Source organism: Lacerta agilis, chromosome 14, assembly GCF_009819535.1.
Source record: "Lacerta agilis isolate rLacAgi1 chromosome 14, rLacAgi1.pri, whole genome shotgun sequence".
NCBI classification, from domain to species: domain Eukaryota; kingdom Metazoa; phylum Chordata; class Lepidosauria; order Squamata; family Lacertidae; genus Lacerta; species Lacerta agilis.
Genome location: NC_046325.1, coordinates 48,491,936 through 48,610,913, shown reverse-complemented (window position 1 = coordinate 48,610,913; position 118,978 = coordinate 48,491,936). Strand labels below are relative to the sequence as shown.

Genomic DNA, 118,978 nt, shown 5'->3' with positions numbered 1-118,978 from the left:
CAGAATAGCAGGCAGGCAAGCAGATAGCAGGCAACCCAGGTGAGCTGCCAAGGAAGAAGCTCCAGTGACATTTGTTGGGGGGGGGGGCTTTAGAGAGAGGGTTTGGCACACCACTGCCTAAGATATTCCGCCATTAAATGTGACTGGAGCAATGTTTAAAGAAGGGTGAGAAGTACTTCAGATATTGGTCTGGCAAACTGCTTTCTAAAGTGCCCATCCTTCTGTTAAACATTAGATTAGCTGTGAGGGAAGGGAGTGGATGTTTGGGTTGAGCTGGGCAGCTGAGTGAGCGAGGAGCGGGAGGCGGAGTGGGTGAGGGGAATGGTCCAGTCCAAAGGGAGGTGATGGCCAGGGGTGGGGAGAGGCATGCAAGATGGGTGGGGATTGGAAAGTGGAGTGAGCAGTGGTGGCAACCCCTAATTTTATGTTGTTATGAGTTTGGGTGTCAGAGTTTGTGTGCAAGGCACCCATGCTTCCTAGTTTTAGTGTGTGTTAGAAATCAATCAATGCTTGAAGAGTTCAACTGGAAGTCACTTAAAAGCTGGATTCACCTTCCTGTGTTGAGGAGATCACTTGAGAGATGGGCCATTAACAGAGAACAAAGACAGGGAGATGGGCCATCTGCAAGCCAGAGACTCGCAGCAGGTGGGTGGGGTCCCACCCTGAGATAGTTAGTTGGAAGACAATGCCAGAGAGGTTTTTTTAGGAGGAAGTTTTATGTTTTCAGTTGGCTGTGGTGTGATCAAGGGGGGGAAACATGTCAGTCTGTTAAACGCAGCAAACGGGGGATCGGGAGCCACTACACAATGTGGGCTGGTTGTTTGAATCAGGGGCTGCAGGAATGGGAGAAACAAGATTTATTTGGAGTGAATTGCTTTGAACCCCTCTATCTTGGGCTCAGGCTGTATATATGTATCAATGAAATCCAATACAGTGGTACTTCTGGTTACGAATGCCTCGAGTTATGTTTTTTTGGGGGGTTACGAATGTTTTAAATCGAGAAGTGAGTGTTCTGAGATCTCGTAGGCCTCGCCGCTGCCCTCAGCCAAGGAACACTTACCTAACAAAGACCAAGAACAGTGAAGCTGTTTAGAAAACAAAGATGAGCCTGGGCCAAAAAGCCCTTTGCCAACCCTTGCCCCATTCCCAGCTGTAGCCCTACCCTGTGGGAGGGGGGGGGAGTGGAAAATTTGGGGATTCTGCAAGACATTTTGGGAATTGTTTATGTGAGTCTGTCCTGTGCCTTTGTCTCTGCTTTGCTCCTTCGTTTGGGTGACTTCTAGGGGGCTCTGCCTTCTGCCATTGTTTTGGGGATTGTGTGGAGACCAGTTCAGCTACTGGTTGATTGTGTGACAGCAGAAATAGATAAAAGCCCCCCCCCATCCAAACAATGACTATCATCAGTGCATGTAAGAAGAAAAAAATGTTAGTTTTTTTTCATCTGCAATAGTTTCATCTTATTTCTTTTATAGTACAGTGCATTGATTATTGCCTTCATTTTATGGATCAGTGGTCTCATTAGACAGTAAAATTTGTGTTAAATTGCTGTTTTAGGGGGTATTTTTCATCGTCTGGAATGGATCAATCCACTTTTCCATTACTTTCAAAGGGAAACTGAGCTTCAGGTGAAGAACACTTCAGGTTAAGAATGGACTTCCGGAACCAATTCCGGAACCAGAGGTACCACTGTATCCGAAAGACACCACAGTTTCTGCTGTGCCTCATTTCCAAAGGAAATACAAACCCTGGGTAAGTGCCTGGACCCCTGGAATCTTGCATCGCTTGGAGATTAGGGAGGTGTGTAACAATATGTGTGTGTTACAGGTGGGTAGCCGTGTTGGTCTGCCATAGTCAAAACAAAATCGAAAATTCTTTCTAGTAGCACCTTAGAGACCAACTGAGTTTGTTCCTGGTATGAGCTTTCGTGTGCATGCACACTTCTTCAGATACACTGAAACAGAAGTCACCAGATCCTTAAATATAGTGGGGGAGTGGGGAGGGGTATTACTCAGAAGGGTGGTGGGAATGGGTGATAGGCTGATAAGTGTGGAAAACCTGTTGACGACTCTAAACGGCTGCAGTTAGTCTTGCAGGGAAATGCAAGGGGTGAGATGGCTAAAGATGGCTTTGTTATGTATAATGAGATAAGAATCCAATGTCTTTGTTCAAACCAGGTTTCTCCATGGTTTTAAGTTTGGTGATTAGTTGCAATTCAGCCAATATGTGTGTGTGTTTGTTAATTGCCGTGTGAATTTTTATTCATTTATTCATTCACTTTATTGAAAGATGGAAACATTCTCAGCATAGTCCAAAACTTCTTCAGGGGTTGAGAAAGGGATATTTTAACTTTAATTAAACACACTGGTCACCTGGCACTTTTCACAGCTAGCTTTTGATGCAAATTTGCAGAAGCCTTCTATGCTCAGCATGAAGTTGGCCCCAGAGGGGACAAAGTAAGTTTGTACTGAATATTGTGAGGGTGCTTTCACATTGTCTCTGTTACTCACATACATTTTTTTTTTTTTACTTATCTTCATCCAGTTCTATGCACTCTTGTGTTAGAAAACTTCAAAATTCTGCACCAAACATAGCTGCTTTCTGCACCTGGTATAAATTCTGAAAATTAAATTTGTATTTCCTGTGTTTCTATGTTTACAAAGGAAAAGTTCTGATCTTTGTCAAAACATGTTTCTAGTTGTCTGCAACTTGATATCCAACTAGACTGAAGGTGTTTGGACAGTTAGAAAACTTGTGCTATTGGCAGGGGCGAAGCAAGGGGGCGGGCCGCGATTGGCGCTGCCGGTGCATGGCAACTTTTAAGGCTGCAGCACGTGTGTTCACTGCAGCCTTAAAACTTGCCCCGCCGCTGCTGCACGGTCGGAAGGGGTGCCGGCTGCTCGCACCCACCCAAGATGGCGGGCACAAGCAGCCGGCACCCCTTCTGATTGTGTGGCGGCGGCGGCACAGCAAGTTTTAATTTCATTAAAGGCCAGAAGGGGTGCCAGCCACTCGCGCCCGCCATCTTGGGTGGACTGCGCATGCATGCCATGACATCAAGGCACATGCTAGGGGGCGGCGCCCCGGCTATTGGACTTGTTAAAGTTCTTTTCTCAGCCTGGAATTTGCTCTGAAAATGTCTACCGCAAAGAGCTACAGAAACTCATATCTATTCTTACTATCAGAAATATTTTCACATTCTAACCACACTTGCTTTTAAATCTCACACACTCACTGTTGCCCTTTAGATTTACTGGACTGTATGCTACTAAAAGTTTTTAAGAGTCTGTCATGAAAACGAGCAATTAATAATGCAGAACAATAAAATTAATATTTACAAACAAATCCAGCCACAATTTGTACATTTTTTACACAAAATACTTTCTGCATTTACAGGATTTCAAAAAATATAGTAACAACTAAATCTCACCAGCTATATACAAAAAAGAGGTCAAAAGTAAAGGAGGGGAATCAAAAACAAACTTCCTAATACAAACAAGGATACATTTTTTCCCCCCTCAGAAGAATGCCACCTGGACTCAGAGCTGCAGGTTCTGCGAGGTTCAAGTTTTAGAAATTCTATTATGGATTCTGCACCAAATCATCCTGGAGAATGACAAAAGTTTATTTATTTTTTATTCAGAAGCAGTGAAAAGAATAAATATTTGTTTGCAAAAGTTTGGCTGCAATAAATTGTATATAATTACTCAGATGAAATTAATTTGGAAGAATCAGCAATATCTGGATTAACACTTTGTAAAATCTTTTTAATCCTAATTGTCTAAACAATAGGCCCAACTGAAACCTGTTTGTGGTGTAGAATTTCAGGTATGGATTTGGATGCCAGTAGTGTGCTTGGCCCCAAGACCCATTTATGTCTGCAAAGGCCTTCACCCCCTGCTCTCCATGCATAAACACAAGGGTCAGGGTGGGGCTCTGCATGACTGATGTACCATCTGTTAAAATGTAGAGTTCTGTGTAGATTTCTTATTGGACACATGGATTATGTATTGGATTTGGGCCTGTGAAATCTAATCCTATTTAGCCAAGGTCTTTGCCATGCTGTTTCTTCTCTGCAGAAGAGGCCTGGTTAATAGCATTGCCCATCATTAACTCCGCTGTGTGGTTGAATGAGACAGGGGCACTGAGGCTGCAGAGCTATGCGCTATTTCCAAGGGGAAAGTCTCACTGAACATAGTGGGACTGACTTCGGAAGAGGCATGCATGATGGGATTGCTCTGCTGAGGACCTCCAGCGCATGGCAATCTGCCAACTGCTATGGCTCAGTTTCCAAGTGCACACAATGTCAGCACTCTAAGGCTCTGGTCTTCAACTGGTTGGCCACGACGTACCAAGTCACAGCCTGATCTAAGGTGGGTTGCAAAAGCAGTATAATTTCATGTGGCTTGTGCCCTCGTCCCCATGGGTTATGATTTTCATAACAAAACATAAATATCAATACATTACTATTATGCTATATGGGGGGGAACCCTATGTAGCATATAGTAACACAGAGCATGTGTGCTATACAGTACAGCCACTCAATATAATGCTGCAAGAGAATCTCCCAAAAGCAATTTTTTGATGATGGAGAGAGGAGGGGATTTTTTTTGTACACGATAAGGATCCCGCAATCTACTAGGATCAGCCAGGGATCTACCGGTAGATTGCGATCTACTGGTTGGACATCCCTGCATCTAGTTCAGTGATCCCTGAAGTACAGAAAGAGGAGCACTCAGCACATGGAAAACTAATCAGACAAACTGCTCTAAGTGCTGGTTTGCTTATTATATGTTTGGAAGCTCAAACCATGGTGTGAGAAAGTGGATGTGGTGTCTTGACTGAGCCATACTGTGGGATTTCTACAGCTGATGTTGGCATTTGAACCTGGTGAGCCCTCCAACACCAATGAAGTTGAAAAGGTAAGGAATATCTCCTACCCTTAATGACATAAGTGGCAACTGAGTGATGCTGGTAAAACATCCTCACTCTCATTTTTATGTATTTACACCTAATGAAGGAAAACACTCACAGCATGAACATACTGACTGCTGGGCTTTGATCTGAGGTTCTTCTCTGAGAGGGCAGGAGATGTGCATTGTGATGCGGGCTTGGAACCAGGGCTTGAAGTGCCTTCATCGAGAAATGTCTCCACGAGGAGTGGGGAGAATCCAGCCTGGGCAGACCAGCTGAAACCACTTGAGCTTTCACCCGACGTGCACTGGGATGACTCTGAACTCTCTGTAACTACAGGAAGTAGGAAGGAAGAGACCATTGACATTAGAGGCTGCGGCCAGCCTATTGTTCAACAGGAATTCCAGCAACACAACTGAAAGAAAGTAAACTTACAATCTGTGATATTTTCAAGATTATGGGTCTTTGTAAACTGTGCCAGCTGCACACTACACAAGGTACTCTTAGTCTGTACACAAACATTTGACAAATGAAATATATGTCGGCATTGTCAGGATGCAAGTCTGTGTGAGTCTTGAACTGTTGACCTGAGGAATGCCAGGCAGGAACTGAGCCCGGGTACCATCACTTTGCTTTGGTCAAAGCAGGAAACTGCAAGGAGACTAGCCAGATTCCAAGGCACCTTGACTGTATGCATTTTAGCACCTGCTGAAGACATTCTTATTTAGACAAGTCTAAGTCTATGAAGGTATCAAGAAAGTTTGTATGAATTTTAATTTGTTTTAATATATTCTACTATGATTTTAACTTTTTTTGTATGCTTTAAATTATGGTTGTATTTTTTTAGCAATGATTTTTTGTTTCATCTTTTTTTGTAAAGTGCTCTGAGGTTTTTCCCCCCTACAATCAAACAGCATATAACTTTAATGAAATATAAATAAATAAATTATTGGCCTTCCCTAATTCTGGCATTGCAATGCACTCACTCATTGAGGGCTGGCTCCCAATGTCCTGTTCCAGCTCATCTTCCTCAATACAGGCTCTGACATCGTATGACCAGTGGTAAAAAGGCGGTCCCACCAAGCCTGGGTGGGACGGGGCGGAATATATGTGCAGATTTAGCGAGCCCAGGATGGAAGATGAGGACTGGCTGCTTGAGGAAGATGTGCTGCTGTTTGAGATCGTGGAGTGGGGCCTCTTAAACGGCGTGGAATGGTCAAATGAAGAAACAGCTATTGAGGCACGGCTCCTTGACTCTGGCAAAACAAATAAAAATATCTCTGTCAAGACCCATAAAGAGCCAAGTATATAAAGTAAAAAGTTACATCTAGAAAAGTCGTGGGGAAGAGCCATAACTCAGGGTGGTGGTAGTGGTGGGGTAGAGCAATTCATTCAAGAGCAAAATATCCAAGTTCAATCCCTGGCTTGTCCTGTTGAAAGACTCTTCTATAACTTGCTGCCAAGGAGTGTAGTGGACTCTCCTTCTTTGGAGGTCTTTAAGCAGAGGCTTGACAGCCATCTGTCAGGAATGCTTTGATGGCGTTTCCTGCTTGGCAGGGGGTTGGACTGGATGGCCCTTGTGGTCTCTTCCAACTCTATGATTCTATGATTCTAAAGACCTTGCCTAATACCCTGGAGCATTGCCAATAAGCGTCTACAATCACTAGGCTAGATGGACCAATGGCCTGGCTTGATATAAAGCATATTCATATTTCAGAGTGTTTCCAAGGATCCCAGAATTGGCGAAGCCTAGCTAAGCCTCTCTCACTCCACACAGAGACTGCATTTGGAATGTCTGAAAATACTTCTTCCTTCTGTGTTTTTACAGGACCAAAATCACCATGGAATTAGTCTACTGTGGAGAATGTTAACGTGCTACACTGCTTCTCAAATTGTGTGCCGCAAAATGTCTACTGGATCATGGATGCACATGAGGCTGGGCCGAAGCCAATTCTGAAGGGCAGTTTGATGGCACATTTATTCATAGAGTCACCATCTTTTCCATTTGAAAACACCCCAAGTAGTGAATTATCACTTGAGAATCTAAAGTCTTGTTATGTGAGAACAAGGCAAGCTGATGGTCTGCCTGAAAAGGGAGGAGGAAGAATATGGAAGAATATTCACAGGAGGCAATCCTTTTGCTGCTCTGTCTGAAAGAGCCTAAAGCAGGCATCCCCAAACTGCGGCCCTCCAGGTGTTTTGGCCCACAACTCCCATGATCCCTAGCTAACAGGACCAGTGGTCAGGGATGATGGGAATTGTAGTCCAAAACATCTGGATGGCCGAAGTTTGGGGATGCCTGGCCTAAAGGCTTGGGAGTGTCTTAGTGGGAATTTTTCAAAAATCTGAGGGTCCCCTCAGTTTCAAAATTCATTTGCCTTGCGGCAAGGTGATGTTGCTATTGAGGAACAGAACTTGCAGAACTAGCTGTGCATTTTCCCCCCATGTGGGTGGGGATCTAATAAAATAATTTTTGTAAGAAGTGGACAAGAAATTTAAAAGAGTTGCCAAAGAAGTGAGGGAAGGCATCTAACTGTACCTGCTCGTTTCATTATATAGTCTATTGCTCGATCACTTATAGCTGCATCACTGGGCTTGATGTCCATGAAGGGTTTGTTTCCTATGCCCATTGACACCATTTCTTGCATTCGGAGTTCTAAAAGTAACCATCCAAAAACATGAGAGAAACAATTACGAAATAATTCCTTATACATGTCTGAAGGTATTTTATACTAAGAAAACCCAAAACGAGTGTGAAGGAAAATGACTCTAATAATAGGCCTACAAACAATGCAAATTAAAGGGGAAGGATGTAAACGTTACACTGTTCCATGTGTAAAACTGTTGAGCTCTTTGTACAAAAGAATATATGACAGAGACATTTTTCTTTTTTAACAGAAAATGTAAGATTGTGTGCCAAGAGTGCTTCAAATTCTACCACAAGAAAACCACAAATGCCACGGTCACCTGACCATTCCTAGGTCCCTATGCTTGCTCTAGTAGACCAGTAACATAATGTATATTAAAATAGTTTAGATATGAAATGTCATTGCATAACCTTATTGGAACTGAGGCAGAGATCTAACAAAGATGGGCAACATACACACATGGGTGGTGATGGGGTGGTTCTGAAGGAGGAAGGCCTGCTCACCTCTTGCAGAATGCTGCTTTTGCTATGTACAGTATTCAGAGAATGTAAATCAGGGGTCCCCAAACTAAGGCCCAGGGGCCGGATGTGGCCCAATCGCCATCTAAATCCAGCCCGCGGACAATCCAGGAATCAGTGTGTTTTTACATGAGTAGAATGTGTGCTTTTATTTAAAATGCATCTCTGGGTTATTTGTGAGGCATAGGAATTCGTTCATTCCCCCCCCCCAAATATAGTCCGGCCCCCCACAAGGTCTGAGGGACAGTGGACTGGCCCCCTGCTGAAAAAGTTTGCTGACCCCTGGTGTACATAGTGACTTGCAGAGGAACCTAAGGAAAAATATGTCTCCACGTCCCCAACCACTGAGGTTTTAATGCACAAATGAAATTAAATGTACCAACACTTCATTTTGGTTTGGGGTGGGGAATGAAGGGTTATGACACAGGCATCAGACAAGAGTTGACTTTTGAAGGATGGATTTGAAGGGATTTGTGGTGGCATCGCATTGGTTGCCCTAGGAAAGAGTTTCATGCATAAAGGGTAGCAATAGGCAAAGGGCAGAATATTTTGGCAGGCACACCTCGGTTTCTCAAGGCTTGTCTCCAAAGAATCTTTCCTATGAGATTTGTCCATCCAATCTTAGTTTCTACTGAATTTGCTTGAAGGATGTAAGTGTCTTGAGATTTTCTTCTCCTTCGAAACCAGATTTCAAATCTGAGGCCACTATCTCCAACATTCTCTGTCATTCCAATCTCAGCTGTCTGAAAAAAAAAATCAAAATAAATAAATAAATGTGAAAAAGAAACCTGAGGAACACTGTTTAAGAGCATGAAAATCTATTAGTCCTGCAAAATGAAGAAGTGTATATGGATAAGGGCATAGTAGCTAGAAAACTCTATCAATATGGATTTTCCGTCACAGAAGCATGGTTCTCACCAGTGTGGATTAAAGTTGCAAGTAACTACCGGTTGCACATTGATTCAATGATTACGTTTTTGTCCCACCCTTTCTCAAAGGATTTCAGGGCATATATATACGATTTCATTTGCAAGCTAGGGCAGAGCCAGAGCAGGCTGAGAAGTTCTGACTGGCCCAATATATAGGGTTGCCATTTTTTATTTGCCAAAGTTTTGCCCAAAGTTGTTGAACTTCTTTGGCAAAATCACAAAAAATAAAGTCGCTGAACTATTTTTAGGGGAAATCACCCAAAACAACACTGCCCACTGCCGACATGGGTTGCCGTATGTCCGGATTTTTCACGATTTTCGCCTGGACACTGCTTCTGACTCCAGTATTCCAGCTGTGTCTGGGAAATTCCGGATGGCAACAACACTATATCCATGAGTGGCCCATTCTCAATATCTGCAACTACCAGCCATGCTTGTGAAATGTACCGAATGGATTTTACTGGCTGGACTGCTAGAGATTGCCTTGAATAATGCATATACCAGATCACTTCCTTGTTTGTTTCTACTTAGCCCCTTCCCCACGCTAGAAAGTGCAAAACACTATGAGAGGTGGTTTATTGCATTTATATGCCCCCTTTCCTTGGAGGGGTTCAAGGTGGTACCCCATTCTAGCAATGACCAGACCCAGACCTGCTTGGCCGCATCACATGCCTTCAAACCAGCACACCCAACAAGGATGCATTTACCTTAAATGACTGTTTGTACATGTAAATGTCATATCCCCCATCAATCTTTTTTGTTTTACTGAACAAGATGAGGTCTTCGAAAAGGAAAACATGCCTCAAGTACTTCTTTCGGCCACAGCACACAATAAACTCATCTTGACACCTCAGCTGTCCTTGTTCTTTCAGATTGACCTGATCAGAGAAGAAGAGACAACACAGGAGAAGGGGTTTCAAACAGGAGTTTGGTTCAACTTCCTTAGGCCTGAGGGCTGCTTTGGGCTAGGGTTCTCCTAACATGAATTAAAAAAATTTTTTTAGCACCTTCCAACTAGAATCAAAGGTACTTCAAATACATGGTGACAGTAATCTTACAAACCTTCTGCTCCTGGTGTTTTAGGGGGTGGGAGACCCTCCAAGATGTTCCTGAGGGGTGGTAAGACAGTTCTAAAGCCATAAAGCAATCTGTTAGTAAGTTCTGTAGCCTTCCCCCCTTCTTTTTAGCTAATATGGGCTATAGTTATCAGCAGCAGTCAGGACTCTAGCCTGGGGACTTCCATCTGCTGACCCCAGCTGTAGAAAAGGGAAAAGGTTTTTCTTCCTTTCTTCCTTTCTTATTTATAACAGAATCCGGGTCCTTCCAATAAAGCTGAATGTTGGAAGCTTCAGGACAGACAAAAGAAATAATTTTTTTTCACACAGTCAAAACTATGAAATTTGCTCCCACAAGAAGCAGCGATGGCTATCAATGTTGATGGCATTTAAAGAGTAGCAGACAACTTTATGGAGGGTAAGGCTACGAATGGCTGCTTGCCACAATGGCTCTGCTCTGCACATCCACTGTCAGAGGCAGGGCGCTTCTGAATACCAGTTGCTGCAAATCACAAAGGGGGAGAGGGATGTGGCGCTCAGGTCTCGATTGTATGCTTCCCATTGGCACCTGGTTGGTCACTGGACCAGATGGGCCTTTGGTCTGATCCAGCAGAGTCATCTTATGGAAATGTAGACAAGTATTATATGCAGATGCTGAGCTGAGAGTGGCTTGTCTAAGTGGGTGGAGGTGTGATTTGAACACACCTCCACCCACTTAGTAGCCACCAGGCAACTAAAGCTACAAAAATTAAGCTTTCCTGAACTGCACAACAGGGATTTCGGGGTGTGTGTGTGGCTGTACTTACATCACATCCTCTGATGGCATCCATTGCAAGTAAATCATTTCCATGGCGAAGCTGAAACTTGACCATTTCTTCAGCAGCACGGAGGGCGCTGAGCTCCTGTTCCTGCGCTGCCGAACACTGCTTGATCAGATCCTTCAAAAGCAGTGCATATTTGCTCATTCTCTGGATAGGTTTCAGCAGGTAAGAAGCCAGGTTCATTTTATCACCCAATTCCTGCTGCTTATTCTGTAAGATTAGTAGAAGGACACATAACCAGTAGGTGATAAAATACCGCAAAGGTCAACAAATTCTACTCAGACACAATCATAGATGTAGTAAACATTAAGTGACAGTTACTTTAAAGAAGGTATTTCCGTGGCTTATAAGCAAAGCGTCTGACTGCGGCTTGTTCTTGCTGTACAATGCATACATTCCAAACTGTTCTTCCTGAAATAATGAAAGATAGATTCACCATTTAATTGGTTAATTAATGATGATACACATCAAATACATTAAGAAGCAGACAAATCAAGAATAAGACTATGTAAAACACACAAGGATACTATATATAAAACTCAGATCTAACTCCACCCCACCCTACTAAAAAATTAAGCAGAAAAATGAGATCCAAAGTCCTGGGTGAATAAGAATGTTTTTGCCTGCTGCCTAAAAACAGAGAGGGGTGGCACCAGCCATGCCTCTCTGAGGAGTGTGTTCCATCAACTGGGGGCCACCACTATTTTGTGAGTCCTGAAACTGTTACAGGTTTCTAATGTTTATGTTCGACACAGACTGATTATCCTCTGTTAGTATACCTGACAGCATCAGTGAGATGCAATTATGCAAATTATTGAAAGTTAAGTAAAATGCCTTCCTACAGTGAGTGAATGAAACAAAAATGAACAAAACTATGTAGTCACACCTGTTACTCGCACAGAAAGTGAGCTGGGGGTGCCCAATTCTGATACGTATTTGTAAAATAGAAGGATGAAATTTCTTTTTTTATCCCATTTCTATTTGAGTTCATGTAACTATGTTGCTTTGCTGCTTCATCTTACGTTTTTGCATGTCCCTAAACAGATTGAAATAAAAGAGTGTGAATAAGAAAAGAAAAAAACCCTAAACTAAACTATGCAGTAATAGCAAAACCTATGAGCTATGTAGGAGTGGGGGGAAATAATGGGTATTGCTCAAGAATGATGGCATCATTTGATTAGTCTAATGAAATAAAAATAAATAAAAATATGGACCATAAAAAATAGCAAGATGTTAAGGATGCCAGAATTTTTGCAAGAGAAATGGACTGTTTGCCAGTATGGTATAGTAGAAAATGTGATGAGAGAGAAACCTCAGTACATAGCCCCACTCAACTAGAAAGCTCTTTGGTGGCCCCTTGGTCCTGTTCAGGCATTATTAAAACAGGAACATGAAGAGGTAAAGATGGGATCAGTGCAGTAGCTCTGGTCTGTTCCTGGTTTTGTTGTCCTTCATGAGTTGGAAGGCATCTGTTCAAAGCTGGGAGCCTTTGATATGTGTAGGGACTCCTGCGAGAGTGACTAGGAAAACCAGGGCAGCAAACTATGCAGAGAGCCTCCACAGATAAAAGAAGCTCCCCTCTACAGACAATCTCAATCTGCAAATGGGGACGGAGCACGTTGCTCAGTCTCACTGTGGTATTATTATCATTATCATTATTATTAAGAACGCTGCTTGAATACGCTGAGCAGAAAGTGGAAATCAACTGTTGCCAACGTGATCAACAGTTCTGACAAACTAACAGCTACATTGTGCGCATCAGCGGCATTTGATGACATCATAATGGCAAAGAGTAACTTAGCATCCAGAAATGCATTGAATGGAATTTTCCACTTTATTTCATGGCAACACATACAGAAAACCTGGCAATGGTTAAACATGCTGAGTAGTGAGCAGTTATGTAAGGCTGTTGTTGCACACTCTAAACAGAGCATGATACTGAGTAGTTGTAGTCCATAGAATCATAGAATTGTAGTGTTGGAAGGGAACCTGATGGCCATCTAGTCCAACCCCCTGCAACTCAGGAATCTCAGCGCTTGGTCCCCGTTATCCTTCTTTAAACCAGGTAGGAAAACCAGATAGATATTTCTTTAAATTCAATATTCATTTTTAAGTGCTTACTGGAGATTTTTGATGACAGAGAAAAATTAAATAAAGGTTATTTCGACTCAAATAAAGTAACAGTGCAGGAATTTTGGTTCCACAATAGTACTTTGCTTTTCTGAGCTTTAAACACATTTTATGAGCACTAATTAATCTTTACAGCACCTCTGTTTGCTGAAGAAGTAAAACAAAAAAAATGTACCCACTTCATTTTAGAGTCTAAGACTTAAGACAGTGAAGAAAATTGCATCCGTGTTGCCAGGTGAGAGGATCAAAGTAGTGACTAAGAACACCACCCCCTTAAAATATACGGGGGGGGGGAGTTACTATACCAAGGCAAACCTTCAGATTGGCAAATCCTGGACCTCATCCAGTCAAAATTAAGGACTTAAAAGTCCCATTGATTTAAACAGAAGGTATTAGTTGTCCCATAGTACTGCTTTACTTCAGAATGACTCGACAGCCAAAAAGTTGTAAATAAATTTTGCTCCCTGCTTCTCTCTCTAACATAATGCCCTCACAGTGTTTTCCGTGCATGCAAGTAGGAACTTGCAAAAGTGGAAATCAAGAAAAAGATTCTGGCCTGTCAGCTTACATATATATTTGAAAACTAACAGTTTGGGCAAATCAGGGGCTACTATAATGTACAGGAACTTGTATGGGATTAAACCGAATCGCAGAATTGTAGTGTTTGTAATGTTGTAATGTTCTGTGGCACAAGATCAGGGAACGGCTATTTAAAACTTTTAAAACAAGTGATGGAAGAGACAGGCAATATAAATAAATGTAGGGGAAGTTGCATTAAAAGCCTTTCAGGCTGCTATCCTATACACACAGTGACCTTTGCCAAACTCAGTGAGGTTTACCTCTTAGTAGACATGTATTGGATTGCACAGCAATTCTCCAAGTGAAATACAAACAGGTATTTAGTGGCTTGCCTCCATTGGTAGAAGAGGAACACCATTATTCAAATCATTACAAGTGCACTCTGTCCCTTTTCCTCCAGAAATCCCATTTAAAAGCCATTTTTGGCAGGGATGGGGAATTCCCCCCCCCCCCAATAGTCTTGTGATCCAGCTGCCAATTGGACCAGAGTCATTTACTGATTTGTGTAGGCCATAAAATGTCAGACCCTGTGATCTTTCAGGTCAGGAGCTGATCTTTTCTTGACTGTAATGGCAAAGGAGAGCTTATCCCAGCCACTTATCCTGGGACAGAACAGGCAGCTGGGATCATATGATACGTATGTGTGTTTGGGTGGGACAAAAGGGATAGGGATCAGTTGGACTGTCAGCCTTGTTCTAGGGGCCATTGCTACTTGCCTCACATGAATGGAAACATGACAAACTGTCCATGTGCTGACAGATGCCACGCAGGCAATTTAGTGCAATGGAACAAGAAGGCAGTGGTGTTTCTTGGGGTCTCAAATTTCAGCAGTACCCTGCTCCATGCCAAAATCCAGCCCCCTTCTGCTTCTTGTGCTCCATTCTAAATCACAGTTGCGGTGCCCCGGTGGTGTGCTGAGGCTCCGTGCCCAGTGTGACCGAACCGCCTCTGAAGAAGGGCCAAAGTAAGATGCCTTTAACTGGAAATAACTATTGTATATGGAGCTATCTCTGTGGGCAAAATGCAGTATAGAGCCCTGTACAGACATGGTGTGCAGAGAGAGAGAGGAAATACGGAATTAGATAGCTTCATGAGGAAAAAGTGGTATTTCCTAGTAATACAATTTTTAGTCAATACAAGAAGATATCTGAGGACAATAACACACTCCACAATGGAAAATGAGACTTACATGTCTGAGAAAAGAGTGGCTAACCCGCAGTGGGAAGTCTGTGCAGTGTTCCAGTTCTTTCAGGAAATACAGACGATGGAAGTCATACAGTTTTTCCAAATTTCCAAATATGATATTCCGCTTCCCTCGCAAATCCTGAGGTAAGTCAATCCTTTCCATTTCTGGGAAATAGCTGTTGATGATATAGCCTAAAGATCTGACATACTCCCTTTCTGTTGTGATCATCTCATCCATTATGTGGTTCACCTTACTGCTGAAACAAACAGAAGAATTGCATGGAACACAGACAACAATGCTTAATTAGCAGTAACTTAAGAATTTAGCATCACAGGATAGCTTTGCTGAACCAGTCATACCTATAAAGACATGGAAATTTTGATGACAAAATGCATACATGTGGTGACATAAAGCAGACCTGTGTACTGCCTTCTGGGGAACTCCTGATTCATGGATTTCCTTTTGCACCTTACTCATTCTGAACTGAAGACACTTCTCCATCTCTGGGCCTGTAAGTGGGAATGATTCCCTGGAGTAATATTGTACATTTCTCACTTGAGAAATCATCCATGCAAAAATCAGGGTTGCCTCATTGGCTGCTAAACGGTTACTACAGTGTACTGATTTTGGCATTTGTAGTTATAGCAGTCAATCTTAGTTCTTGCAGGTTTCAGGCTCTTATCTGCTGCCATAGTTTCCCACTCCACCCTTCCCACTGATAAAAAAAAAAACACCCACGTACACTCTGACAGAGTAGGGCTTATCCACATCAGGTGCTGAAGAAGAACAGTAAGTAGCCAGGAAGACAAAATAATTTTCTTATTTGAATCAGGCTCCCCCTACAGTACAGAAACGTTTCCTATTACAGTGGTACCTCGGGTTACATACGCTTCAGGTTACATACTCCGCTAACCCAGAAATAATGCTTCAAGAACTTTCCTTCAGGATAAGAACTGAAATTGTGCTCTGGCGGCAGTGGGAGGCCCCATTAGCTAAAGTGGTGCTTCAGGTTAAGAACAGTTTCAGGTTAAGAACGGACCTCCGGAACGAATTAAGTACGTAACCAGAGGTACCACTGTACATCAGCAAGTCTATTATGACATTTCCATGTTTACATTCTACTGCAAAACAGAAGAACATTCCAGAGGTGATGTACAGCTGCTTTCTCATGAATTTCCCCAAACAATACAATATTCAGCACACAGGGAGTTCCTGCTGGGAAAACAGGCCTGAGACTGAACGATTGAAAGGCAAGCAGTGAGGAAAAGGATTTGAAGAACTACTGGCAGTGGGATTACTGACTTCTCTTTCCCTGGATAGCAGACCCCACTGCCATACTGCACACTGCATTTCAAACTCCCCCATTTGCTGTGTGGCATATGGTATACATTTATTGGTGGAAGGGTGTGTGTCAAGTGCTGCAACTAGAGAAAGCCAGAAGCCCAAAATCCTCCTTATTTGACTCTCAGCCAATTAAACAATTTTAGCTATGACTTTAGTTGAATGTTTATAAATTAAGTGAATCTGTATAATTTGCATGTAACAAAAAGCAGTAGTTCTGAGACAGAAAGGAAACTTTCTTTGGGTTTATATGATGCAGCACAGGCATCATCTTAAAAAACATCTTCCCTCCTGTGCGATCTGAAAGGCAGCGCCTGCTATCTGCAGTTGTGTGCTATTCCAGGGGCTCCAGGTTCTTACCCAGGGTTTGTTTCCATTGGAAATGAGGCACAGCAGAGACAGTGGTGTCTTAATGATATATGGCTTATTTACACATATATACAACCTGAGCCTATGCTGGAGGAGTTCAAAGCGTTACGCTCCAAGCGGGTCCCTTGCTTCTCCCATACGTAGGTACAGCAGCCTTGGATACAAAACAGAAATCTGCCATCCTTTCTGCCAGTGTTTTGCTAGCACATCACTGTCCACTGCCATCCTAAGAATTCTGGCCTTTTGTCTCCTGCTAATGAACTCCAAATGGAGGGGCTCACATCCCTCTGGTGTCCAGCAGAGAGCCACTGCTTTGTTTATCACCCATCTCCCTGACCCTTTGTTTGCATAACAACTCAGCCATTCTCAGGCTTTGTTCCCCTAACAACCACACTCAGTGCTTGGCAGTTTAAACTCCCCCAACCTTAATTAATTCTAACCTTTATTGGACCCAGGAATTTAGGGTGTCTCACACCCCACACCCCACACTACTTATTTTAAATATATATTAATCAGGGTACCTGTTGAGTCTATCAAATGCGCTATTTAATGAGATTTACCCTGATTAATCGATTAAACAATGGTGTTCTGCTACTTAAGAAGTAGTTGTGCATGTAGTTGCAGAGCTGTTTGGATCTTGGCCAACAGATTTTGCATAAATAATAATTATACAGTAGTCCAACCATATCTGCAGAAACGCCAAACTTCTGATTTTGGTCCCTGATCACAACAATACCAAGCTATTTTTCTTGGAAAAAGGTAATTCTGGCACATCTCTGTACTGAGTGGATACAGATAATTCAACCACACAGGAATGAGAAAGACAGCTTAGAGTCTCCACTGATTTATTTCTCACAGTAAACCAATGGTTTTCTCTCAAGTCACACTAGGGTGCCTGGCACACAGTTTAAGTAAAACTGGACAATGCCAGTATAAGTGGCTCAAAACCCTTTAGAGCGTCACCTAATCCATCTCTTCACTTAAATATATGCTATATGGCACCTTTGCCCACACATTGGACCAGGGTGCTGTACCTGCCTAATGTGACAGATCAGCCTAGGACAATATTTAGTTAGATTTGTTGCACTTAAGTCTTAGACGTGTATCTGCCACTGTAGTAGTCATTTTAGTTTCTTTTAAATATGTCTCCTGTTGATGTAACAGAAATAATAAACAACCTTAACAATAGAAGAAATATTTTGGGTCATTAACAAAAACAGGAAAGGTTTTATCTCATACATCTAGAGCAGTGTTTCCCAACCTTGGGTCTCCAGATGGTTTTGGAATACAATTCCCATTATCCCTAGCTAGCAAGACCAGTGGTCAAGAATGATGGGAATTGTAGTCCGAAAACAACTGGAGACCCAAAGTTGAGAACACTGGAGCACCAAATCAAGAATCAGTACCTATAAATAAATTTGTCAGAATGGGGAAATGCTGTGGAACAGTCTCTCTGCAGACCAGTAGATAAAATAGTTTGAATTGTAGTCTTCTTAACCTAGGTTGCAAGGAGAGTGGGATTTGGAGAACAGAAGTAGCAGTGGAGAGGGATGCTGAAGCTGTCCCCTGCCTAACACTTCTTGCCTACGCTGCCCTCCCCCAGCCCCTATTTCCAAGTCTGTTTTCCAGCTGCATGCCTGCCAAGGCTTGAGGAAAAGCTGCAGTGGGAGGGTTCAGAGAGGAACTTAGAACTTTAGATGCATCACCTCTGAATTAGGTGCTGGGAATATCTGGAGCCAGACCTAATTTATGGAAATGTAAACAGTTTTTTTTTTTTTGGGGGGGGGGGGGTTGGGGGGTGAACAAGCCTAGCCTTAATCCAAATAAAATGGAAGTGCTGGGAAACTGGCCAGTCTGGGTGGAGATGTATTGCTGAACCTAGATGGGTTGCACTCCCTGGAAGCATGAAGTTCACAGGTTGGGTGGGAGCACTCCTGAATTTGACAGTAATGATGGAAGCACATCAATGGCACAGAGTCAAGGGACAGAGCCTTCTAGCTGATGGCCCCATGGTTGCAGAACTCCCTTCCTACAGAACTATGAAGCTACAAAAAGCTACTTCAGTGAAGTGCAGACCTTCAAATGTGCATTGAAGGCTCATTTCTTCCAATCTGACTTTAACATTTTTTTTAATGCGGTTGATTCCACTTGGTTTGTGCCTACAGTTCTGGATTCTTATGTTTTCTAACATGTCACATAATTATTTTTAAGTTTCAAATGGATCTCAGCTGATCTCATTTAGTTGTATGCTTTCTTGTGAAGACTATGCATTGAAAGGCAGAATATACATATGCTAAATACTTTGTAAAAAGCAGAACGGTGCACCATGATTCATTTAAATGACATTCCTTGTTTTATTAAACCAAACTTGGATTGTATGGTATCAAATGAAAGGTACCTTTAACGCAAAGTAAGAACTTGTTTTTGGTCCAATCAAGATGAAAACTCAGTATTACTGAGCGCATTATTTATGAATAATGGCCAGGGCAGAAACACAATGTCAAAAGCGGTAATTCTTTCCTTCAGTTGCTGGCAAATTTTCTCTAAATTGTACAATATTTCTACTTATATCTAATTAACAAATTTGGCTTGTTTACTAGACAACTGGATGACAGCAGTATCATTCATGAGATCACTGAGTCTGGCAATCCCAGCACAGTTATCTTACCCTACATTGTCTAGTTAGAAATCATTTGTAGGTGAAGGGAAGGCTGTCACAAGAGTCTCATTGTTGCTCCTGATTCTGATTAATTTAGGAATACATTTTGACACTCTCCAATTCTGGTCACAAATGAAAGAAGTTAATCTGAAAATCTACAATTCAGCATCTCAAAAATGGAAGTCTTGCAGAAACAAGAAAAAAAAGAAACTTTGGCAAAAGAAATGCAATAGATGGAAAGAATTCGAGAAGTGCTTTGTCAGAAAAATTAATTCCAACAAGATTAAAACACACACACAAACACACAAGAAGCAACTGGGGAGGTAGTTGGATGTCAAGTAAGTTAAATGTATGCTAGAAGACAAGATTTAATTAAAACAATGCATTCTTTGTATCTGGTCTTCAGCATGGGAGATGTAGGGCAGGTACTTTTACCAGAAATGACATTTTCAGGGAGTCTGAAAAACTGAGGCAAATACTGATGACAAGAGATGAAGTTCTAGCACTTACAGACAAATTAAAAATGAACAAATCTTGAGGTCCGAGAGTTCTTAAATAACTCAAATCTGAATTTGCTAGTCTTCTAACAAAATGTGTAACTTGTCTTTAAGATTGCAGAAGGAACTAGGACATTACAGGCAGGTTAGTTTAATGTCTGCTCTGCATAAAGTGGGAGAAGAAATTGGTTGGTGTCTGTCTGTCTCAGGAGAGACTGGAGAATTGTGCATTTGAGGGTAAAGTCAAACTGTTGGAGAGTTAAAGTGCCTGCTGTGGTTGTAGAAATCGAAACAGGAGAGACATGTTTTGCTGCAGCTGCGGCAGAGGAAGGTGTCCGATTGTGCTGCTGCAAGTGTACCATGACATTTCACCTCTCTGCGCTCCTCCCAGTGGTCATTCCTCCTCTCGTCACTACTGTGGCTACATGACCTCACTGTCTCCAAGTGGTTGGGGTCTGCAAGGGATTCCCACACAATGGGGCTATTGTTGCCAGTCTTTGTAATTTTGTCTACCTGGGCCAGCAACCTCTCCACTGATGCTGACCTGGACAAGAGTACAGTGGTACCTCGGGTTACATACGCTTCAGGTTACATACTCCGCTAACCCAGAAATAACGCTTCAGGTTAAGAACTCTGCTTCAGGATGAGAACAGAAATTGTGCTCTGGCAGCGCAGTTAAGAACAGTTTCAGGTTGAGAATGGACCTCCGGAACGAATTAAGTGCTTAACCAGAGGTACCACTGTATTGGCAAGGCAGCAAAGACTCACAACTCCAAAAGGGTATTGGAAAATGTGATGCTAATGGAAAAGGATTGTTAAAGACATCTAAGTGTGCAGAACAACTCATGCTGAAGAATCAACACAGCTTCTGGAAAGGAAAGTCTTGGAGTTCCTTTGTTGTTGTTGTTCAGTCGTGTCCGACTCTTCGTGACCCCATAGGCCAGAGCACGCCAGGCATGCCTGTCTTTCACTGCCTCCCGCAGTTTGGTCAGACTCATGTTGGTAGCCTCGAGAACACCGTTCAACCATCTCGTCTTCTGTCGTCCCCTTCTCCTTGTGCCCTCAATCTTTCCCAGCATCAGGGTCTTTTCCAGGGAATCTTCTCTTCTCATGAGGTGACCAAAGTACTGGAGCCTCAACTTCAGGATCTGTCCTTCCAGTGAGCACTCAGGGCTGATTTCTTTAAGGATGAATAAGTTTGATCTTGCAGTCCATGGGACTCTCAAGAGTCTCATCCAGCACCATAATTCAAAAACATCAATTCTTCCGCGATCAGCCTTCTTTATGGTCCAGCTCTCACTGAGTTCCTTTAAAGCATGTAAATAGAGGCAATCTGCAGATTGTCAATGTGCTGTAATAAGTTCGCAAAACACTTTGCTGATAGAATTGCTTGGGAGACAGACCAGTTGGGTGGTGGAGATTGTAAATGCTTCCTTGAAGGACAGCTGTGTCCTTGAACCTTTAAATGAAGCAGTGGTAAGACCTTTGTTTAAGAAAATGCAACTGGATCCCAGCTTCCTAGATATTTGGCAGCCTCCAATCTTTCTTTTCTGAGTAAGGTCACAGAGCAGGTAGTAAAAACTCCTTTCCACACTTTCTTGAATTAAGCTTTTTATTTGGATTCCTTCTAATCCGGAAAGGGCAACAACTGAGGGAGAAAAGATGGCGAGGAGCACGGAGACCTAGTCTATGAGGAACGATGAGGATAAGTGATGATTAAGTGGCAATATGACAGCCATATCCAGATATTTGAAGGATTAGCGCATAGAGGATGGACCAATTTATTTTCTAGTGCTCCAGAGGGTGGGATTTGAACCAATGGATTCAAATGAAAGGAAAAAGTATTTAGACTAAACAGCATGAACTGTAGAGTTGGAAGGGACCATAAAGGTCATCTAGTCCTCTTCATTGGAGGCTTTGAAGCAGAGGCTGGGTGTTCACCTACCTGAGACAATGCAGAAGTGGATTTCCTACTTAAGCAGGGAGTTGAATAGATGATCTCTGAGGTTCCTTTTAAGTTTTGCAAACCAGTTTATAAATTATGACCTTATTCTAAGGATTTAGAAGCTTAGTGAAATCTGAGAAGTTCAGTATCTGTATCAGAAGGGATGCAGGCACTACAGAAACCTGTCTGCCAGTGTATCTGTATGCACCACAAATGGGGGGGAGTATCATTCGTGATGTAACGTGATAGTTATTCAGAAAATGTCCAAGTCAGAGCCTTCCACTGACACAGGAAGTATGTACTGTGTAATCCTGAGAGCTAAAATACAAGCAAGTCAATGGCATCAAGACATTTGACAACATCCCAAACTCACACCAGCTTCAGATCTTGGATGGAAGTGTTAGCGACAAATTTGAGCCTATTATGTGCACTTTGCCATGTTCTCCTGTGACTGTTTTGGACCTTTGCAAGTGTTCATGTGTGCACCAGAGAAGTGCTTCACCATGTATCTGCAAGGGTAGCAAAATTGAATTGCAGTGAGAAGTGCAGATACAGCAGCAATCAGGACCTCTGCAACAGAAACGGTCTATTACCGTACTATCATCTCATGCTATACTGTTTATACTGGATTTATAGTGGAAATATAAAATTTAGCACTCAGTAATGCTGATTTTTCACATTGATTGGACCCAAAACAATTTCATATACAATACCTTTCATTTGATATTATGCAACCCCTATTTGGTGAGACTTTATGAAAATAAAGCATGGCATTTAACTGAATCACCCAGCAAGAAGACCTGGGAATGTGGGAAAGGGGTTTTCCTATCATTGCCCTTTGCTACTGTCAGCCTCCTCTGCAGAAGAGATCAGGGAGCAAGCTGTGAATCAACTAACCTTGTGAGAAGACCCTACCCACTCTGAACTGTATTCATGGATAGCTTCCCAGCTTCTGCATGAAGACCTCCAGTGAGGAAAAGTTTACTATTGTACTGGATTAGTTCAGCAATGGAACCAATTTCCTAGAGGTGTGCTAGGCTCTTCCTGGAGGTCTTAAAGGACAGGATTGTTGATCACATCTTGGGGATTCTCTAGCTTCAGATTTCTTGCACAGAGCCTACAAGGCTCCTCCAATTCCATGATTAACCTGGAGACATACAGTAAGAATGAGAACCAGCTTCAACTTGAAAAGTGAATGTCTAGTCCTCATGGTTGCAAAGGATACCCTGAAACTTGAAGGCTATGCCTACCCTAATAATGTTCCACATACGTGAGCAATACAGGTACATGTGACCCATTTGGGGGTACTTAAGAAGAATATGTGACTCAGACAACACACTTCAGAGCATGTTGAAAATGCTGGATAACAGTCTGTGCCAAGAAATGAGAAGTTGGGTACTGTAAAGCTGAAGAGGTCCACAATGGGGAAAAGGTTTGAAAAAGGAAGAAAGAAGCAAAGAGAATGTGCTTATTGGTATTTGTTTTATTTACTATGGGAAGCAGATTAACATAATGAGTGCTAATATGGGAGGCTGTAGGTCATGAAAAGAAATGTTTTGGAAAACATGATTGCTTACCTGTAACAGCTGTTGTTCTTCAAGAGTGGCCCCAAATCATACATCAGGGTAACCAACCACATAGGCTACTTGGTGGAAAACCCTTCTAGAGCCATGTCACATTGGTCTGTGTCAGCATTTGGCATCTGTGGCAGATCCTTATCAGTAGCGTGGGAGTCTCCTGTCTTTTCAGTGGTCCTTTACCAGAGCCAGGTGCCTGCCTTCTGAATGAATTAGGTTCTTTTACCCCATGCACTGTCAATCCTTTTGGGCATGGGAATTTCAGCAGCCAGATGAGTGAGAAGTTTTGCATCCCTCTTGGAGAGTTTATCCTCCCTCTCGGAGAGAGACCTTAAAAGAGGCTCTTGATTGAGGATATGAGGATATGAGGCTTCTCTCTAAATATATCACATCAACTTTTCTGGGGTTAAAAGACGGATCCAGCAAAGCACTGTCCAACCTCAGTCTGGAACACTCCGCACCCCATCAGTAAGAGGGCATTCCACTTCAGTGTGGAATAATGAAGTAGGGGAGGTCTCTGGGCCATAGCTCTTAGCATGGACAATGCTGCAAGACATACAGAACTCCCCTTCTGAGTGACAAGGGAACCTATTAAAATAAATGGTGAACTGTACGTGTCCTGCCATGAAAAGCAAAACAGTCCAGCTTCACCTCCATGAAAGAGGCCAATGTCAAATGAAGGTCCTCCCATATCAATCTGATGGTGTGTGGGAGGTCTCTCATACACACACACACACACACACACACACACACACACACACACACACACACACACAATCTCCTCAAATATTATGGTATGTGGAAGGCCTCTCCACAACACTAATTCTGCTTTAGAAGGGTTTTCCTCTGAAGGTAGCCAGTTTATTTGGACACCTATGTGTGCAAATTTGGTAAAGATCTAGTTCAAGAAACATATATTAGGGGAAGCAAGGAAGCTCTGAGTGCTTTTTTGGTGGAACAATATTTTAAATGCAGGAAAAAGAGGTCAGTATAAAAAGTAATATATTGTGATGTCTGATAACTGAACTAGGGTATCAGAGGCAGTACAATTTTCCATCTTATTGGTGTGGGATGTTACAGCATAAAGTATTTTAAATGCAACCACTTTCATATCAGCAGCCCCCTTACCCTTTTGTTCTTGAGGAGGCAAAGCACTGAAAACGGTAACTCATTGTCTAGTCAATCCTTCCAGTCAACTTGTGAACATTTGTCTGGCTGATACATGATCAGGAACCAACAGCACTCACAATTTAGGAGAGTCTATGCTTCAAGTATATACATCAAATATGGATACCGTGTTTACTCAAGTCTAATGCTCCATCGAATCTAATGCGCACCTTAATTTTGCAACATAATTTGGCCAAACAAGGTGCGCATTAGATTCAAGTAAATACGATATACACCCTATATTTATAACCGCCAAAACCAACACAGGCTTAGGAGGAAATGTTAAACTGCTCTCAGATTTCATTGTGCAGGCTAAAACACCACAGGAAGAACCACATTGCTAAAGCTTCTCTGCGTGGTGGTGCTTCTGCCATGGAGTTATCCAGATTCACTTCAGTGGAAGGGACACCTGCCCCTCTGCCCTTGGCAGGTGGTGCATTTCCATGGGCTAACAAAGCCCAGACCTGTAAGAGAGGGCTTGATGCTTTCTCTTTCTCTCAGCAGCACTGAATTATTTGCCTATAACAGGCAGATTTAGGTCAATAATTCAGTGCTGCTGAGAAGAGAAATGGACACTGTAATCTTCTGAACTTGTTGGTATCTTTAATTTTACTCCAAGAACAAAATCGACCACATATTTAATGCCTTGAGCTCAGATTCAAAATTGATTGTTGAAAGCTACCCTGAAGTGTCTATGGAACCACACTTGGTCATATATAAATCTTAGGAAATTCAGTGAAAATAATGATGACAGAAGAATCCTGCAATGTGTTGCTGAGTGAAGAGTACAATGTTACAAACAAGATTTCTGTCTGCCGCTCAGAAATGAATTTCACCTCCATTGAAGATCCTCAGAACTTGACCTGCCTACAATACTTACCTTTAATCACTTTCAGTGATGAAAGGCAAGGAAGCTAATTGACTCAAAAATGTAATCAGCTAACAATTTTACTGAGAATATGTTAAAATATTTACAGCACTTTTCAGGCTGTTTGTTCACCAGAATGGATTCCGTTGTTGTCATTTCTCACCTTCCCCCTATTTTTTTCTCTTCTTCATCTTCTGCGTGGTGGATTCTTGAAGGAGATGATAAACTGCGATTTCTGCAAACCAAAGGACTCTTGATACTGGAACGCTGCGTGTTTCTCTTTTCTGCAGCAACATTGCTGGCTACCTCCAGTCCTCTTATGTAAACCCCAGTATATCCATGATGATGCAGTTCACTGTGGTTACTCTCGTGTCGGGTCAACTCAAAGCTCTGTGTCTTCTTCATAATCTTCTTCAGTGGATGCCTCCTGTGGCGGGTGCTGGGTGTCTGGATCGGTTCTGAACAGCAGGTAGAAATGTTGTCCAAATCATCTGAAACACGGCTAGTCCTTTGAAACCTACCCAAGAGTGGAGTAAGAGTTTGTGAAACCGAAGGTTTAACAGAAGAAGAAAATGGATCAGTGTTTTGAGCAGCACCTTCCTGATGTAGAAAAGAAGGCACATCCTCAGATGGGCTGCTACCTTGAAATGGACCGAGTGACTTACTGTCACGGACGTTATTGACAGTGCTAGAACAAAAGCCGGAAGATTGGCTTTGTTGTGTTGCAGATTTGCTGCCCAGGTTATGGCCGTCCCTCTGGCCAATCTCTCTCAGAGTACTGCTGGGCCCTTCTTTACTGGTACCTTTAACTGCTTCTGAAAGGACCTCTTCTAAGTGGTGCCTGGTCTGCTGGCATTTCAGCCATAAAATATTCCATTGTTTTAGTTCCTCCTTGTTACCCAGAGCAATAATCACCTCACTGACTTTCTGAAAGTTCTCGGCAGAAAACTTTGCAGCTTCTTGGTGGTAGCTTTGCAAAGACTGAACTGCTGGCTGAGAATACTTGGCTTCCACTGAAAGCTTTTCAAGAAACTCATTACAGTGAACCATCCACCTGGATGCCTGGATGATTAGTGGAAAAGGAGAGAGAGAAAGAAAAAAGAATAGTTAAGTGGAGGACATGGATTGATTGGCTGATTTTACTTATATGCAGCTTTTCCACAACAAACTGTGCCCAAAGTAAGCTGTTGAGGCTGGGCAGTTACGTCATTACTGGGGTTGTGGTCTACCTGCAGAAACTGTACCCTGTCTCTCAAAAGTGAAGAAAATGGCTCTCTCTGCTGTATGTATCTATCCAAATCCACCCACCATATTCTGCAGCATGGTAGACTGTGAGCTCTGAGATATGAAGAGAGATCTGTAAGCAAAGCTGTTTTCATGGAAAGTCATAGAGCTGGAAGGGACCCAAGGGTCATCTAGTCCACCCCCTGCAGTGCAAAGTCATACTGTAGAAGAGCAAAGAGCATGCGGACACTTCTGTGATCTACTTCTGAACATAACATGTAGAGTGGCGTAATATGAGATAAAAAGAAAATAGAAATATTCTTACTTTTTCATAAAATTCATATAGCTTAAGCAGCTTCTCCAGTTCACTTCTCCTCTTCTCGGTTTGAACTGTGATGTTACTCAGATACCTACTGAAAGCCTGAAATTCTTCTTCAGATTTTAATGAAGAATTCTCCTTTATGAGCTGTAGCCCTTTCTGGGAATATTGCTGTAACATAAAAGGAACAACTGGTCTTACCTGAAGTGTACTTTTGGGAGTGGGGTGTCATATCCAACAGAATGGAGTGGGTGCCCTGTTGCAAGACACTAGACAGGAGCAAAAACTAGTGGGAAGTAGGCTGGACTCCCTCAGTTTTCTGGATTTGCCAAACAGAAAGTACCAACAGAGTCCCTAAAGAGACCTGCCTACTTCCCACTTCCTCGGCTCTGGAAATTTCTATAATAAAATCTCTAAATTGCTAAGTATCTGAAAGGCAAGGAAACACAACACAAGAAACTTGACATACTAGCACTCTAGGTAGGCCATACTCCCCCAACAGTGTATAGTAGAGCACCTTAGGGTGGGGTCAATTGGATACGACGCCCCACTCCCAAAACTACACTTCAGGTAAGACTAATTGTTCTTTTTAGTTTGTGGGGTGTCGTATCCATAAGACATGAAAATATAGGCCTTAATCCACCTCGCTAAGGTTGTTTTGGAAAATTTAACCCCTAAGGGTTAAAGGATACAAATAAAGAGTAAGTTTTCCAAAAGGATTTCATTGATGTTGGTACACATTCAGAGCTCTGCATATGTCCAGGGTGCATCAGACTTGCTCCTTAGGATATTTTGGATGCGGACAGAAAGTCAGGAGAATCAGTTCTTGTTGGACGTGGAACCTAGATAGCACTCTCAGAAGGAAGGAAAGAGTCTGAACATTTGTTGTTGTTGTTCAGTCGTGTCCGACTCTTCGTGACCCCATGGACCAGAGCACGCCAGGCACTCCTGTCTTCCACTGCCTCCCGCTGTTTGGCCAAACTCATGCTAGTAGCTTCAAGGTCTGAACACAGCAGCACCTTATCCTTGTGGAAAATACAAAAATGTTTAGGTGTAGAAAGGGCTGAAAACTCCGACACTCTGTGTGCTGAAGGGATTGCCACCCAAAGAGAACTTTGAAAGAAAGGATCCTAAGGGGTACAAGATATAGAGGTTCGAATGGAGGTCTCTGTGAGGACTGAGTGTAAATTCCAGGTGGGAAAGCAATGTGCCACTGGTGGGTGTTGACATACTGCACCCTTGAGAAAGCATTTGACTAACCAGTTCTGGGATAAGGTGCTGCGTCTGCCTTCCAGCTCTTTAGCCACAAGGTGAGTCTAGCTATTATTTGGGAAGTCACTGCTCTAGCTGAAAATTGAACGGAATCCATAGAGGCATCAGTTATAAAGGCCTGAGCCTTTAGCTTAGTCAGAATTTGGCATTGATGGGCCGCATCTTGGGGAAGAGATTGCAATAAGTCCTCAAGCCACACAATGCATGCTTGGGCACACGATGAAGCAACAGGAAGCTCTTAAGGAAAAGGCAGCTACTTCATGAATTTTACATGGAGCAAACTCTAGCCTACTGTCAGTCACATCCCAGAGTTGAGCATCTCCCTCCCGGGGGACCAGATGATGAGATGGAAGATTTAACACTGGTCGGTCTATGGCAGGGGTCTTAATATATGCCATGAACTCAGGATCCAAATCATATTTGTAAGCCAGGGCAGTGTTCTTTCCAGAATGCATAGTGTGGTGTAGTGGTTAAGAGTGGTAGACTCGTAATCTGGTGAACCGGGTTCACGTCTCTGCTCCTCCACATGCAGCTGCTGGGTGACCTTGAGCTAGTCACACTTCTCTGAAGTCTCTCAGCCCCACTCACCTCACAGAGTGTTTGTTGTGGGGGAGGAAGGGAAAGGAGAATGTTAGCCGTTTTGAGACTCCTTCGGGTAGTGATAAAGCGGGATATCAAATCCAAACTCTTCTAGAGACTGCAAGCTCAGACTTAAAAACCGCCTTCAATAATGAGGGCACCAACATACAGTTAGCTGAGGTGCAGCTATTAGTACAGACACCTCACTCTCTGGTTTTGAGGCTGATATTTTGTCAGACTAAGTTGATAATTCTAATGTGTGCATTATCTTATGTTTCAGGATGGGGGCAGTAGCCTCTTGGAATAGTCTTATAGAAAAGGATTAGTCTTGAACAGAACCATCACTCTAATCGCCGTCATCGCCGTCAACTTCTGCTTCTAGCAAAGAGGATGGAGCAGAAGGAAAAGGAAACTCATCCTCAGCCTCTTTTCCCATAGAGTTGAAGGGGTTAGGGGAAGAGACTCTAATATCCCAAAGGTCTCAAAGGTCTCTGTTTGCCACTCTGTGAACCAGGAGAAAAGGCAAGCAAAAGCCACACACTCCATTTGCCACACCGTGGGGGGACGGGGGACAGAAGCTACACGCTTTCTCCTTGTCACAGCTGCCGACCAGGAGGATGAGGACAAGGGGCAGTCAGCCAGGGCTCAATTTCAAAGGCAAATAGAAGCAGTCAGGCAGGGACATATTAGGAATGCTCACTCCGTTGTAATCCCAGAAAAATGGCGGCAGCCAGTGAAGCTGCTGAGGGAAAGAAAAAGAGTGTGCCGACAAAGGGCCGCCTGAAAGTGGGAACAGCCATTGGAACTGCAGCAAGGGCACCAGTTCTGGAAAAATGTTCAATATAAATAAACAACTAAGGAATAAAAGAAGGGTGGCAAATAAGTGGACTAACCAAACATAAAGAGCAATGGAAAGGTTTTTTAGTGTGTGTGTGTGTGGAAAAAACCACAATGCGTAGACAAACAAAGAACTGTTAAACTAAAACGACAATAAGGGAAATCTAAAGAAAAAAAGAGGGTTCAGAAATTAGTAAAAAACTTAGCTGAGTCAGGAGAGCTAGAAGGAACATACTGGCTGTGTCTAGACAGGAAGCACTGAGGGAGTTCAGCCTACTTCCCACAAATCTTTGCTCCTGTCTAGTGTCTCGTGAGGGTGAACACCCATTCCATTCCATTCGATACGACACCCCATGAACTAAAACTCAAAGTTGTAAATTTTCTTTCTTCTTGACCAAATACTTTCTATTACACAAGGAAAGAAGGATTTGGGGTTTCAAAAGGTATTTGTTAGCTGATGTGCAAACCATGGTGATTGTGAATCACACACTCTTGGTATCATTAGTATGCCATCATAAGAAGTTTCCCAGAGTTTCAATGACTGCTGCAAATAGCCAAAAGCCCCATCGTGGTTATGGGCCTGGTTGTCACATGTTTTAAGCTACACGCATAAAGTTTAAGAAAGCAAAGCAAAGCACTTACCATTGCCTTTTCACTGAAAACCAGGAACTGGTCCCGTTTCCTTTTCACATTTTCAACTGAAAGGTGTTCTTGATCCAAAGGCCCAATATATTGTTCTCTCTCATTTTCAAACCAGACTTTTATCTGTAAGGAATACAAGGCTTTATATCTAGAAGTAACAAACAGTTCATTTAGCACACCTTTAGCGAAAATGTGCATCTCCATCAAAATAATGCGGGTTTAAAAAAACTTATTTTAAAGCAAACTGCTCTGATGTTTTAGCGTGTATGATGCTGTTTAGTTGCAACAGTGGCCCAAAACCACTTTATTTTATATGCATGTGCTTGTGTGTGTACGCACGCACACACGCACACACACACACACACACACACACACAGCCTCCTGCACTTCTTTTCCTTCAAATGTTTCAACATGCATGGCCAGTGGTGTTGTAGTGTGGGGATAGTGATTCAGCAAGTGATTTCAGCTCGCTGACATAGCAGGCAGGAGACAGCTTCTTCATGTAACACTCTTTATTCAGGCAAACAAGACTAGGGAACTGAGGAGAGGGAAGCTACATTTATAGGGACAGTAGACTGGCTAGAAAGGATACATTTTGGAGAGAACAATCTCAAGCAATCACAAAGCTGCCTTTTGGTGGGAACCAATAAGACTGAGGATCCAAATGCAGCAACTTGAATGAACCAAGTTACTTTCCCCTAATGTGAATACAGACAATAGTAATAAAGATATGATAACCCTTGAATCAATACACAAGTGGTATAAGGGGACCATGCATGTTACTAAAAGCATGAGACGGCTCCCTCCCCACCCAATAACTTATAAGGCAAAGACTTGATGTGACATCACCACAAAGGGGAGTGTGGCCTTTTTTGGTCTGTGGAGGGCGACATCCACATAGGGGTAATCTGTCAGTAGGAGGGGGCATATTGCCTGCTGGTGGTGGGTGAAGCTACAGGCAATTCTGGGCAGAGCCAGAGACAAAATAATTCTGGATTAATTAATTCCCAATAAAGTGAGCTCTACTGGGTTTGATGGGGAATGGCTGCAGCTCACTAGCAGAACATCTCTTTTCTTGCAGAAGGTCCCAGGGTTCAATCCCTGGCTTCTCCAGGTGGGACGAGAAATGCACCCAGTCTGGAATCCTGGAGAGCCACTTGTTAGTGTAGATCAGGCATCCCCAACCTTCGGCCCTCCAGATGTTTTGAACTACAATTCCCATCATCCCTGGCCACTGTTAGCAAGGGATCATGGGAGTTGTAAGCCAAAACATCTGGAGGGCCGCAGGTTGGGGGTGCCTGGTGTAGATCATAGTTTGCTGGAGGGACCAATAGTATAAATCAGCTTCCTATGCGCCTAAATATAAAGAGATATTCATTTTACTACAACGAATCGATAGAGCTACCATTCTGGAGAGCATGTGAAAGAAACTCCTTTTTGACTAGGCACATATTTGAACACACCCAGCAGAAGCCTATCAATTTGATCTCAGGCATTTGAAATGTAACAAAATTTTCTTTAACCAGGGGGGAAACAATTCAAAAACAAACAAACAAAAGTTTTGTTTACATGTCACAGTAAACCATGGATGGGGAAACTCAGGTCCAGGGGCCAAATGTGTCCCTCCAGGTCTCTATATATAGCTATTGGGACTCTCCCCAGGCAACTACCCTACTGCTCAGCCACACCCTTACTGGTCCTGCTCTGCACCCTTGTGTGTTTCTGCCTGGCAGGGATGTGTCCTCAAGCTCTGATGATGCCTCTGGCATGTCTGGACGGAGGACAGAGAGGAATGTGAAAGCGTGGGAGAAATTCACCTACCGCACAAAGGTGAAATTCACTGTACTGTAATCCCACTGTAATCCCTGACTTGGCATTACATTTGAATCAGGAATTGTGGTTTGTTTCACTAACAACAAACCATAGTCTGTAGACTATGTCTCATAGCAAACTTATTTAAGTAAATGCTACTGAGAAATACGGCATGGTTTCAGTCACACATTTAAGTATCAAACTAGATGAGACAGCAGAAAATCTGTGATTGGATCTCCCAGCTGTTGTTTTTAAAGCGTCACTGACCTGTTCACAGCCTTCTTCAAATTTTCTCATTGCCAAGAGATTCTCTAGGTGTTGCAGACATTTATTAGACAATAGAACCAGCCTATGAACTTCCTCATCTACTCGATTATACAGCTTCGTAATAGTCTCCATGGCATCTCTGTTGGAGAGAGGAGGAAACCAGGCGCTGGTTAACTAAACAGCAAAGAACTACTGAAACTACTAGAAATTAAAAGTGCTTACCTGATCTGTTTCAAACAGCAGTGACAAACTTCAGGTTCTGCTGGCCCAGAAGGACAGAGGCAATAATCCTACATAATAATCTCTGCCCCATTACATTATGTATCATTGGTATATTTTTTAAATTAAAGGCTGTGGTTCAGAGAAATGGAGTTTTGGAATGTTCCCTCCAACCTCGAGTTACCCAATTCAGATTACAGAACAAGCTGCCTTTGAGCTTAACAGAGTAGTTTAGGTTATCAGCAGTGACAGAGAGCCTGCACTTTGAAATGAATGCATCAAAAGCTGAACTTTGCATGCCTATAGGACATGTGGGCTTTGCCCTCAGTGCTGGTAAAACACTATACAGTATTTAACTGTCACCTTGGACGGCATTTTCTCCTGTCTCTTTCCAAAACACAACGTGATCACTGGTTCCTTTGCAACACCTATGGTGACATTTTCATTTGTTCCAACATCCAGATTTTTTTAAAGCATTATTTTCCATCTGGCACCATAATGACAGAGTGCTTGACAATGCATAATGCAGTAATACTGGCATAGGAAGTACCTACCTATAATCTTCTGTATTACAGAACTCTTCCTTTCTAAGCCTTGCAAGGACCGTCCCACCCTCAAGCCTTAAGGTGACCAACAGTTTATCTTCCAGAACAAGTTTCATCATCATCTTGTGTTTATTCATTAAGTCATCCACCTCCTATAGAAAAGAAAGAAAGCCTGTTTTCTCTGCAAGTAATTCTGCAGTGAATATACCTGAAAATGCAGCATTCTCTTATTGAAGAACTCAGACCCAGCATTGGCAACCAGCCAGACTGGATACCACCCAGACCAACATTATAGGTTTTTTCCTTACAAGAATGTGGTGGTACTGATGGAGAAGCACCAGACTGGACAATTCTTCAGGAGCCTCTCCCTGCCTGCCTTGCCCCCCAGTAAGCTCATGGGGCAGGGGCTGCCTGAGAGTCATCCGGAGGGTATCATCCCAGAGGCACCCTGCAGAGAGCCCCAGATGGCCTCTTGCCCTGGGCCCCCCCTAAACATGGTCCCAATCATGCATATCCATGACCTGATGGGTGCAGCAAACAGCAATGCAAATATTGTGATCCTCTTATTATGGGTGGAAGGATGGAGAAAGAGTGAAAGAGAGTGAACTTGTGGGAGAGGCAAGACTGGAACCAGGAGACTCCTATCAATAGCTCTGTTTACTTCTCCCAGCAAGCAGTGTTTCAAACTCAGTTAATTACAGCTTGTGCTACATTTAAAAACACTGAACAAGACCAATACTTACTTGTGCAGTACTTGGCGTCTGGATATTGCTGAGTGAACATAAAGAGTATTGCAAGAAAACAAGGGCCTCTTTGCAGTTTGTAATAAATGGCTCAAGTTTCTGGAAGTATAAGTACAATAAATGGTTAAAACGGAACAGACAATAGCATTTTTACAGTTATTTGATAGTATTGAGGAGCTGTGCTTCTGATAGGATGTGTCCACATGCACAAAATTGCAACATTAGGTATATTATTAAGAGTCCATGGAAATAATAAGCTATAGATTTCATTAAATTTCAGTGTACTCTCTTTCCAAACTGGTTCAGCAATAATGTCCACCAATGCTGAGAGTTAGTATTGCCTCCTTAGCTTGCACTATGTGTTTCTTAGGACATACAAACAACAAGTCATAAGCAGGTTGGTTGTTTTTTAATTCAGGTCATATCTAGTGACCTAAATTAAACATTTGTCCTGTCCACATTTTTCTAATAACCAGGATCCAGATGCTCAGAAAGGCTGCTTACTTGACTTTGAAAGGATCGTATAGTTCAAATTGGTTACCTAGTGTAAAGGTAAAGGACGCCTGACAGTTAAGTCCAGTCGCGAACGACTCTGGGCTAGCGGCGCTCATCTCGCTTTACAGGCCGAGGGAACCAGCGTTTGTCCGCAGTTTTTCCGGGTCATGTGGCCAGCATGACTGAGCCACTTCTGAAACCAGAGCAGCGCACGGAAACACCGTTTACCTTCCCACTGGAGTGGTACCTATTTATCTACTTGCACTTTGACATGCTTTTGAACTGCTAGGTTGGCAGGAGGTGGGACCAAGCAACTGGAGCTCACTCCGTCATAGGGATTTGAACTGCCAACCTTCCGATCGGCAAGCCCAAGAGGCTCAGTGGTTTAGATGACAGCGCTGGGGACTTAAAGCAGAGGGGCAGCAGGCTTGGGATGGATTCCAAAGCCTGTTAACCCATTTTGCCTCTCACAGCTGCTCTCAAGACCTAAAACACATCTGGGTCAGAAGAAATGTTGTTGGGGGAGAGCTTCAGTATGATGTGTCCACTGCAAATCACCCTCCACCCCACTTTAGGGCTGTGGTACAATCAGTATTTGAAGACATGAGTCATACCACTATAAATCTTGTTTCAATATGAATAACATTTATGGAGTTCAACACAATGCTCTGTGTGAACCTTTGCAAATCCCTAAGGCCCTGTGGTGAAAAAACTATAGCTGATCTGATAAGGGTTTTTTTCACTGTGGTGGTCACAACAGTCCACTCAATCTGCAACCATTCTTTTTTCTAGATCCTTTTTTAAAAAAAAGAAAGATTCACTGGCTCAGTTCAGTTCATTCACTGGCTTGCACCTAGCATAATTCACAATGCAAGTCATAGTTTGAACTTCCAAAATATTATAAACAAACCATGAGCAGTCTGTCTGCTCTTGTTTTTCATCTCCATTGTGCAAACAGCCTCTGGAAGTGGAGAAATGGCTTAATTGTGGTTTGTCATTTCAAAACAACATGCCAAATCCTAGGTAAGACTCCTTAGCAACAATCTGAGATGATCCCTCAATTGACCCAAGAATGTTTACTTGGATCATACTTGATTCTGGTAAATATTATTAACAACTAACTTTTATGACAAACTAAATGTTAACTAAAGGCAATCAAAAATTATTTCAGAAAGCACCATTAAAAAGAGTTCCAAACCTTAACTCACCCTTCGAAAGCATATCCAGTCATTATGACTATAAGGGAATGTTCCATCAAACTCTGCTGTCAGTTGGGTACATTCAATGAATCTATGCAAAGCCTTGAGTGATGTGAGAACTTCACACTGTCAAACAAAGTTAACACCTATATACAATTTGTAGACATCAGACTTTTTAATGAGATTTGCATTGTGTCAAACAAAAGAAAACCAAGTCCCAGAATGTTTGCTGGATGCCTAGCAATGCACCTTTATTATTATTATTATTATTATTATTATTATTATTATTATTACTACCCCGCCCATCTGGCTAGGTCCCCCAAGCCGCTCTGGGCAGCTTCCAACAAATATTAAAATACATTAAAATGTATTAACATAATCCCGAAGAATTGCAGCTGGTCAAAAAGTAGCCTGGAGGCTTTCTTCATATATGGGGTTTCCCTTTTACCAAATTCTTCAGGAAGGGGAATTTGCATTATCTGAGTACTTGCATAAAGTGGAAAAGTAATGACATCAGTGTACACACCCCTTAACCTTTCTCAGCCTCTTCTGGGCAACCATCTGAGGGTCATGTGCCATTTGTGGGCAAAGCCAGAAGCAAAAATAGGCAAGCAACTATTGCCCAATTGAAGTTTCTAAAAGAGCCTTGTGTCGATGCCACTCACACACAGCTCTCTGTCTTCCATCCAGACAGGCAAGAGGCAATGTCAGAGTTCAAGGACACATTCCAACAAGGCCAAAACACTCAAGGAGGATGCAGAGCAGGGTCAGTGAGGGCTGTGACCCAGGGAGAATATCAAGGGCTAGACATGAGTCATACCACTATAAATCTGCAAGACCACACCTGGCCCCTGGGTCCTAGGTCTCTCACCCCTGCTTTAAAGGGACACTATCCCTCAAGGAGAAAAAAAGACACACAGAGGGTCACACATTTAGCTTGACATGGCAGCAGCCAGTCCTTACTCAGTCTCCCTTGATCTCAGGAAGATGTTTTAAATCTAGTTACCTATGCTGTCTGGCTTCCTGAGAGCAACATAACAGAGGCGCTTACTGCAGGATAACTGTTGCTTAATTCAAATGAGCTTTCCTCACTTAAAATTGTGTTTAAATATATATATATACCTGAAATGCAACTTCTTTGTCAGGCTTAAAAGCAGATTCCTTATCAGTCAAGATCAGAACACTATGAATGGAATGAGGAACGGCATTCTAAAAACAAAATGAATTTGATGAAATACAATATGCACACCTTATTCGAAATAAAAATTAAGAAAAACCAACAGCAAAAACCAACAGCAGCAGCAATCACTGAGGAGGATTCAAACTGGAAAGACAGCCAGCAGATAATTCCAGTAGTCCAGAAGTACCGGTAAGCCCCGTTGACCTTAATATAAGTGTGTTTTGTATTTCACACAAAAGACTCTTTAGCGGACGTGCTATTTTTGATCTTGCCACCTGCTCCTTCTGAGAAAGCAAGGAGAAGTAGCAGTAACATCTGCACATCTTGTCCTCTCTCTCTGAAAGTGGTGTGGGACTGGGTAACAGCAATATGGAGGAGGAGGAGGAGGAGGAGTGTGAACCTACGGAGATGTCCAAGGGCCCCCCAAACCTGAAACTGGCATAAACAACTGGATTGACACCTCCCTTGCAGAAGGTAAATATGGCTGGCAGGTCTCCTGAGACTCAGATATGGTGGTGAATCTTAAAGCAGAGAGCCTGGTGGTAGCTGGTGGCTCAGGGATGGAGCCAGAGGGAGTGCAGCTAAGAGCAACAACACTTGTCATTAAAGCACTTAACTTTGGCTGTACAGTGTTCATAGATTTAACTCAAAAAGGAATGCTGGATGCCACTGTAACTTTTAGGGAATGTTGCTGTCCTCACCCACATCATTATAATCAAATATGGTATGGTCAATGTTACACACCCCACCTCCTTCAAGTTCACCAGAATCTGCAGAAGCCAAACTGTATTTAATTTGTATAACTAAAGTTACGAACATTATAAAACTGAATTGTTTCCAAAACACATTTTTTCTTCAAGATAATAACATAAAGGCATCAGTTAAACCCCCACTTCATAAGAAAATGTACAGAACAAATATTTTGTTTGGGAAATGCCCTTCACATTAATTATTGCAGATACAAACTTTGATGCACTATGAATTAATTTTTTTAAAAAAATATTTCAAAAGTGGAGTTAATATATGGAAAATTCCAGATCCTTACAAAGAAAGGGATTATAATAAATAACAGCATTATTCAACTACTTTCAGCCAAGGCCAGAGTTTGCTAATGCACTGTGCCAAGACAAACTGCCTTGCTTTCAGAATTTAATTCAGCTTCTTGTGATGACTTGCTTTTCCACACGGAAATATGCCTGTCATATTGTAGGTGTATAGAAAATACTAAAGTCAGCTTAGTGAGATAATTATATTGCTGTGAACTGAACAATAATTAGCTTCCCCACCTATATAATGACTTGGGAGACCACAAAGTATCTGACTAGCTACTATTAGATGCTTTTCCCAGAACGTATTTCTCCAAAAACTGTAAGTACGTTAGCGGAAGAATGCTGTTGAAACCCCATGGCATTCAGTAGGGGGCTACAGATGTTGGAAAACATGTCACATGCAATGCTTTCAGGATGAAGGACGTGTGGATCCAAAATTGGTCTCCACAGTCACTTACGGACTCATTGTTAAAACCGTGTTTATGGAAGACAATTCTACTTGGCTACGATTGATCGCCAAAGAAGAAGAGGAATCTGTAGTGCCAGCCTTTTATACTTCCAGGCCAAAGAATGAGAATAAATACTAGCAAATGGGTACAAATCAACCATTCTTACCCCCATCACTATAAATAGCATACATTGAATACCCTGAAGCTTAATGCTAGTAGTTTCCGGATTATCAACTGAAAATGCCCTGGCTTCAAAAGAAAAAATACTGTTCATTGTCCCTGGACCAGATGGACACATAATAATTAGAATAATTAAAATAATATCCTTCTTTTAGTTTGTGATGCTAAATACATACACACCTGTAATGCTGTCAAGGCTTTGAAGAGGACAGCTACATTCTGACTTTTGCGGGCATCCACTAAAATAAGTAGCCCCAAAGAACGGGCATCCTTTCTGAAAGAAATAAGAGGAAGCTATTTAAACCACACTTACAAAATGTTTAGAAGTAAAATGAAGATGAAATACGTGGCCATAACGGGCACAGAGGAAGATTAAATAGCAATTTACAGCGTGCAGCAGCCATGAAAAGGGCAAATTCCATGGTAGGGATTATTAGGAAAGGAACTGAAAATAAAACTGCTGGTATCATAATGCTGAAATCTATGATGCAATTGCACCTGGAATCCTGTGTACAATTCTGGTTGCCTCACCAAAAAAAGGATATTGTAGAGTTGGAAAAGGTTCAGAAAAGGGCCACCCAAATGACTAAGGGGGAGGGAGCAAGTGCCTTATGAACACAAGATGCAGCACTGGGGACTTTTTAGTTTAGAGAAAAGGTGAGTAACAGGTGATAGGACTGAAGTTTATAAAACTATGCATAGCATGGATAAAGTGGATAGAGAAAAGTTCTCCTCCTTCTCATAACACTACTGATGGATTAATCCATATATCCGGACTCACAACTGCTAGCTGTGAGCACCAATAAACAGATGAAGTTCAGCTCCAGAGGTTTTGAAGTAATCCTTCTTTTATTTATAAGCTAAACACACACACACACACACACACACACACACACACACACACACACACACACAGACTATACAGACTGTGTGAGTTTCAGTCACCTAGCAGAGATGAGAACACATTTTACCTCAGAATCTCTCCTCAGAACTGACAGTTAAGAACAGTTAGGAATAACAGTTACCAAGTAAGCTCCTCCCCCTCTCTCTCCACTGAGATTGACAGAAAGGGAGGGATGAAAATGCTAACAACTACAACTCGTGGATATCCAACAAAGCCAGATGTTGGGAGATTCATGACAGAGAAAATAAATTACTTCTTCACGCAGCGGCACATAGTCAAACTATGGAACTTGCTCTCCCAGGAGGCAGAGGCAGCCACCAACTTGGATGACTTTACAAGAGGATTAGAAGACAAATTCATGGAGGAGGAGGGGAGGGCTACCAATGGCTACTAGCCAGGGTGGCTATGCTCTACCTCCACAGTTGGGAGGCAGCAATGCTTCAGAAAACAAGTTGCCGGAAACTGTGGGACAGGTGGGAGAAGACTACTCTTGCGCTCATGTTCCTCCCATAGGCATCTGGTTGGCCACTGTGAGAAGAGAACGCCAGACTAGATGGGCCATTGGTCTGAAGCAGCAGTGCTAAATGTTCTTATATAGATGCTTGAGCATCAAGAGAACTGGGTGCCAAGACCTGTTACATAAAACAGAACTTCAAGGGACGCCATCTAATTCACCCCGAAAGAACTGGTGCGCCTGTAATCATTTGTACATGTGCCAAATCTAGCTGAGAGGCAGCACATGGAGATCTGCACTGATCCTTGCAACGTTCCCTAATTGTTCTTATCCAGAGTGGTTGGGGCAACCGAGTCACATGGGTAGGGTACAAGAAATAAATAATAATAATAATAATAATAATAATAATAATAATAATAATAATAATAATTTTTAAAATGAAATAACCACAGCATGAAACATTCACACCAGGCTGACCACACTCTTGTACCTCCAACAATTGTGAAGAGAAATGAATTTCAGTTGGGGCAGCCTCGCATTCTCACTGAAGCCCCTCTCACCCATAGCATAGGAACAGGAGCCCTACCCTCTGCTGTATCTAGTTACTGTTACACCCTATATAAACAGTGGTTTTTAGCAGTAGTAGTATTTTAAGCAAGCTATTATTCTAGGGCAGGGGTCAGCAAGCTATTTCAGCAGGGGGCCGGTCCACTGTCCCTCAGACCTTGTGGGGGGCCGGACTATATTTTGAAGGAAAAAAATGAACGAATTCCTATGCCCCACAAATAACTCAGAGGTGCATTTTAAATAAAAGGACACATTCTACTCATGTAAAAACACACTGGTTCCCGGACCATCCGGGCCTTAGTTTGGGGACCCCTGTTCTAGGGCCTTGGTGAAAATTGAGTCTTAATTCTTCTGCACTACTGGCATGAATGTTACACCAAAAACATGAATAGTTGCTGCTGCTTCTTACCTGGGAATATTGTGGAAATACACTAGAAGTTGTGTGAGCTCACTGACTCTCGAAGGTTCACTTAACCAAGCACTATTACTCATGCAGACCTGCACAACTGCTCTTCCACCACGATCCCTGTTTCCTACGAAAAAAATATATTTAAAAATGAATCCTCTGTAATAATGTCCTACACCTCTTGAGTGTCTTCTTTCCCACAAACCAAATCACTTTGCCTGCATGGGTAGAAGTGGCTCCTTTCGAAAGCTGAGAGGGAACAGAGTGTAACAGAATCTTTTGTGGGGAACCTTCATCCCTGTACAGTACTTGGCGGACAGCTCCCTCCCTCCCACAAGTGTCCCTGTGCCCTAGGAAATGCATAAAGGAACAGCGCTGCTTTCTCCTGACTGACACAGAGACATCAGTTGTTATGCTGCAACAACAACAAATATTTCCAAACTGAAAACCAACAGGTTTACATTTTTGAAACAGGCAGCAGTTGCCTGGATTCTTCCTCCAGACAGAAGATAAGCTTGCTTTTATATGATGGTATTCACTGTCTTAAAGAAGGATCCTTGCCGGGGGGGGGGGGGGTATCAGTGGTACCTGCTTGAAGACAAAAAGGCCTAAATTTTTCAATTTGAATGTTTTTGTTGCACGGAGCACATCATTTCTGGAATACTTTTTGCAGAACTTCCCTCGTCTCCTGCCCATTCCCCTTACCCAGTTAGCGCAACTGTGCTGAGACAGATCATGGGAAGGGCCCCCCTCTCAGACATGCCATAAGAGATCTCCATAAATTTTGTACATGCTTACACACCGGTAACTTTGCACTACTATGTAGTACATACCACACAGAGAAATGACTCCAGATTGCAGTAATTCTTGATTAACTTCAAGTAACTGGTGTGATAACAAGCGCCTGGGGTCCCCAGTGTTTGCAGACAGCAGCTCATTCTCAGGGCAATGCAGTAGAGGTGGTGAATTTACAGTAGACTCGTAATCCCGAAAATCAATTCTGGAGTCTCCGAGGTCTGGAGAAAATACTAGTGATGTGAAAGAAGACAGCTTTGAGTCTCCACCCTCTCTCTTTTTTAAAATAAAATAAAATAAAAATGTGTTTTTTTGGTTTTCAAGTGTAACACCATAAACATAGCATAAAGCCAAAAAACACATGGAGTACATATTATTGGATTGTCAATTGCATAAAGTAAAATTGCATAAAGTAAAATTAAGGCACACTGGTTAATTAGTCCTCACACACGTGACACAGGGGGTTGTAATAGCTGTGTTGAGGTAGTCATGTGAACAATAACCAAAGACCATGTGTCTAAAGATTTGTTCCTCTTTGCCTGTCCATTTATAACACTGCTGTGATGGAAAGTGCTAGTTCCCAAACAGAAGCATACCAGGAAAGCATAGTAAAAATTTCTTCTGTTTTCCACCCGGCAGCTATCTCCGACCTGGCACCAGCTAAGAGAAAAGAGACTAGAGTTCGAAATGGAACCTCAGGGTTACAATTGGTCTCAAGTGGCAAAAGGGCTAATTTAGGATTCACAATCAAATTATGAATGATTATAATAGAAATTTCAGGGGAAATATTTTGCCAGAAATAATGCTTCTGGAAACAGTCCCACCACATGTGGATCAGGGACCCCAGAGCGTTGCACCCTCTCCAACAAGATCTTTCTTTCTTTCCTTTGAAAGAGCAGCCAATTTTCACTTTTGAAACGTGATTTTGTAAAGAGTTACACAGTGATTAAGTGGAGCCTGATTTCTTGCAGGACACTAGATACGTTGAAAACCCCCAGCTTTCGTCCCTTAGCTTTTGATCATAATATGCACTCACTCAGCCCTTCTGACTGCACAGTTCCACTTGGATACTGACTAAGAAGCAAGAACTTTGTAGAGAAAAGTAGTTATCTAACAGTGCAATCCTATACATGCCTGTATACTGACTTCTCATGGAAGTCTGCATAGGATTGCATCTTAAATCAGTTCTATCTGATGGAAGTCAGTGGGACTATCAGCCTATCACATGTATTTTTGCTTGTGGTTTATATTTGAGTTCAATATAAATATGCATAGGATTGCAACCTAAATCTTCTTAAATCTCCATCCATTCATTTAAATGGCTTCTGAATAGGCCAATACAAGAATAAGTGTATTAAATGACCAAAATGCTGTATGGTTGGTTTTTCATGATTAGCCTACTATTTTAAAAAATCTCTTAATTTCTTAAGAAATTTCTGCTGAAATCTAGGAGAAACTGAAAACCATATAATACCTTCACACAACTTGACAGCCACTTCTTAAAGTGCAGTTGCGAAATGTCGGTAGATAAAATAGTATCTTATATTCTAAAGATTTAGCATTTGCAAAATGCTATGCTAAAAAATTACATGATATTGCTCTCGGCACAAGAAATATTTGCTTTTACAGCAGCCAACAACTTCTGAAGTTGGTTCTGACCAGGGGCAGAGTGAGAGGGGGGCAGTGGGAGCACACACTCCCGGCAGTGCGATCCCGGTGGGGTTCCATCGAGGCTGCCCCCCGCCTGCGCGGGGCACCCCGCCCCCGCAGGTGGCCTGTCACACCCCCAGGACATGCGTCACGCCCCTGCGGGCAGTGCGCCCCACCCCCGTCAGCTCTCCGCCCCTGGTGCCTAACACAAAGCGAAATCCTCTAAAAAAGGGAGGGAGGGAGAAAACATTAACTCGCCAAAGCCAGGAACTGAGGATCAGGGGACTTTGCAGCCAGTGATTATTTTGAGATACTATGGAACTAAGTGAATTGTGGCTCTGACATCCTTGCCTCATCTGCATAGGAAAGATAATATTCCAAAAGCATCATTCCCCTACATTAAACAAACAGATCTGCCTAAATTTGAGGCTTGGGAATCTGGACTTTTCTGAACACCCAACTGGTTAAAAATAGTTTCAGGGATGCCTCACATATCAACAGCTTCTAACATGAATGTTATTTTCCTACTTCCTGCAAAGCAATAGGAAACAGCATTATTTCCTCATGTATATTGTAAACACCTGACAATTCTAAATGTGTATAAATTGCTGCATACTACAACCTACGGGCTGGAAACACAGAAGAGGCTTTTGTGCATGAATGCAGCATGGGGTGAAGACTGTTAAATACTGTGTGTGTGTGTGTGTGTATACATTTACAGAGCTCTGTTTGTTCTGCTGTTGGTATGCTTAATGTTATAGATCTATTTACATCATTCAAAGCCACAAACTTATCTTTGAGCTCTCAGAATATAGCAGGATATCAGCAGAAAAGAAACAACCCCTCCACCCAACAAATCAACATAAATAGTACCTATGCTTCCAAACTAAAATAAAACAACTAAAGGCACACCGGTCAGCATGGTTTAAACAGGCTGATTAAATAAGAGTAAGTGAGGTATCTACTTTGCATCTGTTTTACCTTCATCCTCTTTGCTTTTTGTAGTAATGAATTCGTGAATATGTGACTCCAGTCTCTCAGACCTTAGAGAATGCCCATTTATGATTTTGGGGGGATTTTCACTGAACACTCCATCTGAGGGCACCCTGGATTTATAATCTTCACTCTGTGAGCTCTTATGCATCCTGTCTAAAGACCGTGATCTTCTTGAACCCGACCTGCTACATGCTGTTTCATGAGTCCATTTTTCAGAGGCCTGGGAACGATTCCCAAATCTAACTGCCTCTCTTGTTGCCTCCTGTTTTGAAATTCTTTCAGACCAACAGCTTTCTTGCCAAACATTGTTTTCACATGTTTTTTCAGTGACGCTGCACTCATTCTCCACCTGTCCCATGACATGCTCTGAAGGTTCGTCTTCTGCAATGGATTCCTCAGAGCTGGAACCAAGACTCATTGGGTTTTGCAAAGCTTCTATATAAGACTTTCTAAACAATCGCTTTGTTTCAAAATACAGAGAATCCCGCCCTCTTTGACATGGGCTGCTCAGGTCTGTGCTGAAGGATATGCTTTTGGGGCCATTCCTTTTCACTAGTGGAGGAGCTGCTGAATCTTTAAACAAATCAGGTGTCAATTCAGATGTCATTTTTGGTTCCTTGATGGCTTGCTCTGCAACTGAAAGCGCTCTTGGATTTGCTTCATCAACAGTTCCATGCTCAGCTTGGGTTGCTGGGTTTTTTATTTCAGCCTTGCTCCCAGGGCCATGACATAAATCAGAATTATCATCACCTTGATTTCCACAGCTGCCTGCAAGCGGTACCTCTATCACGGTAGAACAGGTATCATTAGAGGTCGAACTCTCACGTGAGCTGCTGCTTTCCATTGTCTGTGTCATAGCTTTAGCATCAGGACTGCTGCTGATCAACTTTTCAAGCAGAGAGCTTTTGGAATATGTCTGCAGAATTGTTTCAGCTGTAGGGACAAATATAGGGTTCACAATATTTTTCCAAGGTGTCCTATATATGGCTGGACCTGTAGTCAGCAAGCAGCTCTGCAAAGGGCAGCCATCCAGTTTACCGTTTACATTTTCCAAAAACTCTATTGTGAAAATATATCCGTACATGGTTTCAGGTACAACAAGCTCTTCCATTCCTTGCCCATGTCTGGAGAGACATTTTAACACTAGGTTGACTGACTGCTTTCTCACCGGCACAATCTGGAAGTAAAAATCTCCTGGTTTTAAACGGGCTTTGTGGAGAGACGCCAGTTGCACTATGATCTTCTCATGGATGCACAATGGCCATCCTTCATGGTAAAAAATAAGGCCAGTATAATTGCTCTGTAAAAAAAGAGAGAAAGCAAACTAAGTGGAATTTATTTGCTTCATATTATGCTATTACTGTACCATTCGTGCAGATTTAACCACCTTTAGCACAACAGGAAAATGTGGTGAATGAATGTAGCAGTTGACTCACAGTAAAACAAGAAGACAATGATTAATAAAAAAAGTTGTGTTATATTTTAGAACCAACAAAAGTTTCAGAATCAATACTGTCTTATGAGTAACAATAATTAGCATAGATCACAAAACTAGTGCTGAACATATTCCTCTGACTACTGTGATCAGCTGCTCAACTCATTCCTAGAAATGCTATATCACATTTTTCAAATATATTGCAGGGCTTGGAAAGAAGATCCTTCACATTTTTGAATGACTGATTTTGTTATCAAGCTGCCAAACCTTGATAATGGTAATTCATTACCAGCAAATTACCAGCTAGAATTTTCATAGGAAGTGACAAGCATTCCTTACCCAGATCATGTTCAAACATGGTGATAGTGCTCATATTATGAAAGCTTGCTCCTCCCTCCATATACAGTATTTATAAAACTGAAATAAAGCAATGTTAATATTCTGGAATTGTTAGGATGGCTTTAACAGATATATAAACTATCTAGGTAGGAAAAACATTCCCATTCGAATAAATAATGCAAACATAATTGGGAAAAGGTTATAGAACAAGACCCACTCTGCTTTGTGGCAGTCATTACTCTTGATTAAAACTGTCCTGGGTAGAGATATAAAATTTCTGGAAATTTTGAAGCTCGGGAAAAAACCTGTTTTTTCTGTCCTTTCCCCCCCCCCCCCCGGAAAAAACAGACATTTTTGGAAAAATTGAAAAAAATGCTACATTAGCACTTCTTTTTTCTTTTCCAGATTGAAAGTCATTCTGTTACTTTAGAAACCTAAAATATAACTATGGACAATTTTAATGGGCATAAAATTATCACAACTAGCATATGAAAAATATAGTGTATCCAAACAATTATTACAAATAGAATTTACTTTTAAAATAATATTTATTTGTATTTGAAACAAATGGAGCAACAATCTCCTGAACTGTTTACTAGTTTATGTGGAACAAAAAAAAAACTCCACAAAACAATTTTTAAAAATCCAAAAAGTAACAATTATTCATATTTCCTCTCCACAGTATTTAAAAAAACATTCTCATAAAAATAACTGAAGAAGGAAGGGGGACTAAGTTTCAATGAATGGGCATGAAATTTAATCAGAATTGAGTAATTAAGTATATACTTTCAGGCCCTTTTTGTTGCTCTATATTTTCTTCCAGTGCTTTGTGGCCTAGTGAAGAGGAACAGAACCAATGCATACCACACGCATGCAAAAACAAAACTGAAACCTTTTTCTTGTCTGGTGACAACAGCACCTCCTAAAGGAAGAAATGTATCGTGTTCTTGCATTGGAGAGTTCAGTTTGTAACCTAGGACTTGCTTGTCCTCACAGAAATTAGAATAATCTGATACCATACATATTTTTTTAGAAATGATTTATAAAATATTTGAACCCCTTATCTTAAAATATTTTATTCATCATGTTAAAATAAAACATTCCATAATCTTTTTTTTATTTTTTTATTTTTTCTGGAAAAAACCCAAAAAAGGCTTCAGGAAAAAAATGGGGGGGGGGAGACAGTTTTTTTCCAAATTTTTCTGGGCCTTCACATCTCTAGTCCTGGGACTAAAAAAATGTAGAAGGACCATTCTACCCATTTCATGGTAGAGAACCTGTATTTGCTAGTGAGCATAAAGTCATAGAATCATAAAATTGAAGGGTTGGAAGGGTCCCCAAGGACCATGTATATGCTGTAAGCCGCCCAGGATGACTGAGGAAACCCAGACGGACGGACAGGATAACAACAACAACAACAACAACAACAACAACAACAAGAAGTCAGTTTCAGCCAGTCCTCAATCTCTGTATGATAAATGTTTCCACATTTGTCTGGATCTTGTTCACAAGTGTACACCTAAAAATGTAATGTGTGAAGTAGACCTGTGATTTCCCAGAATTAACAAAGGGATGAATCTTAGTAACTGAGGCTATAAAGAAGCATTAGGAAACACTCTCCATGACCCTTTCCTCTTGAGGGAGAGCTGCTAAATTCGGTGTACATAAAGATTCCATTGTTTCTTTTTAAATGAACAATATTGGGAGAGCAGGTATCTGACGGAGGAGGCATCCTGTCTTTCTCAGGTTTCCATTCAGTGAGCAGTCATTTCTTTACTCATGGGCTCTGACAAGGGGATTTCCTTTGACCAGCAAGATTCACCCTTTGGATCTGAAGAAGCTCAACTCCATTAAAGCCTTTTGTTTGGTTAATAATGCCAGGGTAAGGCGGGGGGGGGGGAGCCCAAAAGCTTTAAAGCTTCACTGAATGCTGTAAGAATTAAAGGATTAGCCCCCCCCCATTCCCTTAACTTTGAAATTAGTAGCAAAAGAAAAATAATCAGGTCCCAACCTAAGTTTCACATAAGTGAGTAAGGATTTGGAAGGCATTTTTGAACGTATAAATGCAATGCCGGTCACATACAACTGCACGCTTCCTTATAATACTGCTATGAACTGTAACTGAGAGACCATTGAGAGAGGTTGTTTTTTCATGGTACAAGTAGTAGATGAGGATTTCTTTAAACATCTATCCCAGATTTCAGAACCAAAAATAAAAGTAAGTAATCCAGGGCTGCTGCTCATTTGCTGAGCTTTGGGTATGAATTCAGGATCTAACACAATGTTGACTACTATTACCGGTAACTACATACAGCTCTCTGCCAGGACCCTGAAACACCAATGTGCAGTAGGATTTCTCCTAAGTTGAAGAAGATAAGGGTGTGAGGAGAGCCAGGGGGCTTTCATAAGGAGAGAATGCAGTTAATTCACTGTGCCAGAATATGAATATGGTATCCTTGGGTTTTAGTGAAGTGTTGACTTCCCTTCACTTTCCCCAGGAACCTCATGAAATCATAGAGGTGGGCTCCTGGGCAGAGGCTGGGGCACATGGAGAGTGCCCGGTGGGGGCAGGGGGTGGCCCCCCCCTCAATATTGGGGGGACACAGCCCCCTGAGCCAAAATACTGGGGGGCTGGAGCCCCTTGCACACCATATACCTGCCACCCCTGCCTGCATCACATGTTCTTTGGTCCTCACTGAGTTTCCAGGAGGCAAATCATCCTACATTCATGAGCACTTTCCAGCAAAACAATCTTGTAGTCCCACAATCAAGGCCCTATGAAGGAAGAGATTCTTGTATGGTTTCATTCAAACATTGCTATTGTGAAGCTTATTTGATGCTTGCTGATGTAATGCTTTCGGCTCTGAACACATCCACTGTGGGGTCAAAATCATACCCTGAGGTAATAGCCTTTGCAGCTGTCCAAAAGCCAAATATATTAGTTTTCTGATTCATTCCTAAAGGAATGTGTTTATTGAAACAGACAGCAGGTACACTTCAATACCTCTCTTCCTGTTTCAGGTCTGGGCTGGTGTGTTGCATCTACCAACTACTAATTATCTTCTATTCTGGGTTTTCTCTTTTACTGTCTTAATCAAAATGCTATACCAATTTACTTTGTTTAAATACCAGGGTGCTTGTTGGTGTAACAACTGATCTATGTCATTACTCAGTAGGATAACTCGCTTTACAGGTGTTTCTCAAGTACATTCAACTGCAGTTAGTTTTGTTTTTTTTACTAAGAAGAAAAGAATCAACATCTAGAAAACCAACAATTGAAAGTTTCTTTAGAGACCTCTGTACTGAGTATTATTCGACTGATGTTCACTTAGGATTCAGATAAAAAATGGCAGGGAGCTAAAAAAACAACAACTTGATTATAAGTTAAAACTCAATTTAAATGTTTTGCTTTGCAAGAAATTATAACTTTGACTTTTTAAAAAGCTAAGAAAAAGCTTAGAAAAGTAGAGAAATTAGGTGAGCATTCCCACACTAAAAGGGTATTTATTAGACCAGCATGACCTATAATGGGTTATATGGGACAACCGTTCTTAAAAGGGTGACGGAAATCTAAATGTTACATTCCAGTGTTCAAGTATTCATTCATTAATTCAGATGACACAACAAATCTTTTGACATATTAAGCACTAACAAGTTTATGGCGTAAGGGTATCTGGACAAGGGTCTAGCTCACAAAAGCAAATGCCATTATAAATAATTAATCTTTTAGGTGCCACAAAACTCTTTATTATCTTCAGCCCAAACAGCCTAACATTGCTGCTCCTCTGGAAAATTCACAGAATCATAGAATCACAGAGACCCTGAGGGTCATAAAGTCTAACCCACCGCAATGCAGGAATCTTGTATTACATATTAATTCATATAACAAACACAAATTACATGTAGATGTGTGTTCAGAATGTGACCGTAGTAGCAGCACTTTGCAGCTCACTGAAACTTAACAGAGAGAGAAACAGAAGTTTCTTACCATGATTTTCTGCTTCCATTTGTCTCATGAAAGGCATTCCTCACTGCTCACTCCTAACTCTAGGTCATTTATGAATAAGTTATGAATAAGTTAAAAAGCACCGGAGGGGGGAGTATCTTCCTTCTAAGTCTTGTTAAAAACTTGTTGAAAGCTCAAATACACTATGTCAACCTCTATCTATGTGCCAGATACAGGTAGGTAGCCGTGTTGGTCTGCCATAGTCAAAACAAAACAAAAAATAAAAAATTCCTTCCAGTAGCACCTTAGAGACCAACTAAGTTTGTTCTTGGTATGAGCTTTTGTGTGCATGCACAGCTCTTCAGATACACACTCCTTCTATCTATGTGGTTGCTGACACCCTCAAATAACTCTAATAGGTTTGTTAGACAGGCTTGCCCTTACAGAAGCCATGCTGGTTATGTTCAGCACGGCTTGTTCTTCGATATATTTGGTTATTTTATCCTTAACAATCCATTCCACCAGATTGCCTGGGCCAGACGTTAAACTGTCTGTCTGTAATACCCAGGATCCAACACTCCAGCTAAAACTTCACATGCACCCAGTTCCTGCAAAATGGTTGTAAACTACTAATGCTGTGGGTTGTGTTTTGCACATATTCAACTTTCCTTAAAGGTCAATTCCTCCTTTCAACTAAGGCTTGCCTATCAATACCACTCAACAGGCCTCAAAAGTAAACAGCCATTGCATCCTAGTAAGTTTTACATAGCTATGATGTACTAAAATGAAAAGAAACCTTTCAAAATAAAGCACATATTACAACTGAAAATGTAGTGGCATGGCATTTGCTTTGTATGCAGAAGCTCCAAGATTCAATCCACAGCATCCATAATTTGTTTTCTAAAGGATTTTAAAAGGCCAAGGTAAGGCAGTTTCATATATTCGTCATTACTTCTTATAACACTTAGGGTTAATCCAAACTTCCCTTGCTCCACCGCTTTCTTCCAGGGATATTTACTGCTGAATTGGAGCAAATGTCAATTGGGTTTTCTCTGGATTGATGTTTGTTCCAATTTATCGCTAAAGAATAGCATTTCCAGGAGAAAGCAGTGGGGCTAGGGCAAAACTGCTTGGACCTACGCCAATAAAGTGTGGGTCAAACAGGAAACAGCTCAGATTCACACTTTCTACGTAAGGGGGAAGTGCAAGTCTGAATGAACCCTTAGATTCTGTTCAGCCTTAAAATGAGAGTCTATGCAAGTACAGCATCCTTAAGCACTTTCCAGTAAGTAAGGATAATTAAGTGCTGTGAGAAATTAAATAAACAGTCAGAAAAGGAATTGTTTATATCTGGAAATAAGTCCCACAGAGTTCAACAGTATTTTCCCTAAGGAAGCATGTTTTAAATTGCACCCTGAGAGAACTGACATAGGCTGCAATCCTAACCCCCAATGTGTGTTGCTAGAGAGGGTGGAGACTGAGTGGATATCCCAGTTTGTTGGCCTTCAGCCTCTACTGGCAGAGGGAAGGTTCCACCACAATGAAAGCACTCACTGCAGGCATGTCAGTAACCTGTGGAAGGCCCCCAAATGGTGCTGGAGGTGGAACTGTGCCAGCCATGGTCTGCTGGAAGTTGGTCCGGCTCCTACAGAAGGGCCCAATTTGGGCCCCACTGCTGGGACAGGAAGTGCAGCCAGCTGGGCTTCAGAAGTGGCAGTGAATCTACATCTTCACGCCCCGGTTAGGATTGATTTGGAGAGAACATGCTTTTCATGTTACTACTTTGCATAACATTCAACTCAGCATTATTCCAACTTCTGATGATGCCTCGCAGAGCCTGGTATACTATAAAGAACATTATTATGAGCAGCAAAATACACCATGGTGATAGAATAAATAAAAAGAGGTTACTCTTGCATCTCCAATCTGTTTCCAGATTATTATGAGACTAGAACACCAATCTCTCCTCCTTGCCCCCAACCAGCAATTAACTCAGCTAGGATAATATGCTGTTTCTACTGTATCCGCAGAGACCACAATAGCTATGGTTTCCCAGTCAGGAAATTGAAAATTGCCAGCAAAAGAGGGGGAAAGAAATACTTTCTGAGGCAAAGCAAGAGAAGAGTGGCATTTGAGGGCTGAAACCTCTGTCATCAGAGCAATGAATAATTGTACACAGTTCATTGTGGAAACAGAACTGTCCTTTATGCGGCTACAATTAAACAGTCACCAAATCCCTTGCTCTGACTCCTGTTGAGCCTCAGTACTTTGCACAAACACTGGGCTATAAATTCTTTTGCCTCCCTACTGAGTTGCAGTCTGGGGGCTGTAAATCTTCCAGTGATTTCCTGAATAATTGCATTCCTGAGAAAGCTGCATTCACAAGGTGGGCACCCACTCTCTCCTTCCGCTTCACTCCCAGTGAAGAAAGTGGTCCTGCTCACAAAGAAGCCAGCCAAAGAATTAACTGGCTTCAATGGATGAAGAATAAACTTGAAACGGTAATAATTAGGCTGTGCGTGCCTATGAACAGGGAAAGATTCAAGTACTCAAGTCGTATTTCACTTTTAAAATATGTAACTAAAAATGTTTGATTGTTTGAACAGAGTTTTGTTTTCTATACTCTTTATCATACTAATAACAAAAGTTGCTCAGCTTCTGAACCAAAATTTCTTAATGATCTATTAGCAATTTTGAGTTACTGCTGCCTGAAGCTTGGACAGATGTGAAACCTGCATGTTGAAATGATTAGATAGATTTGATTGTTCTCTAACAAACCAAGGTATTTCATAGCTTAAAGACAGTTTCAACTAAACCTAACAGTCATCAAATACCCAGTAACAGTGGTACCTCATGTTAAGAACTTAATTTGTTCCGGAGGTCCATTCTTAACCTGAAACTGTTCTTAACCTGAAGCACCACTTTAGCTAATGGGACCTTCCGCTGCTGCTGCACCGCCAGAGCACAATTTCTGTTCTTATCCTGAAGCAAAGTTCTTAACCTGAAGCGTATGTAACCCGAGGTTCCACTGTACAATGTACACACTTCAGTTCTGGGCCATTCCATGAAAAATGAGCCTGATAAGAGTGCTAGATGAGCGCTGGACTTTGGTGAGGAAGATTCCAAACGTGCAGTCTAACCATTTTTTTTAAAGCTAAAGACAAAAGAAGTTTATTTTATGGACCTTCTTTTCAAAAGTCCACCCACGTAGTCTTTACAGAAGTGTTCAAGTTAAAAGTTTTCTGATGATTGTCCCACCCGTGACAGCATTTTTTCCTTAATTTTGTATTGTTAAATTTCTTAAACTTAATTCCTGATTGCATAGTTGTAACCAATAAACATTGATTTAAATAGATATGCTGAGTTTATCATTGATTCACCTCCCAACTCACAGAGTTTTTCCATAAATCAAACTTATCTCAAGCTCTATGTCCTTTTTTGTCCTACCCGTGACAACACTTTTAACATTTAATAAAAACAAAATCGAAAATTCTTTCCAGTAGCAGCTTAGAAACCAACTGAGTTTGTTCCTGGTATTTCCAGTAGCACCTTAGAGACCAACTGAGTTTGTTCCTGGTAACTGTAACCGGAACTGGAACATTTAATAAAATTGTCAAAAATATCCACAAAAGTAATAAAAAATTAGTAAAATGTTCAGTATCTTATTAAGAACATAGTTTAAATTTTGGTTGTTAATTTTTATGTATTTACATTGTTGCACATGTGTGAATACCAAAATACATGGTCAAAGTGTCCCACCCGTGACAATGGAATGGCCCTTCTGTGGAAGCACAGGAAAAGCAAAGCATGCAGTACTAATTGGAGAATTCCAGATTTTCATGACAGATAATTTTAATATGTTTAGCGGAGGTTATGCACCGTTATGCTTATTTGACACAAATGAGGGTGGGGGGGGGGGAATTGTTTAGTACAAGTTGGACTAGGCAAGTTCCTGCACCAGCAGATCAGCAAAAAGCAAGATTATCCGTAAAAAGTAAGGCACTGTGCACTTAGAGACTTTCAAAAAGCTTTTTACAAAGCAGCTCACAAAGGACTCCTGAGTAACCTTCGCAATCATGGAATAAGGTGAGAGGTCCTCTTGTGGATCAGTAACTGGTTGAGAATCAGGAAGCAAAAAGTAAGAATAAATGGACAGTTCTCCCAATAGAGGTCCACCCCATCAAGGAGCCATGTTTTCTGATGATATGAAACTGTTGAGGATGGTTAAAACAGAAGGTGATTGCAAAGAGCTCCAACAGAATCTCTCAAATCTGGGTTGAGTGGGAATCAGGAAATCAAATGCAAGTCCAGTGTAAGCTGCTGTAAAGTGATGCACACTGGGGCAAAATATCTACCAGGAAACAGAATGGAAACAAAACTGCCAGTATCATAATGGTGTGATTGCACTTGGAAAACTGTATATGGTTCTGGTCACAAAGCAAGTAAGAAGAGACATGATAGAGGCATTAAAAAATTCAGCATGGCGTGGGGGAAAGTGCACAGAGAAACACTTTTCTCCCTCTCCCATAATAGTAGGACATTTGATGCAGATGAATGTTTGAAGATTCAGGACAGAAAAGATAAATAACTTATTCACACAGTGCATTGTTAAGCTTATTGAATTCGCTCCCACAAGAGGCGGTGGTGGCCACTAACTTGAATGGGTCTAAAGATGATTAGACAAATTCATGGAACATAAAGCTATCAATACTGGCCATTTAAAGAATGCTAGACTTTCAATGATTTACTCAAATTCTGATGCCCATGAAAAGAAAGCACACACACAAATTATCCTGCAATCATAAATCATGTTTCTTACCCTATTATCATTTATTGGCCCAACAATATAATTTTTGTAGCAAAATATAGAAAAACCCTCCTACCATTCTCCTGAAATGTACCACAGTACAAATTCATGGAATTATATTCCAAACCAATACAAAACTCGATGCTTCGCTTTCCAGTGTCTTACTAGAATGAACTTTCCCATGGCTATCTAGGGTTTCGTTTGCCTAGCAGTTAAAAGATTAAACAGCATCTTATTCCGCCCTCCTCATGCTTGGATAATGAACAAAGAGTCTCTGTTTTGCCAGAGTAGATACAAATATACTTACACAGGTTTCCCGTTGGATACACTGTAAGACTCTCTTGGCAGGAACAAGAAAATCAATTAGACATCTGAGACCATCTCCGTGATAAAACTTTTCAACAATGTTGAAAAGCTGCCACAAAACAGTAGCAGCTGTGGCCTCAAAAGGTGGATATAGAGAGGAAAGTGTATTCTGGATATAAGTATCGAGGGATTCAGAGTTCTGAAATAAATAAATAAAAATCACAGTGTTAGGCAATAGGGAAGAAAGTGTAGATTCTACACAGAAAAACAGTATTAACTGTTAATGCCCTGGTTTTCAAGCTGTGTCATAGCAAACCTCGGGGTTCCCCAGACACTTTCCAGGGTTTCTTCAAAGAGAAACTAATGGATAAATAATGTACCCAAACAACAAGTTTATCCACCACTACCAACCATCACCCAAGGTGCCATGTCCTTTGGAAGAGAGAGGACAAAACAAAAGCATGAAAAACCCTGGAAATAGAAAGACCCTCACGCAGATGGATAATGCCCTTTGAACTCCATCCCCCATTTACTGAGAGGCCCACCAGTCTAGGACCTCTTTGAGTGGATTACTTTCCCAAAATTATTATTTATTATTATTAATTTATTACATTTATACACCACCCCTCATCCGAAGATCACAGGGTGGTTTACAGCATAAAAATGCAAACACAAAATACATAACATAGTTAGAACAACAACAACAACAACAACCGAATAGCCCCCTTCAACAACCACAGCGGTTGTTTAATCAGCCCAAGGCCTGGTTATAAGGGAACATTTTCACCTGGCATCTAAAGGTTAACGTAATAAAGGTGCCAGGAGAGTCTCCCTGGGGAGAGCATTCCACAAATGGGGAGCCACCACAGAAAAGGCCTGCTCTTGTGTTGCCACCTGCCAGACCTCATGGAGGGGGCACACAGAGAAAATTCTATCGAGTTGTAACAATAACTTTTGTCCCATAGCTTTCACATATGAGAACATTTCCAAAAGTTGTGAAACATCTGATATACTGTATATTAATGCTTTTGATGTCCTTGTTCCACAGCTGCAAAGCCCAAGGGGAGTACCTGCAACTGAGGGGCAGGGCACCTGCTTTCCACACAGTCCCATTTCCAGTCCCTCCTACTTAAAAAGGATCGTGCAGCAGATGACATGAAAGATCTCTCTGTGTGTAACTCTGAAGACAGAAGGTATCAGTCGCAATGGGCAATACTGGATTCCCAGACCGCTGCCTGAACCATGCTGAGGGGGGCCACCTCTTCCTTCAGGCAAGGCTCAGGAAACAAACAGAGCATCCTCTCAGTATCTTGCAATGACTGAACTGCTTTTGACTCTGTTATCACCATGATATATTTGCACAGGGGTTGGCATGGCAATTAGCCCCTCCCTGGCAGGAAGAGCACTTGTGTGTACATAGGCCGGTGTTGGGTTTCTTTTGAGAGAAAAAACCCGCCAACATTAGCAAACACCGCACTGACACTTTAGTTCCCAACCCTTGCTAATGTAAATAGGAGGGAGAGGAGGAGGGATGATCCGTAGGCCAGAACCTGTGCAAGCAAAGGGGAGCCATAAAGCTTCTCACACACCAAGGAGCCACCCAAACCGCCACCATCCTGCTTCCTGAGTTTGTCTCATAATGTGTCACATCCTCTTAGTAACCATGGAAACCCCAACTGTGTAAACGTTAACTATAAGGTCACATTCCTTCCCTGCCACGTCGTCCTATAGGAAAACTCTGTGCTAAATCATAGGAATAGAAATCTAAAGAGATTGCAGGAAAACCTGAGGCAGAATGTGCCAGAATATTTTAAACATTTCTGGATAGAGGTGGAAAGATCTCGCAATTTTTGTTCTGTTTCACATTTTTTTTAAACCTTAAATTCAGTTCTCCACATTTCTGCAGCAATTTGTGCATTTCTCCACCCAAAAATATTTATCAATTTTTTTAGTGTGAATTTCTCCTAATAAACACGATTTTGACTTGCATACGCGTTTTTGCAAGGGACTTCTCCTAATATGATGTATTTCTGTATGTTTTCACTGGTATATTCATTTTTAAGCATTTTCCTTTAATATATGCAGTTTTGTAAACACTGTTTGAATGGAGAACTGCACTTAATATTCAGATGTGTGAATTTTGAATGATGGCTGTGCTTTGATTCTCATATTGTTTTGGAAAGTGTGAATTTGACAAATTCAGCTATAAATGCAAACTGATTCGAATCTCTCCCCCATCCTTATCTCTGGATATCTTTTCAGTGCCAGTGAGCTTTAACTTGCACTTCATAAATGAAACCTTCATGTTTAAGCAATACAGCCTCCAATAACACTCTTTCCATGTAGCTTGATATTGGCAGAGAAGAAACATTACTAATAAGCACTCCTACCGGCTTCATCTGATTCTATAGGCAGGGCTGGTCCACCCATGAGGCAAACTGAAGCAGGTGACAGAAGCCTGCAATATGTTGTGGGGCTCTGTGCAAGATCTTGCCACTGGCACCACGTCTCCTCACTTCTATGACTGTTACTATTCAAGATCTGTCAGAAACTCAGGAGGGATGTTGTCCAGAATAGTTCCAACTGAGGGCCAAACTAGGCGTGGCAGGGGTAGCCACATTTTCTTGTTCACATCCTGACCCCATTACCAAATCAGGTGGGATGCACAAGGTCTTGTTTTAACATGCAAAGGGGCAAATGCTTGCTATTTTCAAGGAGGGTGGTGCCTTCCCCAGTCAATGCTCTCTCCCTGCCCCATCCCTGTTCATAAATTCATCACCTCTCACTCAGTGCTGCTTGTTGCTGCCCTTAAGGTCCATTTGGTAGAACAGAGACCTGATCTTTGTCTCTTGCCTGCACACTTTGCCCCACCCTGAAACTCCCCTCCAGGAAAAAATATATTCAACATATAGATTCCCCCCCCAAAAAAAAGCCTTTAGGAGGGTGAGTAGACCCATCGAATGGCCAAACAGGACACTGTTGGATAGTCCCTGCTAACAGCCAAGAATGCATTTCCTCCCATCCTAGGTCAAGTCTTCTTGCGTACTATGCAATAAGCTTTGCCAGGCTCAGAAAAAGGAGAGGAGAGTGGTGGGGAATGAGGCTATGGGGGGGGGGGGGTGACGATGAGGCAAGGCAGACAGCAACTTTCAAGCAAGGAAACCCTAATAAAACCTTGTAGCCCGAAGTCTCAGCCTTTCCCTTTCTCCTCCCTCCCAGGAGGCTCCTAGCCTCTGCTGAGACATCCCACCCCTCTGCCCACAATCTCTGGCCTTTGCTGGTGCTGAAGGAAAGCAGGAGCCCAGCACACCATCCGAAATCCCATCCCTACACCCCCGTCGGGGCACTTTGCACAAGAGAAGTTTGCTCTCCGACATGTTTCTAATAGTGTGTGTGTGTGGTTTTAACTCTATCAATGTTTATTTTATATTTTATTGATCATCCCCCCATTATTTTTAGCTGTTTTTATTTTTATCTGCAAGCTGCCTTGAGTCCCTGTCATGGGAAAAGGCAGGGTATAACTTCCGCAATACCTCAAGGACCACCTCTTTCCATATGAACCTACCTGGACCCTGAGATCCTCCTTCACAAGAGGTGGCAACACCAGAAAGGGTCTTTTCTGCGGTGGCTCCCCAATTGTTGAATGCTCTCCCCAGGGAGGTTTGGCTGGCATCTTCATTATACACCTTTAGGCACCAGGCAGAAACATTCCTTTTTATCCAGGTCTTTGGTTGGTTGACATTCAATGCCCTTTAAAAATGTGTTGTGGAAGGGGAGGTTATTGGGTTGTCTTCGTTTTCTGTTTTATTATGTGTTTCCTATTTTTAATTTTAATCGCCGAAGAATTGATGCTTTTAAATTATGGTGCTGGAGGAGACTCTTGAGAGTCCCATGGATTGCAAAAAGATCAAACCTATCCATTCTGAAGGAAATCAGCCCTGAGTGCTCACTGGAAGGACAGATCCTGAAGCTGAGGCTCCAAGACTTTGGCCACCTCATGAGAAGAGAAGACTCCCTGGAAAAGACCCTGATGTTGGGTAAGACTGAGGGCACAAGGAGAAGGGGACGACAGAGGACAAGATGGTTGGACAGTGTTCTCAAAGCTACCAACATGAGTCTGATCAAACTGCGGGAGGCAGTGAAAGACAGGCGTGCCTGGCGTGCTCTGGTCCATGGGGTTACGAAGAGTCAGACACGACTGAACAACTGAACAACAACAATTTTTTATTTTGTGATTTTATGTTGTGAACTGCCCTGAGATCTGTGGGTATAGGGTGGCATACAAATTAAATAACTATATAAAACCAAACAAAATCCTAAGGAAAAGTTTCCGGTTTCAATGTTGCAAGCACAGGGCTGCTTCAAACAAGAATAAATCATCAGGTCTCATCAATGTATGCATAGCATAATGAACAAGAGGGTAAGTCCCTGCCCTAAGGAGGTTACAATCTAAAATTCAACCTAACCGGAGACCAGAGGGGCATGGGAAGGAACACTGGAAGAAAGAGGAACAGGTGGAGAATGTGTATGTATATCATTTGATGACTACAGCGCTGAGCCTTCACACAAGCCTGTGCAAAACAATGTTAGAAACTGAGATATGAAAGCTACTGTAGGAGCTAAATGGCACCCCTTAAACCTAGATTATGGAATGTCTAGGCACAGTTTTTTATAACAAGTATGCAAAGCTGAAAATGAATGAACTGCAGTTAAAATATTATGTTCATTTTCACGTGGTCAAGTCCTTCCCCTACCCACCCCCCTAATATTCTTAAGAAGGTCTCTTATCCAGTCTTCAGAGAGTAGCTGGAAGTGGTGAGGACTTTCCTTCCACTCTGCAGTTTTAATCTGTAATCTTAGGTGCAGTACTGCGCCCAGAGCTCAGAAACTGCTTGCACTGATGAAATTCCCTGTCGCAAAATGCGCCTAGAACAATGGGAATTTTGAACACTGTGTGCAAATGATTCCTCAAAGCTGAAATATCTGGGTTGCTCGGCAAGCTGCCAAGTTTAACTTTTCAAATGGCAGGAGTTTGGCAGACAGTAATCAAATACTGAGTAAATCAAATGACATACATGGATGTGTGAACCTTTTTTAATGTGTCTTTTTAAGTGTGTGACTTTTTAACGATTAACCAAATGATCTGGCACAATTGCTTAGATATGTAAACTATGCAACATTTCAGATTAGATGGGAAAGAAGACGGAACAAAAACATACTGGGGTGAAACGGAAATAACCGAAAAGCTTGGCCGCCTCCAAGGCTTTACTTTTCTGTTCCACATAAAAGAGGGGCCTAAGATTTTAGCACTGCAGCTGTGCAAGCTCTTCTTCCCATCTTTCCCCATAATACTTTGTTTTGGTGATAGAAACTTCCTGGTACCAAAGCATTCCAGAGACGGAGAGCTCACCGCTGGCCGGTATCCCAGTGATTTATTTGTGATTAACTAAGCCCTTCTTGGTGTCCTCCCTACTGCAGGCAGGCCAATGTTACAAGTCTAAAATTAACCAGTTTCAGAGAGTCCCAGAGAGGGAGAAATGTTTTTTAAAAAGTTTCCCAACATTTCCTTGCTGGATCACATGAAAGGTCCATTGAGTCCTGCACTGTGTGCCCACCGAACGGAGGGAAGGGATTCAGCAAGCAATTATAGAATCAACAGGAAAACATCTGATTTCAACAGGTTTTGAGCCAGGGCTGTCTACAGTACAGAGCAGGTTCTAATGCAGTTGTCAATACGAGAGATATGCTGTTTCGTTTCGCCAATTAAGCCACTTATCACACTAATCTACCTAATCCCGCACTCTGTTGCCAATATCAGTGAGCCAGATGTGCGTGGAAGTCTCAAACAGAGGAGATGGCTTGTGCGCAAACTGCTTGCGCCCAGCATTTGGCCCTCAGATACACCATCTCTGAACATGGGTGATCCCATCAAACTGTTACAGCTATCATTTTACAACATCATCAAAGTTAATGGTAACTTGTTGTTTAGTCGTTTAGTCGTGTCCGACTCTTCGTGACCCCATGGACCAGAGCACGCCAGGCACTCCTGCCTTCCACTGCCTCCCGCAGTTTGGTCAGACTCATGTTGGTAGCTTTGAGAACACTGTCCAACCATCTCGTCCTCTGTCATCCCCTTCTCCTTGTGCCCTCCATCTTTCCCAGCATCAGGGTCTTTTCCATGGAGTCTTCTCTTCTCATGAGGTGGCCAAAGTACTGGAGCCTCAGCTTCAGGATCTGTCTTTCCAGTGAGCACTCAGGGCTGATTTCTTTAAGGATGGGTAGGTTTGATCTTCTTGCAGTCCATGGAACTACCCCCAACTACCCCCCTCCCAATGCCCAACTTGGGGTAGTGAATTCCCTAAGCTTCAAAAATGAATCGTGTGGACCTTATAGGAATATCACTTTTTTCAACATTAACTCTCCCAACACAGATATTTTAAATATTGCAGGCTCAGGCAGTCTGCAGACAGCACACTCTAGTAGTATGTCAATGAATGGCAGCCTGGAACTGTGGCAGAAATGGCACTGGGTAGGCTCAACACAGTGAAGGGGGTGGGTCTCCTATAAGGGGCTTGAGGGGAGGATTGGCCCTGGCATGCCCCAAGCTTGGGTTGGGTCTCTGCCTGGCTGGAATCCTCTCCCCAGTCTCCCAGTGAGACTTTGCCAGCTTGGCTTGCACCACAACAGGGGTCAGCACTGGGCAGTTCCCTCAGAATGGGTTTACTGTGGTGCAGCCTCACTGAATCCCATTCCACCAGTATGGGGCGAGTGGAATGATGAACTGTTCCTACTCCGAATGCTGCAGCTAATGAAGATTTGGCCTGATTTCATCCCAACACCCAGTGTCCTGTTGTGGTCACTTGCTTCTGTTGGGGGATTAAAAATGTGCCTGCCTGGGCAAGTTCTCTTACTGTTCCTCTCTTCCGACACCTTACCTTACACCAAGCCTTTGAGTGCTTTGCTGGAGCATGCCTTTCTCATTTAGAATAATCTTGGTTTCACGTAAAGCTTGAGGGGGAACTTACGACTCCAAATTTCATTGCTTGCAAGGCCTGTAGAACCCCTTACAATCTTTTAAGGGTTTGCAGCTATGAAACAAAGGCAGCAGGGAAATAAAAGGACCGAGGTCAGCAAAAGTCAAATGCACAGGTAAGGGACTTATCCAGGCTGCCATTTTATTGCACGAACATGAAATTGTTCCCAAGTTATTGCAAAGTGAGATCCAAATATCTGGTGCAGTTATTGAAGAGAATAACTGACAAAGGGAACCTGAATTTCCCTCAAGTACTCCAAATGCAGTATTTTGTTGCTGGGATAATTGAATTTCAGTGTGCTTGTGGCAACTGTGTTATGTGATACACCATCTCTGAACATGGGAGAGTCCATCAGGGATAATTATAAGCATGTATTGATTGATCCCATTAGATGGCAGATGAGCACCCAGTGCTGTAACACGGCTGATGCTGGACATGCAGATCAGTTTGGATGGGTGACTGATGTATAAGCTTTCAAAGTAAAAGCAGGACTCAAGTTAATGTCATCCATATCATCAGAAGTGACACACAATCTCTCCTGTGCTTCAAACTGTAAAAGTTTTACCAATATCTTAAACTCAAGTGCAGCAGTGCCTGTGAACAAGCAAGTAGTACAAAACATCAGTAAAGGGACCCCTGCCCAGTCACATACAACTTTGGGGTTGCGGTGCTCATATCGCGTTACTGGCTGAGGGAGCCGGCATACAGCTTCCAGGTCATGTGGCCAGCATGACTAAGCCGCTTCTGGCGAACCAGAGCAGGGCACGGAAATGCCGTTTACCTTCCCGCCGGAGCAGTACCTATTTATCTACTTGCACTTTGACATGCTTTCAAACTGCTAGGTGGGCAGGAGCTGGGACCTAACAACGGGAGCTCACCCATCATGGGGATTCGCCTTGCTGGTTTGCACACCTTATTCAGCTGTTCTTGTTGGTAACATTTTAATTCTTTGGAGGCACAGTCTTCCTCTGCTCAACATGGGAGCGGACATTTCTCCCTTTATGTCTTTTTTTTTTTTAAGAGAACTCTTCTACCTCTGCAGGTCCCATGGATTAACATGGGACAGACTATTGCCCATTGGATTGGGTCCAGCACTAGCACTGTAAGAAAAACGATGTGTCTCACCTCCTCAAAAGCTGTTCCTTTTTATTTTGAATTGAAACAGTTCAATAAAGTAACTTGCCTTCCAAATAATTAATGTAATATTTCCTCATAGAACCAGTGAATGGCAGCAGGATTTATCAATTTTATTGTGTAACAAGGGTCATTTACCATGTTTCTCACAGTGCATCTGGTCCTCCACCCAGGCCATGCATAACACCTTTCTGAGGCAGCAGCTGTCCACATGCAAGATGCTGACTCCACCACAATGTCTCCACCCCATAGTTTCCTCTGGTATTCCCCGTTCCACTGCCTGGAAAGTAATAAGTGGGAAACATTTCACAATCATCAAGATTGTGCTGAGAACATCCATTATTGCACTAGTGCTGCAGAGGGCCTGGACCTAACTCCATCTCTAAAGGTCGGGACAGGGAGAGAGAGAAACAAGTAGTGATGGATGACCATTCTCTGAGTCTTGACTAGCAGGTTGTGTGGGAAGGGCAGAAGAAGAAGCCTCATTAAGGTTAGACAGATTTTTGAGCAGAAGCAAGAGAAGATGAAAAGCCAGAACGTGCATCTCTCTCAAAAAAGATAGTCAGCCTACTAACTAGCTGGAAACAACATGTTAAGCTTCCTTTTCTTTTGAGTAGGGCTGCCAGCTTTTGATTTGAACAATACTACCTGTCTAGGTACATAAAATGCAAGCAAAATCATGACAAAACCAAGCAGAACCTGGGAATGGTGGGTGTCACAGCCTATGGGGTTATGGGCACAGTCTGGGGTTATGGGCACAGAATCTGGAATCTGCTGGGTTTTCCAAATGCAAAACTAGTACCTAAAGGGAAACAATGAAACCAGTACCTAAATGGAACAATCTCCTTTGGTGGATCTCCTTTGGAATGGAATTCTACAACGGGGGCACCACTACAGAGAAGGTCCTCTCTCTGGCAGTAACCTACATAACCTCTGCAGGGAAAGTCACCTAAAGAGCCCCTCTGATGATTTCAGCAGCTGGGTGGGGTTACATGGAAGTAGGCAGTTCTTCAGGGACCTGGCCCTAGACCATTTGGGGAGGGGTGGGGAATCTGTGACCCACCCAATGTTGTTGGACGAGAACTCCCATCAGTCACAGCAAGCAAACACAGCCAATGGTCAGGGGTGATGTGCATTATATAATACAACAGTATCTTGAGGGCCACAGGTTCCTCACCCCCATTTAGGGAATGAAAGGTCAGAAGCAGCACTTTGAATTGTGCACAGAAACAAACAGAAAGCCAATTAAGCTCTTTCAGCATAGGCTTAAAATGAGCCCATTATCTGCTTTCAACAGCTTGACTATGTTCTCTATAAGTTAACGTTTCATTAAAAGACACGCCAACCCCATATATCACACTTTACAGCAATGAAGCCTGTATGTTACTAAAGCATGGAAAACTGGGGTCCCATCATTCCTTTTTTAGGTCAGGATGCTGCTGACGGGGGTGTCATCTGGGAAGCAAGATATTACAGCAATACCTCCGCGAACTTCCGCCTCATCTAGTGTCCATTCCGGTGAACGTCTGCGGCAAATCAGGAAGTACCAGAACGGGTTACTTCCGGGTTTGCCACTCGCTCATGCGAAGTGCTAAATCGCACTTCGCGCATGCGCAGAAGCGCAAACAGCTCTGTGCACATGCACAGAAGCGGCGCTTTGCCCTGCGTCCTTTTTGGCTAGTGGCCAGGGCTCCAGAACGGATCCTGGCCACAAAACAAGGTACAACTGTATACCCCAGATCTCTAGACACCTTCTCCCAACGACTTCATTAGGATGTGTAAACATCTTTTTGGACAGAGCAGATCCTGTGAGAGCACCACAGTATAAATGCCAAGGCACTTGACAGATAAGAATGGAACCACTGGAAGAGAGCTTTTCACTCCACTCCACATCCCAGCTGGTGATCGAACACAGGCTCACACTTTGTGGACTCTCAACTCCCATTAGTCCCAGGCAACATGTCCAATGGCCAATTGGGGGTGACGGGAGTCACAGCCTCCAATATCCAGAGTGCATCACATGGGCTACACCTGATCTAAAGTATATTCCAATGCCTCATCAACTGGCGAGAGAACCTTAGAAAAAGTTACAGAACATTATTCTCATGCAGGCACAAGACTAGGCAAAGGAAAATAATCCTACAGAAGATCACCATAAGGATTTTTGCAAAGGCCTGGCTCTCTCCAAAGGAATAGCCCTCTCTTGTCTACTCACACAATGACACTGTCCAGTCCAGACTTGTTAACAACTATCTCATAAAAGTTGTAAGTTTGGATTTATAAAATCAGAAGGTGAAAAGGTTACTTGCTCTCTCATTCTGACTCAGTCACAGATTACTCTGTACAGGGGGAAATGGTACACTTGCTGAGTCAATTTATAAATATTCTGGCTGAATCCTTGCATTTGATCTTGTTTGGGGCTTCAGATAAGGCATTATCACTAAAGCTTCTCTTAGTACAATTATATTGCAGTGGTGATGGTACCAAGATACACTTTCCTAGGAAGTAACTCGCATTCTTCACCTTCACACCTCACAGCTCTCCTTTACATACAGGGGGAGAAACAGGTCCCCCCATCCCATAATCAAGCTAGCATTGTAGCCTAGACATGAGCACAGAGAACTTTCGTGACCTTTAGATTACTCACATCCCCTATAAACTATCTCTGCCAATGGGGCAGTGTTGGTAGCAGAGAGATAAAGATCACCCACTTTCCCCTACTCACAAACCAACCAGCACATCTGACCAAATCAAAACACTGAAAATAGTGAGGGCAGCACAGCAGTTTAGACATGTTTTCAACATCAACAAAAAATATATGGAAAAGTTCCTGATTTCACATTTCTATTTAAATTATTTAGACTTTCTAACATATATGCACCACAATGTCACAACCTTATCACAATTTTCGCACTGTTGCACATAATGAAAAATCGTGACCATTTTCCCTTATACTCTTTCCCAACCCTATTTCAGCGGCATAGCAACAGACTTTCACTTGCAGAGACTTCTCCCCCCCCCCCTCCTCTCTGCAGCCTGCACTGTAGCCCCCAAATCTGCTCTGGAGCTTTGGGGGACTCTCCATGCTGGAAAGCATGGAAAGCTGCAGGGGGAGGGAGCTCCTGTCACACCCCACTGACACAACACCGAATCTCACCCAGGGTCTTGCAAACAGCACAAGGAATGGCTCCGGAAATAAAGACCAGAAGCTTTTTAAGGCTGTTATGCTTGTGGCTGTCTATTTATTAACTTTCTGGAGGTAAGCTTATGGTTTCCAGAAGGATCCCCCAAAGTAACAAACAAAAAAGCTCACTGGCTTTGATGAAGAATTCCTTTATTATCCACAAGGTTCTTTATAGTTTAGATAAGTCTAAACAAACAGAAGCTTTTGGCATCTGCAAAATCATTTTGCTCTCCAGAGATAAAGCCCACATCCTCTTTGGAAATCCCCATGCAAGTTCGAACAATTTTTCTCCAAGGGATAGACAGCAGTTTTCGAAAGTGTGCACGGAAACTTAACAAGCTCCCCAACCATAACAGCAGTGCCTATCCCAAAACAGATTTTGCCCTACAACGGGAATTTCAAATTATTTACTTAGGTGAATGCCAAAAGAATTTTGTTTGCAGTCAGGAACTGCCTGTTTTACCTCACATCCAAGATGTCAAACTTCGTTAACCACTTGATGTGTTGCATCATATGTAAGAACGTGAGAAAAGTCTGCAGGATCAGGCCAAGGGCCCATTGAGCACCCCATTCCCACAGAGGCCCCCCAGATGCCCACACAAAGCCCACAAGCAGCGCTCTCCCCACTTGCGATTCCCAGCAAATGGTATTCAGAGGCATACTGCTTCTGGGGAGAGCGCACAGCCATCATGGCTAGCAGCTACTGGTAGCCTCCATCGCCATTAATTGGTCTAATCCTTTCTTAAAGACATCCATCACTACCTCTTGCAGGAGTGAATTCCATATACTATGCACCGTGTGAAGAAGTTCTTCCTTTTGTCTTCCAACGTTCAGCTTCACTGTAGGCCCACTTGTGTTATGGGAGAGGGAGAAAAGCTGTTTACTGTTCACCTTCTCCATACCTTGCAAAAATTTATACACCTCTATTTCCCACCAGGCTTTTTAGTATTTTTAACAGTTTAAAGCTGCAGTAGCAACTATTATTAGCAATTTAGAGTACCTTTCTCAGAGCATCTTTCTCAGGGCGTTTTTATATTCTGAATGGGGGTTTAGTTCATATTTTACCTTCTGTTTAAATTGGAAGTTTGTTGTCAGTGTTGATTAATGTATTTTTTAAAACTGGCCTTTGCAGGGCTATATGCTGTGTTTTAATTGTGGTGTTAGGCAACAGTTTCATTTAATAAATAATAATAGCAGCAGCGACAGAAGCAGCAGCAGTAGCAAAACAGCAAACAGTCCTCAGGAGACATGCAAATCCAATGGCTGAGCTCAGCGCCCAGGGACTACGGCAGCAGCTATCCAAACAAATAAAAGGTTTTCTGGGCTCTTGTAGGAGGGACACGATGAGAATTCCTGAAAGCAGCAGAAACATTCCAATATTTTCTTTTTTTTACCCGTGCTCCCCTGCCCCCATTGATGCATTTTATTCTGTAAAAGATTCTTCAGGATTAGGGATTTAGTGGTGAAAACTGTAACACTTTTGAAAGTGTTACAGATTAGTGAAAAAGTTGTCCAAATTTACCCAGAACACCTTTACAAAAGAATAAAAAGTCAAGATTAGTTGCAATAAGGTGGGAGGGGAGACGTTTAAAAATAGTGATGAGAAGGGGGCTGTGCATTTGGTATGGCGCAAAGATGCCAACAAGGGGAGAGAGCTGTATGAAGGGGCGAGTTTGGCAAAGGCAGAGCTTTTGCACTTTCAGTCGTGTGTGATCTGACGCAGCTGCAACAGAAATGCTGAAATACAATTTCGTGGGCATGCAAACAAAGCAAAGGCCATGCTGGAGAAGTACTGCAGAAGTGTCATGCTGCTAAGAGATAATAACAGAGAGGGACACCATAAGACATGTCTCTGGTTTTAAAGGAAATGCCTGGACAGTCTTAACATTTCTTTCGTGACCATTAGGAATCATATCAGCTTAAAAGTGAGGCTGGGTGGGCAAGACTGCAGAACGTGTTTCTACCTGTCTCACCTGTGCTATCAAGGACTTCCCTGATCCTTAGCAATTGATCCTAACAGCTGTTGAGACATCTGAGAGGACATGCCACTTAATCACTAAAATGCACAACCCTCCCACAAAGCGGTGGGGGGAGGGCCTACCTCTCATCCTGCAACTTTTACAGTCACATCCTCCTGGTATAAATCCTCTAGCTGAAATAACTACAGTTCATTGTTAAGTAGGGGAGGTGTCCCAAAATGAGAAATTTCTGAAGTGTTGTCATTTGTGACTACTGTATTTTTATGCCTCAGACTTGTTAATCTCCCTTTTCATGTGTTTACCACTGCAAATACTTATGTAGCCGCAGTTCTGAAGCAACTCTTTCTCTTAGTTCTAAGGGGATCTGAACTCACAACATCCAAAACCTACAACACAAAACATAAGACCCTATTTAAAATTTCACAGCATGAATTTTTAACAGCCCCATTAACTGCGGTGCTGCAAAATGTGGGGTTTTCGCTGCAAAACAACTGCAATAGTTGGGCACAGGTTTAGAGAGGATCCCAAATTTTGGGGCTTATGGTTAATTTTCCTCTTTTTAACCTCTTTCCCAACAGCTGGGGTTGGATACTAAAGGTACAGCCAGCATTGTTTGCAAAGGATAGCTAAAAACTGGAAAACTGAAGAATTACCAACAGTGGAAGATTGGCAGATGAAGTTGATTGAATATATGGAACTCGCAGAACTGACCGCGAAACTGCGAGACCAGAGGGAAGAAACGGTGCAGGAGGATTGGAAGAAATTTAAAGACTATTTGAAACGACGTGAAAAGATAGACATTTGAATTTAAAATCAGAAGGACATTAAAGGCTACAGTATTGTCAGATGTTAGTTTAAGATAGGATATAAGAAGTAGTTAGAAATATTGTATGTTTATTTTTAATAGGATTAAGATTAGAGTTATAATTATTGGTTATAAAGATCAAGATTAGATGAGAACGAGGATTATACAATGTTACAAAGTTACTAAAGAAGATTAGAAATGAACGCAGAAGAGAGGATGTGAGGAGGTCCCAATATAATGTTATGAATAAGATAAGGATAGCTAGATTTGTGTATTTTTGTAGTTTTGTAGTTTGTTGTTGTTGTTGCATTTTGTATTGTTTGTTTTATTGGTAAAATTTAATAAATTCCTTATAAAAAAGCATTGTTTGCAAAGGCCACTTTGACCTTCAAAGGAGACGGATGTAGGATGGTCACCTATGTAAAAATAAAGGGGGTCAGATTTAAGGTAGCCCATTGGCACCAGCTTTATAGCTCAACACCTGTTAATATGAGGACTACTGGTATGGGGACACGGGTAGCACTGTGGGTTAAACCACAAAGCCTAGGGCTTACCGATCAGAAGGTCGGCGGTTCGAATCCCTGCGACGGGGTGAGCTCCCATTGCTCTGTCCCAGCACCTGCCAACCTAGCAGTTCGAAAGCATGAAGTGCAAGTAGATGAATAGGTACTGCTCCGGCAGGAAGGTAAACGGCGTTTCCATGCGCTGCTCTGGTTCGCCAGAAGCGGCTTAGTCATGCTGGCCACATGACCTAGAAGCTGTACACCGGCTCCCTCGGCCTATATGAGTGCCGCAACCCCAGAGTCGGACATGACTGGACCTAACGGTCAGGGGTCCCTTTACCTTTACTGGTAGGTTATCACATAAATACAGAAATGAACATTCTTGTCTTGTATTGCCCCCAAAGCATGACATGCTATAAAAACAGATATACTCTCAGCCCTGAAGGCTTTAGGGAATTTTAAGTCATTTTAGTCTCAGCACACCTTTCTTGCAACTTTTTTTGACTGATGAATTTCACTTTAAAGGAAAATACTGCAGAACAAAATATTTTTTTTTTTTACAAAGAATTTATTAGTTTTCCACATAATACAAACAAAACAAAACAACAATACAACAACAAATACAACAAAACAAACACCAATATTTCTTATTCATCTTAAAAAAAAATTTTCTTGTTTCAAATCTTACTAAATGACTTCCCCCGTCCTCTCTCCTTTGTTTCCAATTCCAATCCACTTTGATAACTTCTCATCTTTAAATTTAGAATCATCAAAATTATCTAAACAAACTTCTTAATATTCAATTATTACATATAATGTTCATAATAACAAACAAACTTCTTAATTTTGATTTTTAACTTCATGATATAACCTATTACTTCTTAGCTCCAATCTTACATCTAACTTCTCATATACAAATTTAAAATCATCAAAATTATCTAAACAAACTTCTTAATGTTCAATTATTACATATAATGTTCATAATAACAAACAAACTTCTTAATTTTTATTTTTAACTTCATGATATAACCTATTACTTCTTAGCTCCAATCTTACATCTTATTTTCTTAAACTGCTGCTAATAAACATGTCCAATATCTCTTCACTAGTTCAAAATCTTAAACTCTTAACACACTGACTTCAGGGTACCATGGTGAGCCGTCCTGTTTATATTTTAAATAATCTCACCCTATCCCTCTTCTAACCATTTTCCTTCGCAATCTCGGGGTCGCTTCCCCGACATTTCTCCATCTTTTTACCACAACATTACCCAGAATGTCCTCTTTTCCTTTGAAACCAACAGACCAGACACAGTCCATAAATATCCTTGCAGGGGGCTCCAGGAAACTCATATCTTCATCTTCCAGCATCTCCATTTCACAGTTGCATTCATCTTGAAATTGTAGTTTCACAAGTCTTTTGCCCATCATTTCCGGGCTCCCACCCCAGAAATTGGATATAAATTGTATTCCAACCCTAGGTCTCTCACACCAATAGGGTCTTTCAGCTTCTTGGAGTTGCGCAGTCACTGTACTTTGTTTCTCAAAAATTTCCTCAAGTTCCCCAGCAAGATTTTTTTCTAATTTAGCAAAGGTCTTTCCTGTAATATATAACTTTTCCTCAAGATCCTGGTTCAGCAAAATTAATTTCTGGCTTAACAGTTCTAATTTCAAAAGAATAATCCTTTGTTCATGAGTCAATTCAGAGTCTAACGCCAGTTTAAAAACGAAACCAAGCATGGTAGAAGTAGGCATAGGGTATCAAGTTTCAGTACTTTTCCATCTTCAACTATAATTTTCAGCCGCCATTTTCCCCCGGGTCAGGGTAAAAAGAATGCAGTCCATCATTTTCCAAAAAGAGATATTTCCGAACTCTTAATTCCCCCAACGGGGATTCAACCAGTCTCACTTGTTAAAAGTTCCATAGAAACTTTGTATCCACTACTGCAGCAGCAGCTCACAACAATGTTATCTTCTCCGATCAGCAAAGGGAGGAGGAACGGGCTCCTTTTTTACGATCCTCCTGGAGTGCCAAATGCCATAAATTTTAAAGCCAATTAACTTCGTACTCATGGCCTCCAGTTTCCTTCTTTTAAATGCAAAACAGGTAGAACGACGCGCTCATGCAGGCGGCAGCCGCCGCATCGCCGCCCGGTTGGGGCAATGCCTCCACAGCCCGACGCTGTGGACTCTTCACTCCTTTTCCCCTTTTACAAGGGGATCGGGAGAAGAGTTCAGCGCCATAGTGGGCTCGCTGGAGAGCCCAAGCCGTGGGACGCTCTTCCCACGGCTTATCGGAGCCCCGCTGTGCGGTAGCAGGGCTCCAACCCCCGGGCTGGCCTGGGTCGCCTCGCTACCGAAGCAACCCACGACCGCCCAGCATGGCGTCCTCGCCGGAAGCCCCAATACTGCAGAACAAAATAAAGGCTAAACAGCCAGCGGTTTTTGTCTAGACAATGAGCCCCTGGATCTCTGGAAGGTGAGCAAAGAATGCTTTGGTTGAAGGCATGCTTTTAAAGGAGGTCTCAAAATATTGTTTCATTGAAATGGCTTACAGCAGCAAAGAACTCTGAGAGCATAAGAATTTGCTGACTCTGTATTGATAATACCAAATGCTCTTGCAGCACTGTTCAAAGGAGAACACAAGTTTGCCTTAGGTTGCAGCATGGTTGAAGTTATGCAGGCGTGGACTTGACCAATACCCCAACTGTGAACTTTCTTTCTTCTGTCACTTGCAAGGGGATTATTACCTTCAAGGAAATGTGAGTGAGCCTTACACAGACAGACAATGCCTCTTTTACTATTTGTACCCTGTGGCTGTATAAATGAATGCAGTGTAAGATGAGTTACCTGTGCTAGGGATGAGCAGCAGTATCTAGCAAGCCATGCTTTAAGTAGGAATTGTCAGCACTGCAAAGTTGCAGGCTGGCAGCCAATCCCGGAGGGGATGCTACACAGCAGTTGCATGCCATCCATGCACTTTTGTGTCTATTTCTGATCTGCAAGCTGCAATGTGGCAAGACACGGCAGTGCAGATTAGTGTGAAGTGACTGCTGTGGCCATCAGCCAACCTCTCTCAGCTATTGGGCACACTTTAGTACTTTGTAGAAATGCTGTGGGCACAGGGCACCAGTTAAAAAATGGCTGCAGTGGGAGCACGGCACAAGATGAAAAGGTCTGGCACATCTAAAATAGAGACAGGCCCACAAAACAGTCTGGGCATGCTCCCCATCAAAGATAGCTCAAAGGACTAAACCTTAATTATTAAATTGCCAGCAGGAATAAAGAGGCATTGCTTTAGGGGATTTTACTAAAGGTAAAAGAAAGAGCCATTGCCTCTTTATTCCAATGTCAGCACCAGGGGATCCTCTCTGAGGCAAGCATTCCACAGCCAAGGTACCCCCACCATGAAGGTCTTCTCCCTCGCAGTCTCATTCCATCGTGCAGGGAGGGGGGGAACCTAGAGAAGCACCTCCAGTGGAAATATTGAGGTCTTGGACAAGCCCATGGGCGTTAAAGGTTAATAACAACACTTTGAATCGGAATCCAGAAAAGGAATGGAAGCCAGAGCAGATGACAAATCATTGTTGTGATGTGCAGAGTGTAAGGAAAGCCACTCTGTGAATGCTCAGAGGTGCTATTACTTATGACTTCATATCAGTTTCTTAAATGATCCTAATGGAGGAGTCACTGGAAGGACAGATCCTGAAGCTGAGGCTCCAATACTTTGGCCACCTCAGGAGAAGAGAAGACTCCCTGGAAAAGACCCTGGTGTTGGGAAAGATGGAGGGCACAAGGAGTAAGGGGATGACAGAGGACGAGATGGTTGGACAGTGTTCTCGAAGCTACTAACATGAGTCTGACCAAACTGTGGGAGGCAGCGGAGGATAGGGGTGCCTGGCGTGCTCTGGTCCATGGGGTCACAAAGAGTCGGACATGACTAAACGACAACAATGGAGGAGTCGGATTACCAGATCAAGACCTACAGAAACAACAACAACACACAACTCTTTTCCTACCTACATCAATGCAATCCCTCCCCACCCCCACTTTCAAAATTAATCTAAGCAGCCTTAGGCAATAGTTGAAAGCTTGGGCTGCCAGGAGGCTGAATTCTATGCCCAACATGACAAAGTCCACAGAGGGGCACTTCAGTCACTAAAACACAGAACACACAATCCGCTGCAACAGACAGTAGGCACTGCAGTTTGTGATGCAGTGCTAAATCTTTTAAAGTCAGAATCCTAGCACATACTATTTTAAAAAAATATGTGTGTGCTTCCTAAAACAAAATCTTCTCTATTTAATATCTTGTCCAGTTTTAAAATATCTGATGCATTAACATCACAGATATCTTAATCTAAAAGTGTCCAAAACGTTGCCATCAGCTGTAACTTGAAAGCAATCAATACAAGAACAAAGAACAAAAGTCACCCAAAGAAAAGTCTCTAATTTCAAATATTTCGAAAAAGTGGAATAAAATACGAGACCAAGATCTTCTTAACTTGCAGAAGATTACAAAGGCATTTCTGTTATTTTGCTTTCCACCTCCTTGTAGGATTGTCTCAGTGAACTAACTCCTATTGCAAGCAAAGCAGACATTCTTACATAAAAGCTGCTGCCTGTGAATTTGTGCCTAAGAACAAATTCCGTGTCTTACACAAAAAGGAATAAAGCAGATTATTTTGCCCAACAACAAAAGGAAGAATTCTATTTAGCAACCACCATGTTTGCAGGCAAGAAACCAGAAAAAAGTTCCTGAAATTTCAACAGGTTTTCTCTACTCCAGTGAGGGCACTAACTCATTACCAAAATATGAGCCCTCTTTATTTAGCAAAGTAGATTTGTTTTATTTGAACACAACATGCAAACTATAAATGTTGCTTTAAAAAAAAGCCCCCATGAAACATTTTAATTAAATTTACAAATAATTACCAATAAAACTATTCTTGGATACAGCTCATTTAAAAAAAAATACAAAAAAGGATTTCTGCTGTCTTGTGAGTTTGGGGTCTCCCCCCCCCCCCCACTGCATTCGACATACCTTTATGCTCAGATAATTATCACTTCTTGTCTTTGGAGCTGCAGCCTGGTGATTCATAATGACACCCCCTCTCTTTGGATTTCAATACAAAAAAGTAGTCCATAAAATCAACTGTGTCGAGACAATGAAGACTGTAACTCAAGCCCATGCCCTTCCAATAATTTCACTTGACGTGTCTGCCAGATCCCTGTCACCCTCTTTTGCATGTGAATTTTACATACTCCCTAAATGTTCTCAGGAAGCTTTCTGCGCTGCCAGTTGCACACATCAAGACCGTGAGAACGGACTGGAGAGTTCACTGCTAAGCAGCCCAGGACTGCTCTCCCATTGCTTTATTATGCATACTGATGTAACTTCCTCTGTCCAAGGGGGGAGAGCGAGAGGGAGCGACCAAGGCTACCTCCCAGGCAAGAACAAAGCAGCTGGGGGGGGGGGATCACCTCCACTTCTCACTTTGCAAGCGAAACATCGGGTACAAACCCAGCTAGAAGCTGGAAGTTTCAAAACTTCCTCCCTATAGGGAGTGCAGATTCCCACCATATTTTGTGGTCTAGCACAATATACAACATAACAATTTGATTTGCCATGTACAGTGACTTGCCCAAATCATCAAGGTTAAAAGGAAGCACATTCAAAGTGTCTGCTTGCTTGCTTGCTAGATTGTTTTATTTCCTTATTTTGTATATTGCCCTTCGGCCATCTTAGGGCAGTTCGCAACATAAAAATACAATATAAAAACAACAACAACAACAACAACACAACAACAACAAACCTCCCCCCACCCCCTCCCACAAACACATTTAAAAGGGTTGTTTTGTGGGGACTGTATTAGCATGTATTTTCATCGTTGTTAAGTCACTTCAAGAATCTTGTAAGAAATAAACAAAATAAATAAAAATCATTGAGTGAAGGGACTATAAGAAAGACATTATATTGTTAGTAAGAGTTCCATCTCAAAATACAAATGACACTTATTTTCCTTCTAAATAGTGGATAGCGCTTGCAGTTTTTCCCACCATGAAGATTATTTCAGGGTCAGGGGCGTCGCTGGGGGGGGCGCTGGGGGCGGTACGCCCCCGAGCGACAGGGGCCACAAGCGGCGGGTGGGGGCGACAAGCGGCGCCCCTCCCGCCACTCCCCAGGCAACGCCGGTCACCCCGGGAGCAGCAGCGCTGCACGGATGGGGTGCTCCCTCGGCCGTGCGCTGTTGCTCCCGGGGCGACAGGAGCGAGCGGCGGCGCATGGGGGTGACAAGCGGCAGCCCCTCCCACCATTCCCAAGCGCTGCCGCTCCCTCCGTCACCCCAGGAGCAACAGCGCACGGCCGAGGGAGCACCCCGTCCGTGCAGCGCTGCTGCTCCCGGGGTGACCGGCAGCGTGGGGAGTGGCAGGAGGGGCTGGCGCTTGTCAGCCCCACGCGCTGCCGCTGGCTCCGTCCCCCCGGGAGCAGCAGCGCATGGTGTGTGCGGTGCTGCTGCTCCTGGGACAACGGAGCGAACGGCGGCACGTGGGGGGGACAAGAGGCAGCCCCTCCCACCATTCCCACGCGCTGCCGCTCCATCCGTCACCCTGGGAGCGGCAGCGCACGGCCCGACGACGGAGTGCGCCTGCGCGCGCAGGCGCACTCTGTCATCGGATCGCCGCTTCCACAGCCTCCTTTTGAGCCGGAGAGCTTAAAAGCGAGCTCTTCGGCTTAAAAGAGGGCTGCAGAAGCGGCGCCGGCACCCCCGGAAACGCCCTGGGGGCGGAGCGTCATGACGTCACAATGTGATGTCACGACGCCCCGCCCCCGGGGCGTTTCCTTTGCCGCCCCGGGTACCGCGGAGCCTTACTCCGCCACTGTTCAGGGTAAACCTAAAAATAATAGCTCAGTCCTGTTACAGCCACAAACACAAAACTTTCGATCACAGAAGTGCATCTCCCTTTGCATCCAAGTCCATAGTAAAATAGCACAAACTATTTTATGAGGAACAGAGATCAGAACCTCAGAACTATCTCTAATACCTAAGAACCATTAGACCTTTTACAGCTCAATACAGATATGACAGACTTTCTTCTTCTTCTTCTTCTTTTTCTTCTTCTTCTTCTTCTTCTTCTTCTATTATTATTATTATTATTATTATTATTATTATTATTATTATTATTATTATTGTGGTACCTCAGGATAAGAACTTAATTCGTTCTGGAGGTCCGCTCTTAACCTGAAACTGTTCTTAACCTGAGGTACCACTTTAGCTAATGGGGCCTCCCGCTGCCGCTGCACGATTTCTGTTCTTATCCTGAAGCAAAGTTCTTAACCCGAGGTACTATTTCTGGGTTAGCGGAGTCTGTAACCTGTAGCGTCTGTAACCCAAGGTACCACTGTATTACTACTACTACTACTACTACTACTACTACCACCAGGGCTTTTTTTCAGCCAGAACTCAACAGAACTCAGTTCCGACACCTTTCTTTTCTTTTTTTCTTTTTTTAAATTTTGCTTTATTGTCATTATAGATATTCATCTTTTTACAATCATTTACATAACTTAACACGTTTTACATATTTTAACTTTCTCCCATTTCATACAAATAAATTATTCAGTTACATAATTGTGTGTCTCTTTGTACAAAACTATTTGGTGCCATATTTCTCCATCAACAATATCATACTAGTATTGTAGCCAGTTTATAATCCATATATATAGGGAGAAGTAATAACTAAACAAAAGATTTATAAACCTCAATTATTTACATAAATCTACGCATAACCCAAATCCAAATTAATACTTACATCACTAACAAATACAAATACATAAATAGATACATAAATAGACTTCCTATCTTTCCTGTTGTGTACTCCTTTTCTGCTTGTGAAAGTACTTAACATTTTTTTTCTTTATTTATATCCAAAACCTTCTACATTACCGAATACAGCTTCTTTTTCTCACACTCATTTTCATTTTTTTTTCCCTCCAGGGTTATTCAAAGGCCCCCACAGATTTTATACCATTTTCAATTCCTTGCAGGTATTTTTTATATCTCTCCCATTTTTTAACAAACGCCTGTCTATTGTTTCCTCTCAGACTGCTGGTTAACTGGGCCATCTCTACATACTCTTGAAATTTATTTTGCCAATCTTTAAGTTTTGGGGCGTTTTCCCCTTTCCAATTCGCTGCGATCAGCATCCGCGCAGCAGCTGTTCCATATAAAAAGATATCATTTAACCTCTCTGGTATATCATTCCCGACAATGCTTAGGAGAAATGCCTCTGGTTTTTTAAGAAAAGATATTCCTAATAGTTTCTTAAGTTCTTCATATATTGTATTCCAGAATTCTTTAATCTTTTTACAAGTCCACCACATGTGGTACATATTTCCATTGGCTTCCCCACATCGCCAGCAGTTATTAGCGAGGTTCTTGTACATCTTTGAGAGCCGTGAAGGGGTCATGTACCATCTATACTGCATTTTGAGTATATTTTCTTTAATGCTATAACATGCCGTGAACTTCATTGTTGTTTTCCAGAGTTTTTCCCACTGTTCTAACATTATAGGGTGGCCAATGTCTTGGGCCCATCTCACCATAACCTCTTTAACTTCCTCCTCTTTAACCTTCCATTCCAGAAGGATTTGGTATATTTTGGATAATGTTTTTAAATTATTATTTATTATTTCTGTCTCAAATTTAGATGGCTTTTCGGCAAAACCGACTTTTCTGTCCTCTCTGAATGTTCCGTATATTTGATTATAGTCAAGCCAACTTGTAAGATGTTCTTTTACCTCCTCATATTCTCTTAGTTTTATTTGGCCATTTTCTTCCTTTAGTAGATCGTTATACTTTAACCAGTTCCCTTTCATATTTTTCTTCTTTAAGGCTTTAGCCTCTTCTGGGGAAATCCATTTGGGCATTTTAGCTTCTAAAAGGCCTTTATATCTTTCCCAAACTTTGAACAACGCGCCTCTTATAATGCAGTTCCGACACCTTTCAGGTGGTTGCCATTGCCATTATCAGGGGAGGAGCAAGGAGGCGGGGGGCAGGGCACCCCGGGTACCGCCCTGGGGGGTGACACTTGGGGCAGCACCCCGCCCCCACAATCGGCGCCGCCAGTGTCTGTCTGTGCTGCTGTTCGCGCACTGCAGCCTTAAAACTTGCCGTGCCACTGCACAGAAGGGGTGCCGGCCGCTCGTGCCCGCCATCTTGGGTGGACTGCACATGTGCAGTTCACTTGGGATGTGGCGCACGCGAGCAAAGGAGCGGCGCCCCGCCCCAGGGGGGTGCCCCTGCTTTGCCGCCCCGGGCTCCCTACGCCCCTGGCCATTATAAGAGAACAAGGGAGGCGTTCAGGGTGAGTCTCTTTTTCTAGAAAAACAGCACTGGTTATTATATTTATTTATATTCCACCTTTTTCGCTGATGGGGACTTTCTAAGAGACGCCTAGCCCTCAGGGGGGTAATAAATCTGATGTAGCTTCAGCTGAACCATCTATACTGCAAGTCAGACTCACAAAAATGAATGCTACTCCATACAAAACAAAATAATAGTTACCTCGTGATATTTTGGGTGGTAAACTGGTAAAATGTGGGCTAGATGTTGTTACTGTTGGTGGATTTTTAGCTGGTAGATGGATAATACTTAAAAAGCACTCATCAGCGCCTCCTTGTCAACCTGAAGAGAAGTGACAAGTGGAGAGCTGCAGGGTTCCCTGCTGGGCCCAGGCTTGTTCATTTGTAAATAGTTTAGAAGAAGTGGAAAGGATGGTCATCAAATTTGCAGATGATACCAACAAGATTGGGTATTTCTATCTTATCAGGCAGACTTACAATTATTTTGATAAGATAGAGAACTGGCCCCAAACTAACAAAAATAATTTCAATGGAGATAAATGTACAAGTTCTGCATTTAGGTAGGAAAAATCAGATGCTCAAATACAGAGGAATGTTGAAGGAACAGGGTATGTTTAATCTGGAGAAGATTGGTCATCCTCAAATACCTGAAGAGCTGTCACACTGGACCAAATTAATTTTCTGTTCTCCAGAGCAAGCTTCCCTAACCTTAGATGTTTTTGGCTACAATTCCCAACATCTCCACCAGTGGTCAGGAATCAAGGGAGTGGTAGAAGAATGCACAAATGAACAAACAGGTAATAGTGACATTCCCTGAAGTCTTAATGTTTTTAAACCATGCTTATGTTTTGAAGCTCTCAATTGTGTGAGGAAGTATGTTGAGACACTTCTCGAGCTGCAGAAATTGACAGAGAAACCATCAATTAATATGGGTGGCAATGAATAGAAACTAAAGCACACTGCGTGGTTTCAAAACATACTTCTGCAAACCAATCGTTATTTTACCTTGTTACTGCTAAGAATTAAAATCCAAAAAGTCTCTATTTAACTTCCAAATTTTGTGCAACACATTGCAGCCTTCACGGATGAAAGTGGGGAAGAATTCTAATGTATTTTTGTTCCTGGTAGAACGATTCTGAGTATAAACCAGTTTGTCACCATCTAACATTCACAGACAATGAAATATAAAATTCTTGTTCTAAGCGTAACATCAAAAGCTTGATGTCCGAGTAATCCCGCACCAAGAATTTAGACCCTGAATGTGTCTCCCTCTGTCATTAACGGTGGCAGGCACAAAGCTAACCTTCAGTTCACAGGTCACTTAGCATGGGCTTAGAACATGCCCTAGGTATAGACAGCTTCGTCTCCTGGCCATTTTGTTTACAAAGGACAAAATCTGGACACTGAATGGAAACACATGTTTTGCATTATGTGCTATTGTTGTGATAGGGACCCCTACTGCAACTTTTCTCTGGCGTTTCAAAAACTGGAAACGTTAATTTAAAAAGTAAGCAATAATAACTTATAATGGACTCGGCTCAAATTGTTTATGAGTTTTAACTATTCTCCTACAGAGATGAAAAGTATTCACCATATCTAATTATTAATTTGAAAAAGCTATAAACAGTAGACATTTTATTAAAAGAGAAAGCGACAACTAAGAAAAACTTCTGAATCTGAAGAGCTCCTTGTGGGACATAAAACCACTGTCCTCTTTTTTTTTAAACTTGCATGCTTGCTCAGAAACTGTGATGGGGGGAATTTCATTTTGAGATGAAATTATAGAAAACATTTCAACCACTGTAAATTGTGCTTAGAGCACCAGCACAACAATTTACCGTATTTAGTTAACAAAATTCATATACCACTCGATTGTAATAAAACCACTAAGCAGTTTATAAAATAAAACATTAAAATTAAAAACAACTAAAAACAGATATTCTAAAATATTCAGTAGGTGATTAAAACAATGGCAGATTAGAAAAATATTGAAGACTGCCCAAAACAAAACTGTTTTAAGCAGGCACCTGGAAAGAGTACAGCAAAGGCGCCTGCCTGATGTCAACAGGCAATGAGTTCCAAAGCATAGATGCTGCCACACTAAAAGATTTATTTCTTACACATGCAGAGCAAGTATTATGTTCCACTAGTATCAGTGGCAACGGGACACAGGTGGCACTGTGGTCTTAAACCACTGAGCCTAGGGCTTGCCAATCAGAAGGTCGGCAGTTCGAATCCCCGCAACGGGGTGAGCTCCCTTTGCTTGGTCCCTGCTCCTGCCAACCTAGCAGTTCGAAAGCACGTCAAAGTGCAAGTAGATAAATATGTACTGCTCTGGTGGGAAGGTAAACGTCGTTTCCGTGCGCTGCTCTGGTTCGTCAGAAGCGGCTTTGTCATGCTGGCCACATGACCCGGAAGCTGTACGCCGGCTCCATCGGCCAATAATGCGAGATGAGCATCGCAACCCCTGAGTCGGACACGACTGGACCTAATGGTCAGGGGTCCCTTTACCTTTAATAAGTTGCAGTTTTGCAGATCAAAGTAGTAGATGGTGTAAGATGATCCCACAAGTAAACTGGTCCCAAGCAGAGCTGTCAACCTTCCTTTTTTTGCATTGGGAAACGGCCATAGCTGTCAACTTTCCCTTTTTTTGCAATGGGAAACGGCACTGGAATAAGGGAACAGCTGACCACTGTCCAAAGTCAGAGGCAGCATGAGAGACCTCTCTGTGGCCTCACCCCACTCCTCTCCGGTTAAAAGGAGCTTGCTCAAGGGGCCATGAATATTAGGCTCCAACAGTACAGCTACTCATTTTACAGGGCTTTGCTAGCCTGCAATCCCACCATATGGGGCCTTAAAGCAATGCACTAACCTGCACGGTTCTGAGCCCATTCATTTCCCTTTGATCACTCTCCCCTCAGGCACAAAGCAAAAGCAAGTACAATAAGCTCACCTGCCTCGTGTTTACTTTTTGTTACAGTTGGGGAGGCTCCAACAACTCCTCATTGACTTTGCTATAACATAGCCTGAGGGAGGGGGGGGGGGTGTCCAGACACCGACTTTTTGAAAAGCAGCCACCTGCATCTTCATTGTAATATTCTTGCTGCCAGTGTTCACTTTTTAAAAAACAAGAAAAACCATTTGTTATCTGTTTTAACTATTATTTATTGTGGTTTCCTCACTCTTTTGACAAGGGATGCCATGTACAAGAGAACATCGGAACAAAGTATACCAGCGTTTAAAACACTGAATATTCAGCACACTGGGGGTGAGGGGGGGGACATTGCTTCCCAGCAGCACCCAAGAGAACAGAAAGCTGGAACCAAATCCACAAACAATGTGTTCATCTATATAGAAATGCGAGCTATCCTTGCCCCAAGAGACACACTGGATTGTTCCCACATTAAAGGCCATTTGGCGGTGCGATAAAGGGCTTGATTAGCGTCCTTTGATCTTTTATCCCATTATGAATTTCCACTGAACAACTTAGGAAAACTGAAAAGAGACACACAAAAAGATTTTAATTTGCAGCCATTTGTTCCTTTTGGTTCTTCTTTTTACTAATTATTTTAATGGGATTGCAGAAACCCAGAGCAGATAGACTAAGCAGATCTCAAAATATTTACCCAAAAAAGTATAATGCCGGGGCTTAAAACTATTGCAGAGACACACAGTGATATGAGTGAAAGGGGGCAGGGGAAAGCTCAGTGGCCAGAAATACAGAAAACTCAACATAAAGATAACTGAGTAATCACTCCTCTGTTGACAACTGATCTTTACAGAAGAGCTTGCTTATTTATTTACCACAACAATCATGAATAGTGACAGTGTCCGGGTTAATGCAAATGGAATGCTGTACAATGTTGAAATCCATTCCTCAATGTAGAATAGCTGCAGGACTGAAAATGAACGCCCTGTTGCACATTTATTGATTATAAAAAAACATTTATAGGTCATCTTACAGGCAAACTTACTCAAGGCAGCTCACGCAATAGGATATAAAAGTTCAGTTCCAACAATAAGAATGGAATCCACTATAAAACCTCCTGGTACGATAATGATGGGGGGCGCGGGTGGCGCTGTGGTCTAAACCACAGAGCCTAGGGCTTGCCGATCGGAAGGTCAGCAGTTCGAATCCCCGCGACTGGGTGAGCTCACGGTCTCGGTCCCAGCTCCTGCCAACCTAGCAGTTTGAAAGCACGCCAAAAAAGTGCAAGTAGGTACCGCTCCGGCGGGAAGGTAAACAGCGTTTCCATGCGCTGCTCTGGTCTCGGTAATCCACTGTGCCAGAAACGGCTTAGTCATGCTGGCCACATGACCTGGAAAAACTGTCTGCAGACAAACACTGGCTCCCTTGGCCTGTAAAGCGAGATGAGCACCGCAACCCAAGAGTTGTCAGGGATGCTTTACCTTTTTTTTAACAATAATGATGTCACATGATTAGACTGCCCAGCCCCCATTAAGGGGGTGGCTGCATTCTAAACCAACAGACGTTTCCAAATAGTCCTTAAAGGCAGCCCTACAGAGAGCTCATTGCAGTAGTCAAGCCAGGACGTGACATGAACATGGATTACTGGAATCAGTGTTGACCTCTCCAGACAGGGCTGAAGCTGGTGAGATGCACTCCTGGTCACTGCCACCACCTGAACTTCCCAGGTAAGTGCAAAATCCAGGAACACACTCCAACTACACACTTGGGTTTTCCATGGAGAGTGCAACCCTATCTAAGACTAGTTGTAAATCTCCTTCTGAAGCAGGTGATTGCCCCCCACCCTGCACCCAATAGCACTTCCATCTTATATGGATTTACACCTCATCTTGTTTGCCCTCATTCTCCCTAGAGCAGACTTCAAGCACCAGTTCAGAGATTGTGCTGGCTTATTCCTGGACCACAAACTATGGTTTGCTGCACCATCTGAAATGGACCTCTGTCTTGTCATTTGCTTGTTGATTTTAAAAACTGAAGTGTAAGGCAGTCACAGAGAATTGGGAGAAACTGTTTCCTTTTAGTTGCAAAATTATTTTTAAAATCACCATGCAGCTTTACCTCTTCATCTAAGGTATGTTTTTGTTTCAGAAGTAAGAAAGGCAATATGGAAACACACACAAAGCTGAACCTTTAAATACATTTACAACTGCAATGCAAAATTTCTCTTTTTTCGGAAACTTAATTGCATGGATGTTGTTTTTTAAATCATGGGACTATTTCAAATGGATGCTATAAGGAAAACCCTCAGATAAACCATGGCTAGTAGCCTACTACCAGCTGGAAAGAATATCTAAGCCAGGGGTCACCAAACTTACCTGGCCTCGGGCTGGTTCCTTCGGCGCCGATCGCGCAGCGGGCCGGAGGGCAGGGTAGTGCACGCCCATACGTGCGCACACTCGCTTTTTCCGGCGTGGCACCGGAAATAGCTTGTGTGCATGTGCAAGCGTCATTTCCGGCACACTTCTGGCACGACGCGGCACTGGAAATAGCTTGTGTGTGCGCGCACGGGCCTCCGCAGACCTGGAAGTGCACCGGAAATTACGCTTGCGCATGCGCAAAAGCTATGTCCGGTGCCGTGCCGACCCGGAGATGGGCAGCCACACCGCGCCGGTAAGAGTGAGCATCGTGCCTCGGCGGGGGCCAGATAATCGGCCCGCGGGCCTCAGTTTGGGGACCCCTGATCTAAGCATTATAAATATTCCTATAGAAATTTATCATCTTAAAAAAAAATATGCCAGATCCATTAGTTAGAAAGGTTTTATTTCTGCAGGGCCCTCTGTCAATTATTTGCCTCAGTCCTAAAGTCTATTCTTTTGGCAGGCCATGTCTCTTCACATTGCACTTCATGGCTAGGAAGCATTAAGACACAGGTGTCCTGTGAGTCAGTTCCCAAACTTGCCAAGCTAGCAGATCAGAGGAAGGAAGTTACAGCCTAAAAGCAGGGCTCAGTTAACCGTCTGGTCCAAAGAATAGCTGTAGCTATATACCTCCATTATTGGCTCTGCGCCTCAATAAGCTTCCTGCTCAAGCTTTGTCCTGAACATCTGGAGGAATAAAAGACATATTGCTATCTAGAACCACACCTGCCCTCCAGTTACCTGTTCCAAGATCCTGGTAACAATTCAAAGCATTGTTTGTCACGTTTTATGTTGCCAGCTTCTCTCCTGAATGTCTCTGTGGCCTGTACTGAAGAAGAAATAATTCTAATCTCTTAATACTTCCTGTGGTCATCTGTGTCCACCAACATGAAATAACTGGAGGCCTCTGAAAAAGCTTGGACTGGCTTGGATTCTGTCTTTCATGGACACACAAAATACTTAAGGCCTCCTACTACAGGGAAGTATATATTACGCTAACATTAAGAGACGTGCAATTAAAAAACATCTGCATTTTTTCATAAAGTTTATATTATGTAATGTATACAATACATACATAGTTTTGTTTCCTAAGTGTCAGTCAAACCAAATTTCAAATCAATTTTCCAACAATTTCATAAAATCATAAAACTGTAGAGTTGGAAGGGAACCCAGGGGTCATCTAGTCCAACCCCCTGCAATGCAGGAAATTCAGCCAAAGCATCCATGTTGGCACATCATTTAGTACAGGATAACTTTTTTTACTCAAAATTTCTAGTAAATCCACATGGAACTAACTTTCTCTAACAACTATGTTATTTCTTTCCCCTTTTTCATTCAGCTGTTTACCATTATGTGTGTGTGTGTGTGTGTGTGTGTTTAGTTTTTATAGTTAATAATCAGGAACGGGCATTGCGTGAGATCAGAATTTTCAAACTTTTAAAGCTTTCAGCACATTCTCATAATTTAAAAAAATTCTGAATAATCTTGCAGAATAGATGCATGCTATTTAAACCATAGCATGAGAAACTGTGCGCACAGTGTTATCCTACAAAGGTATTCTAGCGTACTATTTAAAAATAAAATAAAATAAGATAGGAATATGTTTTGGCGATAGCTTCCATTTGTCTGTTAATGCCTTTAGGAAATGGGCAGAGATTATTTCGTAATTTTCTTCCCAGCTGCAGCCAACAAGAACATTTGACAAACTAAAACATTTCCTGTAGTCGCTTCCAAGTCTTTCCTTCCCTGGGACATCCGATACCACTGTACTCTGTGCGTGTGCAGAGAGTTCTTTCCATGACGCCCTGGCCCAGCAAGCATGGACATGCTTCACTCCTTGGTTGGCCTCTCCTCTCCAGAAGCAGTCTTAGTGAGGAACATGTCTTATTAAGGCTGCCATGCAGAAGCTGCAGGGAAGGTTTCTGCAGGCCGTTTGCTCCATGTTTCAAGCCTCCTTACACCAGTGCCAGCTTCCACCAGGAAGGCATGGCACCTGCAAACAACTCTCACATGTTACGGCTGCTCCAACCAGCTAACCACATCTTTTCAGCACCACCTAAAGTAGTAAACCAATAGCTCACTTTGTGGTCATGCACATGTTTTATTGTTTACTGCTGAGACTCTGGAAATTGCTTTACAATTGTTTAAATTCAAACGTATTGGTGGGCTTTGAAATTTCTGAATTTTGAAATTTTTTATTATGGTGTTGATTTAGTGTGGTTTTCTGCATTGGGGTAGAGTAGAAAGTAGGTGCGCGCACACACACACACACGGCTGCACCCCTACTCTCTCCACTTTCCAACCCCCCTGCCATTCACCTCATATTAACCCCTAGAGTTTCTCCTTCCTACCCCAAGGAACTACTAAGTTCGCTTTCCACCTTCACACCCCATTTCTAGAGCCAATTCTCTGTTCTGCAGCCGCTGGCGGAGGAAGAGGGGTGCAAGGGGAGCACACCTCCCCCGGCAGCACGATCCTGTTGGGGTGCCATCGTGGCTGCCCCCCACCCGCGCTGGGTGCCACGCCTCTGCAGGCGGCACGCCATGCCCCCAGGATGCACGCCACACCCCCGAGAGCAGCGCGCCATGCCCCCTGGATGTGCACCAGCCATGCTCCCGCCTGTTCTCCGCCCCCTCCCATGCCGGAGCATGAAGCTCTGCCACTATCTGTAGTCCCACTTTGCACCCTTGTTTTCACCTTCAACCCCCACGTCTGTGCCTCCTCTCCCATTCTTTTGTGCAGCCCCCTACACACACAAAATACCCATGGTAATCTCTTCCCACACATTATGACTAATGTGTACCATTTTCACCTTCTGCCCGAAGCCACGCCCCTTCCAATGGGCAGGTGGGGCTCATCAACCTGGGAAAGTAGCCAATCTAGGAAAAGGAAAACTCAGATCCTAAATTTCCACTGCCTTGCAGGACATCTTTGGGGAAAGAGAAGGCTAAGGAGTAAACACTACACAAATGCAGAGTCCCTAAGATGGTTTGGTGGCGCCTTGTACACTTCCTTGAAGCAACTCCTGCAGCCAAGCTGGTGCCAAATGTGCTGTATTGCTCTGCTTTCCTTTGGGCCGCAGCAGTGAGGCCAAGCGGTGTGTGTGTGTGTGTCTTGCCGTCTGGGCAACTCAGGACCTCCATACACACTGCCCCGGCTTGCACTTCGCTGCTGCTAATACTGCAGGTTGACTTCACCCCCGGAGGCATACTCCATTGTCTCTTGAGACAGACAGATGCCAACAACCCCCTCCAGTTCTTCAGACCCTTTCAGGCCCCTGCTTTCATCTTCAACCTCATTCTCATGCCACCACTTATTGTTATTACTGTATATATATTTCTTTGTACCTTGCCTTTTCCCCTGATGGGACGCAAGGCGGCTTTCTTCCCTATAAGTGCCCCTTCCCTTCTCACTCCTATGCCATGCCCACTACTATTCTGCAACTTCTCTTCACTTCTGGTGTCCTCCCCTGCCCGGATTCATGCAAATACAGTACTATGATGGGAAACTACTACTCCTGAAATGGGGTCTAGAAGAAGACAGCCTTCCATTCCTATGTATAAAGATAGGACTATAGACTTGTTGACATCATTGCCAACTCCTAAGTGCTTCACGCTATGAGCATTTACAAATTAACTAACTTTGTCCTGAAATGCGCATAATCATTACATAAGAGGATAAATAATTGTAAGTGAAGAAATCCTGAGCTTGCACACAGCTTACACTAGATCAGTGTTTCCCATTCCCGGGGGGGGGGTCATCCAGGGGGGGCGGTAGTAACCTCAGGTGCGATTGCGGGGCACTGAATAAAAATGGTGGTGGAAGCATAAAGAAAGAAGAGAAGAAAAATTGAAAAACATGTTTAATCTGTTGTGTAATGATGCTTACAGCCAGATCGGGCACTGTTATGGGATGGTGACAATGCCTCCCCTGGATCCAGAAGGGGTTTTCCTGGGCCTGGGTGAACCCTTTTCAGCTTTACCAAGGCCTAGGAAGTGGATCACAGCTTGCCTGTCTTTTTGGCCAATGGTCAATGTTGTAGGATGTACCATAATTCACTGCATAATTGTCACATTTTTATGACGATTTTTCTTTCCAAAAAAAGGGGTGTGTGACGATTATGCAGTGAATTACAGCAAAGGTGGCAGTGTATGGGATTCACATGTCAACAATGCTGATCTTTTGTCAGCAATACTGGTTTTTCTGATACTATCCCTTCCCTTTCTGTTTGCTTGGGAGAAAGCCAGTCTGTCTCCATCACACCCTCCTCCTAGAGCAGCCTCCGAATTTAGAGCCCTTCCCGCTCAACGCTTCTATGCCCACCACCTTTCCCCCCAGTGCACTTATGTTCGCCTCAGCTCCCCATCCAAACCCTGGTCAGTTTCCTCCTTCCTAAATGCAAGCCGGAGACCCATGGGAGGCAGCACAGCCAAGGGAACAGCAAATGGGAAGCAGCGAGCACATGTCATATAATGTATGACTTACAGCACAGGTGCTTTTCTGGGTGTATCCCTTGGATAAACACACTGGAAACCCTGACTGCGAAGGCCCTTTCCAACACAGAGATTTGAAACAGATCATAGTTTTTCCCTCAAAGGATGCAGTGCATCTTACTCTTTTGGCCTTGATTTACGAGCTGTGGGTCTCAGACTTCTCTTACACACAGGCAAGGAGGGCTGGGTGGTGGGGAAATGGCTGGCACAAGATAGCTTATTGTGTCAAAAGTTCTCTGTAATCAAGGCTTGACGTTTCCTCTGAGCCAGGGGTTGGCAAGGTTTACTGGCCATGGGCTGGATCACTCCCACGGAGATCGTCTGTGGGTCGGACTGGCACAGCACGACGTGATTTTCGGCATCTGGACATGTGTAGACACGATTTCCAGTATCTGCACGTGTGCAGACGTAATTTCCGGCGCCGCTCGGTGTGTCCCTGTACTGAGCCGGTTTAGCACAGCGTGCAGGGGACTCACTGAGCATGCAGCTCGGTTCAGGGGCAGCTTGTGGGCTGGTAAAATGTTCTTTGTGGGCCTCATCTGGCCCATGGGCCGCACGTTGCCGACCCCTGCTCTAAGCAAAACACTTCTTCTCACCTGGTAACCATAGCAAACACTTTCATAGATTAATCCCTCTGCAACACCCTGCCAGCAAAAAGCCACCTGTGCTGTTTTATACTTCACAAGGTTTAATCAAATCCTTAGTCTCCTCAAACCTGAGTCCATCTGGACTACAGTGGTACTTTGGTTCTCTAACTTAATCCATTCCGGAAGTCCATTCCAAAAACAAAGCGTTCCAAAACCAAGGCGCACTTTCCCAAAGAAAGTAATGCAAAACGGATTAATCCGTTCCAGACTTTTGAAAACAACCCCTAAAACAGCAGTTTAACATGATTTTTTCTATCTAACGAGATCATTGATCCATAAAATGAAAGCAATAAATAATGTACTGCAGTCACACAATCAATCAACCAGTAGCTGAACTGGGTTCCACACGGTCACAAAAAAACAAACAAAAAGGAGCCACAAAAACGCAAAATAAATAGCAAAAACAGACAAACCTCGGTGTAACACTCAAAACAGAAGTGTGGCACTCAAAACGGAGCACATTCGGCTTCCAAAAAAAGTTCGCAAACCGGAACACTTACTTCTGGGTTTGCAGTGTTTGGGTTCCAGGTGGTCTGAGTACCCAGGCGTTTGAGAACCAAGGTACCACTGTACTGCGTATTCAGGCAGAATAAAAACACATGGCTGTTTCGCCAAGGTGAAAGCGACTCTGAAAAGTAGGGTAACGCAGACACTCTAGGATCATTGTCTACCGTAATAAAGATGCAGACCTGCCATTCTAAAATCTTCTGCCAAAGACAATACATCCTACCTCACATGGGTAGCACATGTCTTTGTAAAGAAGAAGGTGCAAGCGAAACTCTGGTTTGTGTTGAACATTAACGGATTAGTCACTTCTCAGTTCTACAGCAACCTTGGGAGGCGGCAATTTGTAACTTTCCCACCATTTCTCCTCTGCCTCAAAAGAGCATGTACATCTCAAGCACTTTTAGATCTTTATTTATCTATATTTAGATCTGTAGTTCTAAGTGCTCTTCCTTCCTTCCAGCGTCACCATAGAAATTGCCCCTTTGGAGTGAAGAAGCAGGCACTGAGTTAACATTACATGCAGCTAAACAAGCATATTATACCATTTGCCCCTCAGCGGAGAGCAGAGATGGAGAACCTGCAGCCCTCCAGGTGTCACTGCACTCCAACTCCCATCTTCTCTGACCGCTGGCCATGCTAACTGGGGCTGATGGGAGTGGGAGTCCGGCAACATCTGGAGAAAGACAGGTTCTCCATCCCTGGTCTCCAGGGAGCAGTACCATAGTGACAGTTGATGCTCTGGAGGAGAGGAGTATTAACACGTCCCAAGTTATCAAGAATACTAGGGAAACCGTTTCACAGAGTGTCAACAGTGCGACCATATGCAAACAAGTAATATCAACATATTTGTACCTGAGAAGGACATTCTTCTGATAGAGGCTCAGCTTGGGAAATTAAACATAAGAGTCTTCTCTTTGGCCCATCTCCTACACTTCCATTACGGCATACTGGATTAGAACAAGTGTTCTTTATTTTCAGATTTGAACCCGTGCAGTGATTTGGTTCTAGTACCAAATAATGCCAGGAACAATTTGAGGCTGGCATCCTAAAAATACTAGCTCTCACTGTTTTAAAATAAAGTCACCATGATCCAGCAATAATTCGTCATGTGGCTAATGTGAGCTGTATTTGCATGAACATGCTAATCAAGGCTACGAGCTGGCAGCATGCTCCTTTGATGTGACTGGGAATGTGTGCCTCTGCTGAGGAGGGCAAACTAAAGCTATAATCCTACGCACAACTCCACTGGATGAAGTTTCATTGAATGCCACAGACCTTATTTCCAAGTTATTAGGGTTATATGGTTATTGGGCTATAGGGATCGTCTATAATTAGAGATGGATCAGAGCCAATACCTCTAGCAAAGAAAATGAGGTTTTGAAACATCAGATTGCAATTTCCTTTAAAATACACTGCTAAAACAGAGCTTACAAGACACACCTACTTCTGTGCTAGCTGTGCCCAAAGGGCAGGCGTCATGTTATAACACCTTTGCTTTTCTGCTGACGCTGAAAAATAACTCAAGCCCTGTAATTGTCTTGTCATTTCTTCAGAAGGCTCTTGTAATCAGAAGTGAAAGCCAGAGAACATTTGCGCTGAGATAATTGGTGTGTTTAACTTTGATGCGATCCAGAGAAATGCAGTTTTTTCCAGCAATTTGCGCATTATTTTTAATCACCTGGTCACATCTACATTTACATAGTATCTATCAATAAATACTCCCTTTAAAAAAAAGAAAACAGCATGTTGCAGCAGGAACGCTCCTACTATTTGAGACTGCTTTAAAACAACTTGGTTTCTCACAGGACACAAAGAAGTGTTTCATGTGAGGCTGCTCTGGACTATGGACTCGCAGCCACCCATTGTTGTCCAGAACTCTCCTTTATAGCCAGACTAGCCAGGAAGATTTGCAAGTGAGTGCCAGTATTGGATCTGAAATTGTTTTCATATATTTGCTTTAACTGTAGCTGTTAACATACCTGAAACAAAATAAAAAAATTCCTTCCAGTAGCACCTTAGAGACCAGCTAAGTTTGTTCTTCGTATGAGCTTTTGTGTGCATGCACACTTCTTCAGACACACTGAAACAGAAGTCACCAGACCCTTATATATAGTGAGAGGGTGGGGAGGGGTATTACTCAGAAGGGGAGTGGGAATGGGGGATCGGCTGATAGGTGCGGTAAACCTGTTGACGACTTCCAGTAGCACCTTAGAGACCAACTAAGTTTGATGCACACTTCTTCAGAAAGCTCATACCAATAACAAACTTAGTTGGTCTCTAAGGTGCTACTGGAAGGAATTTTTTTATTTTGTTTTGACTACGGCAGACCAACACAGCTACCTACCTGTAACTAGAACTGTTGATGACTGTTAATGACTGCAATTGGTCTTACAGGAAAAAGCAAGGGGTGAGATGGCTAAAGATAGCTTTATTATGTATAATGAGATAAGAATCCAATGTCTCTATTCAGACCAGGTCTCTCCATGGTTTTAAGTTTGGTAATAAGTTGCAATTCAGCAACTTCTCTTTCCAGTCTATTTCTGAAATTCTTTTGTAATAAGACAGCTACTTTGAGATCTTGTATAGAATGTCCTGAGAGATTGAAGTGTTCTCCTACTGGTTTCTCTGTCTTGTGATTCCTGATGTCAGATTTATGAATTCATCATGTGAAAGGCTGGATTGGATGAATCGTAAACCAGAATTAAGATTGCCGGAAGAAATATCAACAACCTCAGATATGCTGATGACACAACCTTGATGGCAGAAAGTGAGGAAGAATTAAAGAACTTTTTAATGAGGGTAAAAGAGGAGAGCGCAAAATATGGTCTGAAGCTCAACATCAAAAAAACTAAGATCATGGCCACTGGTCCCATCACCTCCTGGCAAATAGAAGGGGAAGAAATGGAGGCAGTGAGAGATTTTACTTTCTTGGGCTCCATGATCACTGCAGATGGTAACAGCAGTCACGAAATTAAAAGACGCCTGCTTCTTGGGAGAAAAGCGATGACAAACCTAGACAGCATCTTAAAAAGCAGAGCCATCACCTTGCTGACAAAGGTCCATATAGTTAAAGCTATGGTTTTCCCAGTAGTGATGTATGAAAGTGAGAGCTGGACCATAAAGAAAGCTGATTGCTGAAGAATTGATGCTTTTGAATTATGGTACTGGAGGAGACTCTTGAAAGTCCCATGGACTGCAAGAAGATCAAACCTATCCATTCTGAAGGAAATCAGGCCTGAGTGCTCACTGGAAGGACAGATCCTGAAGCTGAGGCTCCAATACTTTGGCCACCTCATGAGAAGAGAAGACTCCCTGGAAAAGACCCTGATGTTGGGAAAGACTGAGAGCACATGGAGAAGGGGATGACAGAGGACGAGATGGTTGGACAGTCGAAGCTACCAACATGAGTCTGACCAAACTGCGGGATGCAGTGGAAGACAGGAATGCCTGGTGTGCTCTGGTCCATGGGGTCACCAAGAGTCGGACACGACTAAACGACTAAACAAAAACAACAATCCTTTGGGGTAGGGTTTGGCCTGTACAATATAGAGAGCTGAAGGGCACTGTTGGCATTTGATGACATACACAATGTTAGAAGATGAGCAATTAAATAGTCCTGAGATGGTATGTTTGATGTTGTTGGAGCCAGTAATAGTGTTGTCCGGGTGTATGTGGCATAGTGGTGAAATTGCCTCGAGATGCTTCACGGGGGGGGGGGGGGGGCTAAATAAATAAATAAAATATGCATGTCAGAATCAGGTTGGCTGTTAAGTTACTCTTGAAGAGGCAAGTTGTGATTTTCCAGAATCATATAACTGCAGAGTTGGAAGGGACCCCAAGGGTCATCTACTCCAACCCCCTGCAATGCAGGAAACTCAACTAAAGCATCAATGACAGATGGCCACCCAACCTTTTATTGTGCATTAGACTAGATACACTGAACCCACTATCTACTTCTGCTTCCCTCTCCAAATTTGCTTAAGTTGTTTTTCGCTCAATAAGGCTTCGAGATGAGAAGAACCCCTGCTGCAAGGGGAACAGGCAAGAGGAGTTTAAGGACTTTCCTCCTGCCCCCTTTAAGGTAACTCCCTTTTTCCATTTCTGCTTTACAGAAATTTGGCAGCAGACCTGACTCCCAACACATCAGTCTGTCAGCATCACACCTAGCTTCTTGGGATAAGAAACCTTGTTTTTTATGATGTCATAAAATAATCCTGTGCGTTGATGGTGCTGATGGTGTCGTTAATAAATGTGAAACGCTTTTAACTTTAACTTACTTATGTTGGCTGGCATTAACGTAAGAAAAAAACTAAAAAGGTCCCTTGAAACTGCAAATCCCATGCAGTTGGGAGTAAGATGCATCGCTGCCCGAAATTTGCTCTCCAACGTCCTTCATCTGCCCACCCTCTTGGGTAGTGGACTGGTCTGGCCTCCCACAACTAACATCCATTTTGGGTACTTTAAACATTTGTGCAAAGTCAGCAGAATGTGTTTATCAGTCAAAATACTCCTCCCCACCCCCACCCCACCCCCACCCCCGGCAAAAAAGGGGTTTTAGGTGCCTCTTTCTACCAACATAACATCTATGTGAAAAGACTGTGGCTGCAACAAATGAGCATTTCAGCCAGTTTTCCCCACTAGGCTACATACAGATTTAATTACAGCAAGCAATTCAGGGTCATTCATTACCAAAAGAAAACTTTGACAACTCCAGCAAGGGCTGAGTATTTCTAACAAAAGCCCTAAACAATTCTTCTTTGTTCTGTAGGGAACACTGGCTAAGAGGCTAAAATGGGTCATAATATTAGAAGACGGAAGGTGTAGGCCTTTAACTCTTGCAGCTACTATGACAATATTCTGGATAGGACAATTTAAGCAGCTCAGAACAAAAAATTTTAGAACCATTATACTCAAAGTTCACTTTCTCTGTCATCTGACCACATTTTCAGAAGAAACTTATTTTCCATCTCTTCTGCTGCTTCAAAGCTGTGGTGTTTCAAACAACAAACAGAAGGGCTGAGATTTAGGAGTGGGGTATATTTTGCAGTTTATGTTATTTATGTGACTCTGTCTTTCAGCCACAGTTCTTAAAGGCAGCTTACAAAACATTACTTAAAAGCAATATGCTACACAATAAAGAGTCAAATACTGAGAGGTGCAACAAAATCAGCAAATTAAAACAGCATCAGGGTTTAACTAGTCAGTAACAACAACAGCCAATTAATGTTCCAGGGAACAAAACAGTTGGCACCAGACGAACAAATACAGTGGTACCTCGGGTTACAGACGCTTCAGGTTACAGACTCCGCTAACTCAGAAATAGTACCTCGGGTTAAGAACTTTGTTTCAGGATGAGAACAGAAATCGTGCAGCGGTGGCCCCATTAGCTAAAGTGGTAGCTCATGTTAAGAACAGTTTCAGGTTAAGAAGGGACCTCCAGAACAAATTACGTTCTTAACCTGAGGTACCACTGTATGGGGGCATGGGGGGTTCCCAAAAGAAGGTGCTATCTCCGAAGATGAAAGCACAAAAGGAAGATATTAAATTAACTGGTCAGGAGCAAGCAGCCCATCAGGTACCCTGCCTCACATGGTTTAGGGCAGGGGTCAGCAACCTTTTTCAGCCGTGGGCCGGTCCACCATCCCTCAGACCATGTGGTGGGCCGGACTATATTTGGGGGGGGGGTGAACAAATTCCTATGCCCCACAAATAACCCAGAGATGCATTTTAAATAAAAGCACACATTCTACTCATGTAAAAACACGCTGATACCTGGACCGTCCACAGGCCAGATTTAGAAGGAGATTGGGCTGGATCCGGCCCCCGGGCCTTAGTTTGCCCACCCATGACATCTGTGTTTCCAAGGGAAAGGGACACCTTAATTCCCAGAGTGGCCTGCCCTTGACCTCAAACTAAAACCAAAACCTACGCGCTATTCTGAATAATTCCAGCATTAGCAATTAATTAAGAAACAGTAAGTAATGAGGAAGGAGAAGATAATTAACTGCAGGCATTCCTATCTGTTTTCCTGACATGTGGTGCTGGCAGAATAAATTTGATTATTAGCAGCAACTTGTTTCCTGGTGACTTAAGAAGAAGAGGTGAGTGGAACACCCTGATAGGAGACTCAGAACAGAAACTCATGGTAAGAAAATTCAGTTTTCTCCAGAAGCTCCTGCAGGGCATTCTTAATCTTCGGGGCTTAACAGAACAGTGAACGTTCCCTGAGTGGCTCTGAGAGCCTGACTGCCCCAACACCTTCTGCAATTCCTTATTCCTAAAGGCTGTGTACGCAGAAGAGGCATCTATTTTACAACTCCCACTTCCCAGAGCCACTCCAGAAAAATACGATTGACAATAACAAAAGCAGCAGAGAGGACACCTCCTTTAAGGCAGGTGGCATCTCCCCCCAGGCCAATGACTGACCCAGTCAATCCCCTTCAGCTAGTTCTAAGAAGCCCAGGTGGGCAAGGGTCGCGAGAACAGGTGGTCAGCTCTAATCCTGCAAGGAGCTTGTCCACATCCTCAGAATGCAAAAACCACAATTAACCCAGCACAAATGCGCTATTCTGAATAATTCTAACATTAACAGTGTTCTTGATACATTAAGCAGGGTGAGGCTGCAGCCTCAGGCAGCAGCCCCCCCCCAAGGTGGCATGCCCGTGGGTGTCCTGCCTGCCGCAACACCTCCAACCGTCAGTAGAGCATTGGAGCCAATTTGGGGCAAGATCGTGTCTATCTGAGGTAAGATCTCACCCCAGATCGGCTCCAATGGCTTCTCTGCCAGTGGCAAATACAGCAGGGTCCACAGCAGTGGCAGAATAGGAGTAGGTCGGGGGGCCGGCAGGGCAAGGCAGCACTTTCTGTTTCCCCTCAAATGGTGAAACAGGACACACTGCCCCTGTCTGGATACCTCCACAAGGTGTGGTTTCCAATTCTATCTGAACCATGTTGGCATGTCCTCCAGGGATGTGCCAACCCGAGAATTAGAAATCCAGGAGCCTCTGGTGAATAGTAACAGACATACTTCGAAAGCAAAACAAGATTCATTCCTGCAATTATAGCTTATGATACCCCACCCCCGTCACAGAAACTATTATGCACTTCACAGTGACAATGCTTTGTAGTATTTGATTACCATTTCCCTGATTGCTGAAAGGTTTTAAAATAGTAGATTCCACTCTCTTAACATTTTCTCGGTGCCCCACATCTTTGAAGCTGACCTTCCATTAAGGGCGAGAGGAAAGAACACACCAGTATTTGGTTGATCATCTCAATTAGGTATGAGAGCTCTTTATCCTTGATTTCACACCCAACACACACCTTTTAATTGCTCCCCTGAGTAAGTCCAACTTCTAAAGAATTCTGTCACACCTGGACAAATATACCCGCAGCTGCTGAACCAAAAAAAAGACCCTTTTAGTGCTAGTGCAACATGTTCAGCCTTATCAGTTCAGACCGGAATCTAAACTCACAAGTGTGTAAATACGCAAATAAGTCGTTTAAAAAATTGTTCAGGAAACTTATTGTTCTTTATTAATGTGATAGAAAAGGCAGTATTATAGGATTAATGCTGCCATGCCAAGCTGTGAAAGGTGTGGGTAAAAGTAATCAAAATTATGAAGGTTTTTCTGAAGACAAAAAGTAAGTTTGGGATTTATACAGATAAGAACATTGGTATTTAGGGGGTGTATTTTCATGGACTGACCTGAAATGTCAGAATGTGGCATGGGAATCAAGGTCATTTAACAGTTTTTACATGATACAAAAAGAAACATTACTTGCACTAAGTCTGAAATGTTTCCCCAACATAGTGGGCAATCTGAAACTGAGAGTGGGTGTATTTTCTTGAATTTGTAATAAAAGCTTCTCTCGCTCCAGATTTCCCATGATCTCCCATGAACAGTGTGGCTAAGCTTGCATTGCAGAAATCTCCCAGGCTGAAGTGCAGCTTTGCATATAGAAACCAACCAAAACTTAACACAGTCTTTTGCAAACTTCTTGGACATTTCAGCTGGCCATGTATTCAGCCCCATTCCACAGGCAGAAATGGCATTATGCCACCAGCATGACACCGAGGCCAGTGAAACTCACCTGAAACGCTAGCAGAAAACTCCACCACTGGTAAAATTACAGCAGCAGCAGGAGGAGGAAATGAGTTTGGGGTGAGGCATGGCTATGCCAAATACTAAATTTCTTCATTCCATGGAGACACCCATCAGGTCTGGGATGGTGGAAGCAATTTCCCTCCTATTGAGCATAATATAAGAGGAAAATAAATAAGAAATATCTGCCTCATCCCTACTATTCCACCCACTCTGGAACAACAGAACATAGAGTAGGATATACAGGCGAAACTCGAAAAATTAGTATATCGTGGAAAGGTTCATTTCTTTCAGTAATTCAACTTAAAAGGTGGAACTAATATATCAGATAGACTCATGACATGCAAAGTGAGATACATCAAGCCTTTATTTGTTATAATTGTGATGATTATGGCATACAGCTGATGAGAACCCCAAATTAACAATTTCAACTTTGGGGGTTTTCATCAGCTGTACACCATAATCATCACAATTATAACAAACAAAGGCTTGACATATCTTGTTTTGCATGTCATGAGTCTATCTCATATATTAAACTCCAGTAGCTAATGAAAACAATTGCTTACATAAATGGACTTTTCCACGATATTCTAATTTTTTGAGTTTCACCTGTACAGTGGTACCTCGGGTTAAGAACTTAATTCGTTCCAGGGGTCCATTCTTAAGCTGAAACTGTTCTTAACCTGAAGCACCACTTCAGCTAATGGGGCCTCCTGCTGCCGCTGCGCCGCCAGAGCACAATTTCTGTTCTTATCCTGAAGCAAAGTTCTTAACCTGAAGCGTTATTTCTGGGTTAGCGGAGTTTGTAACCTGAAGCGTATGTAACCTGAAGCGTCTGTAACCCGAGGTACCACTGTAACTCAAAATCCATTCACAGTGTTCATCCACCAGTATATAAACCCCACACAGGGAGAACACAAGTTAGATGATCTGGTCTCAGGTTGTGCACATCTAAGGTCACAAGGGGGAACTGTACTGCGGCAGATTCAGGGAGAAAGTGGAGACACACATTTCAAAATATGTCTCCTGAGCTCACATGGGAACCTCTTACACTTCTTCTAGGAACCTAAAAGTAACCCTGCTTAAGGAACAAACATTCACATTTGTTGTTGCTGTCATTACTTGCTTACTACAAAAAAAAATTCTCAAAAGGAACTATTCCCCATTCACTTTGCGGTACTCAAGCTCCCACCTCCTGCTTCCCAACCTCCTCACCCCACCTCCAGCCGCCCAAAAAAAGCACTTTTTTGTACTTCTGCAGACCTCAGTATTCCCAAGTCTGGCAATTCAAGGGGGTGACTGACTTGTGAGTGCATGATGGTGTTTGTGCTACAAAATGGCAGACACTACTCCCTTGAAGCTTAGAAACAGAATATGAGACAATCTCACAGAGGGGTAGCCCCCACCAACAGCACCTGGAGGGCACAACTCCCCCATCGCCCCCAGCCAGCATGGCCAATATCAGGGATGCAGGAGTTGTAGCCTAGCAACATCTGGGGAGGGTGCCATGTTGGCTTATAAGACCCAGAACACACTTTGCAACAAGTACAGAACAGGTGTGGTACAAAGAGTTGTCAAACAATTAAGTATCGATTTGCAAACCTTTTCACAATACATGTGAATATTTATACTCCACCTGATTTCTGTGCAGTTATTATGTACTTTTTCACTATCCATTTCCATTTTGGGGTACAAAATTTGGGATTGCTAACACATGAATGAGTTCAAACTTTTCACTGAAAGATAGTAATGGTTAACTCTCTTAACCAACAATTATACCCAAAAAAAATCAGTATGAACCATTTTCAGGAAACCTCCCCCCCACCCCATGCACACTTGTTTAACGTCTCAGTTTAACTCTCACTATAGCCTTCTTTTATCTCAGAGAAAGTTTGGATGGAAACACGGCACTCAGTTGTTTCAAGTGATTTAAGGTTTACTATAAAGTGACTAAAAGTTAAATGAGCGATTTAAGGTTTTCATATTTTAAGGGGGGGGAAACAATCTGTAGTAAATAAGTGATGTTATTTCTGGAATTCAGGACAGTAGTTGTACTTCATAATCTACGCACAAACAAAGAGACAATCTTAGAAAACAATAAGACAGTACTTCCTTTGACCTCCCCCTCCATATACATTTAATAAATTAATTCCCTTAAGAATACATATTTCCCAGATTTTATCCCAAACAATACAGGAAGCTTAATGCTCTATAGTTGCATTTGTACAGGATTCTCAGATTCTTCACATGTCAGTGCTATGCCTGGAAATTCTTTCGGTAAACATTCTCCTTTCAACAAGACGACCGCTGCCAACACATAAAGAAAAGGTCTATTTGATGCCAACCACGTGTTCTCCCTGATTCTCTAATAGTTAACTAGGAAAGCTTCTCAGAACTGCCCGAGTTTCTCCTGGGATCACAGGCACAGCCAGCCTGCCCATGAGGTGGGGTGAAGCAGCTGCCTCGGACAGCACAAGATGCAGAGCCCCTGCAGGTGCCTCCCTCGCCCTGCCGCCAGTGGAGAAGCGGCCCCCGTTTCCAGCAAGTTCTTGCATCTTTGGGGAGACAAGTGCCCTTTCCTCCAGAGAGCTGCAACGCGTGAAAGCCAGGACTGGATGGAAAGTTTGCTAGACAAAGACCTATATCTCACTGAGCAACAAGTTTCGCCTAATCAAGAAGAGAGGGAGGGCACATGTGCATACACACAGCTAAATAAATATACTGCCTAGTTTGTTTCATCTATGCTGAAATATGGATATATTAGGCAATATATACGTGCCTTGTGGGACATTTCAGGAGAAGACAGGGCTAAGGAGTAAACCTTACACAAATTTGGAGTGGAGTCCCTAAGACGGTTGGATGGACAACCTTGTATGCCTTCTTCTGACAACTCCTGCAGCCAAGCTGTTGCTGAATGTATTGTTCTGCTTTCTTTTAGACTACAAAATGCTAGCCAGCCTCTACATAAATACCTGCCAGGAGGGCTTGGCCACTGTTGTCCGTATGCTAAGGGAAATCCCTTAACATAGTCTATTCCAGCATGGTCTGCATCAGATTTCCATTCCATATTGAGAATGCTTCAGTACATCTGAAATAAAATATATGATAGAAAGCTTTTCCCATCTCTTATCTCCTAAATCTTGTACTGATCACTGCCATTTTGGTTCCATAAACTCATCCCTAGGGTCCACCGCCCTACCTTATAAAAAGCATTATTCAAAACAGCAGTTTGCATGGCCCACTAAGGAAGATATTAACACAATAAAATTCAGAATAGTAACCATTAATTTCACATTCACTCAAAATCCAAATAAAACTATTTTGTTTACTTAATTCAGCAAAACTGATCAACTTGAGCCAGGGATACTAACTTTTCAAAGTCAGATCCAGTTTTGTCAACTTTCCAAAGTCTGATAGTCCTTATCACCTTCAGTGCCCCCCTGCTTCTCGGCGCCCCCTAAGTAATCCCACTGCCCCACAGGGAGCAGTACAGCCCACTTTGGGAAGCACTGTCCTAAATCATGCTAGAAGCGAACAGCAGAATACAGCCCTAAACAATAAGTTCTCTTATAGGTTTAAACCAGGGGTCAGCAAACTTTTTCATCAGGGGGCCGGTCCACCGTCCCTCAGACCTTGTGGGGGGCCGGACTATATTTTGGAAAAAAATATGAACAAATTCCTATGCCCCACAAATAACCAGAGGTGCATTTTAAATAAAAGCACACATTCTACTCATGTAAAAACACCATGCAGGCCCCATAAATAACCCAGAGATGCATTTTAAATAAAAGGACACATTCTACTCATGTAAAAACATGCTGATTCCCAGACTCTCCGCGGGTCGGGTTTAGAAGGTGATTGGGCCCCATCTGGCCCCCGGGCCTTAGTTTGGGGACCCCTGGTTTAAACACAGCTCTATACATCAAACTAAACTAATATGGTTCAAAGTTTAGGCTTATACTGCAATCCTCACCTCCAGATTTGTGCTGCCAGAGGTAATCAAGACAGCGGACCCTCCACCAGCTCCCTTCTGCCAGGAGGGCTTGGCCACTGCTGTGCCCAATTCAAAGTCCTGCGGATCCCCAAAGGCCCTGGTCCTCTGCTCTCTGAGCTGCACAAACCTACAGCTAGCACAGCAAAAACAAACCACCCCACACCTGCCACGCTCACCGGCAGGAGCAGCAGGGCTTCAGCTGCTCCCCAGCCAGAGTTAGGATTGCTGGATTACTCACAATCCTGTTTCACTACATTTGTGGCTGCTATGGACACGACTGTGATGTCACTGTGTTGTCATAAGTTATTAAATCAACGATGTCCTGGCTGCCAGTGTGAACTAGGAAACTGTTTTCCATGCCCTTCCATTTGCACCAGTGATCTAGTCAGGGCTCCAAATCATCTCCCTCCCACTACCGAAACACAAAGTAGTCCGAGGTTTAATCACATGGCGGGGGGGAAGAATGCAGCAATTGTTTTCTGCGAGACCTCTCTGTGTCCCAGGGGCGTCTTTGATGCGGCCTTACAGGCACCATTTGCAACCGGGGAGCAGCAGCCCGTCCCCGTTACTCCCGCGCGTGCTCTTCTTTCCCAACTGGAAGTTGAGGAGCGCGCCCACAGATGCTGGCTGGGCTGGTGGCTGAGGCGCCAAGAGCACTTTGTCAGGGGCGGAATGGAGAGGAGATGAAGGGCCGCCTGCAAAGACCTCCTCGAGCTGCACAATAGAGCTGCTGCTCCTTGTTTCGCGGGGTGGGGGGGGGGAGGGGGGCGTCTGAACAACTTCAGCTTCCTCCGCGTCTTCTGGGGCACGGAGGGGGGGGGCGGCAGCCCTTTCGTCCGCAGGATGGAAGCGATGCCACCGACCAGCCCCATTACGCGCCGGCCCCAGGGCCAGCCTCCTTGAGCGCCTCAGCTCAGCCGCAACAGGTGGATGTTCGGCCAAGAACACCGGAGGGGAAACGCACCCAGGGAAAGTCAGGACGCAAACGGCGGAGATGGCGGGATCTTCCTGCCCCCCTCCCCCCCCCCATCCCGCCTGCGAGGAAATTAACAAGAAATGGTGGGAGGCAAGGGCCTCAGCCTGCAGCCCTATGAACCGGGAGCAGGCACCGAGGGCAAGAGAGGTGGGGAAGGGGGCCGGCGGAGGACCGGACGCCGGAGGGCTACTGCTACCCGCGAGAAGGCCAGGCCGGTTCATGGGCTTCTCAGCTCAGCCCCACTGCCGTGGGAAAAGGCACCCGGCGTGCAGGGGCGCCGGGAGCAGGGCAGCCCCTCGCGCGCTCTCCCTCCAGCCACGCGCCAAGGAAGGCGCCCCAAGGGAAACGGGACGTGGCGGCGGGGGCTCCTTCTTTTTCCTCCGCCCCGGGTGAAGCGCGCTTAGGAAGCGGCCCGGTGTCTCGCCCTCGGTGGCGGCGGAGCGCGGCAACTCACCTGCAGCGCCGAGGGCTCCGGCGCCGCCGTCCGTGCGGGGCACTTGCAGCGCCCGCGGCCGAGAGAGGCGGCGAGAAGGCGGCGGCAGCGTCTCGCTCCTCTCAGGACTGAGCAAATGAATGGGAGCGGGAGGGGAAAGACAGAGGCGGCCGCCAGGACGGGCCGCCCCGCCCCACGCGGAGCTGGAGCTGCCGGGAGCCAGGAAGGCGCCCGCGGCGGGAACCTGAGGGGCAAAGCGGGCGGGGCGCGCGGCGGCAGACCCCCAAGCTGCGCCCCTGGGCCTGTGGGATTGGGGGGGGGGGCTTGAGGCGGGGGCGAGGGTTGCAGAAGCCCGGCCTGCCTGTCACCTGCAAGGGGGGGGGGGCTTTGCTTGGTTTTGTCTCTGGCTCAGTATCTGGTTGGTACTTTGTTGGGGGGAAGCGACTATTTCGAGGCAGGGGGGGTGACGTTGTTGTTTTTTAAAAGTAGACTGCTGTGGTCATGGGGGGTGTCCCCCGCTGGATATGCCGAAAATGTGCCAGGCTTTACCCCCCAAAAGTTCATCTCGACGACAGCTCGGGGAGCGGGAATGAGATGCTTCGTTGCTGCTGTAGAGAATCAGCTCAGCTGCTTTGTTGGAAACACCGGGAACTTTGAAAGTGATGGCTTCACCACCTGCCAAATATTTTTGTCTCTCCCTCCCCTTTATAATTTTGGTTTTGTTTACCATCCAGCTTGATGAAAAGCCCCGGGGAACAGCATTAAAGCTTCCCAGGATATCATTATTATCATTATCATTATTAAATATATATACCACCCTTCATCTAAAGGTTAACCTATCCATTCTGAAGGAAATCAGCCCTGAGTGCTCACTGGAAGGACAGATCCTGAAGCTGAGGCTCCAGTACTTTGGCCACCTCATGAGAAGAGAAGACTCCCTGGAAAAGACCCTGATGTTGGGAAAGATGGAGGGCACAAGGAGAAGGGGACGACAGAGGATGAGATGGTTGGACAGTGTTCTCTAACATGAGTCTGACCAAACTGCGGGAGGGAGTGGAAGACAGGAGTGCCTGGTGTGCTCTGGTCCATGGGGTCACGAAGAGTCGGACAAGACTAAACTAACAACACCCTTCATCTGAGGATCACAAGGCAGTATAAAAACACAAAATGCATTACATAGTAACAAACAAAACAATACACACATTTTGTGACAGGAAATAAAAAAGAGCTACCTAATGTGGGTTTTTGCATTTTTCTTGGGGGTCCTAGCAACCTCAAAGGTAACTCTGCTTCAGGAACAAACATCCACATTTATTATTATCTGGAAAGCCTTAATGCATATTATCAATATAATGAAGGCTCCTTGTTACCTCATTTATCATCCTCTTTAGACATCCAAGCATTTTATTGAGTAATGTTAAAGATCAAGGTAAAGTCAATTATTATTTATTTATAACTAACTGTAGCTTGTCTCTCCCATCAATAGAATAATACATTGTAACTAAAATGGAAACTTGGAATAATAGGAATAGGAATAATTTATTATTTTTGGCCAAGTACATTTTCCAACATTTGTTTCGGCTACATTGCAATGTAAACATACAGACACTGTTCCTCTCACAATACACAGAAGCAAAGAAACCCCACCCATAATTTACCTCCCCTTCAGCTATACAACTACGAATTTAACAATTTAATGGCACAAAGGAAAAAACTATTCTTGTGCCTGGCCGATTTTGTATATGAAGCCCTGTAGCGACGTCCAGATGGAAGTAAATCAAGCAGGTGATGACCGGGATGTAAAGGATCTGCTACAATTCTGTCTGTTCTCTTCCTAACTCGGGTAGCATAAATTGTCTCTATTGAAGGCAAGCTAACACCAATTACCCTTTCTGCAATTCTTACAGAATTATGTGATAACTAAACACCATGTAAGTAGATAATGTCCAACAGGGTTATCTGGCTGTTTGTTTGTTTTTTAATATCCTGGCTGGCTCCTGTTACTTTAGCAGCACAGATTGGGATGTGAAGGTTTTCCCAGCACAGAGATACACATTTTCACTTGCTAATGCTAGCACATAAAGCTGCTGTTAAAGGCAGTTGCACAGAATCCAGCCAAGGCTGAACTCTTTTAAGTCTTATCTTAGTGTTTAACTGTCACATTGACAGTAATGAGATTTTTAGCCCAATCTTTTGCATGCATGCTCAGAAGTAAGTCTCACTGACAACAGTAGACCTTTCTTTCAAATGTGTGCATAGAACTTGAGCCTTGAAAGCGCCTTAACTTTAGATGGATTATGTGCTTAATTATGCAGTATTATCTTAGCATGGTCCACAAAAACAATTTAATTAGAGTACTTGCTATAAACTGGTGTTAATTTTGTTAAGTAGAATTATAGGCATTTAAAACCATATTCTGATTCTTATTCTCGTAATTCACAATCTAAAATGTGCAGTCATTCAATAACAGTATCTGCCACCTGACATTTGACTCACCAAAAAGTAAGACATTTTTGTTAGGTTAATATGTAATCAGGGTTGGGCAGAGGCTGGGAAAAGCTGGTGTTGATGTAATGTATACCAAAGTTTTGCCTTTAATTATTTATTCAGCAGATCCCAGCAAAGCAGTATAGGATACTGAGGATCCAATTTTAATTCCGAGAATGAATTGAGATTCACAATACTTTAATTTCAGGTAAATCCACGGGGTATGTTTGCACTTAGTTGAATGCTTTAAAGCAAAAAGACAAAGCAGAAATGTGAGAGCATTGTTGCCAGCTGACTACAGTGGTACCTCAGGTTAAGAACTTAATTCGTTCTGGAAGTCCGTTCTTAACCTGAAGCACCACTTTAACTAATTGGGCCTCTTGCTGCTGCCGCACCGCCACCAGATGATTTCTGTTCTCATCCTGAGGTAAAGTTCTTAACCCGAGGTACTATTTCTGGGTTAGCGGAGTCTATAACCTGAAGCATATGTAACCTGAAGCATCTGTAACCTAAGCTACCACTGTCAGTGGCATAGCGAGGGCAGGGCTTAGGGGGTGGGGCGCCCCAGGTTCCAAGGGAGGGTGGTGACACTTGGGCCGGCAGGCCCCGAGCAAGCCGTGGAGCGAGGCAGCCTCACCCCGCAGCCTACTTGCAAACCTGCTTGGCAGCCTGCAAGCAAGCCGCGGAGCGAGGCCGCCCCGCCCTGCAGCCCATCCAGGGCCCGCCCACCAGCACCGCTATGGGGCCGCCACGCGCGATCGGCAGCTCATGGACCGCCACCGCTGCTGCTCCCGCGGCGACCTTGTGAGCCGCTGAGCGTGAGCAGCAGCCCCACGAGCCGCCAATCACTCAGCAGCTCGCAAGGTCGCCGCGGGAGCAGCGGCGGTGGCTCAGCAATGGAGTGAGCATGCGCCAGATATAAGTTGTTTATTTTAAAGTTAGGTTTTTATTATGACTTTTTTGTATCGGATTAGACTTCAGGCACGTCCAACAGGTAGATCACTGGACGTCTGCGGTAGATCACTAGTAGATCATTGGCTCCCCCCCAAAGAAGCCAAACAACTGTGGCTCCCCTAAAAAAGCTCAACATTTCACCTCCCCCCTGAAAAAACTCAACAACTTTGACCTGAAACCCCCCCCCCAAAAAAATGGGCCTTCCTCCTTCCTAAAAAAGCTCAACAACTGTGACCTGAACCCAAAAAAGGGGCTCAATGTGGTGCCTTCCATAGTTCCAATTACAGGTAGGTAGCCGTGTTGGTCTGCCATAGTCAAAACAAAACAAAAAATAAAATAAATCCTTCAGAACAAATTTAGTTGGTCTCTAAGGTGCTACTGGAAGGATTTATTTTATTTTTTATTTTGTTTTGTCCCCCAAAAGGGAGTAGATCACTGCCAATTTTTAACTCTGTGAGTAGATCGCAGTCTCCTAGGAGTTGGCCGCCCCTGGATTAGATGGTTATCAGTTGTGTGATCTTGTTATATTTTGTTGTTTCTTCAGCTTGTAAACCGCCTTGTGCACAGTAATATGGAAGGGAGGTGGTATACAAATTAAAAGTGAGCTGAACTGAACTGAAAGCAAATAATAAAAGGGAGGGAGAACCAAAGGCGAACAAACTGCTTTATCGCACAACCTGCTGGGCCCACACTGGTGGGGTGGGGCAAAAGGAGGAAAGGCTTATGTTTTCTTTTTTAATGGTGGGGGAGAGTTTATCTTGCATTGGGTCCAGTGGAAGTGAAATAAACTACAGTGCAGTTTGTCTCCTGTTCTGGGGATGTGTTGGATGAATGGGATGGTTGTGGGTCCACAGTGTCTCTCTCCGAATACTTCATTTTTGCTCTCTCCACTGCTGAAGGGACACTGGCTGAAGAAAGGACACGGAGATAGAGAAGGAGATCCAAACTTATACACTGAGTGGAGAACTCTCCCATCATCCTTGGAGAGATCTGAAGAATACTATGGCCCCAGCGAGGACCTTCCAAGAACCATAGAATTGAAGCCCAAGACTGCCTCCTATTTTCAGTGAAAATTGTTCCCTTAGGGTGTAATCCTATGGCAGGGGAGCTGCTCCAAATGTAGTTTATCTGCCTACCTGGTGCCATGCCAGATTTTCACTGGCAGAGTAAAAGTGAGGTCAGAGACTCCTCCATCCACTTAGCACAGTTTTTAAAAACCAGTTTGAAACAAAGGGAAAGAAAGGAAAGGGAGATTTAGACCAGCTCAGAATGTGATCTCTATTTCCCCCTAGTTTGGGCCTACTGGAGCATCAGAATGGCTTTGGTTTGGAGTCTTGAGATCCAGACCATTTCCAAGTCCTCCCCCAACAGGATCATCTTTGGCCTTACCAGCAATGAGGGGCCACAGAATGAAGATAAATTCCCCCTTCCACTTTCCACTGATGGGACACCTTTCATCAGCACACAATCATCACTGGATTCTGCCCAATCAGCAGTACAGAGAAAGGGTACCCTATGCTGTTGTTTTTCACAGTGGTTTTCTCCACACACATGCACCTGCTGTGCAGACAGGAAAAGGATTGGCACAAACCTGAACACTGATGCCATGCAGCTTCCATTTAGAAGCACTGAATATATAGAGTGCAGTGGCGGAGGAAACCTCTGCGCCGCCCGGGGCGGCGTGCAGAGGCACACCCCTGGGGGTGGGGCATCGCAACGTCACGACGCACGTCAGGACGGGCTGCACATGCATGGAAATGCCGCGCACGCACAGTCCATCGGCCCGGCGCTGCTGCTCCCACGATGACCAGGTGGGCCGCTGGGCAGGCGACAGCTTGTGGGCTGCCCCGTCTGTGCTGCTTTATGGACGGGGCAGCCCCACGAGCCGCCACTCGCTCAGTGGCCCACCCAGTCGCCGCGGGAGCACCGGCACTGAGATGCACTGTGCATGCCCGGAATTTCCAGGCATGCGCAGTGCATCCCGCCCAGCGCAGCTGCTCCTGTGGCGACTGGGCGAGACGCCGGGCGAGTGGTGGCTCATGGGGCTGCCCCAGCCGTCCGTGGAGCAGCACAGACGGGGTGGCGGGGAGTGGCCAAGTGTCACCCCCCCTCCCCTGGAACCCGGGGCGCAGCACCCCCTACGCCTCGCCATTCCTACGCCACTGATAGAGTGACAGATACAAAACACATTTTCACACCTCACACATAGAGAAATGGATTTGGTGCAGCCTGTTCCTACTCTCTCTTTTCTAGTCTTATATATTGTTACCTGCTGGCACAGGTATAAAAGCAGTGCAGGATACAATCAGCACAGGGTGAATAAGCAACAGCCAAACTGATATGCAGGTTTATGGGGCAATATTGGCACAAACCAGAATGCCACTGATAGAATTGCCCCATTCTGAACTAACAGTGCTAGCAAATCTAATATCGTGTCCTGAGAAGATTTCAGAAATAAAAACAAATCACTGGTGCATTGTAGATGGTTAGAGGCTGGCAGTCTAAGAACATCTCTGTTTCAAGTGCCCCCAATTCATTTTAAATTCCCACTCAATGTCCTGTTTATCTCAGTGATTTAAATAGGAAGCCTCCCACAGCTTAGGAATGGAAGGTACATTCTCTTTGGTTTTTCTCATGTCCAATTGCTTATGCATGCCTCAACTCTTTGTCAACTCATGTTTAAAAACGCATCCCTTTGTCTGCTGGATCCAGTGAATGCACTTCTTGATTAAACTGTTCAACAAATGTAGTGTGAAGTAATTTTCTGTGAATATTTATTTAGCAACAGTGTCTTATACATTCCTTTACGATCTGTGAGATTTTTACAAGGTAGCTTGTTATCCTATCTCTGTCTCTCTTTGTTCTTTTTTTCTCAACATCCACATTCATTTTAGAATTCTAGTTAAAGAAACAAATAATTTAGCAAGGACTCTATACTGAAACAGCAGAGTGGAATTTTAAAGCTCCCAAATGTCTGCACGTTTTATATATTTGACATTAACATAATAAATGCTTTAAAACACTTTTGATGAACAATATAAAATGATTAATAAATTAATTGTAAGAGAAACAACACCCTAATTGACATCAATTAACACTGGAAGAACGCTTGCCACCAGTAGCCGCCTTGCCATGCCATGCGCTCTCATAACCCATAATCTCTCTAATGCTTGGGTCATGCATTAGACTAAACTTCTAGATAATAATCTAAAAGCAACAGTATTCAAATGTGTTTATTCAGTTTAGCTAAAGAAAGAAGCTAAGAAAGAATTGAGCAAGTTTTCAAATACATCAAAATTCTTCATCAGACATAATATGATGTCTAATCATTTCATCAAAAACATGGTTGCTTTTCCTTTGAAAATGTTGAGCGTTAGTTGTTGCTAAAGGACCAACTTGATTACTTGTAATTTTACCCATACTTTCCCCCTAAATAATTATGCCCTGAGGATCAGTGGGATTCATGATATTCTGTTGCACAATCTGTCTGCCCGCCACCTTCCCCCAGAGCTGCTCTGTTCCTCTTGGGCTTGGCTAATGCATGTACATCTATCAGGCAGGGATCTTTCATGCCCATTGATCCCCAAGAGGATGGGATTGATTCAAAGTGTGGAGATTTCGATGACTTGGAAAAAGGCAGGGAAACTTTTTGGAAAAAGCGTGAACAACAGCTGCCCATCATTCCCAACTCATTCATTTCAGCAGCAATTGTTCCCATTAGGGAATGTGCATTGGCTCAGTAATTATTATTTATTACGCTTACGAAGAACCAAAACCCAAATAAAGAAAGATCATGAACACCTCCTATGTTTCTCTCTTGTGTTTCAGAATGGACCTTCTACTGCCCAATCACAGGTGCACTAAAATTCTAGATTTCACCATTGTATCCTATCGTCAGCTTCAAGAAAGAACAAAAAATGGCTTCAGAATGAACCAGAGAGTCTCTTTGATAGTGTGTGTTACAGAATAGATTTCGTTGTTGTTGTTGAGAGCCAGTGTGGTGTAGTGGTTAAGAGCGGTGGACTTGTAATCTGGAGGAGCGGAGATGCGAACCCGGTTCACCAGATTACAAGTCCACCGCTCTTAACCACTACACCACACTGGCTCTCAACAACAACAACTAAATCTATTCTGTGAACCGGGTTCGCATCTCCGCTCCTCCACATGCATCTGCTGGGTGACCTTGGGCTAGTCACACCTCTCTGAAGTCTCTCAGCCCCACTCACCTCACAGAGTGTTTGTTGTGGGGGAGGAAGGGAAAGGAGAATGTGAGCCGCTTTGAGACTCCTTCGGGTAGGGATAAAGCAGGATATCAAATCCAAATCCAAACTCTTCTTGTTGGCATCCATCTGTGTCAAGAGAGAATGGAGTGTTTCTCCAGGGTCAAAGCCAATCTGTTGTGTTGCAGCAATCTTGTGTTATCCATGGCTGGAATGGAAAGGCCAGGGGGAAATGCTTAAAATGCATACTCTCGAGCTGGGAATGGCTTTACTTTCCTGCCTACATTTGACAATTCCACTACAGTCAGCTCACAGCTTGTACGGGGGCTATGTTCCAGGAAATTGCATATATAGTAAGAAAACACCTAAAAGCACCTCCATGCCACCACCCCTACCTTTCCAAAGCCCGTGTGCTGAGCAGGCCTTGCTTAACAGGCTCTGGCAGGCTCCCATGACATCTTGCGGGAGGATCCCATAGCCCAGTAAGCAAGTCTGAGAGCTTAGAGCTCTCCACCTTGCACACGTTTAACTTGTGCGGTATCAGCTGGCCAGCCGCTGAGCGTGTGAAGCTGCAATTGCACAAGTTAAATATGCACAAGCTATGATTTGACTATATTGGTGTTGATCCATTGCCTAATGTTAGTAAATCCCAATTCCCATTCTTCATCCAACAAACCAACCCATCTATTTAAAATGTGGAGAAGTAGAGTTTTAAATAAGTGCACCAGATGTTGGAACAGAACAGACGTAAATTATGCATGCGGGGGGGGGGGGGAAGGTCCTACAGTTGTTTCCAAGGCTGCCAAATCCAAGCTTTCATCTCAGTTTATAAACCTAGCATTTTATCATCTCTGGCATGTGCTGTGGTCATCCACCCTCCTTTTGTTTTGAAAATGTACATAGGCCTTGCAAACCCACACAGTCTCTCTGCGAGGACCTACTGAAGATTCAGCACACGGGTTATCTTATATTCGCAGCTGTTTTTTAGTTCATGATTATGAAACACCAGTGGGGAACCTCTAGTCCATGGCCCAAATTATGCTCTGCTGGGCTCTAATTTGGCCCATGAGGTCTCTCCCCAACCACACACACCTGCCCTACACCTGACGTCATATGCATTGTCAGGTGCAGAGCAGGTAAGCACACAGTTGCAAAGGATAATCAGGAGCCTTAAAATGTGCTCCTGACGGATCCCTGATTGACAAGCAGGGTTTTTACATGTGACACCAAATGCAAGCTCCACTGGGATTGATTCCACTCTGGAGCTTCCAGTATGAGGCTTGGTGTTGATCATCTCTTTAGCTTTGCAGAAGTCTGCTGTTAACAGGTAGCAAAGATAAATACTGTAAGCTTAAAACAGATCTCTAAGGTGATAGAAGTAAACCCACAAAGCTCTTGAGAGAATTCCTGAATTCATTTAGACAGGCAATGCAACTTCATTGCACACATTTGCACCATTTGTTCAAATTTTGAAAGTAAGAAGCATGGGATTATGAGCAACTGGAGCTAAACAAATGTATAGAAATAAATTCAATTAAAACTATTTATATTTATATCCTTCCTTTCCCCCAGAACTGGAGCTCAGGGTGGCTCACAATAATGAAATCAAACGTGTAAAACACAGAAAGCTCGCTCTGTCTGTCTGTCTGTCTGTCTCTCTCTCTCTCTCTCTCTCTGTGTGTGTGTGTGTGTGATAATAGTTAAAAAGGAATTAAACAGAATTAAAATAATATTAGAACAGATATATAAAATCTAGTAGAAAACAGCACCACCCTATTAAAAGCCTTTTCCTTAAAAGTCAGTTCCCAAGAGCCTGTAGGAATAAAAGATGGGCAACAAGGAAGGAGCCAGTCCAGCCTCTCTAGGGAGGAAGTTCCAAAGTTATCTGGGAGCAGCCACCAAGAAGGCCCTCCTCATGTCCCCACCTAATGTGCCTGTGTTGGTGGTGGGGCAGAGAGAGGCTTCCCCCCCCCCCAAGATCTTAGAGCTTGGGCGGGTTCATATGAAGGAATACGATCGTTCAAAAATCACAACTGCAATTTGTGGCAAATGAAGTTTGACTTTCATACCTCAACTGAAATGGCTTGTATGTTTGTGTAGGTTGGTGGCTGGGGAAGGAGATTTCAACTGACAGCTTTGTGGTAAGTCTGAACTCACACACAGGTCTGCTTCTGTCACATCTAGTTATCACTTCAGCAAGATAACATGCTTTGGAGGCATTTATGACCTAGCTAACTATGTATCATGATGTCATCCTGCAGCTCATAGCTCAGCATTATGACATCGGTAATGAAGTTAGCAAATTCTTTGAAAGAGTTCAAGTCACCAGTGGTTCCTTAGCCTGGTTTCTTATTTTATAGAATTGTAGACTTGGAAGGGACCGCAAGGATCATCTAGTCCAGCCCCCTGCAATGCAGGAATCTCTCACCCAACGTTGCAGGTGACCTATTTTATGTGGAGAGAAGCTATTCAAAGTTACTCAAGGGACCACACTAGAAGCTTGGAGGAATTATCTTTATCCTGAGCTCCAGGAAAAGATGTCATCTACCCTGCACACTGACAAAACTGACAAACGTGTGGAGAATTAGACATACTGGGAAAGCAGGTAAGTAATAATTTTGAAATTAATTCTGCATTAGTGGTTCAATCCCGAAAAATATACCAGTATTTGTGTTTTGGGGAAACATCCATTGGTATATTTTCATCCAAACATGATAGGTCCTGGTGATCTCTCATATCCCCACCCAGGCACTAGAGACCTTGATTTAGGTCTCCTCCAAATCAGATCCTATAAAGGTAAAGGTAAAGGGACCTCTGACCATTAGGTCAAGTCGCGGACGACTCTGAGGTTGCGGTGCTCATCTCGCATTACTGGCCAAGGAAGCCGGTGTACAGCTTCCGGGGCATGTGGCCAGCATGACTAAGCCGCTTCTGGCAAACCAGAGCAGTGCACAGAAACGCCGTTTACCTTCACGCTGGAGCGGTCCTATTTATCTACTTGTACTTTGACGTGCTTTCGAACTGCTAGGTTGGCAGGAGCAGGGACCGAGCAACGGGAGCTCACCCCATTGTGGGGATTCGAACCGCCGACCTTCTGATCAACAAGCCCTAGGGTCTGTGGTTTAACCCACAGTGCCACCCTATACGGAAGGCTAAATTAGCCTCTGCCATATTCAGAGCAATCTTTTTCTCCTCAAAGCATTCTGGGCAGTGCAGTTCGTTAACGGTTGCTGGGAAATTTAATTCTGTGAGGGGTAAACTACCATGTACAGAGTTCTTGGAAGGAAAGAACGTGTTTTGAAACTGCTTCAGGTGTATAGTGTGTTCACAGTTGTGGCAACCCCAATGCTCCAGAACTCCCTTCCAAGAGAGGGCCATTTGTTTCCTTCCTACACAAATGTGTATAAAACATTCTAGATCCAGGTAGGTAGCCGTGTTGGTCTGATGCAGTCAAAATAAATAAATAAAATGTCCAGTAGCACCTTAGAGACCAACTAAGTATCTGAAGAAATTGGAAGAATAAAAACTTACCACCCATAACAGACTGACAAAATCTAATGTTAGAGTACTTACAACTAGCAAAGACAACTGGAAAAATAAGAGGACAAATGATAGAAACAGTGTAGGAAGAATGGAGGATATTTAAAGAATATTTAGTGAGTAATGGTATAAACGGAATCCTAATGGCAGAGGTAGACTGAACCTTCAAATAAACAAATAGAAATAAGAAGAAGAAAAAAATCTCAAATAACAAAAGGAATATATAACTGTACAGTATATTAATATAATAATACAAAATGCAATGAGGATAATTGGAAGTACCAGTGTGTGTGTGTGTGTGTGTGTGTGTGTTCAGATAGTAGTTATGTATGTAAATATTGATATAAAAAGATGTAAATATATGTGATGTATATGTTTATGTCCATGTTTATATTTTTTGTGATTTTAACCAATAAATAATTTGATTTTTTAAAAAAGTATCTGAAGAAGTGTGCATGCACACAAAACCTTATACCCAGAACATACTTAGTTGGTCTCTAAGGTGCTACTGGACAATTTTTTGTGTATAAAATACTTATTTTTCAGGCAACCTTTAAAAATTAATTACTGCTATATCACATGAATATCCTATGCTCTGTATTGGTTTCTGTGGAGGGTGATATGATGGGTGGAATGGACTGGGAATGCAGTTAAATTGGCATTAGGGACCGTCTCCAGTCTGTGGCGCAGTGGGGCTTGCTATGGCCACGCCTGTTCCAGCATAAACACCTTTCTCATTTTCACCTTTTACAATGTTCTAAGTTCTAGGGCCAGAGGAGATCCTATCATTTCTGTTTTCAGAGAGAGAAAATAAGCTCCCTTAACCTGCAATATGTGCATCAGATCAAGAATTTATTGGTTCCCCCATCTTCTGGCTTGCCGGTCTAAAGTATTTATCTCGGTTTTGGTTGCTTTCATGTTCTCCTAGGATTTATAACCCATCTGATAAATGCAGTAGACAAAGAACATTCCATTTGGGGAAGAGAGGAACAGCCTGTCAGACACCCACAAAGATGTTATGAGAGGATTAATCCCAGCCCCCCAACTTCTCAGAACAGCATGCATGAAATCTAGCAATGTGTGTGGGGTCCTGGCAAAGCGGAGTGCTCTGTGAATGTTGGCTCTTACATAAGGCAAAACATTTTTGAGTTATGGGATTTTTTTTTAACCTACTTCTAAGGCTTCTCATTTTGAAATGTCATTTTAACTGATCTGCAGTAGATCAAGAGGCTCATAATATGCAGGTAAGATGAACAATGGCTGTAACAGAGGCCAACATATGGTGTTCACTTGGTACTTGGCAGATGCTTATGTAGTAGGTACACAGGAGTGGATGGTGGGAATTTATTGCAATATCCTTCCATCTCAAAAGTCTAAATATCTTCTTAAAATCATTTTGTCCTTTTTTAAACAAGTGAACCAAACCAACAACAGTTTTAGGGTATCTGTCCAACTTCAACTCTATACTGCTGCCCCCCACTCCACAATTTACTAAAACCTTCCATGGAAGCAGGAACTTAATAAGTTCTCCCCTATTCTGTTTCTCCTTGTTTTCATTTTCATTTAAACCACTGTATAAACCAATAATTTGCCCATTGACCACTAATAATGAAACATCTTTTGTAGATATTACTGCAAATTTATTGTGCTATTTTTGTGATGTGCAAATGACATCAAATACTTGGTCTGTTTATTTGCATAATTTACTATTCCTATCATGCCTGTTTATAAAAAGTTGTTGTTGTTGTTTAAAAAATGTTGAGTTACCGGTATACCTACTTCTGGCTTTCTATCCTGCAATGTCCTAGATCTTTTTCTCTGCTGTTCTTAGAAATATTCTTACTAAATATACTATTGGGTATTTTCAGGCCTTTCTCCAGCTGCATGTCAGAGAAGACAAGACGTGGCTCGGTGGCTTCATGTTCTGACTGGCAGCAGCTCTGCAGGGTTGCAGCAAGAGATGTCGGGGTTGAATCTGGGACCTTCTGCATGCAAAGCAGATGCCCTGCCACTGAGCTTTGACCCTTCCCCTGTTTTCTGCAAAGAGAGAAGACTCAATAAAGATCAGTTTTATATACTGTGAAATTGTCTGTACTTTCCTCCCCTTTCGTATAATTCCTCATATAAACACTTATGCAAACTTCTAAGCAAGGAGTAGGAAAAAAGTAGAAAATGTATGGAACAATTACTTGTTCCCAGTTTCTGAAATTTTCTCTGTACTGTATTTGTAAAAAGATAGCTGCTGTTATGTATTCAGTGGTCTGTGGTTGCCTGAGCTTGAGTTTGGACTAAGCCGAATCTGAGCCCCTGTGTTCTGATTCGATACATGATATCCAATCACAGAACATTTCAGGATTTGGGCCACTGCCATTGGCCCTTAAACTCTGAGTTATGATTCATAGCTTGGGAGTTTAGACAGCCAATCATGTTGAGAGTGGGAGTGGGAGTGGCCTTCAGAAATGTATATAAGCAGTTGCTTTGCCTCTGTTGTCCAGTTCTGTTAGTTCAATAAAGGTTCTTGCTGTTATCACTGTGTCTCGCTTCGTGGGAACTTACCTACACTTCAGCTGCCACTTCAGTGGTTCGCAGCTATTTTTGCATAGGCCTGCTTTTGGCTCTCCCAGCTAAACCTCCCAACCAAAACCTTTGCAACCATCAAATCTATTTCCATGATCAGTGGGAGGGAAAAGTAAAGAGTTATTAGAAAACTCCCAGAAAGAAAAACGGAGTTAAATCAAAATTGACCATTTAACCCAAAATATATCTGTTGTGGAAGAATGAAAAGAAATTTTCAAACAGCTGGTGAGAAGTGCAGAACAGAAAGGATCCCCTCCTCCACATAACATATTTTGGGGAGGGGGAGGTTGTTAGCAATTACCTATCACTTAAAGATGAATGCAGCCATCCTACACCTTGTCCAATGTATACCTAAGATCTAAGGAGCACTAATCTATATTCTGCCCTTGAGTTGTCATGAATAGCTATTTTAAGTCGTAGTTCCTTTTTTCTGTTTTAAAGATCATTCCTGTCACAGTGTTCCATGAGTATTGTCCTCACATCCTCATCCGGCAGGTCATCAGGAAACATTGCTAAGACTTTGGAAAATGTTTGCTGAAATCTCTTATCTCCACTATTAGGACAGAACTAAGGCCTCTGTTTAAGAAGAGATCACCAGAAAGTCTGTATGAAGCACAACCTCTCATTTCCTGATGTATTAATAACATGAGAAGCAAGGGGGGAAGCTGGCTTGGCTGTGGTCCATTTAAAACAACATGCCCACAACTATATCACTGCAATGCATTCTCTCAAGGTATGGACATTGTGAGACTGCTTTAATGAATGGTGTGCCATTATCCTGCAACCAGCGGCATTAATGAGGGTTCAGATTTTGCTCTTATATATTCTCTAGTGCAGGCATGTCCAACAGGTAGATCGTGATCTACCAGTAGATCACGGGACATCTGTGGTAGATCACTGGTAGATCAGTGGCTCCCCCAAAGAAGCTAAATAACTTTGTCTCCCCTAAAAAAAACTCAACATCTTTGCCCTGCACCCCTAAATGACCTGAACCACCGAAAACAGGGCTTTCCTTCCTAGAAAAAGCTCACTGTCGCTTTCCTCCTCCCTAAAGAAACTCAAGAACTGTGATCTGAACCCCCCAAAAGGGGGTAGATCACTGACAGTTTTTAACTGTATGAGTAGATCGCAGTCTCTTAGAATTTGGCCACCCCTGATTGAAAACATAGGTTAACTGTAGCATTATGTTTCACACAAATGACCATTTTATGTATAAAATACACATTTATGGAATGATATGTTGCATTGCAAAAATGACTTGTATAAGTGGCCTTAGAATGTCTGTAAAACATTTAATATGTCTATAGGAATCCATACAACCCAGAACTCAAAGAGCAAAATATCAGCAGGGTCCCAAATGGTCCTTCCCTGAGACCTGAGCAAGGACAATGAGAGAAGACGACAAGTTGATATCAAATTGTAAAATCAAGATAGCAAGGCTGCAGCCGTATCTGAAGCACAAGCTGAATTGAGTTCAGCGGGACTTATGTCTATGGTGAGGATTACAGTAATAGATGGCTTTGTTTTATGTGTGGTTTCCTGTGAGTTTTATTGTTTTACAGAAAGTGACAAGTATAAAAAATACAAAAATTTCCAAAAATACAAACCAACAGGTAAGTCACACATTCAGAAGAAGCAAAAGTAAAGCCTCTCTTTAAACCCTACTCTGAGCAACCCATGGACCATAAAGAAGGCTGATCGCCGAAGAATTGATGCTTTTGAATTTTGGTGCTGGAGGAGACTCTTGAGAGTCCCATGGTCTGCAAGAAGACCAAACCTATCCATTCTCAAAGAAATCAGCCCTGAGTGTTCACTAGAAGGACAGATCCTGAAGTTGAGGCTCCAGTACTTTGGCCACCTCATGAGAAGAGAACACTA

At 43.1% G+C, this 118,978-nt stretch overlaps 1 protein-coding gene across 3 annotated transcripts; it reads right to left on the bottom strand.

Moving 5' to 3' along the window:
• Window positions 1-4,993: 4,993 nt before the first annotated feature.
• Window positions 4,994-74,772, bottom strand: PLEKHG4B (pleckstrin homology and RhoGEF domain containing G4B). 3 transcript variants are annotated; one of them, XM_033168871.1, is made up of 22 exons: window positions 74,499-74,771; window positions 54,818-55,015; window positions 43,969-45,283; window positions 41,376-41,570; window positions 40,546-40,669; window positions 38,392-38,485; window positions 36,476-36,562; window positions 35,363-35,479; window positions 33,660-33,758; window positions 32,926-33,068; window positions 32,153-32,291; window positions 30,074-30,196; window positions 26,750-26,914; window positions 25,364-26,262; window positions 14,781-15,030; window positions 11,204-11,293; window positions 10,868-11,092; window positions 9,714-9,884; window positions 8,640-8,820; window positions 7,451-7,567; window positions 5,898-6,167; window positions 4,994-5,244 (listed from the first exon to the last, which is right to left on the bottom strand). In XM_033168871.1, the coding sequence occupies exons 1-22, from the start codon at window positions 74,553-74,555 to the stop codon at window positions 5,009-5,011; spliced, it is 5,295 nt and encodes a 1,764-aa protein (XP_033024762.1). In that variant the 5' UTR covers window positions 74,556-74,771; the 3' UTR covers window positions 4,994-5,008. The 3 variants fall into 3 exon arrangements, with proteins under 3 accessions (XP_033024762.1, XP_033024764.1, XP_033024765.1); XM_033168873.1 differs by having other exon boundaries at window positions 41,376-41,558; XM_033168874.1 differs by lacking the exons at window positions 4,994-5,244; window positions 5,898-6,167; window positions 7,451-7,567 and having other exon boundaries at window positions 8,668-8,820; window positions 9,808-9,884; window positions 74,499-74,772.
• Between the last annotated feature and the right edge of the window lie 44,206 nt (window positions 74,773-118,978).

Coding starts and splice junctions, on each gene's coding strand:
- PLEKHG4B (XM_033168871.1), bottom strand. CDS start 74,555: ATGAATCACCAGGCTGCAGCTCCAAAGACAAGAAGTGATAATTATCTG. Junction 11,294..14,780: donor GCCACTCTTTTCTCAGACAT/GTAAGTCTCATT, acceptor TCATTATTTCAG/GAAGAACAGTTTGGAATGTA. Junction 8,821..9,713: donor TGTACAAACAGTCATTTAAG/GTAAATGCATCC, acceptor TTTTTTTTTCAG/ACAGCTGAGATTGGAATGAC.